Here is a 144,179-nt window from a genome sequence, read left to right as displayed (position 1 = left end):
TGGTACTCAACTAAAATTAAGACTCTAGGGTCCAACCTTAGAGATGTTTACACATTAGATCCAGAGGTGGACCCAGGAGCCTGCATTTAGTAGAAACCTTGGAGGCTTCCTGTGGCAAGCAAAATTCGAAAAACCACTCTTCCTATATAAGTGTCACCAATCAGTTGAAGACCATGGTACCTTCTTTAAATTCTCTTTATAGTTTCTCCTTTATCTTTCATCTTCTTGATTATAGCTGAGACTAAATCTTATAGCTGAGACTAAAGGCTGCATTAGAAGACTTGTTTATCACAATTAGGAAGTTTCTTATCACTTAATGACTCAATCTTCTCCATTTCTTCGGAGTGGAAAATCAGATGGGAATGGACTCACTTGCATATCAGTCCTCTACACCTGGTCTGTGATCCTTCAAAGTTAAACACTGACTGGGAGAACATCTCAGCTGCAAATTCACAGATCTGCCAACTAATACAAGTTTTTCCCAGATTAAAAAAATCAGATGTACAGCTTAAAGTTTGAACTGAAGCTCACCGTGTGGATGTGGAACCAATTTCCTTCATTCAAAATATTTATCAGATACCTAACAATGACTAACTCTTGTCCAATTTTTAAGAAGTCCTCTAAAAGTGACTCATCTTTTATTCTTGTCTGTCTAAAATTTCATAAGATATCAAAAGAAATCTAAGATGTTGTCTAAAGTACAAAGCAGGCAAGAAAAGACATCTCTGAGACAAATTCTGGCGGAAGAAAAGCCCTCTCCCTCTCTTTCTCTCTGTGCCTATCATCCAGAAATTGACAGCTGTAGAAGGAAATGGCATGCTCATGGTCACTACCCTCAACTTGGTTCCTGTATTCATGTGTGCATGCTCAGTTGTATTCAACTCTTTGTGACCCCATGGACTGTAGCCGCCAAGGTCCCCTGTCCATGGGATTTCTCAGGCGAGAATACTGGAGTGGGTTGCCATTTCCTTCTTGAGGGGATCTTCCCAACCCAAGGATCGAACCAGAATCTCCTGGCTTCTCCACCTGGGAAGCCCCCTTAGTACATTTTAATAAGCATCTGATTTCCACTCTCTGGAAAAATTCACTTATTCCACAAATATTAATTGAGCTTCTGTGAGCCAGGAACTATTAGCTACTAGCACAGGATACAGGATCAAATAAGCAGATTAAAAGCTCCGCCTTTTTTGCTTTTTTTTTTTTTTTACTTTTACATTCTAGTGGGAAAAGTAGACAATAAAGTCAAGACAAAAATTAAGTGTATAATATGACAGGCAATTGTAAGTGCTAAGGAGAAAATAATAAAGTGGAGATAAGAAATGTTGGCAGGATAGGTGATATCTTAGTGTGGCCGGGAAAGGCCTTTCTGAGAGGCAAGTTTGGAGCAAATCCTGAAAGATATGAAAAAACTACCCACTTGGATGTCCAGAGAAAGAGAATCCCAGTGAGTGCAAAGTAATGAGTGCAAAGGTCCTGCACTGAGACCATGGCTGTCCTTTTGTGGAAGTCAGGAGCTGAGTGAAGGGGGGGAGGAGTAGGAGGAGATCTCACGCTGGGAGACTGGGAGGGGCAGATGTAAATGATGTGGGGGACAACAGGTTTTCATTGTTGCCCAGTTCTTCATCTGAACCAGACAAGTCATGAGTGGGTTTGAGCAGAGTGATATGATCTGAATTGAGTTTAACAGGATCACTTGGCTGCCACATTGAGAATACATTGGGGAGAGATGAAGGTAGAAGCAGTATGAATGGATTAGCTGCTGCTGCTGCTGCTAAGTCACTTCATTGTGTCCGACCCTGTGCGACCCCATAGACGGCAGCCCACCAGTCTCCCCCGTCCCTGGGATTCTCCAGGCAAGAACACTAGAGTGGGTTGCCATTTCCTTCTCCAATGCATGAGAGTGAAAACTAAAAGTGAAGTCGCTCAGTCGTGCCCGACTCATAGTGACCCCATGGACTGCAGCCCACCAGGCTCCTCCGTCCATGGGATTTTCCAGGCAAGAGTACTGGAGTGGGGTGCCATTGAATGGATTAGAGGTTCTTGCAATAACCTAGGCTAGTGATGAAATTATTTCTCATTTTCTATACTGTTATCAAATTCCTAACACAGCCATTTCCTGCTCATTCTTAGTGATGATGCAGTCCACTGGTAGGTGTAGAGGAAACTGATGGGAACTCCCTTGACCTTCCATCATGAACACCTTCATGTCTGCAATTGCGGTGAACCTCTCTTCCTCTCTTCTAATCACAATGAAGGAAATTACCTTCTAATAAAAGAAAAGTAGTAAAACATACTGAGTGATTACTGGCTCTGGAAATAGATGCGTGTAATATAGTTTTGTCTCCTCCACTTAAATTCTCTGTGACTCAGAAAAATTCCCTGTAGTTCTGTCCCTCAGTTTCTTCATCTGCAATGGTGAAAATTGCTTCAACAGATTGTGTGAGAACTAGAAAAAATTATGATAGTAGATTCCTATCATTGAGAACGGAGCCTGGCACATACTTACAGCTCCATGAAACTCAGGTTCAGCTTCCGTGTGTACTCTGGAGCCCCCGTTGCCTCTGTTCTTGAAAACCACACCCCAATAATGAGTCTCTCTTTCTCCTCCTTTTTCAGCATTTTCTTCCTGACAAGATCCTTTTCTTCAGTGATTAAATATGCTCATATCTACCCATCTTAAAAAAAAAGGTTCACTGGACCCTTTTATTAGCTCAGGTTTAATATTAACCAGGAAGCCTGTTGGGCTCGCCCAGTGGCTCAGTGGTTAAGAATCCACCTGCAATGCCAGAGACCCAGGTTTGATCGCTGGATTGAGAAGACCCCCTGAAGGAGGGCATGGCAACCCATTCCAGGATTTTTGCCTAGAGAATCCCATGGACAGAGGAGTCTGGTGCGCTACAGTTCATGAGGTTGCAAAGAGTCGGAGGCAACTGAAATGACTGAGCACGCACATAGGCGGGAAACCTGTGACAAAAATTGAAGTCTGGATGCCATATTTGAAAGGAAAAGTCAGGCAGGGAAGGCATGAAGCAACGTAAAATGAGTATTCTCAAACAGCTTCACTATTAGCTGTTTCATCTGCGGAGGTTATTCATCAGACATGACTGTTTGACTCGTGCGCTTTCTCTGGAAAGGCTGCAAGAAGAAAATGTGTCCCTAGTAGTCCCGAGGAGGAAGAAAAGTGAGGCAATGGATTTGCCTGAAGGCTGTCTGGCTCTTGTTTCCCACTGGGCAGTGCCCGGTCTTGGAGGAATGAGTTTCCCTGCCCTCCTTGTGGTCCAGTGCTCTGGGATGCCAGAATCCATACTGGTATCTGCTAGTGCAGCCATGATTGTGATTTGTGCAAGTTCTGAAATGACAGGAGAAACCAGAAAATCCTCTGGTGTAACTGCTCAGCTTGGCTGTTTAAAGTAGCTGAGAGAGAGGGGGCCTGGTGCTCTTAGAGCAAGTGACTGGTCAGGCCCAGACAAGGAACATGTGTTGGTAAGAGTTGTTCAGCTTCCACTGAAATCGAACATCTGAGAGGCAAGCTGTTTCAAAGGAATATGTCATGAAGTATTTATGGCTGATACAGCTTCATAGAAGCAACTCCTGCCTCTTCAGTTCTTTACAAACAAACATCTTAGAAAAAATTGTCTAAATACTCTGGTTACATCCTATTAACTCTGAAAGCAATCTTCACACTAGTTCTAACCCTATATTCAACTGGCTCCCATAATAACCATTAATGACTTCTGTGATCCTAAATAACATTTTTCAGTCCTTATGTTATTTGACTTTTCAACATCTTTGTCTGCAAATTGATAATTTTCTTCTCTAATCATTCTCTGCCCTTGGCTTCCAAGGACCTCATTTAGAGTCCCTCCTATCTTTCTGCTTGCTGCTTTCCTTCTCATCCGCCGTGACTCTTTTAAGTGGTTGAGTCCCTGGGTGACATTCCAGCTTATCTTCTTGCCTCTCTCTACATGCTCTTCCTTGATATCGCGTCCACTCCATGGCTGTAATTACCACATATAAACCAGAGCTGCTTTCTACGAAACTGCATCTTTGACCCACTCCTCTCTTCTAGCCCCAGACTAACTACTGACTGTTTATTTTTATTCGGTGTTTTTATAGACACCTCAAACTAAACCTTAATCCATACTCAAAATTTAATACTTAACATGATCAAACTTTAATCCACGCTCAGCTCCAAAAAGCCTCTTTCGCCTTGGGTTTATCCTGTTTGGGACTCTCTGGGTTTCTTGGACTTGAGTGGCTATTTCCTTCCCCATTTTAGGGAAGTTTTCAGCTATTATCTCCTCGAGTATTTTCTCATGGCCTTTCTTTTTGTCTTCTTCTTCTGGAACTCCTATGATTCGAATGTTGGGGCGTTTCACAGTGTCCCAGAGGTCCCTGAGGTTGTCCTCATTTCTTTTGATCCTTTTTTCTTTTTTCCTCTCTGCTTCATTTATTTCCACCATTTTATCTTCTACCTCACTTATCCTATCCTCTGCCTCCGTTATTCTACTCTTGGTTCCCTCCAAAGTGTTTTTGATCTCATTCATTGCATTGTTCATTTTTAATTGACTCTTTTTTATTTCTTCTAGGTCTTTATTAAACAATTCTTGTATCTTTTCAATCTTTGTCTCCAGGCTATTTATCTGTAACTCCATTTTGTTTCCAAGATTTTGGATCATTTTTATTATCATTATTCTAAATTCTTTTTCAGGTAGATTCCCTATCTCCTCCTCTTTTGTTTGACTTGGTGGGCATTTTTCATGTTCCTTTACCTGTTGGGTATTTCTTTGCCTTTTCATCTTGTTTAGATTGCTGTGTCTGGAATGGACTTTCTGTATTCTGGAGGTCTGTGGTTCCTTTTTATTGTGGAGGATTTACCCAGTGGGTGGGGTTAGACGATTGGCTTGTCAAGGTTTCCCGGTTAGGGAAGCTTGCGTCAGTGTACTGGTGCGTGGAACTTGATTTCTTCTTTTTGGAGAGCAATGGAGTGCCCAGTAATGAGTTTTGAGATGGGTCTATGTGTTAGGTGTCTCCTTGGGCAGTCTGTATGTTGACATTCGGGGCTATGTTCCTGTGTTGCTGGAGAATTTGCGTGGTATGTCTTGCTCTAAAACTTACTGGCTCTTGGGTGGTGGTTGGTTTCAGTGTAGGTATGGAGGCTTTTGGACTGTCACTTATTGCTTAAAGTTCCATGTAGTCAGGAGTTTTCTGGTGTTCTCAGGTTTTGGGCTTAAGTTTCCTGCCTCTGGATTTCAGTTTTATTCTTCCTGTAGTCTCAGGACTTCTCCAGCTATACAGCACTGATAATAAAACTTCTAGGTTAATGGCGAAAAGATTCTCCCCTGTTAGGGACACCCAGAGAGGTTCACAGAGTTACATGAACAGAAGAAAAGGGAGGAGGGAGATAGAGATGAGCAGGAGGAGAAAAAGGGGGACTCAAGAGGAGAGAGACAGATCTACGCAGCTGTCTGTTCCCAGAGTGTTCTCCGTATCTCAGACACCTACAAGGATTCACAGAATTGGATTGGGAAGAGAAGGGGAAAGGAGGAAATAGAGGTGTTCTGAGGTAGAAAACAGAGAGTCAAGATTGGGAGGGAATAATCTTCGGTTTTAAGATAGGGCTTCTCTTTTTTTTTTTTTTGTAAGGTTATAGTGTAGTGAAGATGAAAATGAAGAGTAGTAGAGGAGTACTAGAGGACTTTAAAAGAAATAAGAGAAAAAGAAAAATAGAAAATAAAAGAGAAAACGGAAAGAAAAAAAAGAAGAAAAAAGAAAAAAAAGAAAAAGAAAAAAAAGAAAGAAAAAACAAAAAAAAAAAAATTTTTTTTTTCCCCTAATTAAAAAAATCGTAAAAATCTATGTAAATGAAAGTTAAGGAGTAATGGGGGAGTAATAGGGAATTTTAAAGGAAAATAAAAGAGAAAAAATAAAAAAGAAAAAATATAAAAAGAAAAAAAAAATTTTTTTTTTTCCTTACTTAGAAAAAAAAAGTAAAAATATATCTAGGAGTTTCTCTGGAGCTGCTGCGGTCAGTGTGGGTTCGGCTCAGTTTCAGATAGCTCCTCGTTCCAGCTTACACTTCTCGATATCTACAGGGCCCTTCCAGTGAAGTCGGTGTTTTCTAGAGGGATTTTAATCTGTTGCACCAGTCCCTTCTGAAGCGGTTCCCTTTGTTTATTTGGCTTCTGTTTGCCGGTCTCTTCAGACCCTCATTTCCGCCCTGACACAGGCGGGCGGAGGTGGACTCTTATTCAGTCAGCTAGTTCCGTTGCGCTGCTGGGAGGGGCTGACGCTGCGGGGAGGGGCTGGCGCTGCGGGGCGGGGCTGACGCTGCGGGGAAGGGCTGGCCCTGCGGGGGCGGGCTGGCGCTGCCGGGAGGGGCTGACGCTGCTTTCTCCGTCTGCCGCTGCTCAGGCTCCCGGCTGTTCTATATGGAGCGCGCCCCGCGCTGCGCTAGGTTCCAGCCCTCGGGTGTTACACAAAAGCGCAGAAGGAAAAGCTGCGCCTGCTCTCTGTGCCTTCCCCGTCAGAGCGGTCCAGGCAGCGAGGGGCTTGATGGGCGCACTATCCCCAGGTGTGGCGCACTCACTCCCTTCCGCGGACCCAGTCTCAGTTTCCGCTGGCGCCAGTCGGGTGCGCGCGCCTTCCGCCCTCCGCGTCCCCAGCCCCAGTCCCCGCCCGCGCCGGTCGGGTGCCTGCGCCCTGTGTCTCGCCGCGACCTTCCCCTCCCCCCTGCCTCCTGCCTCCGGCGGGGCTGGGCGGGTCCGCAGCCTGCGACCTCTTCTTGGGACTTTCTCCGTCCCTTTGTTCTGCGAACGGCCGGCAGTGTGTTCCGGCCGGTCAACTCTCTCCCCCTTGGTCTCCCACAGTTCAAGTTGGCACCTCACAGAAGCGCCCTCCGATTGTCCTCAGGGCACTCAGGCCCGGACCCTAGCCCAAGCAAGGCCGCCTAAGACTCCCTTCCCGGGACGGGTCTCCGTCCTTAGCTCTTTTGTCTCACTTTTTATCCTTTATATTTTGTCCTACCTCCTTTCGAAGACAATGGTCTGCTTTTCTGGGCGCCTGATGACCTCAGCTAGCGATCAGAAGTTGTTTTGTGAGGTTTGCTCTGCATTCAGTTATTCTTTTGATGAATTTGTAGGAGAGAAAGTGGTCTCCCCGTCCTACTCCTCCGCCATCTTGGCTCCTCCTCCCAAAAAGCCTCTCTTGGTTCATTGTTTTTAGTAAACAACTTGATCACCCATTTGATAATTCAGACCAGAAATCTGAAAATCATCCTGTCTCCCACTCTCCCTGTGTACAAATAATCACCAAATCTTGCAAATTTTACTTCCAAAATCTTTCTTAAATTCATCTAGTTCTGCCCATTTCTGCTCTAGGTCAAGTCATATTTGCTGTGTGAAAACAATGACCTTATTGTCCGTTTCCTCTCATGGGCCTCTCCAATCTATTTGCCACACTACTGCAGTATAAGTGAGTTTTTGAAAACTGTTTCCTAGGACCTACAGCCACCCCCGAATAATAGCTTCCATTTCCTTTCTTCTTCCCAGCTGAGCAGAAAAATCTCTCATATGTACTTGCAATCTTCATTTCCTGTTTCCCATCTCCTTATCATAATTGAGTAATTATAATCTCTTATCCAAAAGAGTTTCCACCTCCCAGTAATTCCCTTTATCTTCTCCAACTCTTCCCAGTTAAACTAAAAAATATGCTCTTATAATTGCAGTCTACATTTTCTCAGGATAGTCCCCAATCTTCTGCTCATGCATTAAACCATTCTAAGATGACTTCCATCCACATTACCTGTTGAAATGTTGCTAAATCTATGGGGCACTGTAAAGGCCTCATTTTACTTAGCCTTGTTGCAGCATTCCAGGGTGTAGGTCTTCTCCACTTTTCTTGAGACACTCTTCTTTTTTCTCTGTCAAGAAGTTTTAAACTTATTTTTCAGAAGTTCCTTTTCTCTTTGTAGACTCCTTATTCTTCATTCAACAATTAAATGTTAGAATTACTGTAGGCCCTTTTTTCCTTTTCAATTTTATCCATTTACTTAAAATAACAATGTGTACATAACACACACATAAATTTACATCAGCTCTAGCTAATGTTTGTTCTCTTATCTTCAGACATATATATGCATGCGCTACTTATATCTCTTCTTGAAAACTCAAGAGAACCTAAAACTCAGCATCTTCAAAATCAAACTACAAACTCCCTCCGAAAACCCTGTGTATTTTTATTATTCTTTGTCACTGTGAATAGCACCACTAGTCTTTGAATTACGCAAGTCAGAGCCTTAGAGAAACGCTTTACTACCCTCAATTGTTAATTCAATCCTTCATTGGGCCATCTCAACATGACCTTCTACATATCTCCTTGAATAATGTTTTCTTTCACACAGCATCAGCAACTCACTCCCATGCCTGGAATAATTCCCTGAAAACTTTTGACCCTTATGCTAAAGTTCAGTATCCTTATCATGGCACACTTCAGCATGCCCATCTTTCTAATCTCATATTGTATTACGTCCCTCTTGCTCATTTCTGTAGCCACAGTGACCTCTTTTCTTCTGCCTTGGATGCAATAGGATATTTTGGTTTCTGGGCCTCCACAGTTTCCCAACAAAGTCTACCTTTGCTTATCCAAGGTTGACTCATCTTCTAGGTCTTGAGTTAATGTCTAGTCCTCAGAGAATTCCAAATTACTAGAATAGAATTTCTTTATTATATATTTTCATTATATAATTTACATTTCTTTTGGTAACTCTAATTACAATTTTAATTAAATGATAATTGTAATAATTAAGTATTTATAATTATGTTTCTGTATTTTTTTAAATTAAATCAGTTCTATGGACTAAATCACACCCCTCTCAAATTCATTTGTTGAAGCCGTAAGCCCCAGTGAAATGATATTTGGAGATGAGACCCTTGGGAAATAATTAGGTTTAGATGAGGTCATGGTTAGATAGCATCACTGACTCAATGGACATGAATTTGAGCAAACTTAGGAAGATGGTAGAGAGCAGAGGAACCTGGCACGCTACAGTCCATGGGGTCACAAAGAGTTGAACATGACTTAGCAAATGAACAACAACAAGGCCATTAGATTGACACCTTGAGAACAGAGAGCAGAGAGCTGGCTCTTCCTCTCCTATCATGTGAGGATGTAGTGAGAGGGAGGACCTCTGCAAGCCAGGAAGAGGGTTCCCACCAGGAACTGAATCAACAGTATCTTCATTCCGGCTCAAAAGTTTCCAACCCCACAACTGTAAGCAATAAATTTCTATTGTTCAGACCACCAGTCTGTGGTAATTTTTATGGCTGTTTAATCAAACTAATATAATAAATAAATGAATATTATTAATCAAATAATTTGCAAATAAGATATGCTTTCCCATCATAGATACCATGAGAGTGGGAACTAATCTGTCCTGTTTATTGTTTTATACCTGGCCCCTACGCCAGTAATGGGCTCATAATAGGTATTCAATAGATATTTGCTGAACAAATGATGATTTAATCTTTTACAAACTGTTGCATTTTATTTGTTTGACTCTAGTTACTCTGAGACATCCAAAATTGTCCACAAGTCTTGACCTCCAACTTATTTTTAAGTTATGGGTTCATTTTGTGATGTTGAACCTTAATTTTTTCATATTTTAAACCTACCATCTCTTGCTGGAGTTCTGGGTACAGAATAGGAGTGTAACCAGAAAAGAACTGGACCAAGAGCTGGGAGGCTGGTTCAGGGCCTGACACTCACCTAGTCAGTTTCTGAGACTTTGTCATTCAGTTGCTCAGTCATGTATGACTCTCTGTAACCCCGTGGACTGCAGCATGCCAGGCTTCCTTGTCTTTCACCCTCTCCTGGAGTTTGCTCAAACTCATATCCATTGAGTTGGTGATGCCATCCAACCATCTCTTCCTCTGTCATGACCTGCTCCTCTTGCCCTCCCAGCATCAGGGTCTTTTCCAGTGAGTCAGCTCTTCGTATTAGGTAGCCAAAGTATCGGAGCTTCAGCTTCAGCTTCAGTCCTTCCAATGAATATTCAGGGTTGATTTCCTTTAGGATTGACTGGTTTGATCCCTTCACTGTCCAAGTGACTCTCAAGAGTCTTCTCCAACACCACAGTTCAAAAGCATCAATTTTTTGGCACTCAACTTTCTTTATAGTCCAACTCTCACATCCATACATGACTACTGGAAAAACTAGAGCTTCGACTATATGGACATTTGTTAGCAAAGTGATGTCTCTGCTTTTTAATATGCTGTCTAGGTTTGTCATTGACTTTAGTACAGTGTTATACTAAATGAAGATCTCAAATTTATTAGCATAAACTCATCCAACTGAATGCTTTTCTTTTACTTCAAAGACTGTGTACAAGAAAAAAAAAAGACGAAATTCCAGTTATTAGGTTTGTAGATTTAGTTATATGATCAATTCATCTGATCAAGGAGTATCTTACTTGTGGCTTTCCCAGAGAGAACAGAGCCCTTCTTCTGCATGATCTTGAGTTATGTTCCTAGTTAGCACCTCAGCATAAGTAACCAAGGACAACTGACTAGACATATAAGAGAAGTTTAAAGATTTCTCTCAGAAACCCAGAGCAGGTAAACATTGTTTAGAGACATAGAGGCTTGAGAAGAGTTATCTTTCCAAGTAGATTTGGAATCAATAGAGGAAGTATCGTTCGGCCTTTTGTGGAAACAAGAAAACAAAGTTACTGTTGAATTCTTTCACTAAGGCTTAGTGATTGTGTATGCAAATTACAGTGTTGAATGTAGAAAATGTCTGTTCTGCTCTCTGAAGTAGGAAAAGCCTAGGCAGCCTCTGTGTGTGTGTGTGTGTGTTAGAGAGCAAAATTGCAAACAGAGAACTGGTAGAGTTTCATACTACACTGTACAGATTTAGAGACATTTTCCCAGGACCGTATTATGTTTTAGTTGGATATTTTAGACATTTTAACATTCTCCATTTAGCTCCCCCAAGGAGGACAAGAAAAAGATTTTTGTGTGGACTGAAGCTTATAAGAAGTGATGACCATTATTAAGGAAAGGATATATAGTATGAAGGCAATTATTCATTTAGAATGAGAGAGAAAAAGCACAACAGATGATATATTTTAAAAGCTAAAAAGCACCAAAAATGTCACAAAAAACACTCTCTGTAGTATGTATTTTCTATATATTTTGGCTTTGTAATATTTGATCATTTCTTAATATGACAAAAAATTTTGTAAAACCATTTATACAGGGAGAAGAGAAAGATAATCAGTCTTTCTCCATCTGGGTTGAACAAAACTTGTTCTGGGTTAGTTCCCAGGTGGCACTAGTGGTAAAGAATCCACCTGCCAGTGCAGGAGACTCAAGAGACATTGGTTCAATCCCTGGATCAGGAAGATCCGTGGAGTAGGAAATTGGAAACCCAATCCAGTATTCTTGCCTGGAGAATTCCATAGAGAGAGGAACCTGGTGGGCTATAGTCCATGGGGTCGCAAAAAGTCAGACACAACTAAGCATGTACACACATACTATATACCTATGACTGCACACACATATATGCTTGATGCTTGTAATACTAATCCAAGAAATACTGGCTACCTGATAAATTCTATTTCTCATGATTCCTATCAGAAAAGAAAAAACTGCATGAATATATGGCATTTATTATCTTCCTGACAGAAGGGAACAAAAGGAACCACGTGTTCAGCATGTGATTTGATGCATTTCATGATTAGAATAACTCACAGATTACTATTTGACTTTATACATTTCAGATATTGTTTTGCTTCCACAGTCCACAAAATTCCAGCACCAAGAGCTGTCAAGTGCATTCATATCATAGTCAGACATAGGCCTATCCATGCACAACAGAAGGCCAATCAATGCAGTGACCAGTGAAGACATTCCTGAAAGACATTGAAGCAGCTAGCCATAACTTAATAATACATAAAAGTGACTGCACACCACACAAAATACATGCCACCAACTCCTAACTAAATTCTCAACTCAATTTTCTTCTAAGCCATGTCCTCATAATATCTATTCCAATGCTACCCAGCAGAAGAAAAAGGGAGACAAGAGAAAGTGAGGCCATAATCCTGATTGCAGTTAAAACATCTTCCTTTTATAAATTTCACAGCAAAAACTTAATCACTACATGTAAGCATTGCTGGGTCCCACTCAGATGACCTTAGATGAAATTAGTATATACAAGGGAAAATCTCTGAAGCATAAATTTCATTAGCTTTGCGGTAAATCTGCTTCTGCCCCCAGATCTGTCTCTGGTGGAAGTTTCATCCATCATTCTATGGTGTTTCATGCAGAATGAAGACTGTGGAAAGACAGTAGATGGAGAGGAAGTCTGACTTCTTGCAGAGTGGAGGTTCCACATGGCCTTTTAAGGTGCCTTTATTCCTGAGCCTCAGATTTTGTCTTCTAGAGCTTTGTCTCCTGGAATGGCATGGGGCCAGTATGTTTAGTACAGCAAATGCTTCTATTTTTCATTATTTTCACCATGAAGAAAGTCAACAGAAAGAAAAGGCACTGCTCTTCCAGTAATACCCCAACAGGACTCTCATAGAGGCGTGATGTGGTTGGGCCACAGTGGATCAGCATCCAGCCACAATGGATCAGCATTCAGTTTTGTAGACCCAGAAACTCAAACTTGCCAGATCTAAAGAATTAAAACAAGCTAGTTTCATCAAAGAAGCTGGTTGGAGAAAAAACACAAATGCTAATTTACTAATTTCATAGAAAATAGTTACTGCTAAGGAACTGAGGCTTGCCATATGGGTCAACTTGATTTTTTTTAGTTTTTTCTTTTTCCAAAAGAATTCTACTTGGGTGGCAAAGGTGTAGTTAGAAGACTATTTGGGCAACATAAAACAAAACAAGGAGTTATTAAGCTGATTAGACAGAATGCCATCCTAATGGAATCACACCTTGTCTCAAATTTGAGTGCTCACTAAAACACTTCTTTGGGCTTCTGGCAGCTGGTAAAGAATCCACCTGCAATGAAAGAGACCCCAGTTCAATTCCTGGGTCAGGAAGGTCCCCTGGAGAAGGGTTAGGCTACCCACTCCAGTATTCGTGGGCTTCCCTGCTGGTTCAGATGGTGAAAGAATCCACCTGCAATGTGGGAGACCTGGGTTCAATCCCTGGGTTGAGAAGATGCCCAGGAAGAGAGAATGGCAACACATTCTAATAGGGCTTCCCTGGTAGCTCAGAAAGTAAAGAATCTGCCTGCAATGCGGGAGATCTGGGTTGAATCCCTGGGTTGGGAAGATCTTCTGGCCTGGAGAATTCCATGGAGAGAGGAGCCTGGCTGGCTACAGTCCGTGGAGTTGCAAAGAGTCAGACACGATGAACCACTTTCACAAAACACCTCAGCCAAATATAAAGGAAAAAAATCTAAACACTTAGAATATAATCATTACTTCAAGAGTTGGTGGTATTTTATTCTTGTTCTATAAATCAGGATGCAAATATAATGAATTTAAAGGAATTCATAAACAACTATTCAAGGCAGTTTGGAATGTTTGATACTGAAGGGTTCAAAATCATGAAAACTAAATATGTCTTTTCAATAGCCTGAACTCATTGCCCCTTGAAAAAATCAAGATAGGCTTCATTAGCTGGACATTTGAAAATATAAACGGAATTAATGGAATTTGTATTTTAAAGTAGCAAAAATTCTGTAAAAGTGAGTTTCTGAAATACTGTTGCTGCTTTTTAAATCTTTGTTTTACTGATGTCAAGAAGGCCTACAAAGAGTCAATTAGAAACACAGATTCTTAGAACAAAGACTGTTGGAGTGGATACTGAGAGTGAGGACTAGGAAAGGCAGCTGCTTCGTTTAAAGATAGCAAGCACATATTTATTAAAAAAAAACAAACAAAACCTTCTTTTCATAATGATCTAAATTAGTAATTATTAACTGAGAGTAACCATTAGAATTACTGGTATGCATACATACATACATACATACATATATATATATTTTTTTTTCCCCCATATATATGCCTAGTCCCCACCCTGGACTTCTTAAATAGAAATTTTATGGTTGAGGCCTCAACATATAGGTCTTTGAAAAATTTCTCAGGATGACTCTAATATTAAGGTTTATGGATAAACATGGGCAAAACTGTCAGTGGTATAGTGTCAGGCCAGTTCAGGATATAAGAATCCAAAACCTCCTAAGGCAGGAAATTTGGATTCTATGGTTGGAAGTGTGCTCAGATGTAGCACTCATCTGCTTGTGAAATTCATTACTATGTCATTTCCTCTGACCAAAGTCTGTGTTTGGAAGAATGGGTCGAATTGTGTCCCAGCTTTGTTGTTCATCCAAGATATTTTTATCTTTAGTTATACAGGATGGGAAAATATTAAGCCAGTATTAGTTTAATGAAGTTGAAAACATTTATAAACAATTTTTATTTTGTGATGAAATGGAAATAATTTATTTTGAGAAGATTGGTTCAAAATATTTACATTTTGCTAAAATTGTTTGCATTCTGGCAAGGTAAGACATTTAATAATGGCTATGTTCTTAATTATTAACACCCTGGTCTTGTAACTATTTGTATTACTTTATGAAACATATTCTTAATTTTCAGGAAACAAAAAAAAAATCTGTATCTTACTTTCATATAGAAACTAATAGGTTTTTAAGTACTTTCATTCATATCATCTTTAACTTTTGAAATAACTCTATCAACTGGATAGTTTCAGAACTTAGAACTGTCATTATCATTTTATAGATGAATAAACTAAGACTCAAGAAAAAGCTGTTTCTATCCTAGTACCATGCAACAGGGCTGGATATGGGGAATGCCAACTGCCTTGGGTAATTTACATATGTAAATCTCATGTATTATTTTGATAAGTGTCCATGCTCAGTCACTCAGTCATGTCCGACTCTTTGTGACCCCGTGGACTGCAGCCCGCCAGGCTCCTCTGTCCATGAGATTTCCCAGGCAAGTACTGGAGTAGATAGCCATTCCCTTCTCCAGGGATTCTCCCCTACCCAGGAATTGAACCCTGGTATCCTGCATTGAAGGCAGATTCTTTACCATCTGAGCCACCAGGGAAACCCACTGGGAAGCTCATTTTTGACAATTACTTTTTCTGCATTTTAAGAATGAGCAAATGAGGATTAGAGGACTTGTCCTTAGTCATAGAGAAAATGACAGCCTTAAGACTGTCTGGCCCCCCAAAACCCATGTTCTCATGATATGCTAATTCTTTTCAGTAAAATGAGGATATCTATATAATTTCTAAGAACATATCTGGACGTCTTTCCTTCCCATCCACCTCCTGTGCCAATCAATAAGCCTTCAATTGGATAAAAAAATAGATTCCATTGCATTTTATTGCTGAAGGAAAAATGGAGCTGATAAATGTGGAGGAGAAAATAAGACTCAGTATAAGGCCTTCCTGAGAGCTTGGGGTCAGAACAGAGAACTCAATCTAGATGATATAAAAAATTAATCATTCTGCATTAGCCTCTGTGCTAAACTAGGGTGGGTAGAAGACCAAGACTAATGCTCTGCCACTGAGAAGTTTACTATCTAGTGTGAGAGGTTAATGATGTCTAAAAGTGTGACCATTTTGGTCTTATTAGGTTGGTTCAAAAGTGATTGCAGTTGCACACTGTTGAACTTCGCTGTTTGATATTGGAATACATTCTTAAATAAATGTGGTTATGTTGTACATCATTTTAATGACTATTTCACACTTTATGTGTTTTTTTGTTTTTTTTTTGCCCAATGACTTATTTTAGACTAGGGAAATGATGTTATACAAAAAGCAAATTTGAGTGATTTTCATATTAGAGTTCAAAATTTGATCATAAAACAACAGGGACAACTCACAACATCAGCAACAAATTTGGCTAATAAATGTACAGTGCAGTAGTGGCTCAAAGAGTTTTGCAAAGGAGGCAGGAGCCTTGAAGATGAGAAACTCAGTGGCTGGCCATTGGAAGTTAACAACAACCCTTTGAGAGACATCATCAAAGCTGATCCTCTTATAACTACAGAAGGTGTCAAAGAACTCAGTACTTAGCATTCTATGGTCATTTGGCAATTTAAGCAAATTGGAAAGGTGGAAAAGCTCAATAAGTGGGTGCCTCATGTTGTTGTTCAGTCACTAAGTCACGTTCAACTCTTTGTGACCCCATGGACTGCAGCATGCCAGGCTTCTCTGTCCATCACTATCTCCCTGAGTTTTCTCAAACTCATGCCCATTGAGTCAGTGATGCCATCCAACCATCTCATCCTCTGTCATGACCTTCTCCTCTTGCCCCTAACTTATTCCACCATCAGTCTCTTTTCCAGTGAGTCAGCTCTTCACAGCAGGTGGCCAAAGTATTGGAGCTTCAGCTTCAGCATCAGTCCTTCCAATGAATATTCAGGGTTGATTTCCTTTAGGATGGACTGGTTTGATCTCCTTGCTGTCCAAGGGACTCTCAAGAGTCTTCTCCAGCACCACAGTTTGAAAGCATAAATGCTTCAACGCTCAGCTTTCTTTATAGTCCAACTCTCACATCCATACATGATTACTGGGAAAACCATAGCTTTGACTATATGGACCTTTGTTGGTAAAGTGATGTCTGCTTTTTAAAACACTGTCTGAAAAAGTAAAAGTAAAAAATAAAACACTTTCTGGGTTTGACATAGCTATTCTTCCAAGGAGAATAGCTTTTTTCATTTCATGGTTGCAGTCACCATCTGCATTGATTTTAGAGTCCAAAAACTTATATCTGATACTATTTCCACATTTCCCCCATCTATTTGCCATGAAGTGATAGGACTGGGTGCCATGATCTTTGTTTTTTGAATGTTGAGTTTTAAGCCAGCTTTTTTCACTGTCTTCTTTCACCTTCATCAAGATCCTCTTTAGGTCCTCTTCACTTTCTGCCATTAAAGTGGTATCATCTGCATATCTGAGGTTGTTGATATCTCTCCCAACAATCTTGGTTCCAGCTTGTGATTCATCTAGTCACCTGGCATTTTTCATGCTGTACTCTGAATGTAAGTTACATAAGCAGGGTGACAATATACAGCCTTGATGAACTCCTTGAGCTGACTGAAAATCAAAAAAATTGTTGTTTTGAAGTGTCACCTCTTATTCTATGCAACAACAATGAACCATTTCTTAATCAGACTGTGACATGTGACAAAAAGTGGATTTTATACAACAACCAAGAATGACCAGTTCAGTGGTTGGACCCAGAAGAAGCTCTAAAGCGCTTCTCAAAGCCAAACTTGCACCCAAAAAATGTTCATGGTCAATGTTTAGTGGTCTGCTACCCGTCTGATCCACTACAGCTTTCTAAATCCTGGTGAAACCATTACATCTAAGAAGTATGCTCAGCAAATCAAGGCGATGCACCAAAAACTGCAATGCCTGTAGCCATCGTTGGTCAACAAAATGGGCCCAATTCTTCTCCACAACAACACCTGACTACACATCACACAACCAGCACTTCAAAAGTTGAACAATTTGGGCTATGAAGTTTTGCCTCCTCTGTCATTTTCACCTACCCTCTCACCAACTGATTTTCACATCTTCAAGCATCTCTACAAAGTTTTGCAGGGAAAACACTTCCACAATCATCAGGAAACAGGAAATGCTTTCCAAGAGTTCATCAAATTCTGAAGCACAGATCTTTATGCTACAGAAATAAACAAACATTTCTCGTTGGCAAAAATGTGTTGATTGTAATGGTTCCTGTTTCAATTAATAGTGGTGTATTTGAGCCTAGTTATAATGATTGCAGCCATGAAATTAAAAGATGCTTACTCCTTGGAAGGAAAGTTATGACCAACCTAGACATCATATTAAAAATCAGAGATGTTACTTTGCCAACAAAGGTCCGTCTAGTCAAGGCTATGGTTTTTCCAGTGGTCATGTAGGGATGTGAGAGTTGGCCTGTGAGAAAGCTAAGCGCCAAAAAATTGATGCTTTTGAACTGTAGTGTTGGCGAAGACTCTTGAGAGTCTGTTGGACTGCAAGGAGATCCAACCAGTCCATCCTAAAGGAAATCAGTCCTGGGTGTTCATTGGAAGGACTGATGCTGAAGCTGAAACTCCAGTACTTTGGCCACCTCATGTGAAGAGTTGACTCATTGGAAAAGACCCTAATGCTGGGAGGGATTGGGGGCAGGAGGAGAAGGGGCCGACAGAGAATGAGATGGCTGGATGGCATCACTGACTCGATGGACATGAGTTTGAGTAAACTCCGGGAGTTGGTGATGGACACGGAGGCCTGGCGTGCTGTGATTCATGGGATCGTAAAAGTCAGACATGACTGAGTGACTGAACTGACTGAACTGATAATGATTTAAAATTCATGGTCCAAAACTGCAATTACTTTTTTTGCCAGCCTGATAATTCTATCAAATCAAGATTTTCAAGTGAAGGTAATAAATATAATCCTCTATTGTTCAAAATAGCCTTCAGTAGCAAAATAAACTGAAGTGGCTTAATACAATAAATATTTATGTAAGACTCATACAAATTCAGAACAGGTCTGTGTTGTTGGAGATGGAGGGCTTTGCTTCACACAATTACCCAGGGACACAGACTGCTCCATCAGGGATGCAGACTGCTCCATCAGGGATACACGGTCTCAAAGGTTGCCATGGAAGGAAAATAAAAACATAGAGGACTCATATGGGCTCTTCTATGCATTGTCCTGGAAGCAACATGTTACTTCTGTGTAAAGCCTCTGTCTAAAACTAGTCACTTGAACCTGCGTAATACAGGGATCTAGATGTTCATCAAAATCTTGGCTGCAAATTTCAGCTGGTTTTGGCGAGTCTGGGTGGAGGGTATAGAACTTCATAATCTGAGAAATCTCTTCCAGGTTAGTAGAGTGTTGTTCTGAGATACAGCATCCTAGGGAAGACCAAACTGAACACCAGGTAGGTAGATCCACTGGATCCTGCAAGAGAAAGACCAAAATGAGAATGAAATAGACACAGAGTAAGCAGCAGTTTCTTAAATTCCTGGGGAATAGCCCCAAAGACATTAGTAAGGTAATTCTTTCACTGAGTTAGTTCTGTGTAAAGAGTGGTTTATTAAGAGGAATGAACCAGTACAGACACTATTTCTAATTTTAAGTTTATATGTTTCAATGAATACGAGAAAACTGTGCCTGTAGCTGGCTTTCTTTATTTGGAAAAAAAAAATAAAGGAGAGAAAGAAACAACCCAGAATGTAGAGAATTAATTTCAACTTCCATTTGTCTGGAAGTTTGGAAGGAAGAAGTAAATAAATCACCTCATCATGCTTTTAAATTGTTTCAAATCTGGTCCTGTGAAAGATTCCTTTGAGTATTACGAAATGGCCACAGAGATGAACAATGCAAAAAAGGATTTGCTAAACTGAAAATAAGAACTAAAATGGGTAGGGGGAAAAAAAGGAGTAAAATCTGAATAGGTAGCTTAGTTAAGCTGGATGGAACATATATAAACAGTGAGCACTGAGATGCCATTCACTTTCATCACACTTTTGTATAAATATGTCTGTGAAAAATCCCTGGCATATACTGCTCACTCATTTTTATTAGGTGTCATTTGACATAAAAAAAGAATATTTCCCTAAGATACTATTTCCAGCACACCCAAAATAAGACATCAGAGCAGAAATCTTGGACATGGAGTATGTAGTAACAGCTGAAGTAAATGGAAAGTTGAGTAAATAATGAAGTACTTTATATTTGCCTATTTATTTCTGAGTTCATTTAAATATTTCCAGAATTCCAAGGAAGTAGCCATACCTGTGCTTCATTAGATATAATTCAGTGATTTATCTTTCATTTATTGCCCAAAAGTTCTAGTAAAAATCTCATTTCTTTGTTAATATAATCTACATGATTAATGGGAAAAGACCCTTAAGTTCAGTTTTGTATACAAATGAATCAATTTATGGCAATGATTTTCAGAGCTTCTTAAGGGAGATGAGGATGAAAAATGGTGATTGAACTTTTTAACAAGAGTGGTCCAACAGAAGAACTTTTTTACAGAATAATGAACTGCAGTCATTTCAACTGTTGGATATGCAAATTCATTCAACATTTGTCAAGGTTACTCCTGAAAAATGATGACATTACTTAAGAATTTGTTCTAAAATAATTTTTTGTAAATTTTATCTATGAGCTACTGTGTTTTTATGATTCCTCCATATTTATGTCCTTGTATATCAAGACTTGAACCCTATCAAGTTGGTGTGAAGTGAAAGAACTCTCTATATGTTGAGGTATAAAATTGTAATGAACCATTGAATATTCATTGGAAGGGCTGATGATGAAGCTGAAGTTCCAATACTTTGGCCACCTGATATGAAGAACCCACTCATTGGAAAAGACCCTGATGCTGGGAAAGATTGAAGGCAGGAGGAGAAGGAGACGACAGAGAATGAGATGGTTGGATGGCATCATGAGCTCAATAGAGATGAGTTTGAGCAAACTCTGGGAGATAGTGAAAGACAAGGAGGCCTGGCATGCTGCAGTCCGTGAAGTTACAAAAAGTCCAACATGACTGACACCTGAAAACAACCATTGCAGAAGGTAAAAGCTATGCTCTTTGGAAGCTTCAAAAACCAGTTTGCCATGTCTGCTTTTTCATTTGAGGAGCAATAATATAATGTTAGCCATGAGACACTAGGAGTTGATTACTAGAAATACAGAAGTGAGGAAGATATTTTACTGGCATTGTTGTATAGTGTTGTGTTAGTCATTCAGTCATGTCTAACTCTTTGTGAACCCACGTGCTGTAGCCCTCCAGGTTCCTCTGTCCATGGAATTCTCCAGGCAAGCATACTGGAGTGAGTTGCCATTCCCTTCTCCAGGACCCACTATTGATCCTCATATTCACTTTGCCTTTGCACAAGAGGGACTTAATATCTCTAGTATGTGAGTCTGTTTATCTTCAGCTCTTCTCTCAATACCTTCAGGAGATCCTCCAATTCCGATTTTAGATAGTGTTGAAAGTGTTAGTCACTCAACTGTGTCCAACAATTTTTGGTCTCATGGACTGTAACTCACCAGGCTCCTCTGTCCATGGAATTCTCCAGGCAAGAATACTGGAGTAGGTTGCCATTCCCTTCTCCAGGGGATCTTCCCAACCCAGGGATTGAACCCAGGTCCTCTGCATTGCAAGCAGATTCTTTACCATCTGAGCCACAAGGGATTTCAGATAGGGAAGTAACAAAAATAATTTGTTAGGTTCTATCTATATCAGAGAAAGGACCTGATATTTTAAAAAAATCTGAAAAGTGGAACATGAAATAAAACCCTGAGAAAAAGAGTTGAGACTCTGTTTAATCTGCTCTTGACAATATTTTGGAACTCTTATCATCTGAATACTTTTTTGCAAAGTGGTTAATCACTTTGGAATAATATGACTTATTTAAAAATCCTAACAACATGAAATATATCATTGATCTAAGACAATTTATTTCAGCCTAAATTACAAGTTTAAGGTTTGTTTGCTTTAATATACAATTTTAGAAGACTCTGGAGTATGACTTGATGAGGCTGAGTAACTCAGTAGTGCCACCGAGGACTAAAGGAAGGAGCCGGAATTTGAACACAAGAGCTCATGCTGTTTGCCAGTTCATGATCACTTTTTGGTCTTCCTACCTCTTTAGGTGATTTTATTCAGTGACAAGCTGGCTGAGAGGAAGAATCAGGTATGGAAAGGAAGTTTAATTTGGGGGTTCAATCATGATGACAGCTGAATAAATCTTTTCAGTACCGCACAAGTTAACATACACGCATCAGTGTTGGAGTCTACATTATACAGCTTATTCAGTATCAAAGAAGTCAGTGGCAGACCTTAAGAAGTGCTTGTAAAGAATTCTGAGATTGCTCTTGCATGACCCCACAACAGCGTATCTTTCTGATTCAGCAAGGAATACAGAGGACAAGTTGTGGGAAAAAAAAAACAAAGCAAAAGCACCTTTTCATCTCTTAGGTTGAGGTGGTTTAGGTCTCTTCCCAGGTTTTCTTTTATTAAAGCACTCTTAAGCCATAGATTATTAAGTAATTATCTATCTTTCAAATAATTAAAACATTCAAGTAGGTTAGAATACAAAATGTTTTATAAATATTCTGTCAAAATATTAAATTAACTAAAAAGTATCAGATCATACAAAAACTTTGTTTTGTTTAAAGATAGAAATGTTTTGCTCTGAGAAACGTTTAAAGAAAAATAAACAATTATGAGATAAAAACCATCTGCAACTCACTACCAGGAGATAAGCACTGTTAATATTTTCTATTATATATATATGTATATATTCATGTGTAGGTATATATGCATATGTACATACAAATACACAGGAACATGCAACAAAATATCATGAATGTGTTTCCATATCCATAACAATTTCTTTGGTATTTTGTGGCAAAATATTCTATCTTATTCTCTAATAATTAATGTTGACAAATGTTTATAATAACATAAACTTTAATGAGCATCTTCATTTTTAGAATAAAGTCATAAGCATATAATTGCAAGTTCAAAGAGTATGGTTCTTTAATATAGGTGTGTGTTGTTTTGGTGTATCAATAACTTTGATGTATGTTCTCAGGTTACAACCACCTGAAAGATCATACACCAAGAATAAGACAGTAACTTTCTTTAAATTCTTTTAAACTGGGACTTGTCAGAAAATATACCTAATTTTATTGGGATGGCAAAAAAAAATGTTATGTCAATTCTTGAACATCCATTTCTTTGTGATTTCTACTAAGATAAATATGCTTTTCCATTTTGTTGGTCTTCTATTTCTTCCATGATGATGTTATTTTGTCTGTGTTTAAGGGGCAGAGTCATTGTTTTATTATTTATTAGCAAGAGGTCTTTACATGTGAAGGATTCAAATCATAATTATGTACTATTTTTTATAGGCATTTAAATTTGCCTTTTCATCTTATAATGTGTTGAACCAAAAATCTTTTACTTTCTATATAAGAAAACAAATCAAAACTTTCTTTTAAGAACTTTTCTTTTGGTTTTATCCATAAAATAGCCTCTCTACTCTAGTTACATACACTTATTTCTCTTTCAGAATGTTATAATTTTGATTTTTACATTTAAATTTTAACATATAAGAAATTACTTTGGTATTTGAAGTAGATAGCTAACTTCGATTTTTTAAGATGATTAGTAACTTATTCAATCACTCAGTCATGTCAGACTCTTTGCGACTCCATGGATTACAGCACACCAGACTTCCCTGTCCGTCACCGATTCCCGGAGCTTGCTCAAACTCATGTACATCAAATCAGTGATGCCATCCAACCATCTCATCGTCTGTCATCCTCTTTTCCTCCTGCCTTCAATCTTTACCAGAATCAGGGTCTTTTCCAAGGAGTCAGTTCTTCACATCAGGTGGCCGAAATATTGGAGTTTCAGCTTTAGCATCAGTCCTTCCAATGAATATTCAGGACTGATTTCCTTTAAGATTGACTGGTTGGAGCTCCCTGCAGTCCAAGGGACTCTCAAGAGTCTTCTCCAACACCACAGTTCAAAAGCATCAATTCCTCGACACTCAGCTTTCTTTATGGTCCAACTCTCACATCCATACATGACTACTGGAAAAACCATAGCTTTGACTAGATGGACTTTTGTTGGCAAAGTAATGTCTCTGCTTTTTAATATGCTGTCTAGATTTGTCATAGCTTTTCTTCCAAGAAGCAAGCATCTTTTAATTTCATGGCTGCAGTCACCATCTGCAGTGATTTGGAGGCCAAAATAATAAAGTCTGTTACTGTTTCTACTGTTTCCCCATCTGTTTGCCGTGAAGTGATGGGACCGGATGCCATGATCTTCATTTTTTGAATGTGGAGTTTTAAGCCAGCTTCTTCACTCTCCTCTTTCACTTTCATCAAGAGGCTCTTTAGTTCTTCTTCACTTTCTGCCATAAGGGTGGTGTCTTCTGCATATCTGAGGTTATTGAAACTTCTCCTGCCAAACTTGATTCCAGCTTGTGTTTCATCCAGTCCAGCATTTCACATGATGTACTCTGCCTAGAAGTTAAATAAACAGGGTGACAATATACGGTCTTGACGTACCCCTTTCCCAATTTGGAACCAGTCAGTTGTTCCATGTCTGGATCTAACAGTTGCTTTTTGACCTGCATACAGATTTCTCAGGAGGTAGGTAAGGTGGTCTGGTATTCCCATCTCTAAGAATTTTCCACAGTTTGTTGTGATCCACACAGTCAAAGGCTTTGGCATAGTCAATAAACCAGAAGTGAATGTTTTTCTGGAATTCTCTTGGTTTTTCTATGATCCAATGAATGTTGGCAATTTGATCACTGGTTCCTCTGCCCTTTCTAAATCCAGTTTGAACATCTGGAAGTTCATGTACTGTTGAAGCCTGGCTTGGAGAATTTTGAGCATTACTTTGCTTGCGTGTGAGATGAGTGTAATTGTGTGGTAGTTTGAACATTCTTTAGCATTGCCTTTCTTTGGGATTAGAGTGAAAACAGACCTTTTCCAGTCCTGTGGCCACTGCTGAGTTTTCCAAATTTGCTGGCATATTGAGTGCAGCACTTGAACAGCATCATCATTTAGTTTGAAATAGCTCAACTGGAATTCCATCACCTCCACTAGCTTTGTTTGTAGTGATGCTTCCTAAAGCCCACTTGACTTCACATTCCAAGATGTCTGGTTCTAGGTGAGTGATCACACCATCATGGTTATCTGTGTCATGAAGATCTTTTTTGTATAGTTTTTCCTGTATATTCTTGCCCCCTCTTCTTAATATCTTCTTCTTCTCTCAGGTCCATACCATTTCTGTCCTTTATTGTGCCCACCTTTACATGAAATGTTCCCTTGATATCTCTAATTTTCTTTAAGAAATCTCTAGTCTTTCCCATTCTGTTATTTTCCTCTATTTCTGATCACTTGTTACTTGTCAAAAATTGCTAATGAAATAATCCATTCTACTCATCACATTTACTGTATGTTAAATTAGCCTGTATCTGCCCTCTACACACACAAACACACACACACTCATACAGGCAATGTATCTGTGTCTATGTATATATGTAGATAGCTATATATATATTGTGTTTGTACTTTCTGTTTTATGCCATTGATCTCTGTAACTTGTTGCAATCACCACTGCTTCAACAAATTATTTTACTTTAAAAGTACTTTCTCATCAATTTAAATGAAACTGACCCACCACATTACTCCTAGTTTTCCAATTTCTTTTTTTGCCAGGCCATTTAAAAATGTATTTCTCAGATTTTGTCTTTATTTTTCTCAACTACAGGACTTATCTTTTAAATATACCTAATTTTCTATTATTAAGCTTTCTTGTCATAAGCATCTAATTTTTTTCACGGAAATGCCTTGCAGTCAGGCATCAAAATCAAAGAAATAAAAATATTGTTGCATCCCTGCAGCAATGATTTTAACCAACAGAATCAACCATCAGAATTGACCATGTGTGCTAAAAACGCCAGAGTTAAAACAGAGCAAGGAGCAGGAAGTGAGGTAATGTGAAGTCTCCACTGTGAGTTCTTGGCCACACCCAATTTATTTCTGGAAAGTGCATGTGACATCTATTCATATACATTGCTATCTTTATACTGTCCAGGATATGCTAAATTGAGTAACAACTCCAAAGGCAGTCTGTTTTAGAAAATTACTTAGAAGGGAGAGTAAAATTAGGTTTTATACACAAAATAGACACTTGGAGGCTCTTCTGGGACTTGGTGTAGCTTAGGATAAAATAAGCTAGTGTTTTATGGTGTTTTGATCAGACTTGTTCTAACCACTCTTGTCATGAGTCCTGCCCAGCACCGTGCAGCAGTGAAATGTGTGTTCTCCTTATGAACAGGTGGAGTTGTAATCTGGGAATAGTTTTATTGGTGGAGCAGATGAATTAGTATTAATCCATTGACACTCTTTTGTCCACAGGGCTTCTTGCCTGAAGATATATAAAAGGATGATTGGCTGAGATTAGATGTGCAGCCTGTGACTGGGAAGAAGTGTAGAATTACTTGGCACACACAGGGATTTTAGCCAGGACTGTGACTGCATTACATGTTTTAATCAATTGCTGCTAACATCAAAGAGATCCCTGATACACTGAAGATCTTGCCTGATTGGTATTCTGGTCCAAGGACTCCATCTCTCTCAACTTCACTGATTTGTTACAAGAGCATTCTACCCACCGCAATGCCTTTTCAATCACATTTCCTAGAGAAGAGTATCTGTGGAGTATTATAAGTAATTTTTCCTTTTCCTTCATCAGATTCCAACAATAAGACTAGGAATGACCAGTGGGCTTTCACATGATTTTACTTAATTCTATGAGAAACATCCTGAAAAACCTCCTTGGCCATTAAATAAGAAGTCTTTTCCCTTACTCAGAGCATGATCTACTTTCATAACGTTTTGCGTTTATCTCCAGAAGGTGGTCTTTACTAATTTGGCTTTCAAGTTGGAAAAAGAGAAGTCGATTCCTTGTGAATTCTGTTTTAAAATTTAACCCTCAGGCAGTTAAAGCCTCTTTATCCAAACCTAGTCACTGTTTAATGAGGCCCCTTTATAATCACTCCAAAACACACTTTCAAAACAAAAGTTAGAAAGCCTGTATGATCCATTCTCAAGAAAGATCTCTTTCTGTTCAAAACCCGTCCTGACCTTTTTGTTGAAGAAGAACAAAATAATGTAGTAACAAAAACACAAATGGCTGCCAAAGGAAGAGGAAAAAAAAAAAAAGAGTTCCTGTAAGGGACTGAAACAATAAATCTCCTCTCTGTTGAACTCCCAAAGGGAGTGTGTGCATTTCCTCCCGTTCTTTATCAGAGCCCCCGAAATAAGTAGGAATGGGCAGTGGCTGTTCACATCCAGCACACCTTTTCCATTTGCTAAGAAGGCCCTGCCAGGCTGGGAGGGTGTTGTCCCTGCCTGACTCTGGAGAGAGGAGCTGCTGTGACCGTCCTCGGGCACTATGAAGCTGCTTCAAGGCCCCATCTTTTGTCTTCTTCTGGCCAGTATTTCTAGAAGTGCGCAAAACACAGGTACGGATTTCTCTTGTTTTTCTGATGGTGTGGATTAGAAATCACCCGTCAGGCACTCTGAGCCTCAGTTTACCTCAGGGAGTTTGCCCTGAAATGCAGATGCAGCAGGGCATGTGCTGAGCTGAGCGTGTGCGTGTGGCTGGAGAGTGCATGGAAAAGGCACCACAGAGAGGATGCTTGTTTTCACTGGAGGAAAACGTTTGCTGCGGCAGCGGCCTTCCAGTGTGTTCCGTGGCATCCAAAAGGTGCTGGGAATGTACAGTAGCCTTTTTGGAAAGTCACAATCTGAGGATTATATGCTGGTTAAAAATGGGCTATTTCTCAAAAATGTACTCTTTTCAGATGTAAGTCTACATACAAGAAGGTTGTCATGTATGGGTGAAAGGCTATAATAATCAGAAATGTTGTGTTGCAGTTGCTGGTCAATTATTTGTCCCAACTGTTTTCTGCCTCTGATAGAGAGGTTGGATAAAGTTCCCTGGGGAGGTGAATCTTAAAATCTTGAGAGGGGAGGGTGAGAAAGGAGGAGAATCACTTTAAAGTGTAGAGATGCTTGCTTTAGAAATAAGCACATTTCTACACATATATGTACAAAATTTTGTGTAACATTTCAGGGAATTTATAGACATAAAAACCCTACTGATTGACTGCAGGTTCTGAAACTTAGACAAAGGATATATATACACCTATATAAGCCCTGACTATATTAATAACTATTTGCAAGTAATGATTACATTTGACTTTTAACCCTTCCAGAGAGATATACTGTAAGTAATTAAATTTAATCAATATTTATTAGGCTCCCACCATGTACTCAGCAGTACAAGGTATGCACAAATGAGTAAGACGTTGTCCTTGCCCATAGTGGTAAATACACCACTGGGAGAAATAAACATGCAATTCTAACACAAGACAGATTTAATAAGTGCAAAAACCAAAATACAAAATACTATCATAAAAGAACACAGTTGGGACACATTAATTCTGACTCTGAGGAGCCCTGGAAGAAAAACAATTCTAATTTAATTTTTCCATGCCCTTCTCTAGGGGATCTTCCCAACCCAGGGATTGAACCCAGGTCTCCCACATTGCATGTGGATTCTTTACCATCTAAGCTACCAGCACAGCCCCTAATTTTATTTTGCATGTTCTCTTTTCAAAAGTCCACTGATTACAAAATTCCAATTTGCAGTGATTATGTAAGAAAAAATAAACACACTCCTTCTTGAACAATATTTATCATTAATTTCTCAAAATATGTGTATACATTTAGGACAAATATCCAAACACTACAAAATCAAATTCATTACAACCCATCTGGGAGCTTCCAGATTTAAGTTGCAGTGGGTATTAAAATCAAAAGTTAAAGCTTAGATGGTTTACAAAGTTCTGATTTTTTCAGAACAAAAATTATTCATGATGTGACACAGAAATCAATGCACTAGCTTATAAATAACTCTGCAGTTCGCATGGGGGAGATTGATCAGAATTGGTGCTATTAGAAACACTGCTCATAAACACGTGTCAAGTCAATATAAATTCTGAACGTCTGAGTTCAATTGTTTGCCATCCCAGGTCTGCAAGCATCAATAAGTATACTACTTCCCTTGCATTGTTAAACTCTGAATGGATTACATGTATTTCTGAAAGCAAATTGGAATAGAATCCATAGAATCAGGCTGCAAAACCTGACTGTAAGGAAGATGGAAAGGTGAAGAATAACCCAGAGATGACCTGGCAGATTTTTTCTGTTATGGTCATGTTAAGAAAATACCGAGGTCTGTTAGCTCACTGGCAATGATCCCAAACTCTCTGTTAGTAGTATCTTCTTTCTAAGGAACTTTTAACCCAGCTGAAATAATTTCTCATTTGAGCAGAGACAACAGTTACATAATGACTATCTGCTTCAGCCTCTGTCAATGAGCCTTTGTTAATTTAAGGCAAGTGTCTGTAAAATCCACCCCATTTATCCTAGAAAAAGGAGCATTAGCTCCAGAGAGCATAAATTGACCAGCTGAGTGAGGTCCAGAAGGAATTGGAAGAGATTTTCCCATCCACGTATATGATTTTGCTGCACCTGGTTCTGCCTGTTTTGTGTTTTCCTTCCCAGATATGGTACAGGAAATGAAGCATTTCCTAAGCTGATTTATTAAGTTCTTTTCCTAATCCCCTGTACCGGAAACACATTGATTTCAAAGCTTTATCCAATGTTCCCCAAGCTTAGAATACTTAACATACTTCATCAGCAGAGTTGATTATAGGGGTACTGCAGGAGGCATTTCATCTGCCTTAAATTCACAAGTTGTCAAGAAGGTCCATGCTTTTTTTTTTTTTTTTTTTTTTGGCATGGTAATTTATTCCTAAATAATGATCTTTTAGAGAAATTACTACTTTTCTTTTTCTTTCTGATTTTTTTGTCAGTCTCAGATTTAAATAAATACAATATAGTCTTTTGTACTCTTCATGAAAATCAAGGAAATCTTTCTGCATGGCAGTGAGTGACTTTTTCTGTTACTTTGTTGGTGGTATAATATTTTATAATCTGTAATTTGGAGAGTTGTTCTATTGAAATATGTATGGGAGCTTCCTGAAAAAGAACTGTCATTCTTTCTCAAGGTTTTCTAAATTGTATTTAAAACTGAACAGACCCCTACAGTGACTTTTAAGCTCCTCAGGCTTTTATGTCTAGATCGATGAGTTTTTGACTGTCAGGAATGAGAAAAATTAAATGAAGAAGGATTCCAAGAAAAAGGAGGCCCTGGAAGTAATTTATTTCTCAAGTGTCATTTGCCTCTTTGAACTTTGCATTAACTTAAGAAAGATTAAAATGTTTAAGGCTTTTGCAAGCAGGAGCAAACATCACATTATTGGTATCTGAAGATGAATTTAACTGCTTGTTGAAATTTATTTGTTAGGGGTTGAACATTCTATTTCACAGGGAAAAAACAGATTGAATACACTATAAGACAGATACTATGCTAGACACTGTAGGTTTATAGAGATCAATAAGACTCAATTCTTGCCCTAGAAGAGGGGAAAAGGAGGATTAGTCAAATAATTGGCTCATCCTCCAACCTTAAGTCTAACCCCAATTTATAAGTTTGATTATATTGGAAGTCTTAAGTAGTAGTAATGTTTATGGAGAATTCACAACTAGCTTAGTTTGGAGTGTAGGAATATCAACAAAGCCTTCATATAAAAATGGAAATTATGATAAACTTTGAGACTTGAAAAACTGGAGATCCTGGATGGATGAAATGTCTTGAGTAGGAACTTTAAAGCCACTATGTTCTAGTCTAGAAATATAAGGAGGTGACAGGTTGGACAGAGGTTAAGTGTTGGAAGTATAGTCTCAGAATATGTTGAATGCCAAGGTTAGAAACACTGACTCAGATAGTTAACTATTTTGAAGACTCTAAATGTGTTTGAGCATGGGAATTATGTATTTGGGGCTATCAATTGAGAAGATTAATCTGTCAGGAGGATAAAGATTAGACTATTATAGTCAGGAGAAATAAAAACTAAAGAAAATGGTGCAAATGTTATTACAAATCAATAAAATGAAAAGAAGGGTCAGTGAAGAGCTTTAAGGAGGTAGACAGTTTGTGATTTGACATATTATTGACTGATTATGAGAGAGAAAATAACTGAGATATAGAGAAAATGTTATTTGAATAACAAATAGGGAAATAGATTGGCACCAGGGCTGGGGAAAGATAGGAGGAAACGGTTTAGGTGAATTTGATTTTGGACATGGTGAGTTTGAAATCCTAATAAAATACTCAAATAGAGATGTCCGGTGATAGATTACATTTGTCTGGTGCATAGTTGCTCACCTGTGCCTGGAGGTGATGGTGAGGAATGAGTGTTCTTTACACTTGTTTCCCAAGAGTTTTTAGTCTTGTCCTGCCCAATGGAAGATTAGTAAGGTAGAGAAGCAATTTATTTCTCTTCTGGATGTTGATATTTATAACTGACTTGTGGCAATTATTTTCATAGTCATTTGTGTGCATATCTCCTCTACCAGACTATAAGCACCTTGAAAGTAAAGGTCACATTTATTATAATTTGTGTAGTAACAGTTCTAAATATAATAAGGATATAATAAGCTGAATGAATACAAAAATGCATGACATATTATTCCTTTTTTTTTTCCATTTTTAATGTCTTCATCAGATAATCACATTGTTTACTACCTTATCTTTGAGAGAGGGCTTCCCGGTGGCTCAGATGGTAAAGAATCTGCCTCTAATGTGGGAGACCTGGGTTTGATCCCTGGGTTGGGAAGATTCCCTTGGAGGAGGGCATGGCAACCCATTCCAGTATTCTTGCCTGGAGAATTCCCAGGGACAGAGGAGCTTGGCGGGCTACAGTCCATGGGTTCACAGAGTCGGACATGACTGAGCAACTAACCACACATCTTATCCTTGTGAAAAGATTATGGACAGGTATGAATCATAGAACATAACATGCAAACAAGTGAATTATTTTGATTCCTGGCTATGGAAGTGAGCACCAAATATAAGGAAAGGGGCTTCTCATCAAAGTAAGTCTTTTCCAAACTGTAGCAGAGTAGATGATAGGGATAGGTAGATGACCTAGTATCAGGTGATAGTAATTTACAACAAATCTGGAAGGATAAGCTATTCTGACCATAATCACTGGGAGAAAGAATATCTAAATAGAATTGATTCTGTTGGGTAGGCCAGAAACTTCATTTGGATTTTTCTGTAAGATGTTATAGAAAAACCCAAATGAATTTTGGGCCAATTGAATACTTCGTCTCTTTTTTGGATGTCAAATATTTTATGTAATATTTTCTTAAAGTTATACATATTCAAGAAGAAACCTTGCTCCTCACTTCTCAAGCCATTACAAAATGGCTTTTTTTTTCTTAAAGCAAAGTTCACAAAAGAGAATTTGGAAGAAAATCAAATAAATATCATACATCATTAATTCATATGTTATTTTAGGTAATATATGAGTTACTTCAGAGCAGATTATCTTACTTATTACCTTCTCTTAGACACTTACCGATAGAACTTACCTGAGATGGGTGACCTACTGTAAAAAGAGTGAACCAGCGTGGAAACAAATTAAATGGGAAAAGTATTCAGTTTCCAAGCCATTTATTTTGCATTTTTTTTTTACTCCACTTTTTTTTTTCATCAGTGATCTCTGTCTAAAAATAGAAGTGGTCATTCTAGAATTTTTATTTTCAAGAGATTCATAACAGTTGTTAGCAAATTGTCTGGCAGTTTTATCTTGCTGATCGTAATTATTTATATATTGAGGGTAAAAAGATAAACATTTGAAGGTTTCAGAGAGCTTCTAATTTACTGGATAATTGCCCATCCTTTCCTTTTCATTGATGAAGTTGTATTTCAAGCTTCAGGGAAATACTTTAACTTGCGAATAATTGTCTAATCCAAGTTCTTTATATTCTTTTTGTCTTGGTCATTACTTTCCAACTTCCTCTTCACCTTTGAGAACAATTTGAGATATGCTTTTCTAAACACTGAATGTCAAAGCAGGAATTTACTCTAAGCGACATTCCATTCAATTCCAGTGTAATGAGTGTCTCCTTTCCTGTTACCGAATTCCTGTGGGTCACTATAGCTCTATCAGGTTAGGATGATAATGCCTGTTGAGTGTTTAAAGAAGTTCTTTTAGTTGACAAATAAGATCTTTTTGCACCCACATCAGCAGTAGCAAGGGGAACAGTAGTGATGTCAGTTACATTTAGAGAGGCCACTATATGATTCCCCAATTTCAGCAACCATAAAAAAGTAGTTTTCTAAACATCAATAGAGGTTTTGTGTCTTGTAGCATACATATCAGTAGGGATAATCACAACCAGTCTCTAAATAGAAGCAGCCACCTACATCCTCTCTGGATGTGTTTAGTCTAACCATTGCTATGGCAACCTGTCAGGTGTAGCTTGACAGTATCTTGTCTCACATGAATGAGTATCTCTTGCTTTCCTGTCTGATGTTGTTCTGATCCTAAGGCATGCTTCACTTACAGAACCGTGCGTGCATGGCACAGATATGTATCTGAGCTAGACGTATAAGAGCCTTAGCGCTGCTGCTGCTGCTAAGTCGCTTCAATCTAGCCTTTGCCAAAAAGAAGAATGGGACCAGTGAATAAATGCTTTCCTCTTTATGGCTCCAATTTCACTGTTTTAGTCCTCTACTCCTTTTCCTGTGAGTAGTTTCCTCTACAAATTGCACACAAACCCTTGTTTGGCCCTGCTTTTTGAGAAAGCCAGGATTTATAATTTTTTGATGGGAACATTTTGGTTTGGATGGTAATGTATATAAATTATACCAGAATTTCTCTGATACTCTAATTAATATTCACTATTTTCTTCCTCTTCACTTCAAGAAAAAAAAAATCTAAAAAGCTTTTGTTGAATAAGTTAAACAGTATTCCAAGCAGGTCCTTTTCTAAGGCAATCATCTGTCTGTATTTGAGTTAGTAATGAATTATATTGTAAGGTCGATAGTCAAAATGTCAATGACATTGATTTTACTCTGAATGTGCTGCTCATCTGAAATGTGGCTACCCACTCCAGTATTCTTGCCTGGAGAATTCCATGGACAGAGGAGCCTGGTGGGCTACAGTCCATGGGGTCACAAAGAGTTGGACACGACTGAGTGACTAACACTTTCACTTTCATCTGAAATGTAAAGTGATTTGTATTCTGTTTAATCAGTCATATTCTGACCCCAACCTAAATTAGTTGTGTCAAAACCCAGAGAATGGCAATCACAACTGGGTCTGGTCTAAGTTAACCCAGATAAATATTGTCACAACATCTACTGACATCTACTGTTTGTGATGGCTGGCACTTTACATGCCTTACTTCTTCTATCACAACATTTCAAGGCCTATTTTATCATTTCCATTTTACTGATTAGAACACTGAGGCTTGAAAGTTATCATAGAGTGATAGTGCTTAAAATCAGAGAACACTGTTCTTCAAAATTTCCCTTCTAGCTTGCTATCCTCCAGTGTAGTGGAACTGCAATAAGTTGAGTTTCTCTGACTGAAAAGATTAAGGGTAGAGACTCACTACTTGAGTAATTTAGAAGCACTGCTGCCTCTCATAGCACCTTCAGTACCTATAAACATTAAACTAAGACTGCAATGCAGTGAATGAATTTCTACTTGGTGATAATTAGCCTCTGAATATCTTGAATTCAATTAATTATTAATGATTGAGTTGAAAGAAATTTTAGGCATTTCCCTACCTACCCACTATTGTGTTGGTTGAAAAAAAAATGTTCTTTGTTCTAGTATAAATGTCAGTGAAGCTAATACAGGACTTAAAAGAGAAGGAAAGAAGTGAAGAGGAAATAACTATTGGTAATTAATTACCTAGTGTCACATTTATAATTCTCCTGGAGCCAGACAGTCTGGATTCAAATTCCAGCTCTGCCACTTACTATCTGTGTGAACTTGGGCAAGTTACTTAACCTTCAACTTTTTCAGCCATAAAACATGGATGAATACAGTCTTACCTCATGGGGACATTAGAAAGATCATGTGAGGTAATATATATAAACACCAAGAATAATATCCCAGCATATAGTGACTCTATGTTTTGCTGAACTTGAGAACTCAGAATCCTACAGTTTATAATATCCCATTCCTTAGATAAACTACTTCATTGCCAAGTTGATTTCAATCTAGGATCAGCAAATATTTAAATAATTACAATGTGGATTCTCACAAAGAGAAAAATCAGCACACAAAAAATGTTCACAATAGAACTCATGTTGGATTGGAATATGATTGCCAGTTCTATTCTTAACCACATTATATACAGGCATAATTTGACATATACAGACTAGTGTATTATCTAGTATCCCTTTAAGGTTTGTAAGTTATTTAACTCCATGTATAAACTAATCACTCAAATTAATAAGCAAAATTGTATATGTATTTAATGAAAAGTCTAACTTTTCAGACTGAGATTGTCAACTTCCTCAAATATGATTTCCTGTTTTAAAGCACTGAGCATTGCTTACTCTGAGAGGTGGGATATGTTAGTGGAAGGAACTTAGGTCTTAATGTGAGAACCAACTTTGAATCCAGCTTCTTAGTACGCTAAAGTTGGCCAAGATCCTATATGCTTGTTATCCTCAGTTTCTATATCTAAAAATGAGAAAAACAATCATTGCTGACAGAATACAGGTGTTAAATGCTAAGTGGAAAACAGAATTTAGATGCTCTGTAGGTCATATATCACTATTAAAATTTAGTTATTAATATGCAACCTAATATTTAACTCATGGAATCAACAGATGAAGAACATATTTAATAAATTTGAGAATTCTTTCTAACTGGCTGGGCCTTTAACTGCCAACCCATTATAACTGTTTGACTCATATATCTTTAAATATGTTTATGGCTGCTACACATTCAAATTACCATGTGTTGAAATCATACCCGAGTTATAAAAATCACACACACAAAACACAGGAAATCATTTGTATCACACATTGAACTTATTTTTAACTGAAGTGGGAAAAGAAATGATTTTGTGTGTGTATGTGTGTGTGTTTGTATATGTGTGGTTTGAACTGTGAAGTAGGCCCTCCAGGGAATTTAGAAAGTGCCAGGACATACATACTGAACTCTTGGACACTTTCCCTGGGGAACTGAGGCCACTCCTGCAGTTGTCAGCTCAAGGCTATTGTGACTATCCCTCTATCCCACAATGAGGCATCCCCTAATTATCCCTCCATCCAAAACTCCAGTGTTTTTTTTTTTTTCTTTTAATTTATTTTTTATTGAAAGATAATTGCTTTACAGAATTTTGCTGTTTTCTGTCAAACCTCAACATGAATCAGCCATAGGTATACATATATCACCTCCCTTTTGAACCTCCCTCCCATCTCCCTTTCCATTCCACGCCTCTGGTTTATACAGAGCCCCTATTTGAGTTTCTGAGATATACAGCAACTTCCTGTTGCTATCTATTTTACATATGGTAGTGTAAGTTTCCATGTTACACTTTCCAAACATCTCACCCTTTCCTTCCCTCTCCCCATGTCCATAAGTCTATTCTCTATGTCGGTTTCTCCATTGTTTCCCTGTAAACAAATTCTTCAGTACCATTGTTCTAGATTCCGTATATATGCGTTAGAATACAATATTTCTCTTTCTCTTTCTGACTTGCTTCACTCTGTATAATAGGTTCTAGGTTCATCCACCTCATCAGAACTGACTCAAATGTGTTCCTTTTTATGGCTGAGTAACATTCCATTGTATATATGTACCACATTTCTTTATCCATTCATCTGTTGATGGACATCTAGGTTGCTTCCATATTCTAGCTATTGTAAATAGTGCTGCAATGAACAATGGGATACATGTGTCCCTTTCAATTTTGGTTTACAGGGTATATGCCTAGGAGTGGGATTGCTGGGTCATATGGTGGTTTTATTCCTAGTTTTTTAAGGGATCTCCATACTGTCTTCCATAGTTGGCTGTATTAATTTACACTCCCACCAACAGTGCAAAAGTGTTCTCTTTTCTCCACACCCTCTCCAGTATTTATTGTTTGTAGACTTTTTGATGATGACCATTCTGACTGGTGTGAGGTGATACCTCATTGTAGTTTTTTTTTTTTTTCATTGTAGTTTTTATTTTCATTTCTCTAATAATGAGCACTGTTGAGCATCTTTTCATGTCTTTGTTAACCATCCGTATGTCTTCTTTGGAGAAATGTCTCTTTAGGTCTTTTTCCCACTTTTTGATTGGCTTGTTTGTTTTTCTGGCATTGAGTTGGATAAGCTGCTTGTATATATTGGAAATTAATTCTTTGTCAGTTGTTTCATTTGCTGTTATTTTCTCCCATTCTGAGGGTTGTCTTTTCATCTTGCTTACAGTTTTCTTTGCTGTGCAAAAACTTTTAAGTTTAATCAGGCCCCACTTGTTTACTTTTGCTTTAATTCCTATAATTCAAAACTAGGAGGTGGGTCATAGAGGATCATGCTTTGTTTTATGTCATCGAGTGTTCTGCCTATGTTTTCCTCTAAGAATTTTATAGTTTCTGGTCTTACATTTAGGTCTTTAACCCTAAATTTTGAGTTTATTTTTGTGTATGGTGTTAGGAAGTGTTCTAATTTCATTCTTTTACATATGGCTGTCCAATTTTCCCAGCACCATTTATTGAAGAGGCTGTCTTTGCCCCATTGAATACTCTTGCCACCTTTGTCAAAAATAAGGTACCCATAGGTGCATGGGTTTATTTCTGGGTTTTCTATCTTGTTCCATTTGTTCATATTTCTGTCTTTGTGCCTGTACCATGCTGTCTTGATGACTGTAGTTTTGTAGTATAATCTAAGGTCAGGAAGGTTGGTTCCTCCAGCTCCATTCTTCTTTCTCAAGACTGCTTTGGCTATTTGGGGTCTTTTATGTTTCCATATGAATTGTGAAATTTTTTGTTCTAGTTCTGTGAAAAACACCATTGGTAATTTGATAGGGATCACATTGAATCTGTAGATGGCATTTGGTAGTATAGTCATTTTTGCAGAATTGATTCTTCCTACCCAGGAACATGGAATATATATCTCCCTATCTATTTATGTCATCTTTTATTTCTTTCATTGGGGTCTGACAATTTTCTGTGTACAGTTCTTTTGTTTCCTTAGGTAAGCTTATTCCTAGATATTTAATCCTTTTTGTTGCAATGGTGAATGAGATTTATTCCTTAATTTCTCATTCTGATTTTTCATTGTTAGTATACAGAAATGCAAGTGACTTCTTTGTATTAATTTTGTATCCTGCAACTTTACTAAATTCACTGATTAGCTCTAGTAATTTTCTGATAGTATCTTTAGGGTTTTCTATGTACAGTATCATGTCATCTGCAAACAGTGAGAGCTTTACTTCTACTTTTCCAACCTGGATTCATTTTCTTTCTTTTTTCTTCTCTCATTGCTATAGCTAGGACTTCTAAAGCTATGTTGAATAATAGTGGTGAAAGTGCACACTATTGACTTATTCCTGATCTTAGGAGAATGCTTTCAGTTTTTCACCATTGCGAATAATGTTTTCTATAGGCTTATCATGTATGACCCTTAGTATGTTGAGGTAGGTTCCTTCTATGCCCATTTTTTGAAGAGTTTTAATCATAAATGGGTGCTGAATTTTGTCAAAGGCTTTTTCTGCAACTATTGAGATTATCATATGGTTTTTATCTTTCAATTTGTTAATGTGGTATATCACATTTATTTATTTGCATATATTGAAGAATCTTTGCATCCCTGGAATAAACTCAACTTGATCATGGTGTGTGCACTTTATGATGTGTTGCTGAATTGTGTTTGCTAAAAGTTTGTTGAGGATTTTTGCATCTATGTTCATCATTGATATTGGCCTGTAGTTTTCTCTTTTTGGGGGGTGTCTTTGTCTGGTTTTGGTATCAGGGTAATGGTGGCCTCTTAGAATGAGTTTGGAACTGTCCCTTCCTCTGCAATTTTTTGAAAGAGTTTTAGAAGGATAGGCATTAGCTCTTCTCTAAATGTTTGATAGAATTCTCCTGTGAATTCCATCTGATCAAGGTGGAATCTGATCCATCTGATCCAGGGCTTTTGATTTTTGGGAGATTTTTGATCATAGCTTCAATTTCAGTGCTTGTAAATGGGTTGTTCATAATTTCTATTTCTTCCTGGTTTAGTCTTGGAAATTTGAACTTTTCTAAGAATCTGTCCATTTCTTCCAGGTTATCTATTTTATTGCTGTATAGTTGCTCATAACAGTTTCTTATAATCCTTTGTATTTCTGTATTGTCTGTTGTAACATCCCCTTTTTCATTTCTAATTTTGTTTATTTGATTCTTCTCTCATTTTTCTTGATGAGCCTGGCTAAAGGCTTGTCAATTTTGTTTATCTTCTCAAAGAACCAGCTTTTAGTTTTATTAATCTCCTATTGCTTCTTTTCTTTTCTTTTTCATTTATTGCTGCTCAGATCTTTATGATTTGTTTCCTTCTACTAATTTTGGGGTTTTTTTGTTCTTATTTTTCCAGTAGTTTTAGATGTAAAGTTAGGTTGTCTATTCAATATTTTTCTTGTTTCTTGAGATAGGATTCTATTGCTATAAACTTCCCTCTTAGAACTGCTTTTGTGGCATCCCATAGGTTTTGAGTTGCCATGTTTCCATTGTTATTTGTTTCTAGACATTTTTTTAATTTCCTTTTTTTTTTAATTTATTTTTTAATTAGTTGGAGGCTAATTACTTCACAACATTTCAGTGGGTTTTGTCATACATTGATATGAATCAGCCATAGATTTACACGTATTCCCCATCCCGATCCCCCCTCCCACCTCCCTCTCCACCCGATTCCTCTGGGTCTTCCCAGTGCACCAGGCCCGAGCACTTGTCTCATGCATCCCACCTGGGCTGGTGATCTGTTTCACCATAGATAGTATACATGCTGTTCTTTTGAAATATCCCACCCTCACATTCCTTTTTGATTTCTTCACTAAACTGTTGGTTGTTTAGAAACATGTCATTTAATTTCCATGTGTCTGTATTTCTTACAGCTTTTTTTCTCATAGCATTGTGGTCAGAAGAAGGTGTTTGATATGATTTCAATTTTCTTAAATTTACTGAAGTTTGATTTGTGACCCAATATGTGGTCTATCCTGGAGAATGTTCCATGCGCACTTGAGAAGGTGTATTCTTCTGCATTTGGATGGAATGTCCTGAAGATATCAATGAGATCCATCTCATCTAAGTATCATTTAAGACTTGTGTTTAGTTATTAATTTTCTGTTTTGATGATCTGTCCATTGGTGTGAGTGGAGTATTAAAGTCTCCTACAATTATTATGTTACTGTCAACTTCTCCTTTTATGTCTGTTAGTGTTTTATGTATTGGGGGTTTCCTGTGTTGGATGCATAGAGATTTACAATTGTTATGTCTTTCTCTTGGATTGATCCTTGATCCTTATGTAGTGTCCCTCCTTATCTCTTGTAATATTCTTTATTTTAAGGTCTATTTTGTCTGATATGAGGATTGCTACTCCAGCCTTCTTTTGCTTTCCATTTGCATGGAATATATTTTCCATTCTCTCACTTTCAATCTGTAGGTGTCTTTAGGTCTGAAGTGGGCTTCTTGTAAACAGCATATATATGGGTCTTGTTTTTGTATCCATTTAACCAGTCTGTGTCTTTTGGTTGGAGCATTTAATCCATTTACATTTAAAGTAATTATTGATATATATGTTCCTATTGCCATTTTCTTAATTTGGGGGGTTTCATTTTGTAGACCTTTTTCTTTTCTTGTATTTCTTGACTATATGAGTCCCTTTAACATTTGTTGTAAAGCTGGTTTGGTGGTACTGAATTCTCTTAACTTTTGCTTGCCTGAAAAGATTTTTGTTTCTCCATCAATTTTGAAGGAGATACTTGCTGGGTATAGTGATCTTGATTGTAGATTTTTTCCTTTCAGTACTTTAAATATATCCTAGCATTCTCTTCTGGCCTGCAGAGTTCTGCTGAAAGATCAGCTGTTAAGCATATGGGGTTTCCTTGTATGTTACTTGTTGCTTCTCCCTTGCTGCTTTTAATAATCTTTCTTTGTGTTTAGTCTTTGTTAGTTTGATTAGTATGTGTCTTGGCATGTTTCTCCTTAGGTTTATCCTGTATGGGACTCTTTGTGCCTCTTGGACTTGATTGACTATTTCCTTTTCCATGCTGGGTATATTTTCAACTATAATCTCTTCAAAAACTTTCTCAGACCCTTTCTTCTCTTCTTTCTGGGACCCCTATAATTTGAATGTTGCCATGTTTGATATACTCCCAGGGGTCTCTGAGACTTCCTTCAGTTCTTTTCATTCTTTTTACTTTATTCTGCTTTTCAGAAGTTATTTCCACCATTTTATCTTCCAGCTCACTGATTTGTTCTTCTGCTTCAGATGTTCTTCTATTGAGTCCTTCTAGAGTATTTTTAATTTCAGTAATTGTGTTGTTTGTCTCTCCGTGTTTATTCTTTAATTCTTCTAGGTGTTTGTTAATTGATTCTTGCATTTTCTCCACTTTGCTCTCAAGGTTTTTGATCATCTTTACTATCACTATTCTGAATTCTTTTTCATGTAGTCTGCCTATTTCCTGTTCATTTATTTGGACTTCTGTGTTTCTAGTTTGCTCCTTCATTTCTGTAGTATTTCTCAGCTTTTTCATTATTTGTTTTTTAACTTATTATGTTTGAGGTCTCCTTTTCCCAGGCTTTAAGGAAAATTGAATTCTTTCCTTGAAGAAGGTTGAATTCTTTCTTCCTTTTGGTTTTTGCCCTCCTAAGGTTAGCACAGTGGTTTGTGTAAGCTTTGTATAGGGTGAAATTATGTTGAGTTTTTGTTTGTTTGTTTGTTTTTCCTCTGCTGGGCAAGGCTGAGTGAGGTGGTAATCCTGTCTGCTGATGATTGGGTTTGTATTTTTGTGTTTGTTGTTTAGGTGAGGCATCCTGCACAGGGTGCTGTTGGTGGTTGGGTGATGCTGGGTCTTGTATTCAAGTGGTTTCCTCTGTGAGAGTTCTCACTATTTGATACTCCCTGGCACCCCAGTCCAGTACTCTTGCCTGGAAAATCCCATGGACGGAAGAACCTGGTAGGCTACAGTCCATGGGGTCACAAAGAGTCGGACCACGACTGAGCGACTGCACTTTCACTTTTCACTTTCATGCATTGGAGAAGAAAATGGCAACCCACTCCAGTGTTCTTGCCTGGAGAATCCCAGGGACGGGGAAGCCTGGTGGGCTGCCGTCTATGGGGTCACACAGGGTCAGACACGACTTAGCAGCAGCAGCAGCAGGGTTAGTTCTCTGGTAGTGTTGGATCTTGGCATCAGTGCTCCTACTCCAAAGGCTCAGGCTTGATCTCTGGTCAGGAACGAAGATTCCACTAGTGGTTTGTTATGGTATTAAGTGACATTAGAACAAATATCCAAAAACGAGAAACCAAAGATGAACCCCAGACAAATGGCAGTTATAAAATCAGGCAAATGATAATTAAAATAATGAAATATACACATATACATATACACCCATGAGCAAAGTCAAAATAGTCCAACAAAAATAAAGTACAGTAGATAGACCAGGCAAACAAAGAAATAAAAAATTATATTTACAAGTTAAGAACAAAATTAACTAAAGCACAAACTGGAAAACAAAACTAAACAAGGTTCCAAGTGGGGAATAAAACAATGAAAACAATCTAACAAATATGTTGAGAGGAAAGAAAAGAAAGAATAGATATCCAAAGTTAAGTAGAGGTAGATAAAGAAGGTTTATCTACAGTAAAGATTAACTGCAAGGGGGAAAGAACAGTAGGAAAGGCAAATTAAGGAATAAATGTAGAAAAAAATAGGTTTAAAAAAATTAAAGTTATAAAGAAAAAAGAAAAAAAAGGAGAGGAAAGAAAAACGGGGAAAAAAAGGAAAACTCCACAGAACTGCAGAGTGCAACATAGAGGCAGAGGTTTATAACAACAATAAAAAGTGTTGACTGAATGTACACAGATACATATATACCCATAAGGAAAATCAAAACAGTCCAGCAAAATTAAAGTATAATAGATTGACCCAGTGAACAAAGGAAACTAAAAATTATATCTACAAGGGCTAAGTTAACTAACGCACAAACTGGAAAACATAACTAAAGCAAGGTACCAATTGGAGAATAAAGCAATGGAAATAAAAGTAATAAATATATTGAGAGGAAAGGAGAGAAAGAAAAGAAAGAATAGATATGCAAAGTTAAATAGATGTAGATAAAGAAGATTTATATACATTAAAGATTAGTTGCAAGGGGAAAACAACAGTAGGAAAAGAAAACAAAGGAATAAATGTAGAAAAAATAATAGTAGGCTTAAAAAATTAAAATTAGAAAAAGAAAAAAAGGGAAAACTCTGCAGAACTGCAGAAGTCCAACATAGAGGCAGAGGTTTATAAGAAGTATAGAAATTGTGACTAAGGAGAAAACAAAAAAAGCTCAAAAACTTAACTGGATTTCTCAGTGCCAATAAAATTGACAACTACAACGGGCGGGGGGTGGTGAAGGGGGAGAAAATCCAAAATAAGCTACACAATAAGTCAAAAAATAAGAATAATAAATGTTTTTCTTGAGTCACTGTTGTCAGAGTCCTTTCGCTTGCTGGGAGTCAGAGTCCACCTCACCTCCCTCGGATGCCCTCCAACACTGTGCTGATCTCTGGACCTGCTGTGGGGGCAGCTCAGATTCTAATCTGGTCCTACTCCTGTGTGTTCTTGCCTCCAACGTCTGCAGCTATCAGAACTAGGGTGTTTTCTTTTGTGGGAGCTCTCAATGGCCTTTTATATATTCCATAGGCACAGAGTCTGCCTAGTTAATCATGTGGATTTAGTCTGGAGCCTGTACAGCTGGTGGGAAGGTTTTGGGTCTTTTTCCTTAGCCACACTGCCCCTGGGTTTCAACTGTGGATTTACTTCCACCTCTACATGTGGTTCCACTGGGGTTTGCTCCTGAGGCTGCCCTGGAGGACTTGGGTTTGCCCCTGTGAGGGCCAGGCGTGGAGGTGGTGCCGCTGCTTGGGTCACAGGGGTTCTGGCAGCACCAGGTACTCAGGGGATTGGAGGCTAGGGCGGCAGGAAATATAGAGCTCTAGAAGGGTGTGATGACCAGAATTGGCCAATACACTCCAGTATTCTTGCCTGGAGAACCCCCTCTCTGACAGAGAAGCCTGGCAGGCCACAGTCTACAGGGTCGCAGAGTTGGACATGACCAAAGTAACCCTGTGCACATATACCCAAGACTTTTTTGCCTGTGGCAGCTCTGCCCCAGTGGGAGTTGAGCATGAAGGGGGCGCAGCTGCTTGGCTTGCGGGGACCCTGGTGGCGCCAAGTGTGCGGGGACACGGACTGCCTCAGCTGCAGGAGTTATGTCCCTATCAGAGTCTTTTTTTAGAGCCTCTTGTAGCTGGTGATCAGAAGGCCTCTTTGGCCAGTCTTTCTCAGTAGCTCTGCCCGTTCATGCACTTAGAGGGCTCCCTTGCCTGGGGTCTTTCTCTGTTGTTTGGCATGTCAGACACATAGAGGAGGCCCTCCAGACTGGGGTCCTACTCTGTAGATCAGCGTGTCAGCCATTTAAAGGGGCACCCTGGTGGGGTCTTGCTCTGTAGTTCAGTGCATCAGGCGTTTGATGGGCCAGCCTCTCTATTGTTCAGCTGCCAATGCTGGCGTGTGGGGAGAGAAAAGCTGTGGTGATGGCTCCACCCCTTACGTGTGATTCAGCAGTACTGCCTTGCTTCCATGGCTGCTTGGCTTTCCTCCACTGGTATTCCCCACCACAGTCTCCTCCCTCACATCCCCTCAATCTGTCTCTCTGCAGTCAACAGCAGCCCTCACCCTGGGATTGCTCCACAATCCCTAAACTCCAGCTCCCAGCCACTGCACCTTCCAGGGAACCAGGGTTCCTGATCCCGGTACATATGGCTGCAGCAAAGACTGTCTGATTCTCATTCCATTTAGGCTGCCACAGATCAGTTTTTTCACTCTCAGCCTTAAATGTTTCTCCTCTGACTCAGACAGTTGCCCCTTTGTGGGGATCATACCCCTACTTCAGTTTCCCCACCCACCGAGGGCAGGTCCAGTCCTACTAATGCTCCTGTTTTTTCCCCCTAGTTCCTTTGTCCTACTGAATATTGGGTGGTTCTATATATTCTTTTCTACTGGTCAGGTACTCATTTCTGCTCAGCTGGTGTTCTGCATGCACTTCTGTGTCTGAAGGTGTATACATCAGATGTATCCATAGAGAGATATGTACTCCACGTCCACCTACTCCTCCACCATCTTTGTGTATCTGCAAATCCAGTTTTAAAAGTGAGAATCATCTGTTTAAATGCATAGAATCAACTACTTTAAAGGTTTAGTAATAGTAATTGCATTATTGGGATGAAGATAATTAAATTATATAAGTCAATAAGCTTTTCCTTATTTTTAATTTTCTAACAGCCTCATTTGTTGGGTACAAGTTTATATCAAAGTTTAAAACTCTATAGATTTGCAAAATAGAAAAAAGAAAAATGACAGTGCTATCTATTTCTTAAAAACCTGTTAATAGACTTTATTATTACAACCCAACAGAATATAGATCTCTTGAAAGCAAAGACAGCATCTACTGATTATGTTCTTTTCTGAATATCTGTCTTTGGGCACATGGGTGATGTTTACTAAGTGGTTCTTGCTTTAATTTGAAAACCTATATTTCTTAAAAGATCAGCAGAGTTGAAAATACTAAGGCATTCCTGGATTTGTTTTCAGTGACTGAAGGACTGTGTTTTTTATAATCCTTGGCCTGTGTTGGGGAGAAGCTGTGAGTGTCATTTTGGGATACTCTCTTGGTTGGCTGAATGTGTTTGATTTGCTTTATGAAGCTGACCTTCTGTATTTTTGTTGTATAAATAGCAGAAAGCGCCTGCCTTTAGTTTATATTGACTGTCCAAATCACAAAAGAATGGAGTGATTATCTGAATGCAAGTATTGAATCATTCCTTTGTCTTGCTCGCAAGAAAAAATTGACATCCTATTACTCTGGGCACCGTTCATCAGGTAATCCTGATTCATTTAGGTCAGACTTATCCTCAACCCCACTATAAAATTATAGAAATTCAAGACACACTAGTTACAGATTTCACCTTTCCATCTCTGAAGGCTTCGTTCAGAATGCTGAATAAATAACTGTCCTAACTAATCCGGTTCAAAAATAAAGTCATCCAATAATTCAGTTATCCCTAGGTTTTAAAATTATCACCGATCAATAAATAATCAAAACGCTCTGAAGGCACTTGACATAGGACTAACAGCTTTTTATTTTGTCAAGTAAAGACACATAAGTCCTACAATGTATATACTATTTATGAGCGTATTTCATAAGGAAAGGCTGGTTGTTGTCCCATCCCTCAGTCATGCCTGACTCTTTGAGACCCCATGGACTGCAGCATGCAAGGTTTCCCTATGCTTCACTGTCTCCCAGAATTTGCTCAGATTCATGTTCATTGCGTTGGTGATGCTACCTAGCCATCTCATCCTCTGCTGCCCTCTTCTTCTTTTGACTTCAATCTTTAGAAAAGACACTTTCTTCATTAGAAAAGACCCTGATAGTGGGAAAGATTGAAAGCAAAAGAATGCCTACTTTATATATAAGTCTATATACTTGGAATATAATACTGTTCTTATCCTTTTTTCTCATTGAACCCTGGCTGGTGTCACAGGCTAACTCTGTGCAGTCATGAGGGGTGCACTGTCCTCTGAACCAAGACTCACTGGTTTTAGTCACCAGTGACTATGAGTTCGCTGCATGACTGAGCCAAGCAATCTTTCAACCTATCAATGCTTTCATTTCTCCATCTATAGAATGTTGCAGTTTGACTGAATGATACTGAAGTTCTCTTTCAGATCTCCAATTGCATGATCTTACTATAACATGCAATTTCTGTATATTTAGCCTCAAGTTATCTTGCTTCATTTGCATTCTGTTATTGCTAGATATGTTCATTCTGGAGCAAGCTGTCCAATTCTGTTCCTTAATGTTTACCTCCTTTGGGAATTTTCAGCTAGGGCTGTTATAACAGATCTGCTTTGCATGGAGAAGAGTCAATTCTCTGCCATGAGCAACATTTCTCAGCGTGCACAACATAAAAGACATTACCCCCACCATGTTTTTCTACATGGCATTATTTGTATTTGGTTTGGATGAGGGAGGGATAGGAAAAAAAAAAAAGGACTGAGAGAAACAGAGAGGGAAACTCAAATCAGAGAAAGATTCAGAGTAAAAATAAGGTTAAAAGAAATTGAGAAAGTGATTGAGACTGAGAAAGAGAGCCTTTTTGAAAGAGCCTCTTCTCCTTGGAATGGAAATAAAGGTCAAGAATGACATGATTGAGAAGGAGGTTCAAAAGGGAGGAGTTATATGTATATGTAAAAATATCTACTTCTGCTTTATTGACTACACCAAAGCCTTTAAGTGTGTTAATCACAACAAACTGTGGAAAATCATTAAAGACATGAGAGTATCAGATCACCTTACTTGCCTCCTGAGGAACCTGTATGCATGTCAAAAAGCAACAGTTAGAACTGGACATGGAAAAACGGACTGCTTCCAAATTCGGGAAGGAGTACGTCAAGGCTGTATATTGTCACCATGTTTATTTAACTTACATGCAGAGTACATCACGAAAAATGCTGAACTGAATGAAGCACAAACTGGAATCAAGATTTGTGGGAGAAATATCAGTAACCTCAGGTATGCAGATGACACCACCCTTATGGCAGAAAGTGAAGAGAAACTAAAGAGCCTATCAGTGAAAGTGAAAGAGGAGAGTGAATAAGCTGGCTTAAAACTCAAATTTCAAAAAACAAAGATCATGGCAACTGGTCCTATCACTTCATGCCAGATAGATGGGGAAAAAAATGGAAACAGTAACAGACTTTATTTTCTTGGGCTCCAAAATCACTGCAGATGGTGGCTGCAGCCACAAAATTAAAAGATGCTTGTTCCTTGAAAGAAAAACTATGACCAAACTAGACAGCATATTAAAAAGCAGGGACAATACTTTGCCAACAAAGGTCCATCTAGTTAAAGTTATGATTTTCCCAGTAGTCATGTGTGGATGTGAGAGCTGAACCATAAAGAAAGCCGAGTGTTGAAGAATTGATGCTTTTGAACTGTGGTGTTGGAGAAGACTCTTGAGAGTCCCTTGGACTGCAAGGAGATCCAACCAGTCATCCTAAAGAAAATCAGTCCTGAATATTCATTGGAAGGACTGATGCTGAAGCTGAAGCTCCAATACTTTGGCCACCTGATGTGAAGAGCTGACTCATTTTAAAAGACCCTGATGCTGGGAAAGATTGAAGGCAGGAGGAGAAGGGGATGACAGAGGATGAGATGGTCGGATGGCATCACCGACTCAATGGACATGATTTTGAGTAAGCTCTGGGAGATGGTGATGGACATGGAAGCCTGGCGTGCTGCAGTCCATGGGGCCACAAAGAGTCGGACATGATGAGTGACTGAACTGAACTAATATGCATATGTATGGCTGATTCACTTTGCTGTATAGTAGAAACTAACACAACATTGTTTTTTTTTTTCCATTTATTTTTAATAGTTGGAGGCTAATTACTTTACAATATTGTAGTGGTTTTTGTCATACATTGACATGAATCAGCCATGGATTTACATGTATTCCCCATCCCGATCCGCCCTCCCACCTCCCTCTCCACCCGATTCCGCCGGGTCTTCCCAGCGCACCAGGCCGGAGCACTTGTCTCATGCATCCAGCCTGGGCTGGCTAACACAACATTGTAAAACAACTATACTCCAATAAAAATTCGTTTAAAGAAAGAATGAAAATGGGGAGGGAGGTTGATGGAGAGATGGGGAGACATTCTCAATACTCTTAATGATTTGGGAAGAACTTCTCCCATAGGCCCTCTAGCCATTCTTAAGACCTGAGACTTTGTACAGAGTTCTTTCTTGTCATTAAATCTTGCCAGGTATTCATTCCTCCACCTGGCTTCTTTTAAGTGCTGAATTTTTCAAAACATTTTCATTGATGAAATATCTCATTTAATCCTTACCATTACCCAGGGGATTGGACAAAGCCAGTATTATTTGTGCTCATTATCAGAGGAGAAAAGCCTAAGGACATGCGCTTTGTGACTCAAACCTCAATGTTTATTACTCATAAGAATCACCTAAAGTATCTATTAAAATATTTTTTTCCTAATGCTCACTCCCAGTAATATCCAGGCTACCCCCTTTCAGTAACACCCAGAAAAGTATGTTTCCAGTGATTAACTGCAGATCATTTTGGCACACTCATACATTGACACACACACTGGGAAATCCTGGAGCTGACTCAAGTTTGTGACTAGTCATCTGAACTCTTTTCACTGTCGCTTACCAGCAGGATAACCAAAAGTGTTTATCTTTCAGAAAAGTGCTAGAGTGTAGTGCCCTCAGGGAAAATTTTGGTATTAATTCAGCGTAATCTACTTTTTTTTTTTTTTTTTTGCTTATGCTACTTTAGGATAACAGGAAATTTGACTTGGCCAAGACAAATATTAGTGGAAACATTGAGATCTCCCTAGTCACACAGACTCAAATTTCAGCTTTTTTGGATTATCTCTTTATAAGGAGATACTCTTCATTCTCAATTAATTGTAAGATCTTATTGCTTTCAATTCTACTATTCATCTCCCTTCTGTTTTCATTGACACCAAAAGACTATGAGCCTCTGCTGAATAGGCTGCTCAAGAAAATTAGCCTCTTTGAATAATGGTTTGATTACAGAAACAGATACAGTAATCCTATCGAAGTTTCAAGTGGGGTCAGGATGTATTTGATAATCCATAGAGCCAGAGGAGTTTGAGAAAGTAGGGAGGATGAAATGACTAGCATTGGAGCATGAAGAGAAATGGAGAAGCTGTGAGGTTATGAATCTGGCCTAATTATACAGGAAAAATTCTAGCATTAGAAAATGACAAACTGAAATCTGTAAACTGGTCATTATCCTGCTGTTACTTTATAAATTAGGATAGGAAAAAGTCAACAGCCTCTCCTCCAGAGTTTCACAAACTAGAAACATCTAATATCTAACCAGCAGACGTGTGTTGTTTGGCCACACCATGTTTTGTGGCTGCATGCATGTGTGCTAAGTTGCTTTGGTCATGTCTGAATCTTTGCGACATTATGGACTGTAGCCTGCCAGGCTCCTCTGTTCATGGAATTCTCCAGGCAAGAATCCTGGAGTGGGTTGCCATGCCCTCCTTCAGGGGATCTCCCAAACCCAGGGATCGAACCCGCTTCTCTTATGTTTGTGCATTGACAGGAGTGTTCTTTGCCACTAGCGCCACTTGGGAAGCCCGTTTTATGACTACAGGATACTGTTTAAAAATCAACAAGTTTTACAAAACAACAAAGAAAGAAAGAGAAAGTCTTTTGGCAACTCTGGGTCTCACATTTCCTCACAGCAGCATTTGGCTAAACCTGAGTCACAAGTGCCTCCTTTAAGTTGGAAGATAGTCTCATTCCTACATACCTACATGTGCTTACAGCCAACCTGAGCCTCTCATTTGCTGCCCTGCCAAACCGCTGTGGGCACCAGGTTAATCCCTTCACTTGTTTCCTGAACCTGTAGGATTTCATCTAAGTGCTAGGTGTGCAAAGTTATCACTGTGTGTATGGTTGTTCAACGGATTTTAAAAGGACAGGGTTCTGGGGCAATTTTCTACAACTAACTAGACTTGCCAATTCAGCCTCAGAATTTTAAAGACATTCTAGCCATCATTTTTAAAATTTTCAGTAAGGAATAATGCTTTTGTTACTATATGCTGTAAATAATTAACCTAATGCTGATTGCTATTTGTTTCATAGTGTTAAGAAAACATAAAATTTAGAAAATAATTTAAAGTATTTAGAAACCACAATTCATAGTATATGATTAAAATGCTACTTTATTTTTTTTCCTATCCCATCTTTACAATTTATTTGATGAACATAAAATTCCTGCCCTTGATAAAAATACTGAAGGTCCATGATTTTTTGCAAGTATATGGTTGACATCAAAACCTGCTAGGAATATTATAGGAAAGGAATACTGTACCAGTTTCATTATTTAAAAAAGATTTTAAAATCCAGTAAAATATTTTAAGAGTCCCTAACTGTCCCCAAGTTGGGATTATATCAGCAATATGAAATTGGTTTAACACTAGGACATCAATCAACATAATTTACCACACTGAGACAATGTGTAAAAAAAATATATGATCATCTGAACACACACAGGAAAAGCACTTTTAGGAATTCAATATTCTTTCTTTATTAAAAAAAAAAATTAGGAAACAAGACTACAGGGGATTTTCTTAATCCGATATGGTAGCTTCAAAAACTACAACAATTACCATGTGTAATGGAGAAATGTTAGCTTTCCCTTTGAGAATGAGAAGGAAACAATCTAGTCCAGCAATGCTACTTTTATGAAATGTTGTACTAAAGATGCTAGCTAGTGCAGTAAAATCAGAAAAATAAAAACCAATAATTAGAAAAATAAAGGCAGCTATTATGTATGTGTGTGTGTGTGTGTGTCTGTACATATATATATATATATATATAATATATATAATATATATATATATATATTTGAATCACTTTGCTATATGCTTGAAACTAATTGAATTGAACTGAAAGTCACTCAGTTGTGTCTGAGTCTTTGCGACTCCTTGGAATTCTCTAGGCCAGAATACTAGAGTGGGTAGCCTTTCCCTTCTCCAGGGGATCTTCCCAACCCAGGGAAAGAGCCCAAGTCTTCTGCATTGCAGGCAGATTCTTTACCAGCTGAGCCACAAGGGAAATCCACTGAAACTAATACAACATTATAAATCAGTTATATTTTAATTTAAATAAGTAAACAAAAGAATGACTATCCTTTGTAAATCATTCTTTCAAGTAAAAATGGTGATCTGTAGAAAAAGCATCAAGTTCAGTTTGTAATTCAAATTGCATTAAGTGCTTTTCCTTGAGACACGATTGTACTTGGTATTCTGATGAAGAGTTTTATGAATACTTCTCATTTTGTCACAAATAACAATAAAAAGATGGGTATTTAACTAATAATTAATAACTTTTACTGTTCATTAAAGAGATTCTTAAGTGGGAAAAATAAAGAGAAAACCTTAAGAAGTACCAAGAAAAAGACTATGGAGAGAAATGTCAGCAACCTTCTAAAGCATTTTGTGAGAAGCACAACCTTGTTTTAGCAAATAAATCTCTGTTGTCATTAATCATACACTATTTGTGGGTTCTCCATTTCCCCTGAAACTCTGGAACACATCCCTTTATGAATAGGGAAGACACTGGATACTGGAAGTTCTAATTTAGCTGTTATTGATTTCCTCTCGGTCTCATTCTGTTACACTCTTAATGCAGGCTGTCATTCACCTTTACTTATTTAGGGCCAGAGGCCTTCCAAGTAAGACTTGCCTTTGCTCAGGTTTGTCCTCTTGAGTTGAAGTAGCTTTTTGTAAAATGTTTCTACCTGGAATTATTGGGTTGGCCAAAAAAATCATTTGGGTTTTTCCCATGATATCTTACAGAAAACCCTGAAGGAGTTTTTGGCCAACCCACTATTTAGTAGTCAGAGGCATTCATCACATTTAATTGAATATGAGCGTTGATTTGTAAATCTGCCCCACTAGACTGAAGGCTGACTTGACCCGCATGTCAGTGCCCCTCAAGACCTCTGGTCTCCCCAGGCCTCTTTGTGAGGTTAGAACTGCGCTTCTGAAATCTAGATTGAAGCTTGCTCTTTATGCCTTTCGGTGATTCAGACAGGCTGTCATGAGATGAAACAATGTTTAATCCTCTTTAGGACTTAATTTCATTCAAATTCACCTTTCTCTTGTATTCATCTAATTCAGTGTAAAAGAAGTACTTTAAAAAATTTAACCATTTTGAAATACTGATAAAACATTTATTAAAAGTACTTATGAGTAAAGTCATGTGCTTTGTTTTCTATAAAATTATTTCAGCATAGTACCACATTTGACTACATAATTTAACAACAATAATGCCGTATTTGCTTATTAATTAAGATTTTACAAAGTACTTTGTATATACGTAATCTCTATAAAACCCTAAAAGGCAGGCAAAATGATAAATGTTATTTTCAATTTATGAATAGAGTTTTAAATACTTAAGAGTTTTGTTATTGTTATTGTTGTTGTTTAGTCACTAAGTCGTGTCTGATTCTTTGGGACCCCATGGACTGTAGCCCACCAGGCTCCTCTGTGCATTAGATTTCCCCTGCAAGAATATTGGAGTGGGTTGCCATTTCCTTCTCCAGGGGATCTTCCTGACCCAAGGATCAAACCTCTGTCTCCTGCATTGTAGGCAGATTCTTTACCACTGCATCACTGGGGAAGCCCCTAGTCATCTTTGTACTTGAAAGTAATCCAGCAAATTTTGAGTAGTTTGGTAGCCAACCTCCATGATGGCCTCCAATAATCCTTCCCTCTTGTATTCAAGTGCTTGGATGGCCCAGTCTCACACTTACTTAAGATTGAATTGTGTGACTCTTGGAAGTCAGTGGAAATGTTGTGTAATTTCCAGGACAAGGAAGTAAAAGACATATGACTTTTGCCAGGGTCTCTCAGATTGCTTTCTCAGGGAGAAGCCAGCCATCATGTTGTGTTGTGGGAACAGCCAGGCAGAAATTCCCAGTGGAGAAAACCTGACCTTCCACCAACAGCCAGCACCAAGTCGTCAGCAAGGGGAGTGAAGCCACCATGTAAATGGATCTTCCAGATCCATCAAGCCTCGAGCTGATGGCAGAAACTGTGAGAGACAGTAAATAATTGTTGTTTTAAGAGTTGTGCTTAGGAATAATTTGTTGCACAGCAATGAATAGCTAATTCAAGTGTTATCCAATAAAATTTGTAATACATTCAAGGTTTTGACATAAATTTGATATTTATATGAACAGAATGAACACCCTGTATCAAGTGAATTTTTCCCAATTAGCAAGGTAAATTCTTTTCTCTTAAGCAACATTCATAGTAAATGTTTGATTAATATTGGCTGAATTTATTTATATGATTCATTATTTACTTGCTTCATAAAGCCAGAAACATGTTTAGGATTATATGCCTTGACTGTTAAATTCATTAAGTCAGAGCTTTAATTTACCATTGAATAAATGGTACAGATAGAATGATGCTTTATTACCATTTTACAATACTATATTACTGCTAACAAAAATAATAGTAGTAAATTTTATAAGCATATAGTTTTTTCCATTCTTCCAGCATAGATAATTAAAAAATTATGCATTGTTAATTATGGAAGTTATCATGTTTTTTCATGGCAGATATATTTTACTAATTAATTTAGTTTATAGTTATCATTGTGTTTCCAGAGGTACTTACATGAAAATTAATTTGTTAATGAATTGCATTTTGCTAACTGAATATTAGTAAAAGAATTACTGATTTTTTTCATCTAGTGAAACAAAAAAGTGAAATTTTAAGGTGAAATTCTTTTAACTTTCATTTGCCTATTGGGAAATTAAGTTAAAGAGACAAACAATATTAAAGAAATAAATTTGAAAAAGATTAAGTTAGTTTCGGATATTATTTCCTCAGATTAAACAGTGTATCATTCCAACTCCTTTTTCTTCTCCTCCCAGAATTCAGTTTACTTCTCTACTCACATTAGTTTCTGTTCTTTGACAATTTTGCTCCTACTTATTTAGACTGCAGGGATGGAAATTGAATTTGTGTTGTAATGAGAATCTAACCACTCTTAAGCAAAATAACGATAGTTACTACTTAGTTGTATATAATGATCTCACCACACAGTTTTATTTGCAAGTATAATTTTAAGATAAAATATCATACTAATTATTCACTTCTTGCTTGGGATTTCCTTTGCCTTTACACGTTTTCTTGATGTATTTATTCTGTACTGTTTTACTAAATTTGTACATTTTTTGCTTTTGCTGTTTTGTTATTCATTTTATATTTATTCCTACTAAACTTTGTCCTATAAATGAATAATAATTTACCTAGTTATTTTTCACTGTAAATTTCCTTACTATTATCTAAGATATTAAAAATGTAGCTCAATACACTGTCCTTTAAAAACCTGATTTTGATTCTAACTGGATTGTGATGGGCTATATGGCTCCTTTTTTATATACAGTTGATTCTTAAGCAACAAAAGTTTGAATTATGCAGATTCACTTATACGTGGATTTTTTAAAATAGTCAATACTATAGTTCTACAAGGCTTCCCATGTGGCCCTAGTTGTAAAGAACCTGCCTGCCAATGCAGGAGACTTGAGAGATGCGGGTTTGATCCCTGGGTTGGGAAGTTTACTTGGAGAAGGGCATGGCAACCCACTCCAGTATTCTTGCCTGCAGAATCCCATGGAGCCTGGTGCGCTATAGTCTCACAAAGAGTTAGATACAAATGAAGCAGCTTAGCAGGAACGCTTGCATAGTCCTACACAATTGGAATGAACGCTTGCATAGTCCTACACAATTGGAGGTCAGTTGAATTGGCGGATGCAAAACCTCAAATACAGAGGTGAAGGAGGAACTGCAGATCAGGAGGGAAGACTATAAATTATGTGCAAACAGTACAAGGGATCAGGACCCCTAACCCCCTAATGGTTTAAGGATCAGCTGTACGGCATTTTTTCCGCATAGGCTTTGGGGACATTAGTGAATTGTTGATCACCGATTCAGTCCTTCATTTATACCTATATTATCAGTAATCAGCTTTGGGCTCTTTTGACCTTGATTCTTAAATAAAGATGGGAATAATATATGGTGGCATGAGGTTAAAAAAGGAAGGATAAAAATGGAGTCAAGGCTGACTTTCTGTCATATGGAAAAGCTAAAATTTTGTACATTCAAAATAATTAAAGACGTATTTAGTGGCCTTAAAAAACTTTCACCTAAAGCAGTATTTCCAGGTACTTCAGATAATTTTAGGCATCATTGGAATTAAACAACGTTAACTCAAATCTCTATGATACTTATAGTTATCTAGGTGTATGTTTGGTGTTATGTCTTTACTGTCCAGTAACACTCACAAATTTCACTTTTCAATATAAGGAGAGCAGGGCTCAAGCATTAGAGACATCATAATCAATGATATCTTTATGGAATATGACTTTTGTTATGCTACTTATTTTTATAGTTAAGTTTTAAATGATTTGATTTTAAGGAAAAAGAGTAAAGAAATAATAGTAGATAAAGAGTATGAATAAGCTCATAAAGGTGGTAGAGGAGTGAGTGAAATTTTGGACACAGTTTCCAAAAGATTAAAACTTAGGAGACTGCTACAGCCATTTCCTTTTGCCAGTTTCTTTTTCTCACTAGAAACCTGCTAAAATGGACAAGAGTTTTGAAGACACTTTGAAAGTTGGTAAGTGACTCTTTTGAATTTAGCAAACACATTTCCCTTCAACCTTTATCACCCATGAGAATAGGAAGTGTAATACTTTCAAATGTTACAGAAGTCTCACTGCAAATAATAAAAATGCCAAGAACATAGAAAATGCCCTACAAATTCTTCCCAGATTTTGAAGTGACCCTATATCAGAAAAAAAACTCATAAATCCCAGTTTATGAACCATAAATTCAACACTGTTGAATTCACACAAAAAGCAGAGACATGTTTACAAATAGTAATAAAGCATAAATGAATAATGATTTCCCAATAAATTTAAACTCAGAAATTTTATTTCAATGTGAAGTTTCAATAGTAGATCATATGTTCAATATAAATACAACCCAAGTTTTACTTTCTTTTTTAACTAATGGTAATCTATTTAAAGTGATAGATTATTTATAATATTCTGAAGATTCTGGCTATTCAGGTAAAACTTAAATTTAGCATAAAAAAAACAGCTAATAAGCACCTACTGTCAAGTATGAGTAGCAGGAGATACACAGATAAATGTTAATGTTATCTATTAGAATTGCTTGAAAATTGATTTTTCTGGTATATTTCACATAATGATTCTAAACTAATAAAAATGTTTAGTTATACCGAGCACCATATTTCTTAAGCATGTTGGATAAACTAAGCTAATTATATATTTATAATAATGCAACATTACATCTATTGGTTTTCTTTTATTAATATTGCTGTTAGGAAAGTAAAATTTAATTGTTCTGGCATGAAGTCATCTTTAAAACTGGAAAAAATCAGTTTACAATAAATTCAACTGTAATATAATGATAACTTTCATGCTTAGAAAACACTTTATACTTAAATACTGGTGGTATCTCAGATCTAGATAATTATCACTGCTGCACTGAAGTGCTTGCTCTATAGCTCCAAAGTCTATTCATTCTGATTATCCATCCTGCATATTTGGGAAGCAAATGATTTATAGCCAACCTTGGATTGATTTGCTATAGAATAAATTTACAATTATCTTCTGCCATAAACACATAATTGTGACTCAGCAAATTTGATTCTGAGTCTAGTAAACAGCATTTAACAAAATAAGAATAATTTTTTATAAGAAGGATGGCTCCTGGATATATCCACCTTTAATATAAAAACATGCTCAGACTAAAGACTTACTTGCTGCTCTGGGAAAAAGTCCATTGCCCCACATTTCCTCAAATACTTCTTGTTGGAGAAAGAATTAAGTTTTCATATTCATCTTTATTTCCACTTTCCTGCATCCTTTGAATCTTGTACTCTATTTGGTTCCTTGTGACATTTTCTTCATCTTCGCACTGGCAACAACCAAAATGTAATTCCCCATGCTTTCCTGCAGGCCCAGAAAGATCCACTTAACTAGAGTCTTGCTGGATATTTGCAGACTTCATGTGGAATGCATTCCTGCGTGCTGCATGCGTAGGTGACATTATGCGTAGGGAGGGGGGCTTTACAACAGAGAGGTGCAAAGTTAAGGATGATTTTTAGATACCATCATTCTTAAAACGTTTTAGATGCTTCAGCTTCTTTCTTGGCCTATTCTCTCTTCTCTTCCTCTACATGTTCTGCTCTCTCACCCTCGAGGATTAAAAATAACAGATCATTTCTGCTTTCTTGGGAAGAGCAATTAAGTTCTTGCTTACATCTCTTTCAGTTTTGGGCATCCTTCTGAATTTCCAAAATCACTTCTTGCAAGTGTACCCATGAATATTTGTTCCTGTGCTACTGCTAAGTCGCCTCAGTCGTGTCTGACTCTTTGCGACCCTATGAACCCGTAGCCTGCCAGGCTTCTCTGTCCAAGGCCTTCTCCAGGCAAGAATACTGGAGTGGGTTGCCATTGCCTCTTTCTCACCCCGGGGATCGAACCCACCTCTCTTATGTTTCTTGCAGTGGCAGGTGGGTTCCTTACTACTAGTGCCGCCTGGCAAGCCTAAATAAGATAAGAAAAACTTTTCCATCCCAGTCTTCATCTTGGCACTTGGGAAAGGAATTTGGAGAGGTTCATTCTTCTTGCTAAATTTTAATGATATTATACAAAGGGGTACTACTTTTAAATAATAAGGCGAATGTGAGTTGATTGAGAAATAAAAATATATACTTTACGTCTTGCTGTCCTACTCTTTCAATATGGATGTCCTGATTTCTTCCACTGTCAGCAAAGCAGATACTTCCCAACCAAGCTTTGAAAACATATTCTGTAAATGTGTCTGTTGCACACTATTAAATAACAAAAATCTGTTGCAGCGTTCAGTGTAAGCTCTCTCTTTTTCCAAAGGCTGCATCTGTCCCACAACATGCAGAGTTATTTTTAAATGTGTTAGATTTAATTAACCCACCACAAGGGACTCCTTTGATGGCATCCTGAAGGAGTGTTCAAATATTTTTAATTTGGAAAATATACCATATAAAAGCTAGAAAGCTAGTCTCCAAAACAAGAAAGTAAACACCATGACTTCTCCTCTGTTCTTATATAAATACATGATGGGCATCTACTGGGTATCTGGTTCCATATGAGCAAAACTGAGCAATTTTTCCATCTCCAGTGTGGAAAACTGTGGAGAAACAGATTCACAGAAGGAAAGATAAGCTTTTATTCTAGCACTTGGAACTGGTATGTATTGGAAACAAAGGGCTGTAAATCCCCTGCTCTATTAAGTCTTTGCTTATCTGTTTCTGATTAAAAGTATGTCATGAGTGTTTAAAGACTGTCCTTCACTATTTGCAGGGAATGAAAAGGCAAGGTATCAAATTCTGGCTCAGCTTGTAATGCTATATAAAGCCATTAGTCAAATGAACAAGATTATACTGTTATTGATACACCATGATCCACAAAGTAGTGGTCCTCCAATGTTTTGAAAATAAATCCTTCATTTACGTGAAAATTGTGAACTACCTTCCCAATAAGATAATAAATGGCACCCACTAGTTGAGAAAACAGAATGCTGCTAAATATCAGCATGCATGTGTCTGACTCTTTGCAACCCCATGTGTGTGTGCTAAGTTTGCAACCACAGACATGACATTGCAGTTCTAAGACTAGCCAATGTAGAGGAACAGAACACGAAAGATGGGATTAGAACATCTGAATATAAGCGAGACTCTCACACCTTCTACTCTGAGTCTTGACAAGTCACAATCAGACCTCAATTTCTTCATCTATAAAATGGAGATAATAGTAGTGTCTGTTCTACTGTTCTATGAAATTGTTAAAATCAAGTGATATGAAAGCAATTATTATTATACATCCTTAATTCCTGGAATGTCTATTATTTAAAGTTGTTTGTCTATTCAAATCATTCTTTTTAGGGCAAGAAAAGGTTGTCTTTGATTTTTCAGAAGATAGATTTTCAGAAGATAGAAATAACTTTTGTCCTCTTATTTTACCCTTAATAACTGAAATTACCATCTCTCAACAGATACAAATTAAAAAGCATTTAAAATCAGCTAGAGAGTTTTTCTTTACATTTAGAGAAGACAAAAGTAAGAGTTAATGAAATAATAAATATGACATCTCAAATTCAAGCAAATATCATTTTCTAGCTTCAAATGCAATACTGTAGACTTTTTACAAACTCAGCTGTCACTAATCAAAATTAGACATGAACACACATACACAGACCTACACATATACATTGTTGAGAAGGAGTTGTGTAGCTTATTGTATATGAGTGCTATTCATTCATGTTGGTATTAGTTTTACCTATGTAAAATAGTCCATCATTTGCTCTTCTATGTTAAAAAAAAGAACATTCCAATGCAAAGTAATCCAAATATCTATTTCAAATTCTGTCTTTCACATCTTCTCTATTTCCAGGTAGACTAACACCTAAAGGGAAATATATTTTGACCAGATAACATTTTCAGATTGCATATAGGGGTAGTCATTTTGTCCCTTGTAATATAGAATTCCTTTGGGGACTTAAATTTCTCCCAGGTGATGAGTTTATAACCCCATGAAGCCTTTGTATATAACTGCTGAAGTACAAACCTCCTTCTTGGTATGTAGAAATGCAACTTATATTTTATTATTTGCCATAATGGGTATTTGCATTGTAATTTAATCTTAGAAGTAATATAATTTTGTAGCTGAAGAAACTCTATTCAATAGACACTTTTCGTAGAGAGGAAACCAAGGCCCAAAGCAGTGAAGTGGCTCACGCAGTTACATCGTTAGCTGATGTCACAACTGCAGAATCTCTGTATCCTGCTACTTTCCATGGTGTCATTTCTTGTAAGTCACTCTTCTGAACTAATGTCACCTGCTGGAGGAGAGTGTCTAGGGAGACCTTCCCTGTTCCCAAGGAAATGCCAGGAGAGCCGGTATCACAGACCCAGGATTTCAAGTGGTGACAGTCTAAGCTCAGAGGAAAGCTGGGGGTGCCACTAGAGAGAGAGAAGGTGCTCTCCACGGTGATTGCTGCCTCTGAGTGGAGCCCAGAGCGGGGACAGAGCAGCGCTGTTCCTCCCAGGACTGAGGACGTCTGTGGTTTTTCCCCTTCCCAAGACAAGCCCAAGAGACTTGCTTGTAACATTTGCTGGAGGTGACCAGAGCCTGCGTGTGAAGCCTAAGCATCGGGTTTCCCTGGGAGATTTCAGAATCACAGAATCACATGTCTTCTCTGGGATCCGAGCAGAGCACGGCTGGAGGGGTCTCAGGATGGTTGTCTTAGAGCCCAGGAGGATGGCCAGGTCACTCCTGTCCCTGAATACTCCCATTCTTATTAATGTTATACAACCTTTGTCTTTTTATACCTCAAAGAGCTGACACACCTCAAACCTGGTACAGTATATAAAAAGTCCCCTTATAATAGAGTCCACGATTATGGAGCCTGATCTTTAAAGAATCACAGTTGTCTCATGAAGGAAAAATACCTGCACAGTCCCATAATTTCAAACCTGACACCTGGATGAATGGAGAAAATTTGCCTTGGGAGCCTCCGTCCGTTTGTCAGCCAAAGCACCTTGGATCTGCGGGTCCGTTTTGCAGATATTATTGTTTTCTGTTTAAGAAACTCACCAGTGCAGTGCTGCCTTCCTGTCCTCCCCAGAGGGCCAGGTGGCTGAGACACCTGTCCACGCCGGGACCTGCCGGGCCTGGCGCTCCCGCCCTACCTCACAGATGGCTGGCCACCTGAGGAGAGTCCCCTGTGGGGCAGAGCTCTCGCCCACTTATCCGCATGTTTTCTTCCTGTCAGAGATGAGATTCTCTTCTCAGCCCCCAAATTCATTCCACCTACGAAAGAGAAGCATTCTCAAACCCTTTGTGTTCGCTATAATATTTTGTTAGCCTTAATTGAAAAAATACTTTAAACTTCAAATCCCTTTTTTAAGAGTTCCCACTAGTTCTAATGCTTTCACTTAAAATGAAATTTCCCTGTTTTCCTCTCCTAAAAGATTCTACTTTTAAGTGTAATATCCTCAATGCCCCATTTCAGGCCTTATATTGTATAGTCTCTTTATTACTTGGCACTATTGACGTTCCCCTTCTTTTTGAATATCCTAACTGCTTTTTCTGCCATGAAACAATTTTTTTTTTCTTTCCTTTTCATGCAAAATTATCTGATTCCTCTTGAAATCTGTTCCACCAGTGGAAGGATTCTGTTTATCCCAGACACATAGAGACATAACCTTATTTTGATTTCACTGAACTGGCATACAACCAACTAAACACAGTATTAATTATAGCACCACTAAGAAATAAGTTTATTGATTTATTTTTGGCTGTGCTGGGCCTTCATTGCTGTGTGGGCTTTTCTCTAGCTGTGGAGAGCAGGGGCTACTCTTTTGTTGCAGAACACCGGAACCAGGGCACACAGGCTTCCGTAGTCGTGACCCCCCCAGGCTCTAGAGCGCAGGCTCAGTAGTTGTGGCGCATGGGCTTAGCTACTCCATGGCATGTGGGATCTTCCTGGGCCAGGGACTGAACCTGTGTCCCCTGCATTGGCAGGTGGATTCTTTACCACTGAGCCACCTGGGAAGCTCCAGCAACATTTGTATACAGCACCTTGACATAACCTTACAGTTGTTTCATATATGTGTAGCTTGGGTATCAAAATAAAGTCTAAATTCTTCTAGGAAGAACATATTTTTAATTTTGCTTAGCTTCTATTAAAATAGACAAATGTTTGTTGAGGTGAAAGTCTCATTGGCTAGTAGCTTACTTATGCACTTCGTATAGAAAATCTTGAAATTATCACACCAATGCAGATAGAAGAAATCATCATGAATACATCATCACGTAATAATTGTTTTCTTTAAATTGAGGAAAAAAATTGACTGTATTTCATTTGGTTGGAAGTAAGCCAAAGTGACCTTTGCTGGGTCAAAGGGCAATGTGTTGATATGACACTGATAATTAAATGGAATCAGTCCCTTATCTTTCATGAAGGTTCTGTTTTGATGGGAATGTAGAAAGTGGTATCATATTTCATTCATTTATTGTTGTTATATTAATATACAAATATATTTTACTTATCCATGTATAAATTTATAGTATACTATATTATATAATTAATATTTTAACATATTTTCATGTGTGGGGGAAAATTGAAACTTTCCACTTAAACTTTATTAATTCTTTGTTACTTCTTTTCAGACAAAGAAGATATAGGGTACAGTATTGAGCAAAAGTTATTCTAGCCATTACTGACAAAGTACTACAAAAAAGGACCTTCTCACTATTTATAACATCCAGGTTTATGCATTGCCATCACATATAAATATAAGAAGTGGATCTGTATTCATTATAAGCTGTAATACATAGTGGAGAAGCAGTTACAAGTGATAAATGAAAATTGACAACCACTTTATTTCAATATATAATCTGTAAAAGTTTCTAAAAGTCTAAGGGATGGTATTTATAGGAAGTGGCACTGCATGAAGACAATATAAAATAGTGGAAGCAATACATTCTAAGTTTTTGAAATATAAACTCTATTTTACCTTCAGTTCCATAAAGCAATTAATCTAGTTTATGAAGTTATTGCCTAATAATGGTACTTTGAAGGTTTATAAAGAAACCATTCTGTTTCCTTAAAGAACTTAAAACCTTCTGAAGTTGTCTTTATGGTTAAAACTGGCTAAAAAATATGTTTTCTCAGATAGTTCAAAGGAAAACTTCAGCAGTGTCTCTGCCACAAGTGCATTCCACATACACAAATAGTAGAATTAGAGAAGGAATTTAACTAACTGGTGCCGTGATCTTTGAAACTCCCTTAAACTCATACATTTTCTAAGCTGTAAAATGTATGGATTCTATTACATTAGGGTATTTTTGAGAAGTTCTTTCCAGGTTTCAAGTTCTAGAATTTTAAGTTATCGTCCTTCAGTGTTTGTGCTGATTTAGAAGAAGCAAGATCAATCATCTTTAGTAGTGGATTTTCAGTGGACTTTAGACACAAACTTGGTAGGGGAGAAGGTAGATGGGGAAATAGTTTTGAAACAGAGCAGAACCCTATGGTCCTTACTCCCCCACCCCCACCCACTGGCCTGCCTTTTGTCTGTGGAAAAACTTTAACCAAACAATAAGTTCAATCAGAGAAGTGAGAACATGAAGAAACAAAGGAAAGCAGTCCAATAAAACTAAATAATAACAGTTTAGTCATTAAGCATAGTTAAGGACCTCTAGTTCCTCCTCAAGGGCCATAGATAATATTCTGAGCCATATCCTGTGAGCTGTCTTATAGATACTGAAACCCCCACCAGGTAGGAGAAGTTAATTGCATTATGACCAGATTGTAGCCATGATGTAAGGTGCCGCACTCTTGAGAACTGGCCTCAAAGAAATCAGAACAAACCGACCCTGGAACTGAAGATTACCTGTACTTAAAACAGTCAAGATGACACTGCTCAGACCACCAATGACCAATTTCAAGATGACTGTCAGAGTCAGCCGTGCTGTTTCTGCGCGTAGCACATTTCTTCCGTCTATAAAACACTTCCCCATTGACAGTCAGTGTGCAGGGGGGTGGAGTGGGTAGTCGACCTTTGGACAGGAGTCCACCTTCCCCTCACTGTGGGTTGCCAGCCTCCGAGATAAAGCAAACTTTCCACCAACCTTGCATCTTTATTGGCTTTTGAGCGGCAAGCCACTGGACCCCCTTACTTTTGGTTACAGTTGCTCATTATGAGGATGGATGAAATTCTAACTCTCAGAGATGATTTGTGAGTTACCTATAAATGTAATTACAAAACATGTTAAGATTGGAGTCAATAACTTGATCATTTGAAAACAGGAGAAAATATGATACCTGGTTTCTAGCCATAAACTGAATTCTCAAAGTTCTTATTTCGTAATTAAAACAGTGATTGTCATTAAAATCCCAATAATGCTTCATTCTTTCATAATGTAGGAAGCTGGTGCTTTGCATCCCTTCTGCTCTCTCAGCATAAGCATAATGGTATAGGGTGGAGTGGGGACGAAGCACCATCTGTTTCTCTCAAGAGCAGCACTCTCTGGTTTGGCACAAGCAAAGCCATGAAGCACAGGTCTCCTTGTTAAATTTATCTTTAAACATTTTGGAGGTAAAGAGAGGAACAATGCTACCTCACCGTGTCCTGTGAAGAGAAAATACTTCAGAATAAACCATTTCCCTCAATAGTTTATTATGAGATCAAATCAGACCTAGAATAAATTTACAGATAATAGAGTAAAAGCATAATTGATAGTTACTCATACCCTGGTCAATACAACTTTAATGGTGGTGTGTGTCAGTCACTCAGTCATGTCCAACTCTTTGTGACCCCATGGACTGCAACTCACCAGGCTCCTCCATTAGTGGGATTCTCCAGGCAAGAATACTGAAGTGGGTTGCCATTTCCTTCTCCATTAATGGTGGTAGTTAGAATTGGGAAGATCCCTGGAGAAGGAAATGGCAATCCACTCCAGTATCCTTGCCTGGAGAATTCCATGGACAGAGGAGCCTGGTAGGCTACAGTCCATGGGGTCACAAAGAGTCAGACATGACTGAGTGACTTCACTTCACTTCAGAGAGAATAAATCTTTTCCATCATATCAGGAGAGAAAATTTCTATTTGCATTTTTTTCAACTCAGTAAATCTCTTGTTTTTTTCAATTCTAAATACCTTTAAAGGATTAGAAATATCCTTTGAAGCTTTAAGTCTAATATGGAAACATAAAATAAAAATATGTTTGTTTATTTACATGTATATGACAGTATGAATGCTTGTTATTAAAAAGAAAAAATGAGATATTTTGTCTCTTTTTTCATCCTAAGCACATGGGGGCAAAACATCAGTGTGTCTAGTCACTTCCACACTTTTAGTCTGACACCTTGTCAGAGGCAGAAAGCAGGTGCGGGGCAGTGTGGCTTGGCATGGATACACCATGGTTAAGGGTATCTTCTCTGGAGTCAAGGGTCTCTGTACTGAAATTCCAATTGTCTTACTTCCCTGTGTACAATATGGGCAAGCTTCTTACCATGTTTGAGCTTCAGCGTCCTCACCTATAAGATGGTGATCATAAGACTATGAGCATTGTAGGGTCTTTGTTAGGATTAAATAAGATAATCCACAGAAAGTACTCACATAGTACCTGGAACATAGTGATGTCCCATATTTATATGGGTTATTTGTCAATCCTTGCCAAAAGAAGAAATGCTCTCTGTTGAACAATCTGAAGAACTAGTAATGGAGATAGTAATGAGTGCTGGGAAATCAGTGGCCAAACGTGTAGAAGGAAGAAGAGGAGGACAAACCTTACATCATATCATTATATCTCAGTCTTCCTAAGTGAACAGTGAAAAAGAAGAAAACAATAGAATGGGAAAGGTTAGAGATCTCTTCAAGAAAATTGGAGATCCCAAGGCAACATTTCATGCATGAATGGGCATAATAAAGGACAGAAACCATAAGGACTTGACAGAAGCAGAAGAGATTAAGAGGTGGCAAGAATACAAAAGAACTATACAGAAGAAGTTTTAATGACCCAGATAACCATGATGGTGTAGTCACTCTTCTAGAACTGGACAACTGGAATGTGAGGTCAAGGAGGCCTCATGAAGCATTACTATGAACAAAGCTAGTGTAGGTGACAGAATTCCAGGTGAGCTATTAAAAATCCTAAAAGATGATGCTATTAGATTAGTGCACTCAGTATATCAACAAATGTGGAAAACTCATCAGTGACTACACTAAAGTCTTTGATTATGAGGATCACAATAGACTGTAGAAAATTCTTTAAGAGATGGGAATACCAGACCACCTTACCTGTCTCCTGAGAAACCTGTATGCGGGTCAAGAAGCAACAGTTAGAACTGGACATGGAAAAAAAGACTACTAGTTCCATACTGGGAAAGGAGTACGTCAAGGCTGTATATTGTCAATCTGATTTTTTAATTTTTATGCAGAGTATATATGCAGACTATCAGCTAGATGAATCACAAGTTGGAATCAAGATTGCCAGGAGAAATTTCAACAACCTCAGATATGCAGATGACACCATCCTAATGACAGAAACTAAAGAGGAACTAAAGAGTCTCTTGATGAAGAGGAAAGAGGAGAGTGAAAAAGCTGGCTTTAAACTCAACATTCAAAATGCCAAGATCATGGCATCCAGTCCCATCACTTCATGGCAAATAGAAGGAGAAAAAGTGGAAGCAGTGACAGATTTTATTTTCTTGGGGTCCAAAACCACTGCAAATAGTGATTGCAGCCATGTAATTAAAAGACGCTTGCTCCTTGGAAGGAAAGCTATGACAAACCTAGACAATGTATTAAAGAGCAGAGATAACATTTTGCCAACAAATGTCCATGTAGTCGAAGCTATGGTTTTTCCAGTAATCATATACAGGTGTGAGAGTTAGACCATAAAGAATTGATACTTTTGAATTGTAGTGCTGGAGAAGATTTTTGAGAGTCTCTTGGACTCTGAGGAGATCAAACCAGTCAATCTTAAAGGAAATCAACCCTAAATATTCATTGGAAGAACTGATGATGAAGCTCCAATACATTGGCTACCTGATGTGAAGAGCTGACTCATTGGAAAACACCCTGATTCTGGGAAAGACTGAGAGCAGGAAGAGAAGGGGGAAGCAGATGATGAGATGGTTAGATAACATCACCGGCTCAATGGACATGAATTTGAGCAAATTTCAGGGGATAGTGGAGGACAGAGGACCCTAGCATGCAGCAGTCCATGGGTTCACAAAGAGTCACTTAATGACTTAACAGCAACAAATATCTCAATCTTACTATGTTAATTATGTGGTAGAAATTTGTGGCTAGAAATTTGCCTACTAGTTTGCCTCAAACTATAATGTGAACTTACTGATTTCACATGACGACTTCAAGAGGGCCAACAACATTGGTAAGCATAAAGATGGGAGCTTTTAGTTCAAGCTCAACTAGTGGCTTCTCATTTTCTGCCCTCCTCATTCCCCAATCATGTTTTCTACAATTGAATTTCCTTTTGGTCTCTTCCCATTGCTCCAAACAGACTTATAGGTAAAGTCCCATGTCTCTGGGTTGGTATTCAAAGTTCTTTATAATCTGGTCTCCAGAATTTTACCAGATACATCCACCATGTCTTGTCATAGCAATAGCAGTTCAGCCAAACAGAACTCTTTGCCATGCCCTCAAATCCCTCTCATTCCCCCATTTCACACCTTCACTCATGTTCTTTCTTCTTTCGGTGTGAACATGTTACTAACTCTTCAAGCTCCAGCCCCTATCAACTCTCTCATGAAGTATTCCTTACTCATGCCAGAAGAGTGGTCATCTTTGATAAATTCTTGCCTCAATTTTTTCTTGCCCCACAGTTTTCAAATTTTTAGCTGGAATCACTGTTAAGAAATACATTTTGCATTGACACATATTTCATTCAGAGATACACACCACATACACACACACACACACACTCCTAAGCAAAAGCTTCATGAAACAATACTTACTCTCATTATTTACAAAACTACACTACAATATTGTAATTAGCCTCCAACTAATAAAAATAAATGAGAAAAAAAAAAGAACTTTTCAGACTTAAAAAAAAAAAATACTCTAATGTTGTCTCTTTTCTCTTTCGTTTGGGGAAAAAGCTCTGACTGCAATGCATTAAATAGATTTAAATTTCTCTTTAATTGTCAATAACCCAAAGTTTGAGAAACACTGTTATACACATCTCAGAGTATTCTTTGTTATTTATTGGGTACAGACATATTCCCTACCATATTAAAAGCTCCTTAAATGTGATACTGTTTGGTACAACATAAAGTCTTCCACTGTATTTAACTGTGCTTGTCATATTAGCTACCAGTAAGTGTGCGGAAGCAAAAAGGAAAGAAGGAAGGAAAGAATGAAGTAAGGAAGGGAGAAAAGAAATATGAAAAATATCTCTGGAGTTGTGGATTATACTCAGAAATTAAGGCTGTTTTCTATTTAGCAAGTCAAAGATAGAAATCATTCAAGCTATTTACAGATAAAGTTCCCATCCAAGTAGTATATGCTTCTTTGAATAACTTCTTCTTCAATCTCAATTTAAACTTAGTAATTAGTATTATATCATGGACTCTAGAACAAAAAGAAAGATAGCAAAAACAATGACTAATAAATAGAGCGAAGGTAACTTCATATGTGCTGTGTTCCTTTCATCTGCTAGATATTGCAAGGCAGGAGGGGAAGGAAGTAAGACCAAGGGTGTGAATGTATCTCCAGAGGTGAAAAAAACCTTTGATTTGGTTTAGGTAAAGCCTGTGAAAAGGCAGTGTTGTTGTTCCTGTGTGCGCTGAACATGTCAAGCAATTTCTGTGAGCTCTTTGTAAACAAAGACAGAGCTAAGTGCTGACTCTCCCAAGCCCCTCAGATCTACAAAATGAAGCATGAAGAACATTCTTATCTCATGACATCTCAAATATTGCTTTTCACTGACTTTCAAGATTAGTGTTTTTTCCTCAAATTCAAAGAGGAAAATTTTGGACGAAATTTAAATTTGACAAATTATACGAATGACATACATTTACTGTAATGACATACCCAATTTGACTGGAGTTTGAACATAAATTTTTGTTGTTCAGAGTGCACCCTCTTATCAACATGTGTTTCTCTGACTCTATATACAACTGACCTTTGAACAAAATGTGTTTGAACTACTTGGATCCACTTATATGATTGTATGTTTGTGTGTATGTGTGCTCACTCATGTCCTACTCTTTGTGACTCCATGGACTGTAGCTCCACCAGGCTCCTCTGTCCATGGGATTTTCCAGGCAAGAATACTGGAGTGGGTTGCCATTTCCCTCTCCAGGGGATCTTCCCGACCGAAGGATCAAACTCACATCTCTTGTGTCTCCTTCATTGGCAGGCAGATTATTTACCACTGTGCCACCTGGGAAACCCCATATGCTTGTATAAATGTTAAAAAATTACAATAATATTATGTGAAACAAATCTTTCCATAGATCACTGAGAATTCCTACATATTTCCCTTTAAAAAATAATATTGCAATGGAAGTTTTAAGAGTTACTGTAAGATAGTGACTTTCTATTGCCAAAAAATAATTATTAAAAATAAATATATAATATATATAACATTGTATTGTCTTCACTTCTGTACTTTTGATTATTACAACTGAGAAAAATAAATCACTTTAAAAGGCAGATTTATGGTGGCTCTATCGCCAAGAATTTAGGCTTGTAGCAATTGTTGAATTTTTTAATCTATTGTCTACTAATATATTCCAAAGGGACAATAAATTTACATATATAGTTAGACACACACACACATATTTATATCTATATATAGAGAGAGAGAAAAGGGGGGAGGAGAGAAAGAAAGGAGAATGTATGGCCCAGGTAGAAATGAATTAATACTGAGATTTTAGTATTTAGTAACAATAACTTGCTATAAAAACACTTGGTAAAATATTCACTGTCCAGAGAGTATTTGTTTAATTATTTCACCTGACAATGTTACTTTAGTTGCTTAATTAATTGTCAAACTTACACATGTATTCCTCACTAGTTTTGTAGGATATTATTTTCTTTCAGAACCACAGACTGCTCCTGCAACCATCTTAAAAATTCATGCCATCAGTGAGAAGCTGATGGAGTTAATGAATGAATACTGAACTCAAGGTTGAGTTCTTTTACAATTAGAAAATTAATTCCAAAATCATACATACAGTTTATTTTGTTTAAATATACTATAATGTTGATTAGCAAAATAAATGTAAATTTTAATGAAGCTACTTTAACGCAATTTATTTTTTTCTGAAGGCCCAACTACATCCACTCCACTATCAACAACTAATGAAAGAAACACAGCTGCACCAGCAATAGACTCAGCAGCATCACCAAATGTTGAGAAATCAACAGTTGAAATATCTACTAAAGGTAGGATTAATTTTTCATGACCTTTATTCTAACTTAAACAATAAAATTATCACCCATATAATTTAATCACAGGAAACTAATTTGGGAATCTTGTATCCATGGTATGAAAGTCTGGGTTATTTCCTTATTTTGAAATGTATGTGTTATTTTGGGTTGAATACAGAACTCTGAGATCATAGTGGACTTCTTTTTTTGGATCACTTTTTGTTTGAGAATGATCTTATTGTAAGGGTTATGCATACAAAGTTTATTTTTAGAGAATAAAAAATTACCATTTCTCAGTCACAAAAATATCTTTCTAACTATTCCAGTTCCCCAGTTAAGCAGCACAGCTAACATGGTGGAACTGTATTAATAATAGACTGATTTTATTAGTTACATTGGGCTGATAGTAGATTTAATCAGTAAATTTCAGTAGCAGGGTCATCATTATGGTCACTGGACTGAGTGACACCTGTATCATGTTTTATGGCTCTTGGTATTAAAGAGAATTACCTTATCATCCATGAAAAATAAAATGAGCCATTAGTATCATTCAGCTAAAAACTCAAGAGATTATTAACGCAGCACATAATGCATTTCCCATCCTGAAAAAAACATAAAATGAGGCATATCATTCAGGTCCAGTAATCAGTGGAGCAGGGGAAATAGAAGTGTTTGTTGATTATCCATGGGCAGTAATATGATTAGCATGCTAAGGTCACAGAAATACCTAAAAATCATGTACCCTAATGAACTGAAATCTCCACTACTGTCTTTCTTGCCCTCCTATTCCTCATTTAACTTCCATTCGAAGACATACAGAAGATTGATAAGGGCTAGTTCACTGGACTTGAATGTGATGTTGATACTCAAGAGAAAAGGAGTATTGTGAATATAGTTCATTGTTTCCAAACTGTCTAATTCTAATGTGAAACCAAACCAACCCTTAGAACTTCTTTACCAAACTGAGAGCATTACATTGCACCTTGAGGGCAGCACAGGGAATTTATTCTCAAAATGTGGTACAATCTACATTACCAACTAGGGGAAACTCCAAATGACTGTCAGCGAGCCAGGGACCATGAAACCTTCAACCAACACTCCACAGGTTGAATTATTTCATTGTTTATTTTAATTTTTACAAAGCATATCTCTTTCTCTCTCTCTCTCTCTCACATATATATAAAAACGTGTATATTTTTATATAAAGGTATATAATATAATATCTCTATCTCTATCTCCCTTCAATCTCTGTGAGTTGCCAAATGAGTCCTTAGCATAAAATTATTTGATTTTGATAAAACATATACTTTTGCAAGCGATAGTGTGAAAATGTTAGTCACTCAGTCATATCCAACTCTTTGCAGTGCCATGAACTACACCCCGCCAGGCTCCTCTGTCCAGGCTAGAATACTGGAGTGGGTAGCCATTCCCTTCTCCAGGGGATCTTCCTGACCCAGGGATCAAACCTGCACCTCCCACATTGCAGACAGATTCTTTCCCATCTGAGTCACCAGGAAAGCCCTTGTAATCAATTATATCCCCCTCAAAGAACCAGAAAACAGAGAAGGCAAGTGTGGATGTTGCATGAAGCCCCAAAGAGTTAAAGTTCCACAGTTTTTCTGTTAACTACTTGGAACGTATGCTTTCTAAGTGGGAAGATCCCTAGCCTGCCTACAATGGTCTATGATGAATAACACTGTCTAAATAATAACACGAGTCCTGACCACCATGGTAAATGATCATGAAAGGGTGGAGGTGGAGGTTTCACTGAAAAAAATCCAGAGTTGTAATTTGTGATACCAAGAATTCATCTTACCTTTTTCACTTGAAAGAGAAAGTTTATACCTACTCTTGTGAAACATAATGGGGGAGACCTTTACATCAACTTTACCTTTGGTGGCTCCTGTCGAGGGACACTTGATAGAACAGTTGAAATCATGTGTACACACACACACACACACACACACACACATTTCTCCTAATTCCTTTTGAGGGACATTTTTACTGTTTTATATTACCTATGTAAAAAAAACTAAGCTACTCTGTCTGTGTTTTTCAAAATTTGTCCAAGTAAGTTTTAAACTATTCACATCCAATTATAAAAATGGTAATAGACCAGAATAGTTTTTCTTTTTTTAATTTTCATTATAAAGATGTCCATATGTACCCACAAATAAAGAATACTGTAATTCATCTCAGAATCAATAATCATCAAGCTTTTACCCCATTTGCTTCATTTTTCTTTTTCTTTCTCCTTCTTTCCATCCTCCTGCCATCCCTTCTTTCCCTCTTTCCTACTTTGTACCTCCCTCTTTTCCTTCCTTCCTGCTTCTTTTCTTCCTTTATTCTCTCTCTCTCTCTCTGTATTTTGCTTTTGGAAATTTTTAAAATATAAATTTATTTATTTTAATTAGAGCCTAATTACTTTACAATATTGTAGTGGTTTTGCCATCAGACTTTATTCCATTTTACCTCTGCACACTAAGAGTGCATCACAAAAAATAAGAATAATTTATTACAAAGCTACAGTGTTATTATTAAATTTTCTGAATTAATAGTAATGAATTAGTATCATTTAAAATCCATTTCAAAGGGCTTTAAGGGTTAAAATCTAGTAACCATGAATAGAACAGTGGGAGAAAGAAGGAAATGAGCACATTCTGGGGTCATGATGAATGAACAATGATGGAGAAGAATGATGAAGATTGATGGTGGAGAAAAGATGAAAAAGGAAAAACAGCTTCTGATGTCCACAAACCCCCTGGATCCAGGATGAGAAACAGAGAGTCTGGCATGGTGGAAGAGATGGGTGAAGACATCAGGCAGCCGGGGGTCCATTGCACTTGAAGGAAAACGAGGGAACAACAGTGGAGAAGAGAAAGGAACTCCTTATCTGATTTACTTGATCACCACTTATATATTAAGGGCATAAGTTAGTTGGACTTAATATATGGATATTGCCTGTGTTCCTAAAAACAATATACTTAATACACAGATGAGGAATATACATCAGAAGGACTGATGCTGAAGCTGAAGCTCCGATACTTTGGCCACCTGATGTGAAAAGCCGACTCATTGGAAAAGACTGATGCTGGGAAAGATCGAGGGCAAAAGGAGCAGGGGGCAACTGAGGATGAGATGGTTAGATAGCATCCGTGACTCAGTGGATGTGAATTTGAGCAAACTTTGGTAACTAGGGAAGGACAGAGAAGCCTGGCGTACTACAGTCCATGAAGTCTCAAAGATTGGGACACAACTTAGTGACTAAACAACAACAAAGAAGACCATGGAAAATTTGCCTCAAATTCTCATACTCTAACCAGTGTATCAGGATATATGGCTTTCTCTTTTCAGGCTTGTGAGGAGTTTTTTATGTTGTCTCATTCTTCAAAGTAACCACTTTTAAATTATATAATAATACCATAAAAAATATATCTATAGTGAAATCATTTTTATTCCCCATTCCTCATGGCCACCAAGGTCATTTTAGACATAAAGGATTTACCAAAAAATATAACATGGAGAAATATTTTTATTTTCATTTTAAGTTGTCCCAGTCAGATTTTCTTCTTAAAGGTCAATAGTTGATTTAAGCGTTCATGTTTATCTAAAATATGTACATTTTCCTCCTTATGACAATGGCAGAAATTTTATCATCAGAAAAATGGAAAATATGCAGCCAAGATGGGAATCCTTGCAGTGATGTAGTCACGGTGGCACAGGTGCTGGTAGAACTTTGCCCAAAGCAGGCTTGTTTTCAGAAGTTTACTCAATTAGAGAGATGGGATTTGATCTATCTCTAGATGTGCATCACATGCTCTGCCCATTTTGTTCAAAGGCCAAATGGCCAGGGTTAAAATCAACATTTGGTCAACACTGAATGTCATCATTATAAAAGGAACTTTTAAAAATAAACCTGCAATTTCATTATTAAAATGTAACTATTATTCAACATTTTAAAAACACTTTATAGTCAGATATATAAGCTGAATCATTGTGCAGAAATAAAAATTCTCAGCACAGATACTTGCCTTGAGAACCCCATGAACAGTAAGAAAAGGCAAAAAAGATAGAACACTGAATGATGAACTCCCCAGATTGGTAGGTGCCCAATATGCTACTGAAGATTGGTGGAGAAATAACTCCAGAAAGAATGAAGAGATGGAACCAAAGCAAAAACAACACACATTTGTGGATGTGACTGGTTATGGAAGCAAAGTCCAATGCTGTAAAGAGCAATATTGCATGGGAACCTGGAATGTTAGATCCATTAATCAAGGCAAATTGAAAGTGGTCAAACAGGAGATGGCAAGAGTGAACATCGACATTTTAGGAATCAGCGAACCAAAATTGACTGGAATGGGTGAATTTAACTCAGATGACCATTTTATCTACTACTGTGGGCTAGAATCCCTTAGAAGAAATGGAGTAGCCCTCATAGTCAACAAAAGAGTTTGAAATGCAATACATGGATGCAATCTCAAAAACGACAGAATAATCTTTGTTCGTTTCCAAGGCACACCATTCAATATGACAGTAATCCAAGTCTATGCCCCAACCAGTAATGTTGAAGAAGCTGAAGTTGAATGGTTCTATGAAGACCTACAAGAACTTCTAGAACTAACACCCAAAAAGGTGTCTTTCATTATAGGTGACTGGAATGCAAAAGTAGGAAGTCAAGAAATACCTGGAGTAACAGACAAATTTGGCCTTGGAGTATAGAGTTTTGCCAAGAAAGTGCACTGGTCATAGCAAACACCCTCTTCCAACAACACAAGAGAAGACTTGTGTTCAACACAAGAAGACTTATTCGCACATGGACATCACCAGATGGTCAATACAGAAATCAGATTGATTATATTCTTTGCAGCCAAAGATGGAGAAGTTCTACACAGTCAGCAAAAACAAGACAGGGAGCTTACTATGGCTCAGATCATGAACTCCTTATTGCCAAATTCAGACTTAAACTGAAGAAAGTAGGGAAAACCACTAGACCATTCAGGTATGACATAAATCAAATCCCTTATGATTATACAGTGTGTGTGAGAAATAGATTTAAGGGATTAGATCTGATAGACAGAGTGCCGTATTAACTATGGACAGAGGTTCGTGACATTGTACAGGAGGCAGGGATCAAGACCATCCCCATGAAAAACAAGTGTAAAAAGGCAAAATGGCTGTCTGAGGAGGCCTTACAAATAGCTGTGAAAAGAAGAGAAGCAATAGGCAAAGGAGAAAAGGAAAGATATATCCATTTGAATTCAGAGTTCCAAAGAACAGCAAGGAGAGATAAGAAAGCCTTCCTTAGTGATCAATGCAAAGAAATAGAGGAAAACAATAGAATGGGAAAGACTAGAGATCTCTTCAGAAAATTAGAGATACCAAGGGAACATTTCATGCAAAGATGGGTAGAATAAAGGACAGAAATGGTATGGACCTAACAGAAGTAGCAGATATCAAGAAGAGGTGGCAAGAATACACAGAAGAACTATACAAAAGTTTGCCCAGTATCTATAGAAAGATTTTCACTTTCAAATTAGACTTACTTTTATTTACTCCTTGACCAGCAAGATGAAATTGTAACTAATAATAACATTATCTATCTTATCAAATTAGGAACCTCCAGAGAGGAAGCCACACAAATGCCTTACCTATCAACACCGTCTCCAGTAACCCCAAAAGCTAAAGGTGATGGTGAGTAATGGCCATTTGTTTTGCCACCAATTTTCTTTTATCATTCACATACCATAATATTCAGTATTCCATTCAGTGCATTTTAGTATATTTACAAGCTTGTGTAATCACCTGGAACATTTTCATCACCCCTAAAAAAACTCTAAATCTATCACAGTCACTCCCCATTCCACCCTTCCTTTAGTCCCTGGCAACCATTACTCTACTTACTACTTTTACAGATTTACCTATTCTAGAAGTTTCATATAAATGGAATCATATAACATATGATCTTTTGTGTCTGGCTTCTTTCACTTACTATAATGTTCTTAGATTCATCCATGCTATGACATGTATCTGTAGTTCATACTTTTTTATGACTAACTAGATTTCATTGTGTAAACAGATCACATTTTCTTTATTTATTAGTTGATGGACATTTGGATTATTTCTACTTTTAACCTATTGTAAATAATGATGCTAAGAACATTTATGTATATGTTTTTGTGTGGTCATGTGTTTTCATTTCTCAGGTATTGTCCAAATTTAATAAACAAAACTTGAATATTTTAAATAGAGTTGATGGGCCAGAAGAGGGCCCATCAGAGGGGGTCAATAGCAGAGCCCAACAGGAAGAAAGACCCTCTTCTTTCCTGGCAATTACTCAATGAAAAGCCATACACTTTTGTTTACTATAGCCATTCTCACTTCTTCCTCCCCTCTATAAAACTGTTGTTTCCTCGCTGTGTGGTAGCTTGCATGTGGCTCACCATGGTCACAGACTCTGAATTGCAGTTCTTTTCTGATCCCAAATAAATGCATCTTCGCTGGAGAAATATCTGGCAGTCCATTTGTTTCAGGTCAACAATGAACAGCTTGATATGTAATTGTGGAGTCACGTGGTAACACTATGTATAACTCTGAGGAACTGATTTCCAGAGCAGCTGCATTATATTAATTCCCACCAGGAATGAATAAGGGTATCAGTTCTTCATTTTCTAGCCAATATTGTTGTCTCTTTTTTGTCATACCTGTTCTAGTGAGAGTGAAATGCTACCTCACTGTGGTCTTGATTCACATTTTCCTAAGGACTGATAATGTTGAATATCTTAGATGCTCATGGACCATTTATATACCTTGTTTAGAGAAGTATCAGCTCTGTTTGATTCTTCACTATATTTTCCAGCTCTTTATTAAACTTCTCACTGTGATTCACTCCCAAGTTCATTGAGCTTGTCATTCTTCTCCCAAGTTCATTGACCATCTTCATTATCATTACCTTGAGTTCCTTATAATGTAAATTGCTTATCTCCACTTAATATCTTTAATTGTGGAAAATCTTTTCTGCTAGTCATTCAGAGATGGTTTCTCTGTAAATAGTTGTAATTTCACTGTACCTGTAGACAGAGGTGAGCTCAGGATCTTCCTAATCCATCATCTTGTTCACACGTTAGGTTGTATTATCATTTTTAAAGATTATTTTAAAATTATTATTTAAACAGAATGAGTTTCAGAGAGGTTAAATGACTTAAAACAAAAGTGCAAATTCATAATAACAATTTGGAATTTGAAAGTTAGTCTTTTAATTTCAAATTTTTTTCTCCATTGAACTAATTCATAGTCAAATATTATCTGATGAATGAGTATTATTATTTGACCTCAACTATTACACTTGGATATTAAATAATAAGCCTTTCAGGTATTAACTGCTTATATAGCTTACTTTTCTTACAACACTAAATAGTCACATAATTTTATAACTTTTTCTTTTCTGTTTTTAGTACATGTTCTGATTCTTTCCCTGCTTATAGGATTCTTTTCCCTTTGGGTGAGATTGCTAGCCTGCTATGAATGGTTATTTTAGGTTGCTTCTTTAAGTGGATAACATGTATACACATACATAAATACACACAACAAACTTATTAGAATTGTGTTTCTAAAAGGGTAAATACGTCCAAGTAAAAGGTGATATTCCTGGGCATTGTGTAGAAATAGTAGTAGCATATCAATTTCATAATAATGAAAGGTCTTATTACTTCTGCCTACTTTGATCTTGTTCATCTGACTTTCAGTGTGGACAGACAAGGTCTGATTTTAGGACCCTCATTATTAAGGCAATAGTTGTCTAAAATTGTTTGTAATTAGCAGAAACATTTCCTCATAAAATCTTTTGAGAAAGTCCAAAATGTGAATATATCAAACAAATAGAAGTTGAAATGCTGAGTTTGAAGCAGTGTAGTGGTGGTAAGTGCAGAGTGGACTGCTGGCTATTTCTCTCTCTTACCATCAAAGACAGCCTGCAAGGCTTCCCTACAGAGCCCTTCAGGCTTTAGTGGTACAGTTAAAATTTACTGAGGTAGTCATCATTTTGTTTACTTAAGTTCTATTTATAGTAAAATAAAAAATGAATGTGTTCTGCAACTGGAAAGCAAAGCAACTCTTTTTCACCCATCACCTGACCTGGGAATGACCTCATTGGTAATCATGAATTAGAGTCTTCCAAAGGGGCAGCTCAAGTGTTGAGAAACTTTTAATGTCCTCATAAACATGATTGCTGATTTTTCATATGTAATACTTTATGAGTAAATAATACCAATAGATAAGAAAAAATAAAGAAGAAACTCCTACTAGTATTTGTTATGGCTCTAAGAAACACTGTGAAAATAGAGTTTAAGGAAATAGAAAGTCAACATCTATTTGTCAGTGAAGTCTCTAAGAAAGAACGAAGAGATGAGAAAATTACGACATTGCTCCAAGGTCACCAAATATCTCAGCCCTCTTGAGTTGGGTGGTATACTATATGTGCTTAGTCTCTCAGTTGTGTCCAACTCTTTGCGACCCCATGGACTGTAGCCCTCCAGGCTCCTCTGTCCATGGAATTCTCCAGGCAAGAATACTGGAGAGGGTTGCCATGCCCTCCTCCAGGGGATCTTCCCAACCCAGGGATCGAACCCAGGTCTCCCACATTACAGGCAGATTCTTTGCCATCTGAGCCACCAGGGAAGCATACAATGCAAAAAGCCACTCTAAGTACAGATATAAGTTTATTCCTAACCTAGGATCAGTCTCAAGTTCCTATAAGCACTTACCTTGGTAAACTGGGTTAGAGAATAGATAGATCTGGAGACACCTAAACACCCCATTAGGCCAGTCCTAAGCAACAGGGAGCTCTCAGCCATCTGCTCAGCCTACTTTTCTAGGGTTACTGTAGGTGTTACTTGATGGTTTGGCAAGAGACGTGCTAAACACACCATTCAAATAGACCCTTAATGCCTACCTTAGTCCAGCCTCTAAATAATATGGACAAGAAAAAGGAAATATAATATTTACATAAAAAGAGATGTTCTCATCTTCCTGTATTCCCCTGGAAGCTGTATACATTGCTTCCTCACCACCATCCTGTGCTTCTCCGGAATCTTTGGGGACCCATCAGAGTCTCGTTTCGTTATCTGAGTTCATCTTCCTTTGGCGTAGGTATTGGAGGACATGCCATCTTACTTTTTCTCTGAATTGTTCAGATATCTGGACAACACTCCACATCTTTTTTCCCCTTGGACTTGGCATTTTCACTTATTTTCATTCTGAGATATTCCTTTCCACTCCAAGGGAGGTGTTCTGAAGAGACTGAGCAAAACCTCAAGAAGCTTCTTTTCCAGCCTTCGCCACTGCTTTGGCATATCTCCCTAAGACCACTGGTACAAACATTTAGGCTCCTCAGCACCCGTTTATGGGCTCCTCAATGTTACCTCAGAAATCACTTAAATGAATCACGATCAATTAGTTTGTCCCAGACTACCCTCATTGTTACGGGTACAGAGTTTCTGTGGGGCAATAGTCCATAAAATGATCTGTGAAAATGGAGTGGCTTGGGTAATTATTTTAGAAAATGCTACCATCTTAGGGTTTTACAGTGTATAATAACATTTATAAAAATTCTTGGTAATCCATTTGATGTTTTTAAAAAAATCTATGCAGCTCCTAATAGTTAGACTATAGAAGTATTTTTTAACATAAACAAAACATACCAGAGTACTAGTATTCTATAGCATATGTTTCAGTAAATGTTAACTGTCAAAAATTCATTGATCCCATATTCTATTTCTGAAGACAATGTGACCACACAAAAGATTTTGTGCATTGGATACTGTAAGACAAATTATGTAATTTCAAAGGAATAAAGCTGCTTAATCCCCTTCCCTGCACAAGTTAACTCCATAAATCCTCTCTCTCAAGTCAGTCTACTATAAATACACCTTAAATTCCTAATAAGATTAATGTCCACATTTATTTTTACTTCCCCAGATTTAATCTCCCAAAATATACAGAATGACTCTCACATTGATAATACCAACACAGATTATAAAACAGCCCATATTCCTCACACTCATTCTACTTAGTTCTAGTCAATGGTCTAACATAAGACTCTGGTTGGAGTCAAAGTCTCTTCTCTACGCCTACCCTCTAGTACTGATAAGACTTTCTCAAGTATCTGTTACATTAGATTCTCTTTATCTCTAGTTAATTATTGTATAAAAATTTCTTATATTTTGTCTTCCATGCATTCCACATATTGTTGTTGTTGTTGTTCAGTTGCTAAGTCATCTCTGACTCTTTGTAACGCCATGGAATGCAGCATGCCAAGCTCCTCTGTCCTCCACTCTCTCCCTGAGTTTGCTCAAACTCATGTCCATTGAGTCAATAATGCCATCTAACCATCTCATCTTCTGTCGTCCCCTTCACTTTCTCCCCTCAACCTTTCCCAACATCAAGATCTTTTCCAATGAGACGGCTCTTTGCATCAGGTGGCCAAAGTTTGTATCTTAAGCTTCAGCAACAGTTCTCCAATGAATATTCAAGGATGATTTCCTTTAGGATTAACTGGTTTGATTGTGCTGTCCAAGGGACTCTCAAGAATCTTCTCCAGAACCGCAATTCAAAACATCAATTTTTTGGCTCTTGGTCTTCTTTGTGGTCCAACTTTCACATTCATACATGACTACTGGGAAAACCATAGCTTTCACTATATGGATCTTTGTCATCACAGTGATGTCTCTGCTTTTTAATACTCTGTCTAGGTTTGTTATAGTTTTCCTTCCAAGAAGCAAGCGTTTTTAAATTTTCATGGCTGCAGTCACCATCTGCAGTGATTTCAGAACCCAAGATAATGAAATCTGCTACTGCTTCCACTTTTCCCCCTCTATTTGCCATGAAGTGGTGGGACCAGAGGCCATGTTCTTCCTTTTTGAATGCTGAGTTTTAAGCCAGTTTTTTTTCATTCTCCTCCTTCACCCTCATCAAGGGGTCCTTTAGTTTCTCCTTGCTTTCTGTCATTAGAGTTATATCATATGCCTATCTAAGATTATTGATATTTCTCCCAGCAATCTTGACTCCAGCTTGTGATTCATCCAGCCTGGCATTTCTAATGATGTACTCTGCATATAAGTTAAATAAGCAGGGTGACAATATGCAACCTGATGTATTCCTTCCCAATTTGGAACCAGTTTGTTGTTCTATGTCTAGTTCTAACTATTGCTTCTTGACTTCATACAGCTTTCTCAGGAGACGTGTATGGTGGTCTGGTATTCCCATCTCTTTAAGAATTTTCCAGTTTGTTGTGACAGACAAAGTCAAAAGACTTTCTCGTAGTCAATGAGGTAGAAGTAGCTGTTTTTCTGGAATCCCTTGCTTCCTCCATCTCCATGATCCAGCAGATGTTGGCAATTTGATCTCTGGTTCCTCTCCCTTTTCTAAACCCAACTTGTACATTTGGAAGTTCTTGGTTCTCGTACTGCTGAAGCCTAGCTTGAGCATGAATTTGCTAACATGAGAAATGAGTTCAATTGTATAGTAGTTTGGACATTCTTTGGAATTTCCCTTCTTTGGGATTGGAATGAAAACTGACCTTTCCTAGTCCTATGGCCCCTGCTGAGTTTTCCAAATTTGCTGACATATTGAGTGCAGCACTTTAATAGAATCATCTTTTAAGATTTGAAATAGCTCAGCTGGAATTCCATCACCTCCACTAGCTTCTTAGTGATGCTTCCTAAGGCCCACCTGACTTTGGCCTCCAGGATATCTGGCTCTAGGTGAGTGATCACACCATTGTGCTTATTTGGGTCATTAAGACCTTTTTTGTATAGTTCTTCTGTATTCTTGCCACCAATTCTTAATATCTTCTGCTTCTGTTAGATCCCTACCGTTTCTGTCCTTTATTATGCCCATCTTTGCATGAAATATTCCTTTGGTATCTCTAATTTTCTTGAAGAGATCTCTAGTCTTTCCCATTCTATCATTTTCCTCTATTTCTTTGCATTATTCACTTATGAAGGCCTTATCTCTCCTTGCTTTTCCCCGGAAATCCGCATTCAGTTGGATATATCTTTCCCTTTCTCCTTTGCCTTTCATATCTTCTTTCCTCAGCTTTTTGTAAGGCCTCTTCAGACAACCACTTTGCCTTCTTACATTTCTTTTTCTTGGAGATGGTTATAGTCACTACCTCCTGTACAATGTTATGAACCTCTGTCCATAGTTCTTCAGGCACTCTATCTACCACATCTAATCCCTTGAATCGATTTGTCACCTTCATTGTATAATTGTAAGGGATTTGATTAGGCCAAACCTGAATGGCCTAGTGGTTTACCCTACTTTCTTCAATTTAAGTCTGAATTTTGCAATAAGAAGTTCATGATCTGAGCCACAGTTAGCTCCCGGTCTTGTTTTTGCTGACTGTATAGAGCTTCTTCATCTTTGGCTGCAAAGAATATAATCAGTCTGATTTTGGTGTTGACCTTCTGGTGATGTCCATGTGTAGAGTCTTCTCTTGTGTTGTTGGAAGAGGGTGTTTGCTGTGACCAGTGTGTTCTCTTGGCAAAACTCTGTTAGCATTTGCTCTGCTTCATTTTGTACTCCAAGGCCTAACTTGCCTGTTACTCCAGGTTATCTCTTGACTTCCTACTTTTGCATTCCAATCCCTTACGATGAAAAGGACATCTTTTGCTGGTGATAGTTCTAGACAGTCTTGTAGGTCTTCATAGAACCATTCAACTTCAGCTTCTTTGGTATTAGTCGTTGGTGAATAGACTTTGATTATTGTAATGTTGAATGATTTGCCTTGGAAATGAACTGACTTCATGCTGTTGTTTTTGAGATTGCACCCAAGTACTGAATTTCAGACTCTTTTGTTGACTATGAGGGTTACTCCATTTCTTCGAAGGGATTCTTGCCCACAGTAGTAGATACAGTGGCAATTCTCTTAAGTAAAATTTTTGGCATTGTAGCCCAGTTAGTCCATTTTCTGCTCTTCTCTTTGTATTTATATAAACTGGTAGCTCCTCTCATCTTTCTTAGCTACATATTCTTTTTCGCCCCATCACCAAGACTATTGAATCTGCTTCATACTAGAAAATTCTTTAGGCCATCAGGATAGCTTTTTCAGGGTTTCCAGTTTTAGCTCAGGAGAAGAATTCTCTGAAGATTTATGAAGAACTCCTTTTCTGATGTTTTCCAAGCATCTTTTCTTGTAGTTCAGTGAAAAGCAAAATCTTTATCCCCATGTTCCTCCATCCTCAAGCATTGAGTTTCTATACCTCTCCACTTCCATGCTATGGCAAAGATCAATTTCTGCTTTCCTGCTATAAGAATAAGACATTCTTTACTTCCTCAAATATTTCTCTCTCAATTTAATACTTCAAGAGTCCTCTGAAGTTTGTGCCCATTTTCACTCATTCTTTCTCATATGCAGCATTAATCCTTAGCCTATGTTCAAATTTTTTCACTTTCTTTGACATATCAATTCCTAAAGGCTTAATTTGCCAGAAGACACAGTTACCCATCATCTGTGAGGTCTTTCTACAAACTATCAACTTCTCCAGCATGAATCTCTTAAGTGGAGAAAGAATTTGCAGTACACTATTCATGCCTGGAAAATCCCATGGACTGAGGAGCCTGTGGGGCTACAGTCCATGGGCTCGCAGAGTCGGACACAACTGAGCAACTTCACATTCACTTTCACTTTCATAGATGCTTAATGCCACAGAATGAAACCTGATTGGTGCTTCTGGAAGTTACCCACAATTCAGGCTTCCAGACCTCTTTGTGATAGAAATCTATTAAACTGCTTTCCCCTCATCTCCAGCCAACACCATATCTAGCTAACACTAACACTAGTCCTATGCAGGACTTTGAAAAACCTGGAGGTCACTGATCATTTTGTTTATAATATTCATGCAAATATAGATCATTTAAAATAGCCCAATGCTATTTTTGAAAACTCAGTTTATTTTTCTTTGTTTCTTTGTTGTTAAATTTCCTTCCCCCACTCCCCAAAATGAATTAAATATAAATAAAAGTTTATTCTATTCACTTCCTGTCATCTCTTTCCTCCTAGCTACCCCACCTACCTGAAAATTCTCTCCTAGACAGCATGAGAGCCATGGTACCATTTTCAACTACTACTACTGCCTTACCTTCCCTTTTCTAGGGTAGCTGAGAACTAGTTCACATCGGGAAAAATTTGGCTTGCTCCTGTTATGTGACTGTGGGAAAATTCTATAACTTTTCTGAGTCATACATAAAATTATGATCATAGTTACTACTTAATTCATAGAATTACTATTGTGATCAAATGAAATAACCTGTATCAGATAAATAAGAGTCTAATCTCCCTCCACTTTAAAAAATGTAAGTAACTGACTCACCAAAAGGTAGACATCAAAACACTGAATTTCTATACCTTGATCAGAAGACTTTAAGTAGCTAATCAAGTTGTAACTAGATGCTTATATTAATATTAATGATACAATCTAGTGATTGATTACACCCCTGATGACTACTCATTCTTTTTTCATAATTAGGAGCTAGAACTGAAAACATCACGGAGACCAAGTTGAATACTACAAAAGCAACAGTGATAAGTCAATCACTTTCAAATGCTGTTTCCACATCACAAAGTTCCAACTCCAAGAGTAAGTACAAGAATCTGTGCTGAAATGTTAAACTAGTCTATTGGATAGAACTAAACTCAGAAAGTTTTCCAGCCCACACTTACCAAAGAGCCATGTCTCACTTATATTCTTCCCTTGTTGTTGTTGCTTGGTTGCTAAGTTGTGACCAGCTCTTTTGTGACCCCATGGACTGTGGCCAATCAGGCTCCTCTGTCCATGGGATTTCCCAGGCAAGAGTACTGGAGTGGTTTGCCATTTCCTTCTTCAGGGAATCTTCCTGATCCAGGGGTCAAACCCACATCTGTTGCACTGGCGGGCAGGTTCCTTACCACTGGGCCACCAGGAAAGCCTGTGTTCTCTCCTAATCGCTACAAATAAGACAACAGTTTGGCAACTTTGCTTTGTATAGTGACGCTCTACCCCTCCATAGCTACAAATAAGTGGATGCCAAGGAGGATCAGTTCAAGCCTGGGTGATAATCTATGATATCACCTAACACTAAAAGGTAAGGTTGGCCAAAGCATCAGACAACTTTGATGAAATAGGAAAAAAAATTAGGAACAAATTGCTAAAACTGACTCAAGAAGTTAGGAAGACTGAAAAGACCTAAAACAATTTAAGATTCTGTATTAAAAATTTAAATGAAGAAAGCTCCAAGCAGAATGGCAAAAATTGTGAATTCTATAAAAATATTCTCAGAATAATACTAATTTTTCTCAAACTCTTTTGTGACATAGAGGAAACTTTGCACAAATAATTTTCTGAGGCCAGTATTGCCATAACACCAAAGACAGAAAAGAATGAAAAGAAAATGCAAATAAAACTATAGACCAATATCCTTCATGAACACAGACACAAATATCCTTAATACAATATTAGAAAAAATCAGTAGCATATGAAAAGAGATAAAAACATAAACAAATAGGATTTACTTAGGAATGCAAAGTTGGTTTAAGATACGAAAATCAAGTGATGTAATATACCATCTTAGTAGAATCAACAAATGCAGAAAAAGCATTTGACAAAATAAGATACCGACTCAATTAAAACTCTCAGTTAACTAGAAATAAGTAAAACTTCCTCAAACTGATCAAGGATCTCTATAAAAAATATGTAGTAAATGTCTTACTTAATAATGAAAGACTAAATACGTTCCTCTTAAAATCTGAAACACAACAAAGACGTCTACTCTCACCAATACTATTCAAAATTATAACCAGAGGCTCTTTATACTACAATAAGATTATAAATAGATAGGTAGAGATAGAAACATTCATCCAGATTGGAAAGGACAAAATAAAAGCGTTTTTCTCAGCAGACTACATCACTATCTATATAGAAAACCTGAAGATTTCACAATAAATCTACGAGGACTAATAAAGAATATTCTATACCATTCATACTATATTCTATATACCACAGGAAATAATTCCATTCATAGTAGCATCAGAAAGAATAAAATATTTAAAAGTAAAGGTAACAATAGAAATCCAAGATTTGTACACTAGACTAGAAAACACTTGTCTGAGAAATTAAATATCTAAATGGAAAACTTTCCGAGCTGGTGAACGTGTGACCATTTTTTCACAGGAGAGGACATGGGAGCATCATGTCCTTTCCCATACCTTGCCCTGTGCATCTTTCATTTGACTGTTCCTGAAGTATATCCTTTTATAATTAGTGATCTAATGAGACAACTGAAAGTGAATCATCAAGAAAGATTGTTTCCATCAGTAGGGCTAGTGGGTACCAGAATCAACAACTTGGCGTATCTGATTGCTTGCCCTGTGTTCTTGTCTTTATTCCATGCTGCTACCTCCTTAGGTAATTTTGCTGTAGATCAGATAGTCACACGAGCACAGCTGAACTAAGTAAGGCTAGTCAGTGATACCTAGCACATCATCTGGAGGGGCTCTAGTGGGTTCTAGGACTCTAAAATGGACACATGATGGGATCAGTTTCCGGGCAAGAGGAGCAAAAGGACTAAGGGACCCCCAAAACCCACAGCAGAGCTGAACCCCTTCTGATCACGATCTCTGAATATTCACACTGTGGAGCCTGGCATCAGAGCACATCTGGGAGACATGGCACACATGAGCCAGCAGGCCAGACACAGCAGGGCAGAGAGGGGAAGGCAACTTGTGTGCTTTTGGTGTGACGCACACATGATTTAAAGAATTCATTTATTCTAGCATTATGTGAAAAGACCACTTGTTAGTTTTAGTGATTTAGACAAGCCCACTAAGCATCAAAATAGAAAGATTTTCATTAGTACTTGAGCAAAGACATCAGATTTTAAAACATTACCGCCAGTGTGAAAGTGCTAATGAGATGCAAAAGTGGCGTCATTTTGATTCTGACTTTAGCCACACAAAGCCATTTCCAGGGTTCAAAAGAAAGAAGAAATTGTGGTGGGGGTATGTAAAATGTGATTTTAGTTGCTGCTGTATGTTTAAAAAATTTTTAAAGCCTATGATATGTGTTTTGAACATTTTCTTGTTTTATACCATAATAATCTACCATCAATTTTCAAACAAATGCATTTGTTTCTAAGTATATAACCACAAACAAAGACAGAAATAGAAAATAATTAAATGCAAACAGAAGACACTTTACCTAACCATATGTGAATTGTTAATAAAGCACACAAAAAGATGCAAAAAAAATCCAAGTTCTTTAAACAACTATTTAAACAAATAGTCTTAACTGCACACCCTCCCCAGAAGAATGGATAAAGAGAGGGAGGGAAATGAAAATCACTGAAAAGAAACTTTGAACTTCACTTGATGAATTTGTTTTATTGAAATGAATATATTAGCTCTAAATACTTGATACAAGTGAAAAAACAGATGTGTTCTCAAGGTGAAAAGGGGAGATACAAATACAGAATGGGGGAAAGAAAGTTAAACATTGCACTATCAGATTGAAACTGAAGACATCAGCATAAATTCATGATTAAAATATAAATATGTAAAATTGCAAAGAACATAAAATAAATAGACACTACATGTTCATAGATTGGAAGACTTGATGTTTTAAGATGGCAATTCTTCTCAAGTTGATCAGTAACTGATAAAATAGTCAGTGCAATTCCTATTAGAATACCAGAAAGTTTTTTTTCTAGAAATAGATAAGCCAATCCTAAAATATATATGGGCTTCCCTAATAGCTTAGTTGATAAAAAAATCCGCCTGCAATACAGGAGACCCCAGTTTGATTCCTGGGTTGGGAAGATCCGCTGGAGAAAGGATAGGCTACCCACTTCAGTATGCTTGGGCTTCCCTTGTGGCTCAGCTGGTAAAGAATCAGCCGCAATGTGGGAGACCTGGGTTCGATCCCTGGGTTGGGAAGATCCCCTGGAGAAGGGAAAGGCTATCCATTCCAGTATTCTGGCCTAGAGAATTCTGTGAACTGTATAGTCCATGGGGTCGCAAAGAGTCAGACACAACTGAGCAACTTTCACCTTCACTTTCAAAATATATATGGAAATGAAAGTGACCTAGGATAGCCAAAACTTTTGAAAAAGAACAGTGTTGGAAGACTCAACCACCCCCAATTTCAAAACTTACTCTAAAGCTATAGTAATCAAAACAGGGTATGGTGAGTTAATGAGTGTTAAGAGTAGCATTATTCATAATTGTCAAATGCTGAAAACAACTCAAGTGTCCATTAATTGGTGAAATAGAATATCTCATTGGATTTTCCATTTGAAATGAATTTGGAATGTTCCAAAACATGGGATATCCATATAAGACAATACCATTCAACAATTTGAAGATACAAAACACTGATGCATGCTGTAACAGCATGAATCTCAAATACATTATGCAGTGAAAGAAGTCTTTCACAAAATACAACATATACAATTCCATTTCTGTGAAATATCCAGGATATTTTTACAGGGACAGAAAGCAGATAAGTGGTTGCCTACACCTGGGGACCAGCCCAGGTTCAACGACTCTATAAATTTACAAAATATTATTGGGTTGTATACTTACAATGAGTGGATTAAGTGGTGAGTTTTCACCACTTAAATATAAATATTCATTTAAGAACAAAAAGAAAATGTTGATCTAGGCCAATCAAATTTCCTTCCTGGGTAATCTGAACTGAACTAGAAAACCCAAACAAACCAAAAAGCAGGGGGGACTGGAGCAACACAGTGTTAGTAGAGAATCTGAAATGGCCATGGTGATTCTTGCGCTTGCCTCTGGCTTCAGGAGGCTGAGTTGGCAGAGTCAGTAGAGAAGACTACTGACTATAGAGAGACTATGCGGGGAAATGGAGAGATGAGTAAGGTTAAGTTGTTCAAGAGACATGGAAAAAGTAGCAGGACCTGGAGATCTTCTGATTCCTGACAGATCTTTAGTTCCAGTCCACACATTTCTCCACAAGTACTTCCCTTATTCTGGCTTCCGTGATTTGAAGTAATCTGTGTTTAGTCGAAATATACTGACTAGAAAAGCTACTAATCATCTATAAGAGCCTTATCAAATCCCACTCATTATACATACTGGATACAATTTTGGTGTACCCATAGTCCTTAAATGGAGAAGGGCATGGCTGCCCACTCCAGTATCCTTGCCTGGAGAATCCCCATGGACAGAGGAGCCTGGGGGTGCTACAGACCATGGAGTAGCAAAGAGTCGGCCACTACTGAGCAACTGAGCACATAGTCCTTAAAAAGACATCTCTATAGCTGACTCTCATTCTCCAAGTCTCTTCTTAGGAGGCCTCTAAGATAGAAGGAGACAGCAAGTGGGAACTGTGGACATTCAAGGCTCACTCTTGTCTAGAAGCATGTTGGGAACATCCATTTTCCCCCCTTTCTATTGTAATCATCTTAGACATGACATGAAGAAGGTTATTTAGAAGTCTGATTCCACACCATAATTGTAAGCTAATAATTGTATATAATTAGTTGCCATGTTCAGAAATTTGAAGAGGAGGGTCATTTTCCCTTCATAACAAGAACATTTCTCTGTGTGTTTTGGGTTCTGATAAGTAGAATTTATATTGCAGACAAATATGTGTCTGAAAAGTACCTTTGGCAAACCAAAACCTCATGCATTTTATAATATAAGTGCCCCAATACAAACCAGAATAAAAGTGACTATGCGTCTGCCAAATGTGTAACAGTTGATGATTCATCTCCCTCTTAAGCATATGAGCAGTGGGTGCTTGAATACTGACCCTCAGATAAAGGCACTGTGGGGACATTATCTCAAATGCAGGCTTGATTTTAGAGTAGAGAGGAGTTAGTGAGGTCTATTGACAGGGAAAGAGAGATTATTGATTTCTCCTTCTGGTGGATTCTGACTTAGCTAAGGAGAGTATGTATAATAAGATTATAGGTAGGAGACATTGAGATGGGCATGTACCAGTACATAATTCTACTAAGGCAACTGTGTGGGTGGGATGAAAGTGAAAGTGTTAGTCACTCAGTCATGTCCAACTCTTTGTGACCCCGTGGACTGTAACCCAACAAGTTTCTCTGTGGAATTCTCCAGGCAAGAATACTAGAGTGGGTTGCCATTCTCTTCTCCAGGGGATCTTCCCAATCCCAGGATTGAACCCAGGTCTCCCACATTGCTGGCAGATTCTCTACTGTCTGAGTCATCAGGGAAGCCTCAAGTGTGGGTAAAAATACTTCTAAATAGTTTGCCATGTCAGAATCTCTGCTACTGCAGAATATATAATATTACAGACTTGAACTCTGAAGGGAAAAATCTGACTTTTGTTAATTAGAAGTAAGTAACATTTATAAGAAATTAGTAGGTTATTTAGTCAGGGTTAATAACGTTTATCTGTAACAAATAATTTATCTTGTATGTTTCCCTTCTGCATAATCTATCCTGGTTTAGTATAGAGTTTGTTTTTAATACAGAAAGCATATATAATTGTATAAAGATCAAGTAACCACTTCAGATATACTACTGGTTGAACGTGAGAATGGCTTCGGCACAAGCCTCTGCTTTTCAAGGCACCACACCCTTCTTAAAAGAAATGGTCACTCCACTTATGCCAAGAGGAAGTTGGCTTATTGTTTACTAACAATGATTCTGAAATCACGTAAGAAAGTGAAAGTGTTAGAACACTTACTTAGTTGTGTTTGACTCTTTGTGAACCCATGGACTGTAGCCCACCAGGCTCCTTTGTCCATGGAATTCCCCAGGCAAAAATACTGGAGTGAATAGCCATTTCCTCCTCCAGGGGATCTTCCCGGCCCAGGGATTGAACCCTGATCTCCCACATTGCAGGTAGACAATTTACCAACTGAGCCACCAGAGAAGCCCTTGAAATCAATTAGCTTAGATTCAAATAATAGCACAACCATTTATCTGAACTTTGGCGAAATCAAGGCACATTGGAAGTGGTCAAACAGGAGATGGCAAGAGTAAATGTTGATGTTCTAGGAATCAGCAACTAAAATGGACTGAAACAGGTGAATTTAACTCAGATGACCATTATAGCTACTACTGTGGGCAGGAATCCCTTAGAAGAAATGGAGTAGCCATGATGGGCAACAAAAGAGTCTGAAATGCAGTACTCGGATGCAATCTCAAAAATGACAGAATGATCTCTGTTCCTTTCCAAGGCAAACCATTCAATATCATGGTAATCCAAGCCTATGCCCCAACCAGTAATGCTGAGGAAGCTGAAGTTGAACGGTTCTATGAAGACCTACAAGACCTTTGAGAACTAACACCCAAAAAAGATGTCCTTTCATTATAGGGGATTGGAATGCAAAAGTAGGAAGTCAAGAAACACCTGGAGTAACAGGCAAATTTGGCCTTGGAGTACGGAATGAAGCAGGGCAAAGGATAATAGAGTTTTGCCAAGAGAACACACTGGTCACAGCAAACACCCTCTTCCAACAACACAAGAGAAGACTCTACACATGGACATCACCAGATGGTCAACACCAAAATCAGATTGATTATATTCTTTACAGCCAAAGATGGAAAAGCTCTATACAGTCAGCAAAAACCAGACCGGGAGCTGACTGTGGCTCAGATCATGAACTCCTTATTGCCAAATTCAGACCTAAACTGAAGAAAGTAGGGAAGACCACTAGACCATTCATATATGACCTAAATCAAATCCCTTATGACTATACAGTATATTGTATATATGACTATACTGTATATTTAAGGGACTAGATCTGATAGACAGAGAGCTTGATGAACTATGGACAGAGGTTCGTGACATTGTACAGGAGACAAGGATCAAGACCATCCCCATGGAAAAGAAATGCAAAAAGGCAAAATGGTTGTCTAAGGAGGCCTTACAAATAGCTGTGAAAAGAAGAGAAGTGAAAAGCAAAGGAGAAAAGGAAAGATATTCCCATCTGAATGCAGAGTTCCAAAGAATAGCCAGGAGAGATAGGAAAGCTTTGCTCAGTGATCAATGCAAAGAAATAGAGGAAAACAACAGAAGGGGAAAGACTAGAGATCTCTTAAAATTAGAGACACCAAGGGAACATTTCATGCAAAGATGGGTTCAATAAAGGACAGAAATGGTATGGACCTAACAGAAGAAGAAGATATTAAGTAGAGGTGGCAAGAATACACAGAAGAACTGTACAAAAAAGATCTTCACGACCCAGGTAATCACAATGGTGTGATCACTCACCTCGAGCCAGACATCCTGGAATGTGAAGTCAAGTGGGCCTTAGAAAGCATCACTATGAACAAAGCTAGTGGAGGTGATGGAATTCCAATTGAACTATTTCAAATCCTGAAAGATGATGCTGTGAAAGTGCTGCACTCAATATGCCAGCAAATTTGGAAAACTCAGCAGTGGCCACAGGACTGGAAAAGGTCCATTTTCATTCCAATCATTCAAGGCAATCCCAAAGAATGCTCAAACTACCACACAACTGAACTCATCTCACATGCTAGTAAAGTAATGCTCAAAATTCTCCAAGCCAGGTTTCAGCAATACATGAACCGTGACCTTCCAGATGTTCAAGCTGGCTTTAGAAAAGGCAGAGGAACCAGAGATCAAATTGCCAACATCTGCTGAATCATTGAAAATGCAAGAGAGTTCCAGAAAAACATCTATTTCTGCTTTGTTGACTATGCCAAAGCCTTTGACTGTATGGATAACAATAAACTTTGGAAAATTCTGAAAGAGAAGGGAATACCAGACCACTTGACCTGCCTCTTGAGAAACTTGTATGCAGGTCAGGAAGCAACAGTTAGAACTGGTCATGGAACAACAAACTGGTTCCAAATAGGAAAAGAAGTACGTCAAGGCTGTATATTGTCACCCTGCTTGTTTAACTTATATGCAGAGTACATCATGAGAAATGCTGGGCTGGAAGAAGCACAAGCTGGAATCAAGATTGCCGGGAGAAGTATCAATAACCTCAGATATGCAGATGACACCACACTTATGGCAGAAAGTGAAGAGAAGCTAAAGAGCCTCTTGATGAAAGTGAAAGAGGAGAGTGAAAAAGTTGGCTTAAAGCTCAATATTCAGAAAACTAAGATCATGGCATCTGGTCCCATCACCTCATGGGAAATAGATGGGGAGACAGTGGAAACAGTGTCAGACTTTATTTTTTTGGGGCTCCAAAATCACTGCAGATGGTGATTGCAGCCATGAAATTAAAAGACGCTTACTCCTTGGAAGGAAAGTTATGACCAACCTAGATAGCATATTAAAAAGCAGAGACATTACTTTGCCAACAAAGGTCTGTCTAGTCAAGGCTATGGTTTTTCCAGGGGTCATGTATGGATGTGAGAGTCGGACTGTGAAGAAAGCTGAGAGCCTAAAAATTGATGCTTTTGAACTGTGGTGTTGGAGAAGACTCTTGAGAGTCCCTTGGACTGCAAGGAGATCCAACCAGTCCATCCTAAAGGAGATCAGTCCTGGGTGTTCACTGGAAGGACTGAGGCTGAAGCTGAAACTCCAGTACTTTGGCCACCTCATGTGAAGAGCTGACTCATTGGAAAAGACCCTGATGCTGGGAGGGATTGGGGGCAGGAGGAGAAGGGGATGACAGTAGATGAGATGGCTGAATGGCATCACCGACTCGATGGGCATGAGTTTGAGTAAACTCCGGGAGTTGGTGATGGACAGGGAGGCCTGGCGTGCTGTGATTCATGGGGTCGCAGAGTCGGAGATGACTGAGTGACTGAACTGAACTGAACTGAACTGAAGCTGTTTAACTTCTCTGTGCCTTAGTTTCCTCATCTGTCAAATAGTTGTAATGACTACAGTTTTACAGGATTCTTGTGAGGATTAAAAAAGATAAAATAATATGAAGCTTAAAACAGTGTCTGAAAAGAAAACAATACATTTTAGCTATTAATATTATTTTGTTAATGATAATCGTTACAAAAGCCAAGCAAAGATGGTATTTATGATATCAGTTTCACAAATAAGGAAACAGGTTTGAAAGATTAAATGACTCACCCAATGTTAAATTAAAAGATGTAATTCAAACCCTGTTTTTCTTGCCTCAAACTCCTTAAATATCAATATACCACACTTTCTCTCATTACAACTATTTCACATAAAGTGTCTAAAGGAATTAAAAAGCAAGTAGCTTTTAATTGGATGCATCATATGCTTGACAATTAGGAGTTCAATCAGTGTAACACTGACCAATTGACTGAATATAAACCTGGGATTCTCACCAGGGTGGTTCTCACGTTGTTGCCAACTATGCCAGATTTATTCCTGACTGTGTGATTTGTTCAACCTGTCTTCCTCATCTGTATGGTCATTCCTTCTTTCCCTTGTCCTTCCTCCAAGTGATTATTAAAATTCTACACAACCATAAAGAGCCTCTACAAAATATCACCTCAGTATTTCCCACAGCTTAATGAGGTTACCAGATATATGTATCATCTGCACTATTATTCATTTAGTACTTTATTTAAATGGATGCACTTTTTAATTCTTAAGTTTGTTTGAAAAGGAAACCATCATAAATGGAAAACCAGTTTGAATTGCTATAAGCAGAAGCTAGAAAGTCGCTGTGATGTAAGCAAAATAAAATTCTAGCTAGAGTTTGTTGCTTACCAAAGGCTCTGAGTTTTAGCCTTGCTTAATAAATACATCAAATACTTACCTGGCAGGGGAGATACTGGGATGATGAAGGTGATTTTCACACCCCACTCGCCGCCCACAGCGTGGCTTATCTATCACACTCCGGATGTGCTGACCCCTGCAATTTCCTCAAAACTTGACTGCATAATTTGTGGTTGTGGGGGACTGCATTTGCACTTCTCCCTGTGGGGTGTAAAATAAGATAAATACATTCTAGGTATTAATAATGTATTTGCATCAAATTGAAATTTTGAAACCTCTTCATTGAAATAATTAAACTTACAAAAAAAATGGAAAATAATTACTTTCTCACTGAGTGTTTCAATCTTATTTAATGCCACTTTCTGGTATAGAGTCTCTCATATAATGCTATGCATCTCATGCTTTGGAAAAGTCTAATTTTTCTGATCACTCAGGCTCATTATTTCTTTTGTGAATGGCACCATTTATCTATAACATTTATCAGGGAACTTAATTGCAATGTTTCTTACATGCTATTTAATTAGTTTGTATCATTTCATGTGGGCAGATAAAAGAGGAATTTTCAGGATAACAAAGTCTTAGTCACACATCACAGTTTATCCAAACCAGAACTAATCTTTTGTACGATTACTCAGTCAATGCTTTGTTGGGGGTATGGGGGATGGTATGTATGAGGAGGAATAAGAAGGAAAATTTTAATTGGCCATAGTGAATTATTTTTAAGCAAATCAGTAAAATATTATATATGGGAATAACTATATTTTTTCCTGGGCCTTTTAATGATAAATCATATTCTATAGGTAATTATATACAGCTATATATAGCTGGAAATACAGAGGCTTTTGTAAGATAATATTTAGCAAAGTTATGTGTATTATTGCTTAAGCTTTCTATCTTAAAAGCTGATAGTTTAAGCAAAGTTTAGTTTGGGATTAAATTGTGGATTAAAGTTTAGCATTTCAAAGTTCATTTGCATTTCATAAGACTTCAGTTGCAGTTAGAGGCTCAAACTCAACCAAGAGATTTAAGTTGCCAAACACCCTGATTAAGGATTTGGTCTTCATCCAACAACTAAGTTTGAGACTAGGTTAATAGAATGCACTACACTCGTTTCTGTTTAACTTCCACTTACTCAGCAGATAAAGAACCTGCCTATAATGCAGGAGACATGGGAGATGCAGGTTTGATCCCTGGGTTGGGGAGATCCACTGGAAGAGGAAATGGCAACCCACTCCAGTATTCTTGCCCGGGAAATCCCATGGACAGAGGAGCCATGCAGGCTACAGTCCAAAAAGGTCGCAAAGAGTCGGACACAACTGAATGACTAAGTGCACTTGCTTCCTCTCCAGATCAGAATTTGGTCTTTTCTTAAAGCACATTTGCATTATGAAACTTAAACACACACACACACACACACACAGGAATAATTACAAATGTTTTCACTTTTCATTAGTTTCCACAACTTTAGCCATATTCCATAGCATTCATCTCTATTAAGATTTTATATTCAGAAAACTGAGTCAAAGTCTGAAAATAGAATGCTGTACGAAAATGTTTTATTATCTTCAAAATAATACATCCTTGATTTCAGGATAAAAAGGTATATATTTCCCAGTACTGATTATTTAAGATTTACAAAATTTCCTTCTCAGAATAACAATATATTCATTCATATAGAAATATCTGGACCTCTGAAGACTGAAGAAAAGGATTTTTAATTGCTGTTTTTTTTTTTTTTTACTATTCCACTACATCTTAAGGCATAGTCATTTTTATTTTATGTAATATGTTCCTGAGAAGTCATTATGCATTTTTAAAGGATGAAAAAAAATGCAAAAAAGGATAGTCAGGAGGCTTTGTCTGATATGAGTTTAAAATTTTTCATTCTCAATAAAGTCTATCAGCAGGAAAGATTATGACCTTATATTAAAAGCAGAAGGAAAAAAAAGTTTTTATTTTGTTTATATTCTAATCCTCTGGAAGCTAATAAATATTTTAACTGCATCCTCCAAATACAGCATTATGCCATGTACAAAATTATTTTAACTAGTTATGAAAAGTAGAAATTAATTACATAAGCTTTCCACTCAGAACAATTTAGTGGGAAAAAAAGCTGTCTCTTAGTAAAAGAAGATGGACCTTAGAACCAACGGACCTGAATTATAATCACGGTCCTCCCTTTGAGAACATAGTTTCACTTCTTTCAACTAATATTTGCAGATCTGCAAAATGAAAATAATAACATCTTTCTCATAGACATCAATGATTAATATATGGAACTGATCAGAAGAGTTGCTTCAAAAATAGTAGCTATCATTATCCAACTAGCAATTTTTAATAACACATTCATTTTGCCTTAAAAATTGAATTCAGTAGGTAGAATTAGTTTTTATTTTTATTATTATTATCAATTATTACTTTATATTATTATTTGTTCATTCCCTATGTTTTTACCAGAGACCTAGTCTGGATAGTAGATGCTAAAATTATGACTCTGAGTAAAATAAGAAATCTCTGTCCTCTTGGACTTACATTCTAACAGAAAACAAAGCCATTTTAAAAAATTAGTGTCCCTGGAGTGATAAACTGTTGAGCAAAAGAAGCATTGTGTGGGCTGGGGTGGAGGGAAATGAGGAGAGAGCTTTCAATAAGGTGGTTGGAGAAGACTTCTCTGAGTGGTGACACCTTAACAGAGTCATGAAGGGTAAGAAGGAGCCAGTGTAGGCCTGAGAGCATAGCCCAGAGGCTTAGGGAAGGCCAGCAGGCCGCCTGAGGCAAGAGGGTCCCTGGAACATTTATCTACCATGGAGAGGCCAAACAGGCTGAGAGAGCTGGAGTGAATTGAGGAGCAAGGCAGGAGCCATGTCCTATGGAGAATCGCTAGCTCTAGTGAGGAGAGGAAAAAGGAACCATTGGAGTAATGAAATTTAAATTAAAAATTTTTTTTTCTAGGTGGCTATTGCACGTACTAAGGAGAGAGATATAGGTGCTAGATGAATAGTAGTCAGTTGAATGGTGAGGCGTATGTGGAATATATTTTGAAGCTAGGGCTGATGAGGTGAGGAAAAAAAATGAATCAAGAAAGGCCACTACTTTTTGGCTCATGCACCTGGGAGGCAATGGTACGATACTTTGGTTCAAGAAAGTGAAGGGGGAGGTGTGTTTGAGGACACAAGTCAAGAGTTAGGAATGGATAAAGAAGTGTGGTGTATAGATACAATGGAATATTACATGCATGCTAAGTCACTTCAGTCATGTCCAGCTCTTTGTGACCCTGTGGACTGTAGCCTGCCAAGCTCCTCTGTCCATCAGATTCTTTAGGCAAGAATATTGGGGTGGGCTGTCATGCCCTCTTCCAGGGGATCTTTCTGACCCAGGGATCAAACACATGTCTTTTATGTTTTCTGCATTGGCAGATAGATTCTTCCCACTAGTGCCAACACATTACTCAGACATAAAAATGAATGAAATTATGCCACTTGCAGCAACATTGATGGACCTAGAATATATCATGCTAAGTCAGATAGAGATAGACACATATCATGATACTACTTATATGTGGAATCTAAAACAAAAAGATACAAATGAACTTATTTACAAAATAGGAATAAAGCCCCAGACTTAGAAAACAAAGTTGTGGTTACCAAAAGAGAGAAGGGGGAGATAAATTAGGAGTCTGGGATTAAGATATATATACAGTATTGCATATAGAATAGATCACCAATGAGGATTTGCTGAATAGCACAGGGACTTATGGGCTTCCCTGGTGGCTCAACAGTAAAGACTCCACCTGCAATGCAGGAGCTGCAGGAGACACGGGTTTGATCCCTGGCTCAGAAAGATCCCCTCGAAGAAGGCATGGCAACCCACTGCAGTATCTTGCCTGGGAAATCCCATGAACAGAGGAGCTTGACAGGCTACAGTCCATGGGGTTGCAAAGAGCTGGACATGACTGAAGCAACTTAGCACTCAATATTTTGTAATAATCTATAAGGCAAAAATCTGAAAAAGTATATTTAGATATACTCAGATATGCACAGAATCACTGTGCTGTATGCCTGCAACTAACACAGCATTTTATATCAACTCTACTTCAGTTTAAAAAAAAAAAAAAGAGTTCCGTTTTGGGCATGCAAAATTTAAGATGCTGTTAAGACAGTCAAGAGAAGGAACCAAGTGGATATTTGTATTCACCATCATTATTGGGCTTCTATGTATCTCAAATATTTCTATATTTTTTCATGTGGAAAATCTTGATTCATGGTGCAAACACTCAAGTTTGTTGAAATGATCTTTGATTATAATTCTCTCAAGCAATTTTACTTGTAGAAAGCTCTTCTGAGCTCTATTCCCTTTAAGGAATTTCTTAAGTTTCAAAGGTATCTGTCTGAACCATTCTGAATCGTCCTCAGGTCAGGAGATGCACAATATCTTAGGATTATGACATATGGCAGCACCACTCATGAAGCACCCGCCGAAGTTTCTGGATTCTCCTGGCATATTCAAGAAGTGGCTTTGTACCAGATGCCCCAAAGGAGGATGCAGCAAACTTTGGCTCACAGGCCAAATCCAAGCCCCCATCTATTTTTGCAATTAAAGTTTAATGGAAATATTGCCATACCTATTCTTTAGATATTATATATGGCTGTATTCACACTACAATAGCAAAAGCTGAATAGTTGCTAGAGACTTATGGCCCACAAAGCTTAAATACTATCTGTCCCTTTAAGAAAGAGTTGACTGACCCCTGCTCTGAAGTTTCTTCTATTCAGGAAGCCTCATGATTTGGTGACTTGAGTTATGAACTAAGATCTCTATGCATTTACCACCTGAAACAATTGTGAGAGTTGATATTTGATAGTCAGTGCTTAATTTTAGCAATTTTCTTTCTTTTCTCTAAAGCTGAGACTTGGAGTTCCATCAAAGCAACAGAAATATCAGGTAAGTTCATTTTCTTTTCTCTGAGAATATTCCTGAGCAAAATCCCAAGAAGGAGACAAAGTAGATCAATCAATTTGAGGACAGGGTGAAATAGTATAAAATATTACAACGGCAACTAAAATATTTAGGAAACTTTGTATTAAAAAAAAATGCAGACAAGGAGAATATGCAACAGTGTGTCTGAGTGCTCTTGGGCTTGGGTTAGCAGAACCAGCCCTGGGAAACGCATAAAGCTTGTGGAATTTTCCTCTCCCCAGAACCTACTGTTCCTGGTCTGTTTGTGTGGTCAGCTTGCCGTCTCCCAGAAGTATAGCGTGTGCTTTTGCTGTCGTCTCTACTTTCTAACATAGCCTGGTCCTGGCATCCAAAGAGATGATGTTATAAACCACAGTTAACAGTCCAAAATGCTATCACTTCGAGAAGCGCTCATGCTTTGCCATCCTTAGTTTTAAGCTGAAAATATTTTGGATGATGGAGCAATGGAAATTGGAGAAGATTATTGGCAGAGGAAAATGGTCATGTTGAATCTTCATGATGTTTTGAAATTATAATTATTTGAAGATTTGTATTTTCCTAACTCCTATCTGGTACATGTACAAGTGACAAATCTCTTAGGTTATCAATATTAACCACCTTTGCTATATACAAAATGAGAAATACGTGAAATAAACCTAGGAGATCATGAAACTTCTTTTTTTTTTGGACCAGAGAAAGATTTACTGCAGGGCTGAGCAAGGAGAACAGGTGGCATGGAAATACAGAGATAATGTAGCTTTTTTTAAAAAATGGAAAAATAAAGCCATGAAAATTATGAGTGACTCTAATAACATTTTCACAGCAAATGTCCTCAATAGTCATCGTGGTCTACCCTCAAGAATTAGAAATGGGAATTATATGCTTTTAACTTTTAATTCTTTATCTTCTACATAATACATCAAATAATAAAGGAAGTTATTTTTATATTGTTAACTCTCTCTATTTCACCTCATCACCATATTTTTTATCCTTTATTTCCATCTACACAGTCTAGAAATGCACTGGAAAAAGCCCTGGGAAAAATAAAACATAAAAATAGTGCATCCAGGCAAAGAGGGCAGCTTTGCGTTGGCTGATGCTTTGCACTGTTCTGGAGAAATCCTGTCCCCTGTTTCATGGATTGGTTATCAAGGAGGAGTTACAGATGGAGGAGAATCCGGAGGCTGCCAAATTGTCAGCTCTTTTTAAGGAGAGACCAAAACATCTTTTATTTTGTTTAAAAAATAGTATTTACAAAATGCCAGCTTAAACTACAATTGATTTTTACATGTAATAAAAAGCGCATTTAGATTTTAATTTTGAGTTATAGAAACTAATTCTCCTAAAACAGATAAACCATTGATTTGAACAGTGAATTAGAAAGAAATAAGGCTGATTCTATCAACTGCAAGAAAGGTCAGTCTTAAACTTCTGATATATGGTAGGGCTAAAGCCTAAATCCAGGTTCACTCAAAAAAAATTAACAAATATCCCTCATCTTCCTTAAAATAATTAGTATTTTTCTTTTAGGTAATGTTGAGCCAAATGTCTAGCCCAAAGAATTTTTAGCCATGCTTACTTCTGAAAAAATGAGCTAATACACATTTAGTCTCTGACTAGAACATTCATAGCTCTCACATTTGACATTTTCTTTCATATAATGCATCTGGCTTTAATTTCCATGAAAAATTGTGTTTTTACCACTCTCTTCAAAAATTATTATTAAGGGTCTAGAAACTGGTAATTGTTTTATGTAGAATCTTTTTTTGGAATTCAGAATAAGGCAACTGCATGTAAAATGTGAATTATAAGCAATTATATGTAGATATGGACTTCCCTGTTGGCTCACAGGGTAAAGAATTTGCCTGCAGTGCAGGAGACCCAGGTTCGATGCCTGAGTTGGGACAATTCCCTGGAGAAAGGAATGGATATCCATTCCAGTATTCTTGCATGGAGAATTCCATGGACAGAGGAGCTTGGCAGGCTATAGTCAATGGGGTTGTAAAGAGTCAGACACAACTGAGCAACTAATACTTTCTTTTTCTTTTCTATATGAGGATACGACATTCAATTTTATATAATAAACATCCAAGAAAGATAGTCACAGTTAGAGGGACCTGATTGATCAAGGTCAGAAGACATGTCCATTCATTCCATTCAATAGAGCAAAGGTTGTATGAATGGACAGCTCTGTTTAGTAATGCTAAGCATGAGAAAGAATTCACACCCAATATCTAAAACATGTGGGAAAGCCAAACTTCAACTGCCCACTGTAACGTACCTCGTAAGATTCCAAGTTTAGTATAATCCCTTGCTAAATATACAGAAGGATATATTCAACCAATCACTACTAACCAAGGCATTCAATCTTTGTTCTGTTCCATCACATGTAGCACTAGCTAAGATTTTGAGTGATACATGGAGCCTGCCATGAAGGATTACTAAAGACTAGTCAATATAATAAATAACTGTAATAACTCCAGCAGTCATGTAGGTATAAAGTGATGTGTCATCAATAAGCCTCAGATAACCTTATGTTAGGATCAGAGGAGGGAAAGAATTTTTTTCCCTTTATCTGTGGTTGTAGCATACATTGGGTGGGATAAAAGCAGTTTAAGAAAGATGAGAAAAGGGTTCATGAAAAAAGTGGTCTTCTAGCTGCCAGATTTTTGTGCCTACTTGATTTTTAGCTCTGAGTTCAGAGCTAATGAGGATAAGGAAAGACCCACTAAAAAGTGTTGAAAGACTGTTTATTCCCTGGAGATATATGCAGACATTATGTGGCCATTACAACAATTTAAAGCAATGATAGAATTCACTTTTGTTTAGCCTTATCATTTTCCCACAGACAGGCAGAGCTAATAACTTATCCTTGAAAATTAACCTCTTGATTTCTTTGTTAAGAGACCTCATCTTAAAGAAAAATGGGCCAATATGCCTCAATATATTGGAAAAGGAATAAACCATTTGCCCATAATTCCCTGAAGATATAACTATATTTGTCCAGGTTTTCCAGAGAAGCAGAACAAAGAGAATATGCATATATAAATATGTATTTATATAAACATATGGAAATCTCTAAAGAGATGTATTATAAAGAATTGGCTCACGCATTACAGAGTCTGAGAAGTCATGAGACCTCAGTTGGCAAACTGGAGGCCCAGAAAGCGGGGAGAGTGCATGGTGCAGTTCTAGTCCCAGTCCAAAGTGCTGAGATCAGAAGAGCAGATGGTGTAAGTTCTAGGCTGAAAGCTAGAAAGCTCAAGATCCAAGAAGAGCCAATTGCTCAGTTCAAAGGCATGGAAACACTGATACCCCAGCTCAAGGCATTCAGGCCGAAAGAATTCCTTCTTACTCCAGGGAGCCTTACTGTTTGTGTGTGAGTGCATGTTTAGTCATGTCCATCTCTTTGCGACTCCGTACAGGCCTTCAACTGATTGGATGACAGCCACCCTAATGGAGGTAATATATTTCACTCATCTACTCATTTGAACATTAATCTCATCCAAAAACACATTCACAGGCACACCCAGAATAATGCTTGACCAATACCTGAGAGGCAAGTTCAATACCTGGGTTGGAAAAAATCCCCTGGAGAAGGAAATGACAACCCACTCCAGCACTCTTGCCTGGGAAATTCCATGGACAGAGGAGCCTGTCAGGCTACAGTCCATGGGGTCACAAAGAGTCAGGCACAACTTTGTGACTGAAAAACCATATCAACTATCAGAACCCCATGGCCAAGTCAACACAAAAAATTAATCATCACAACATGCTCACTGTGACCAGCACAGCTTGTGAAAACTCTTGTACACATCTTCTTTAGTTTCTCAACTGTGTTTCAGGGCCTCAGTTGTTTTTTAGACATTAATTTTTTTATGGAAAACCAGAAGCTAGTACAGACAACTGCCGTCAAAGCTGACTACTAGCCTTTGGAAAGGAGGATTCTCTGTCCTGGTGCATTCATTGTACATGACATCTTATGCAATGCCTCGAGTTGGTTACTGGCCTCTCGAAATTCATATAATATGAAACACGAACTATTTTATACAGAGGATTACTTACCTGAATATTCTAACTTTGAATGACAGAATCTTGATACTATTGTTCAGTTAGAATGTACTCAAACTAGAAATATAGCCATAGCAAATGATATCCTGAGTTGTTTTAGTAACTTGGAAATTTTATGATGTTTAAAAATTAGTTGAGAATAAAATAACTCAGTTATGGAATGAGAAATAGAAATTAGCCTTGGGCCTGGCATAAGCTTCCACTTGGGAAATTATATGAACCTGTAAATCTAGGTATGGCTAAATGGTTTCTCCTCTGGTTCAGGGATCTGATAAGTCTCTGAGAAGTGCTCGACACTGTTCTTGAGACTCTCTAGTCTATATTGAAAGGTCATAAAAATTCACAATCTTGGACTTCCCTGGTGGCGCAGTGGATAAGAACCCACCTGCCAAAGCAGGGGCACAGGTTTGTCACTTTCCACTGTCTCCCCATCTATTTGCCATGAAGTGATGGGACCGGATGCCATGATCTTAGTTTTCTGAATGTTGAGCTTTAAGCCAACTTTTTCACTCTCCTCTTTCACCTTCATCAAGACGCTCTTTAGTTCTTCTTCACTTTCTGCCATAAGGGTGGTGTCTTATGCATATCTGAGGTTATTGATATTTCTCTCGGCAATCTTAATTCCAGCCTGTGCTTCATCCAGCCTAGCATTTCTCATGATGTACTCTGCATATCAGTTAAATAAGCAGGGTGACAATATACAGCCTTGAAGTACTCCTTTTCCTGTTTGGAACCAGTCTGTTGTTCCATGTCCAGTTCTAACTGTTGCTTCCTGATCTGCATATAGATTTCTCAGGAGGCAGGTCAGGTGGTCTGGTATTCCCATCTCTTTCAGAATTTTCCACAGTTTATTGTGATCCACACAGTCAAAGGCTTTGTTTGGCATAGTCAATAAAGCAGAAGTAGATGTTTTTCTGGAACTCTCTTGCTTTTTCGATGATCCAGTAGATGTTGGCAATTTGATCTCTGGTTCCTTTGCCTTTTCTAGAACCAGTTTGAACATCTGGAATTTCATGGTTCATGTATTGTTGAAGTCTGGCTTGGAGAATTTTGAGCATTACTTTGCTAGCATGTGAGATGAGTGCAATTGTTCAGTAGTTTGAGCACTCTTCGGGATTGCCTTTTGTCGGGATTGGAATGAAAACAGACCTTTTCCAGTCCTGTGGCCACAACTGCATTTTCCAAATTTGCTGACATATTGAATGTAGCACTTTCACAGCATCATCTTTTAGGATTTGAGATAGCTCAATTGGAATTCCATTAAGTCCACTAGCTTTGTTTGTAGTGATGCTTCCTAAGGCCCACTTGACTTTGCATTCCAGGATGTCTGGCTCTGATTTGTCAATAAGGAGTTCATGATCTAAGCCACAGTCAGCTCCCAATCTTGTTTTTGCTACTGTATAGAGTTTCTCCATCTTTGGCTGCAAAAAATGTAATCAGTCTGGTTTTGGTGTCAACCATCTGGTGATGTCCATGTGTAGAGTCTTCTCTTGTGTTGTTGGAAGAGAGTGTTTGCTATGACCAGTGCGTTCTCTTGGCAAAACTCTATTATCCTTTGCCCTGCTTCATTCTGTATTACAAGGCCTAATTTGCCTGTTACTCTAGGTGTTTCTTGACTTTCTAGTTACATATTAAAAAGCTTCTCTATGTTTTCGGGTCATATTATCCACATTGTGAATTTAAGGTAAGATGATGTATATATTTGGGGAGAGAGATGAGAACATTCTAAAGCTTTCAGAATGCTGCAAAAAAAAATTCATTTGTCTCATTGATAATGATGACATTAGCAAGTAAAACATGAACTCAACTCACTTAAAATCTGTTGGTTGCATGGCTTCATGGAAAGGAAACAGAAATGGTTTTGAGTCACGTTTGCCTTATGTTTTAGCTCTTCCGCTTCTTGTCAGATGTGTTACCTCATCTCTGTAAGCCACAGTACCTCTCATTTTTACACCACAGGATAAAAATGTTTAAGAATAAGGTAAGTTAGCATGTATGGAAGTAATTTGCACAGTGCCCCATTTATTCGTTATATATGGTGTATAATTTTCTGGAATTTAATAACTATATTAAATCACAAAAGAAAAATATGTCCTTCTACATATATTTCTTCAGTTACTTAAAGTAAACAAATCTCTAGTCACGGTTACTACTGGGTTTTAGAAGGTGCTATTACCTCTGCTTAGTTCTGCTGAGGACCCAAAGCAAAGTGAACAAAATTTGAGATAAATTTTTTTTGCATAGCTTGAAGAATACAAGTAGGTCAGAATGTTAAGGTCCGATGATAGCAAAAATTAATTTTTATCATGTGAAGGCAGGAAAGTTTCCTTTAAATATTTTGCCCATTGAGTACATGGGGTGTTCCTTTAAGGGTGAAAATGCAGACTAGCAAGGACAAAATCTGGCTTAAAAGGAACCCTGATAAAAACGACTCTAAAATCTTAAAGCTAAAAGTCACCTCAGTGGGAGGAAAGAAAAAGAGCTACTTCTGAAAATCACATACAGGCTATGCAGGTGAAGGAACAGCAGACTACAAAAGTAACATAATTTCAGGGAATCAAGAAAAGATTAAAGGAAATCTGTATTTTGTGAAGACAGTCTAACTCTGCTATCAGAACTTGAGATAAGTGACATAAAACAAAACCACACACCAATTTTACCTGCTACTCTTGGCATCAAAATCCTAACTTATTAAAATGCTAATTAATGATATATGAATAGTTGCAGAGACATTTCCCATCTCTAAAAAAGCTTAGGCTTGCTCACATTTTTGTTCTTTTAAAATAAGTGAAGTTCTTCAGTATAAGAAGTGCTTGCTCCAGAAGATGTGCTGTATATACACTGGAATACTACTTAACCATAAAAACAAATGAAATAATGTCATTTGCCGTAACATGGATGGACCTAGGGATTATCATATTATGTGAAGTAAGTCAGATAGAAAGAGACAAATATCATATGGTATGATGTATATGTAGAATCTAAAAAAAAAAATGATACAAATGAACTTATCTACAGAAGAGAAGTAGAGTCACAGATATAGGAAACAATCTTATGGTTACCAAAGGGACTAATGAAGGGTGTGGGGAGAGGTAAATTAGACATTTGGGATTAACATGTTCACACTACTATATATAAAATAGGTAAACAACAAGGACCTACTGTGTAGCACGGGGAATTATACACAATATCTTGTAATGACCTGTAATAGAAAAGAATCTGAAAAAGAATATATATTTGTATCTGTGCATGTGTATAACTGAATCACTGTGCTGTGTACTTGAGACTAACCCAACATTGTAAATTAAACACATGTCAACATAAATAAATAAATGAAGTTAGAGGAAAAGCATTAAAAAAGTAAAAGTGACCTCAGGGATATATCAGCATATTGCCTCTCAAAACACAGGGTGGGACCAACTATACTTATAGCATTTATTGACTGACTGAACTGCTGATGTGCCGCTTACTTATATAATAGATCATATTCCATTCTGATAACAAAAGCCTCGAGTAAACCACGCTCTCCTTCCGTGAATGTCAGGAGGCTCAGAATCAATTCTTACGGCCAACATCAGCAACCGTATTGATGCTTGGTATTAACTCTTAGAAGGAGCTTTTTTGTTTCTTCCATTTGTCATTGCTTTGATTTCTTATTTCTATTTTATTCATCTTATGCTATGTATCATTACTTAACTAAAGTTAAAAGTTCGAGAAAACTATAAGGGACTCCTCCAGCTCATGTCCCTCCTCAGAGAAGTCCACAGTTCCCAGGGGGAGGACTGCTTTCGTAACCTTGCCAGGCTCAGTCATTGGCTGGGAGCTGCCTGCAGGAAGTATGAAACCAGTAAAAACACAAGATGGAATTCAGAGAGCAAGTGGAGAACCTCAGTCAAAATTTACACTATCAGTACTTTGCCTTTCATGACGCGCATTCTCATAGTCACCAGGGTGCCCTGGGGCAGCAATAAGGTCTTCTGTCTTAAAAACTTTCCATAATTTATCTAATAAGTCGCTTCAGTCATGTCCAACTCTTTGCAACCATATGGACTGTAGCGGGCCAGGCTCCTCTGGCCATGGGATTCTCCAGACAAGAAGACTGGAGTGAATTGCCATGCTCTCCTCCAGAGGATCTTCCCAACCTGCATCTCTTTTGTCTCCTGCGTTGTCAGATGGGTTCTTTGCCACTAGTGCGACCTGGCAAGAGCCAAATGTGTACCACTCTCAGATGCCAGTCGGGTAAATTTGGATATGAATTATTACAATAGACTTGACTCTGCAGGTCTCTTTATTACAACAGAGTTTGTTCCAAGGGTCTCTGCCTCAAACAGCCTGCTCCAAGTTCTAGCTTGAAGTTTGCAAACTAAATTTAAGTCATAACTTATCGATAATTTGATACTGAATACAGTCAACAAAAGTAAAAGTCTAAGAGAAAATTTATATCATCTAAGAGCACCATACACTCAGGTTTCTCCAGTTTCTGACCAGAGCAAAGAAGCTTCTGGAAACTTTTAAGTGTCTGCAGGGTCAAATACCTTTATACTTAGAAAGTCTGAGAAAATTAGATAAATTGACTTTGGTTGAAAGACTAGGTGCCTAATCACAATATAACAATTGTACTTATACTATAAATATTATGTTATTATACTATTATAAAATAATATGGGCTTCGCTGATAGCTCAGATGGTAAAGAATCTGCCTGCCAATGGAAAACCCTGTGTTTGATCCCTGGGTCGGGAAGCTACCCTGGAGAAGAGAATGGTAACCCACTCCAGGGTTCTTGCCTAGAGAATTCCATGGACAGAGGAGACTGATTGGCTATAATCTATGGGGTTGCAAAGAGTCGGATACCACTGAGCGACTAACACTTTCACTTTCATAAAGTAGTATATTAATATAATATAAATTAACATGTATGCTACACTTTTATATTAATTATATATATAATAAATATTAGTATCAACACTTCTAAAGAATTTTAATTTATTTTTACTAATTTAATTTTCACAACACTATGATGAAGTAAAATTATAATCACCATGTTTTTATTTTGAAATCCAGTTTTATTATTAATTTTTCTGATCACAGAAATAGCACATGCTCATAGTAAATTTTTTTTTCATTTATGTTTATTAGTTGGAGGCTAATTACTTCACAACATTTCAGTGGGTTTTGTCATACACTGACATGAATCAGTCATGGATTTACATGTATTCCCCATCCCGATCCCCCCTCCCACCTCCCTCTCCACCCGATTCCTCTGGGTCTTCCCAGTGTACCAGGCCCGAGCACTTGTCTCATGCATCCAACCTGGGCTGGTGATCTGTTTCCCTATAGATAATATACATGCTGTTCTTTTGAAACATCCCACCCTTGCCTTCTCCCACAGAGTCTAAAAGTCTGTTCTGTACATCTGTGTCTCTTTTTCTGTTTTGCATATAGGGTTATCATTACCATCTTTCTAAATTCCATATATATGTGTTAGTATGCTATAATGTTCTTTATCTTTCTTGCTTACTTCACTCTGTATAATGGGCTCCAGTTTCATCCATCTCATTAGAACTGATTCAAATGAATTCTTTTTAATGGCTGAGTAATATTCCATGGTGTATATGTACCACAGCTTCCTTATCCATTCGTCTGCTGATGGGCATCTAGGTTGCTTCCATATCCTGGCTATTATAAACAGTGCTGCAATGAACATTGGGGTGCACGTGTCTCTTTCAGATCTGGTTTCCTCAGTGTGTATGCCCAGAAGTGGGATTGCTGGGTCATATGGCAGTTCTATTTCATAGTAAATATTTTTAAAGTGATCTAGGTTTAGAGAAGTATATAATATTGTAGACAGTTAAAATCCTCCATAAATGTTATCACTTATTCTCAGAATACTTTTTAACAATTTGATATATCTTCTTGCATATTTTTTGGAGAAGGCAATGGCACCCCACTCCAGTACTCTTGCCTGGAAAATCCCATGGACCGAGGAGCCTGGTAGGCTGCAGTCCATGGGGTCGCTAAGAGTCGGACACAACTGAAGCGACTTGGCAGCAGTAGCAGCAGCTTGCATATTTCTAAATTCTTTGGTAACATTTATTACTAATATTGATATTTTATCAAATGCAAGATTAGAGTACACGTGTTTTTAAACATATTTTTTCACTTACTACTGCCGTAAGTGAAACCGTAGATGTGGAAACTCAGACACAGAGTTGAAGTGCCTTGCCTAAGATTCCACAGCAAGGAAGTGCTCAAGTCACATTTGAGCCCAGGGGCTCAGTCTTCAGAATCGTGCTCTCAGCCATCCACTGCACCTCTCTGTACCTCCTCTGCTGATAATGCTTTAGGAGTAATGTGGGATAATAAGAGTCTCAGTGAGATCCACAGAAGTCATCAACTCTGCACATATCATGGCTCCCTCTATCTTAATTGCAGAAAGAATCACATTAAACTGACAATTGATGAATTTAGCCAAGACCTGTCATTTTATCAGTGTGGTCATGCTAATGGACAGGGTTTCTCAAGCTATAAGTTAATTCCCTTTAGTGGGTCATGACTAGTATTTTTAAAAATGAAGTAAAAGAGACTAGAAAACATAAGAAGGCATTCAATGTAATAGAGGTGAAGTGTGTGTGTGTGTGTGCTGGATTCAGAAATTATTTTTTAACTAAAGGTTGTGGTTATAAGAAAAAAAATAACTATTTATTCAAGGAGCCACCATATCCTCTTTTAAAAATAATTAATTCTAGGGACTTCTGTGATGGTCTAGTGGTTAAGAATCCGCCTTCCAATGCAGGGCATTCGGGTTTAATCCCCGGTTTACCAACTAAAATCCCACATGCCACAGAGTGGGGCAACTACTGGGCCCCTGTGCTATGTGCCAAATAAATAAATATTTTTTAAAAAGGGTTAATCCTATTGCCCACCCGTGGATCTTTAGCAATAACAGCACTGGATAGTCAACACATTTTAAGTAGAAAAGCTTGGAGTTTCATCTGATCCAGATAGATTATACTCAGAACTGTAGCCACCACTTAGCCTGCCTGTGAGAAGGTACTAAGGTAGAATGTAGAGTGTTAAAAATTACTGCTACTGCTACTGCTAAGGCACTTCAGTCGTGTCCGACTCTGTGCAACCCCATCCCTGGGATTCTCCAGGCAAGAACACTGGAGTGGGTTGCCATTTCCTTCTCCAATGCATAAAAGTGAAAAGTGAAAGTGAAGTCGCTCAGTCATGTCCGACTCTTCGCGACCCCATGGACTGCAGTCTACCAGGCTCCTCCATCCATGGGATTTTCCAGGCAAGAGTACTGGAGTGGGGTGCCATTGCCTTCTCCGTTGGAAAATCCCAGGAGGATTAATGCCTTTGGTTACTTAATCAGGCATCTCATTCTCTACCAACACAACCAAAAGAGCATTCATCTTTACTAGAACACTTGACACTGGTAAAAGCAGCTAAGTACCAAGCTTTCAGCTAGTTCCTACTCTTATCTTTAAAATTCCTTTTTCTGCCTGCTTAGTGCACTAGCCTGACATTTTTCTTTGTTCTTATGGGCATATATCTAGCTTCCTCCCACAGATCTCTTGCATAGAAAGAACTGTACAGACTCTTAACATTTTTCTTCCTCCACGGATGTCAGAAATGCATAAGCATGCAGTGCGTGCTGGGCTGTGGGTGGCAAAGAGAGAAAGATCCCAGGCAGTCACAGGCAACATCTATTTCTTTTATGTGCTTATCCATGACCTTCCTCTTACATCATCTAAGCAGTCACTTATACTTTATAGCACACCCACTGTAGTCAGAGCTTCATGTGAAGTGTGGGAAAGATGGCCCTCACACTCCAGGAACTTGCAATGCATTGTAGAGACAAGGCAAGCAGGTGTGATTAAAAGATACTACTTCATGCTTCAAGAAAAATAGAATGATTTTTCAAAATCCTTTCCAGATGCAAATTACATTTTATTACAGATTCACGAGAATAAATGCTGTACACTTAGAAAACATTTAATTATCTATATTTCCTTGAAATTTATTAAGATTTATGAATTTTGAATAATACATTTTTATTTATTATTTTTTTGTTTGAGTCCTTCTGATGAAAGATGGCAGATATTGACCTAAGTCAACAAATAATAACAGTCAATTTAAAAATAACATTTTCCATGGAAAAAAAGAGCAGTGGACATGCATCCAAGAAGCAGTTGCTCTGGAGAAACCAAACAAGTATAAATCACTGCTGAGCTTTCAAGATAAAAATGAAGGGATCTTCCATCATTTTTTTCCCCAGTTCTTCCAGTCAAAGCCTCCATTGCAGTCTTTCTCTCTGACCACTAAAGAACAATATAAACTGCATTTCTGTCCAGTTTAAGTATTTATAATAATAAAAAAAAATCAGTATCACTCAAGATTGTAATATCTAAAATGTGATGAATGCTTTTGCATTGATTTGCATCCCATTCCTTGGTGGCTCAGACAGTAAACAGTCTGCCTGCAATGCAGGAGACTGGGATTTGATTCCCTGGTCAGGAAGAAGCCCTGGAGGAGGAAATGGGCAACCCACTCCAGTATCTTCTATCTTGCCTAGAGAATTCCTTGGACAAGGGAACCTGGTGGGCTATAGTCTGTAGGGTCATAAAGAACTGGACACGACTAAGAGACTTATACCTCTTACAGTAGGTATACGGGCTATAGCCTAAAATGAAAAAACTTGCTCAAGTTTTATTTTTGACCAGTTCTTGAAGATATAATACTAACACCCAGGCTTTGTCATTCCAAATTTAATCGTCTATACAGTAGGAACACATGATTTAATGTGCAGTTGTATGTATCCCATATTCAGTGTTAAACAGTTTTTACAGATCATCTGAAATGCAAATGTTTTGAATCTGCAAAGAAATCCAGAAAGAAAAGTAAATACTATAATCTGACTCTCACTCTAGATTTATTGTTTTCCTACAGTTAACACTTCACCACCAGAAGACTCATCTTTCAGAACCACTACATTATCCTCAATATCAGTTACAAGTCCAGAAAACATCTCCCTGTCTCAAGGTATGAATTCTGTGTGCATGAGTGGAAGCTTGCTTTGCTTAACTACTCCTCACCTAGAAAACATCACCAATTAAAATAAACAGATTACTGAGATATAACTGATATAGAAAAACAGACTGCACATTCTCAGAAAGGGAGGGGACATGAGGAGACTTTTGAAGGTGATGGCTATGTCTGTTACCTTGATTATGGGGATGGTTTCACGGGTATGTGCTTGTGTCCAAACTCTGCAGACTGTATACATTAACTCTCAACCAATCTCGAGTCATAAACAGAACTCTTTCAGGATGAGATAAAATGTTTTCACTTGAAGCTTCATCCATCACAGAGGCTATCTAAATAGAGAATGGGGAGGTGAAGGAAGCCTTATGAGGGCTGGTACACATTAACCTAAGGTGACTTTTTTTTTTTCTTAAAATAATAGGCCTTGAGAATGCAAAAAATGCAAGCGCTTCTACAACCAGCCCCTCTTATTCCAGTGAGTAACACATATATCTTCTTTCAATGCAGTAAATAGATGTGCAGAATGTGTGAATGTCACCAGTAAGGGAAGGGATTCAACTATAAACAGCCTTTTCGAAAATTTACTTAACCTGCAATCCCATTATAATCCCATATAACTGCTTTGAAAGTTTTCTTCTATTGAATCTTGCTTTAATAAATACACTATGAGCATTTTTTTCCTTACCGTCAGTTCAGTTCAGTCTCTCAGTCGTGTCTGGCTCTTTGCAACCCCATGAATCGCAGCACTCCAGGCCTCCATGTCCATCACCAACGCCCGGAGTTTACTCAAACTCATGCCCATCAAGTTGGTGATGCCATGCAGCCATCTCATCTGCTGTCATCCCCTTCTCCTCCTGCCCCCAATCCCTCCCAGCATCAGGGTCTTTTCCAATGAGTCAACACTTCACATGAGGTGGCCAAAGTACTGGAGTTTCAGCTTCAGCATCAATCCTTCCAATGAACACCCAGAACTGGTCTCATTTAGGGTGGACTGGTTGGATCTCCTTGCAGTCCAAGGGACTTTCAAGAGTCTTCTCCAACACCGCAGTTCAAAACCATCAATTTTTAGGCACTCAGCCTTCCTCACAGTCCGACTCTCACATCCATACGTGACCAGTGGAAAAACCATAGCCTTGACCAGACAGACCTTTGTTAGCAAAGTAATGTCTCTGCTTTTTAATATGCTATCTAGGTTGGTCATAACTTTCCTTCCAAGGAGTAAGCGTCTTTTAATTTCATGGCTGCAGTCACCATCTGCAGTGATTTTGAACCCCCCCAAAATAAAGTCTGACACTGTTTCCACTGTCTCCCCATCTATTTCCCATGAGGTGATGGGACCAGATGCCATGATCTTAGTTTTCTGAACGTTGAGCTTTAAGCCAACTTTTTCACTCTCCTCTTTCACCTTCAAGAGACTTTTTAGTTCTTCTTCACTTTCTGCCATAAGGGTGGTGTCATCTGCATATCTAAGGTTATTGATATTACTCCCAGCAATCTTGATTCCAGCCTGTGCTTCTTCCAGCCCAGCATTTCTCATGATGTACTCTGCATATAAGTTAAACAAGCAGGGTGACAATATACAGCCTTGACTTTCTCCTTTTCCTGTTTGGAACCAGTCTGTTGTTCCATGACCAGTTCTAACTGTTGCTTCCTGACCTGCATACAGATTTCTCAAGAAGCAGGTCAAGTGGTCTGGTATTCCCTTCTCTTTCAGAATTTTCCACAGTTTATTGTGATCCATACAGTCAAAGGCTTTGGCATAGTCAACAAAGCAGAAATAGATGTTTTTCTGGAACTCTCTTGTGTTTTCAATGATCCAGCGGAACTTGGCAATTTGATCTCTGGTTCCTCTGCCTTTTCTAAAACCAGCTTGAACATCTGGAATGTCACGGTTCGTGTATTGCTGAAGCCTGGCTTGGAGAATTTTAAGCATTACTTTACTAGCATGTGAGATGAGTTCAGTTGTGTGGTAGTTTGAGCATTCTTTGGGATTGCCTTTCTTTGGGATTGGAATGAGAACTGACCTTTTCCAGGCCTGTGGCCACTGTTGAGTTTTCCAAATTTGCTGGCATATTGAGTGCAGCACTTTCACAGCATTATCTTTCAGGATTTGAAATAGCTCAACTGGAATTCCATCACCTCCACTAGCTTTGTTCATAGTGATGCTTCCTAAGGCCCACTTGACTTCACATTCCAGGATGTCTGGCTCTAGGTGAGTGATCACACCATTGTGATTATCTGGGTCATGAAGATCTTTTTTGTACAGTTCCTCTGTGTATTCTTGCCACCTCTTCTTAATATCTTCTGCTTCTGCTAGGTCCATACCTTTCCTGTCCTTTATCGAACCCATTTTTGCATGAAATGTTCCCTTGGTGTCTCTAATTTTCTTGAAGAAATCTCTGGTCTTTCCCATTCTGTGTTTTCCTCTATTTCTTTGCATTGATCACTGAGCAAGGCTTTCCTATCTCTCCTGGCTATTCTTTGGAACTCTGCATTCAAATGGGAATATCTTTCCTTTTCTCCTTTGCTTTTCACTTCCCTTCTTTTCACAGCTATTTGTAAGGCCTCCTCAGACAACCATTTTGCCTTTTTGCATTTCTTTTCCATGGGGATGGTCTTGATCCTTGTCTCCTGTACAATGTCACGAACCTCCGTCCATAATTCATCAGGCACTCTGCCTATCAGAATTAGTCCCTTAAATCTATTGCTTACTTCCACTGTATAGTCGTAAGGGATTTGATTTAGGTCATATCTGAATGGTCTAGTGGTCTTCCCTACTTTCTTCAGTTTAAGTCTGAATTTGGCAATAAGGAGTTCATGATCTGAGCCACAGTCAGCTCCTGGTCTGGTTTTTGCTGACTGTATAGAGCTTCTCATCTTTGACTGTAAAGAATATAATCAGTGTGATTTTGGTGTTGACCATCTGGTGATGTCCATGTGAAAGTCTTCTCTTGTTTTGTTGGATGAGGGTGTTTGCTATGACCAGTGTGTTCTCTTAGCAAAACTCTATTAGCCTTTGCCCTGCTTCATTCCGTACTCCAAGGCCAAATTTGCCTGTTACTCCAGGTGTTTCTTGACTTCCTACTTTTGCATTCCAATCCCCTATAATGAAAGGACATCTTTTTTGGGTGTTAGTTCTGAAAGGTCTTGTAGGACTTCATAGAACTGTTCAAACTTCAGCTTCTTCAGGGTTACTGGTTGGGGCATAGGCTTGGATTACTGTGATATTGAATGGTTTGCCTTGGAAACGAACAGAGATCATTCTGTCATTTTTGAGACTGCATCCAAGTACTGCATTTCGGACTCTTTTGTTGACCATGATGGCTACTCCATTTCTTCTAAGGGATTCTTGCCCACAGTAGTAGATAGAATGGTCATCTGAGTTAAATTCACCCATTCCAGTCCATTTTAGTTTGCTGATTCCTAGAATGTCGACATTCACTCTTGCCATCTCCTGTTTGACCACTTCCAATTTGCCTTGATTCAAGGACCTAACATTCCAGGTTCCTATGCAATATTGCTCTTTACAGCATCGGACCTTGCTTCTATCACCAGTCCCATCCACAACTGGGTATTGTTTTTGCTTTGGCTCCATCCCTTTGTTCTTTCTGGAGTAATTTCTCCACTTATCTCCAGTAGCATATTGGGCACCTACCCACCTGGGGCTTTCCTCTTTCAGTATCCTGTCAATTTGCCTTTTCATACTGTTCATGGGGTTCTCAAGGCAAGAATACTGAAGTGGTTTGCCATTCCCTTCTCCAGTGGACCACATTCTGTCAGACCTCTCCACCATGACCCGACCATCTTGGGTGGCCCCACACGGCATGGCTTAGTTTCATTGAGTTAGACAAGACTGTGGTCCTGTGATCAGATTGGCTAGTTTTCTGTGATGATGGTTTCAGTGTGTCTGCCCTCTGATGCCCTCTCATAACACCTACCGTCTTACTTGGGTTTCTCTTACCTTGGATGTGGGGTATCTCTTTACAGCTGCTCCAGCAAAGTGCAGCTGCGGCTCCTTACCTTGACCTTAGTACCAAGCAATTACCACCAGAGGTCAAGGTGAATTGATGGGGCTAGCCTCAAATAAGCCAAAGTGCACAGGCAGAGATCTCCATAAAAATGAAAATTCACTTTTACAGAACTTTATCTTAATGTTAAAAGCAGCCTTTTAAGAAATGTTCCATTTTAGCAAAAACATGTATATGTCATATAACATACTGTATATACTAACACTGAATAGACAGGATATTCATGAATTTCCCTGGAAATTAAGAATAAGATGAATATATATATATGCAGCTGTGATGATAAAAGATTATCTTAGGTTTAGGTAAAGTCATCCCATTCAAGAAGTCAGCACTGCATTTATGGAGCTGCTGTGTCGTGGCGCCTTCATTTCAGCAGGCACTACTGATCTCATGGAAGATCTAATATGAACCCAGAAAGACCTACTTAAAACAATTATTTAACTGTAAGAGTGAAGTGTAACCCACCCTACAAATGAATTGGAGAGCTAATCTCAACCCCTGATAAATATAAGTATTATGTACACAAGTAGATGAGAACACCTAACTGATTAGTAACTGTAGCTTCTGTATCTCTACTTAAATTCCTATGACAGCTTTTTCCTTTCATCACTCTTGTTTTAACCTGGGAAATCACTGCCAGAAAAGAAGGCAAATTCTAAAACACACAGCAAGACCCCTCTGTTAATAAGAACAGGAAAAACTCACCCTACTTACTACTGCAGCAGCACCATACCCACAAGTAGACATTCATAAATACACACATATTTCTTAGACTCTGTTGTTGCACTGTAATATCCATTTATATTCAGTTATGTTCTAATTTAACGATATTATTACAGAAAGGTACTTGTGGTTTTCTTAGGAAGTCAGCTTTATGACCAGAATATTTTCACTAGAACCAGTAAGAGATATATCTTTTTTCCTTTCAGCTTTATTGAGATACAATTGACATACAACACTGTATAAGCTTAAACTGTACTTACATCATAAAACTTATCACAATAGTGAATATCTATCATCTCATATAGATATAAAATTAAAGAAATATTAAAAAATTGTGATGAGAACTCAAGATTTTGTTGCTCTCTTAACTTTCGTATATAACATTTGTTGTTGTTGTTCAGTCGCTCACTCATGTCTGACTCTTTGTTATCGCATGGACTGCAGCACGCCGGGCTTCCCTGTCCTTCACCATCTCCCAGAGCTTGCTCAAACTGATGTTCCTTGAGTCAGTGATGCCATTCAACCATCTTGTCCTCTGTCATCCCTTCTCCTCCTGCCTTCAGTCTTTCCCAGCATCAGGGTCTTTTCTAATACGTCAGTTCTTCGCATCAGATGGCCAAAATATTGGAGCTTCAGTTCCAGCATCAGTCCTTCTAATGAATATTCATACATACAACAGTGAATATATAACATACAACAGTGTTAATTATTAATATGTTTAGCAAGTTGTACATTATATCCCTAATACTTTTTATCTTCTAATTAGAAGTTTGTGCTTTTGACTCCCTTCATCCAAGCTATACATTAGTAGCTTCATTATAAAGTAGTGAAGAATATAAACCATGTATATGGATCTGGCTCTACGGGACATCGTCTGTGTGGTCAGTCTCCCACTTCCTCATTCCTTTAGTCACCAGGAGAGTCTTCCTTAGATTTGGAGTTTTATTTCAGAAAGGCTACAAGACTGACATCAAGTGGGTACATCAGAAATAACAACTAAAGCATAACCCATGAATCAGATATATCTTCTTTGCTTAAAATGTAATGTTTCTAACAGAATGGTGTTTAAAGAAGAAAGGAAGCATGCATGCTTTTTCTCAGTTCATAAACTATGTGTTGTGAGATTCAATACCCACTCTAACTGACACTGTCTCCAATACTTTTTAGGTATTATTTTGCCTGTGGTTATTGCTTTGATTGTAATAACACTTTCAGTCTTTGCTCTGGTGGGATTGTATCGAATGTGCTGGAAGACAGACCCAGGTAGGTAACCATGTTTTGTTTCATTTTGTTTTCCTAAAAGGAGAATATGCTTGCTCACCCTAAACTTGAATTTAAACTCTTAGTGAGAGAGAGGAAATTTACTCAGGAACAAAATGCTATATTGGTTGATCACAGATATAGAGGGAAAGGGCAAGAATCAATTGAGTGCTGGTGAATGTAAGAAATTAACTACTAATGGCAGGTGGGGGGTTTCCTGGTGGCTCAGATGGTAAAAATTCTGCCTGCAATGCCGGAGACCTGGGTTCTATCCCTGGGTCGGGAAGATCCACTGGAGCAGGGAATGGCTACCCACTCCATTATTCTTGCCTGGAGAATTACACGGACAGAAGAGTCTGGCAGCCTACAGTCCATGGGGTCGCAAAGAGTTGGACACGACTGAGTGACTAACACTTCCACTAATGGCAGATATTATCGAATATGGGCACAGTCTTTTTAATGCAAAAGCCCTAGTTTTGTGAATGGTTGGGGAGTATGGTACTAAAGATGGCATAAAATGACATGCCTTAGCTATAGTGAAGACTTGTTCCATTACCATGTAACAGAATAAAGAGAAATACTGGGACCCACAATTTCCCTTTGGGGCCCATAATTTCAAGAAGAGTGCTTTGTGTCTTACTTCCCTCTTGGGAGGCACAGCTTCCTTCCTATGAAGGTGTTTTCCAGGACTGTTGTGTTCTGTTAATTTAATCAGTTCTTCCAGATTGAACACTATTGCCATTTTTAGAGGGATTCTAGTTCCACAATTCTTTGTGATCCTCCTTAATGAAAGTCTTAATGAAAAGTCTTGCTTCTTCCGTTTGAAATGACACTGCCTTCTTTTATATCCTCACTGTTTGTTTTCTTCTTTTTGTTGTTTCATCTTCTCCTCCCTGCCTCTTGAATATTTATGGTTCCCCTAATTGCATTTTACTTTAAAGTGTTTTTTAAAATACACTTTTAAACTTACGGATAGATTTAGGTTTACAGAAAAGTTGTGAAGATAGTTACAGAGAGTTCCCATATACGCTTTATGATTAATATCTTAGTATGATATAATTGCCACATTTAACCAAAATTGATGTATTATTAACTAAAGTCCTCATTTTATTCAAATTACTTTCAATCTTTATTCAGTCTTTTTTTCTGTTCTAGGAACTTGAGCACTCTTTTCATTTGATGCTTGTCTAAATCCCCTTTCAGTTCCCAGGAACTTGCCTATGTTTCCTTAAACTTTAATCTGTCTTTTCATTTCAGAAAAGACACTAGTTTTTTAATTAATACAACACTTTCCTGGATGTATTAATATAATGGAGCACCATGTATTCTGCTTCATCCATGTTATTCCTTCTCCTAGAATGTCCAGCCCTCTTCTTAACTTTTATAATACACCTAATCTCCGTCTTATTCACTAGGATTTACCTTAAAAGCAGATTTAATCTATACTTTTTTTTAACAGCACATCTCTTTAAGCAGAGTGGAGTGTTTTGACACTATAGAATTTAATGATATTATTTATCACACTATAGTGTAGTTACTTCTGTATAGGCCTACTTCCTCTGCAAGTCAAACACCTTATTCTATTTAGGCTGTTGTAACAAAAATACTGTCGACTAGATGATTTAAAGAACAAAAATTTATTTCTCACAGTCTGGATGCTAAGTTCAATCAAGGCACCATCAGATTTGACGTCTGATGAACACACTCTTCCTGGGTTTATACCTGCCTGTGTCTTCACATGGAAGAAGGGACAAGAGAACTCTCTGGGTCTTTTTGACAAGGGCACTAAGCCTTTCCTGAGGACCCTTCCCTCATGACCTAGTCGCTTTCCAAAAGCCCAGCATCCTAATACCATCACATTGAGCATGAAGATTTAACATATGAATGTTACGGGGACACAAACTTTCAGTCCGTAGCATCAGGCAACCCCTCCAAGTCACAAACTACATATGACTCAAGTTGTATTGTGGGTAACATAGAGCAGAGAGAGCCTTATTGAATCTTGTAATTTTTAGTGAAATAAAACCTTTCCTTTCCTCACTTTAATTCTAAATAGTTCACTAATAGAACTCCCCCTAAGACTCATATACTGTTAAAAAAGTAAAAATCAATCATTTTTATAACACAGATGAGCCATGCTCTCTTTTTTTACCCTGTGGACCGTGTGCCCCAGGACACTGATGAATGCTGTTCCTGAGGCCGATCCCTGACCCTGCAGGGCGTGGACAGTTTGGCGTCTGTGCATGACAGTGCGAAGGGAAGTAATGAGATGAAAACAGCAGTGTTCACTTTAGCTCTTGCTGGAAAATAAGAAGAAAACAAATCAATGTCTTTCCCTTTGGGAGTTAAGTGAATAAACTTCTTAATAATGTCTGAAATATGTTTCCTCACTCAGTTTCCAGAGGGGAAGTAGCATTTTTATAAATCAGTTTGATTTCTCTAAGTTCCTGAACCACCAATCAGGAAATCAACCAACCAACTGGAAAACAGAGAGTGCTGAGTATATAGAATAGGGAAAAAATTTGTGGGCTAAATCCATTTGTAAAAATACCGTGTACTGAAAAACTGCTTTGCATAGGGAGATTTGTAAATAAATTATTTGAAAAGTTGGTGACGATGAAACATACCATTTAGGAAAAAAAAAAATGTGTAAGATTCCTACCGCTATGAAATTGTTCTGAAGACAGGCAGTAGTTTATAACCAAGTTGGGCAGTTGGACAATTAGCCAAATCTATTTGATTGTTGTCAGCTTTGTTTTCTACACAGAATTTACAGCATTGTTATCATTAAATTAGCACCATAAAACACCTGCAGTTAATCGCTCTTCAAGTATGTGGGTGAGACTTCATTAAGTTCAGAAAATTCGTAAACCCACTCTGCTCTCTGGAAGCCAACATGAATCAGAGGTTTTTGTATGAAACTAAGCTTAACTGGATAATTCTGACAGTAGTGTGAACCTTAACCCTATTAAGAGTGGCATATATGCATAAAGTAATCTGCTGGTGTGCGTCTGTCTGCTAGTGAACCCATATTACAGTCTTCTAAGGAAAAATATGAAAGCAAGCATACAAGAAAACATCTGTTCATCCTGCAACAAGGCTATGAGCATTACAGGTGATATCATATGTAACAGTTATAGTGGGGATTTTTTATTATTGTTAAAGTACTTAACTGACGGTAGGCAAGATGAGGTTAGATCTAGTTGGTAAATAGCTTATGTTGGACTATCTTAGCCAAAGTGACAGAAATAGAAGTAGCCAAAATTTGAGTGGAATCAAGGTCTTGATAAGACAATAATGGTCAAAGTCAGGAGTATGATAATCAAAGGCATATCCTGAGGACCAGAGCTATCTTAGATGTGAAAGGAAATCCAAGAGATAAGAATCAGTATCCATGGAATAAATCACAGCAAAATCCAGAACAAAGCGAGGACTTTAAGCAATTCTATTAACTATTTTGACTAATAGGCCATAGATTAATGCAAGTTTTGACCCCACGAGGCTATGGTCTTGTGCAAAATGAATCACCCTGTGTTCTCACTCTAACCAAATGCTTGTGGAACAGCCTGGCAAAGCGGGTGGAAGATTAGTTGCAGCTAGTAGCCTCAGTGACATTTTTCAGGGTACTTTTGAGAGGCTGAATCAGTGGGCTTCGGATGTAATTAGAAGCAATATCTGCCTCGTGGCTCACAATAGATATGGAGATTTGGGTCCCCAGAAAGAGCAACGTACAAAGAAAAGCCAAAAAATCAATTCTCAGTTCTAAAAGGTAATTCAAGACTCTGAGGCTGATTTGTTTTCAGTGATATTAAAATAAATGGATACAGTTCTTGGTGTCTGTGGAATGTGTGATAATGGATAATATTCCACACTGTGGTATGAAACTATAAGGTTAAAAGCAGTCCAGAACTGAGTTCAGTGTATTTGGCCTGGTTGAGACTATACCGTGAGTGTATTAGCCATGACTGAGGAATGAGTGGTAACCATCTCCGAGGAAATGGTCAGTGGGACAGGGAATAGGGGGAGAGATTAAAAAGTTAAGAATTGGCTTTAGAAGCGTCTTTGCATAGAAAGTGGCGGGAGTCTCAGAGATTTTGTAGCCAAGCTCTTAGCAATTCTAATAAAAATTTCCTTGTCTCCTAGGCACACAGGAAAATGGAAATGAACAGTAAGTAACTCTGCGTCATTTTTTTAATCTAGAAGCTCTATTGTTTACATAAGGAAAAGCATTGATCCTCTACTCATACTTTTGTTTTTTAAAGCGTTTGTGTAGAAGGTACAATATCTGGGATTTGGCCACCTATGTATCAGGGAACTTTCTCTATTCAAAAGAGAAATTCCAACAGCTAAAGGAGAAGATTCCTCTTAAGCTTGGATAAAGCAGTAAAATCAGAAATCAAATGTTGAAAAGGAAGATAGAGGAGTGAATACAACCATGAGGAAAAAATCATAGACAAACATATCTAAATTTTTAAAATAGCTTTCCCATAGAAATTTTCAATATGCTTTTCACAGTTAGGTAAAATCATGCCTACACCTTGAGAGGGCTCTGAGTGGCTTTACTGTAACAGCAAATGGTTACCCTGCTTGGTCTTTATTAAAACAAACAAATCAGTCCTTAGCAATCCAGCCAAGTGCTACCATCAAGATGCGGCAAAGAGACACACTATTTTAATGTCAAAACCAAATTCTATGGTTAAGTTTTCTGTGTTGACCTGTCTTTGTAGCCTGCTTTATTGTGGGTGTTTTTGTATATTCATTGGGTCATGAGCTTTAAGAATAATGTCCTTATACGACCTGGCCTTCTGAATTTAAAGTAGAGATTCTGGAGATGTCCAAGGAGAGGAACTGGGGTTTGAAACTATTTTGAACTGAGAAGGGGTAGGTGGGAACTCTTGTTGAAATAGACAGTTCAGACACTGCACTGCAGTATCCACGACCCCATGAAAATGAATGTCCCCAGAACTCAGACCAGTCTAAAAGGTTCGGAAACTCTTCTATGTCTTCCCCCTCACAATTCAGAAATGAAGGCGTGTGTAATATGGACTCTGAGACAAGTGTTTCATATGACCTATCTTGACGTTTAATTTATCTGATGATCATCACTGTAACAGAATGACAGAGATTTATTGACTTGATTCCAGAAGTGAAAGTGCTATAAAAGTTTGTGTCTATATCTGAAGAGACACAAGTTTTGCAATAGAAACACCTAAAAATATATATGCACGTGTATCTTTGTCTTTCTGTTTATTTAGTGTTTTCTTTCTTTCACAGATATATAATACTAATTACTGTGGTGTTAACTTAATGTTTTCTGTTTCAAATAGACCTCAGTCCGATAAAGAGAGTGTGAAACTTCTCACTGTTAAGACAATTTCTCATGAGTCTGGTAAGCTCCCAATATGTTGATTAGACGAAAAATGATTATTTCAAAATCTGACTTGAATTTTGTTCACGTTACCACAATAAAAAAGCATAACTTCTTTAGAAATAATTATTAACCCCAAGAAATAAATTCTCCTATGAAGGAAAAGTGAGCCCTAGAGATACCATTTGGGGTAAGATATTAGACTATCTGATTTTAATAGGTTGCATGTAGATGTATTCTAAAGAATGAGTGATGACTAGAGGCATTTTCTATCCTGCAGTAGTGGCAAAAAAAAAAAAAAAAAAAACATTAAGCATGCCACAGGGTTTTCTAAAAAGTATTGTTGTTGTTTTGTTATATTTTTGGTAATGGCTGTGTATAACCACTTGGAACTTGGATTCATGAATTAAAATGTAAATCATATCTTGTATCATTTCACATCATTTTAATTGAGCTTCTCAGTGAGGACAAAACACAATTTTCTATTGATATAGTTTATATTTCTTTTTCCAGTTTCTTAGGTTTTGATTTTGTTTGGTTTGAAATGTAAAGTTTTTCAACATATAGATATGATCTGTATGAGTTATATTTGTATCAAGAATAATGAAAAATGGAATGCTAGATAGCTTTTAAAAATTAAAAAAAGGCAAATTCCTTTTTTGTACTGAGCAGACCAAATATTTAAAAATCCAGTATTCCAAAACAAATAAAAAGTAATTTTAGTTTTACAAAACAATCTAGGTGGCTCTAACAAATATCAAGTTATATCCAAGACACTTAAAATATTCAATCACCCCAATTTTACCTATACAAAGTAGTCCCAGAATACATATGTTATGTTAAAGTGAAAGAGATCAGATGATAAACATGTAAATATATTGCAGAAAACAATTTAGTAAAACCAAAGACTAAATATAGTCCCAATTCACGAGCAATATATCAAAGACTGATTGGGGTTCGAATTTCAGGTAGAGGATTCAAACTAGAACAAATTACAGACAAGAACTGAGAAGCAAGGGCACCCGAGACCTGCAGAGACATGGCCAAATCCCTCATGTGAGCCATTTTCTTGAGAACTTCAGTCTTGTATCTTTCTGTTCTTTATTCCCACACTGTTTTCTTAAAGGTAACCATCTGAATGAGTGAAAGAGTAAAATTCATTCACAGGATAATTGGAAACCACTCACCAGTTTCTCCTAGCTGTTCACCAGCTTTGACTAAGTAGCCAAGCCTATTCTACTTGGTCAGGAAGGGACAGGCCAGAAGCCTGAATGTGAACTAATCTTGAGTAAGCTCATGGAGGATCTGGAGCATGACCACACCGTTTATCAAGAAAAGTTCTCAGAATCTGCCTATATCTTGTAAGCTGCATCACAGTAATTTCATGCACTCTCCTTTATATCCTGGGGAATTTAACCAAATGCTCAGTGGCCTCTGGGGCTCTCCAAGCTCTGAGCTAGAAGCCTCTGGAAGGAAGCCCATGGCTGTTCTGGGGATGAGGGGTCTGGGATCAGGACCACCTGCTCTACCAGGGAAATGATAATTGACACCAGAATCAAGACTTTTGGGAGGGGAAATTGCCAGAGAACCTTGTGTTTCTTGCTTGCAAATTTTCTGATTCTTCTTTAAAGCCCAAGGATAATTCTGTATAAGCTGATATTGCTTATATAGTAACTGCAATAATAAGTGGGTAAACCAAGATGGGATGGTTCAGAAGGCCCTTCACTCTCCAAACTTCCTTTTCTTCAGAAGTAGCTTTTCTGGTCATAGGTCTAAGGGGAAAATATTACTATGGAAATAAAAAGGTCTAGTCTCTGGTACTTTCATTCCTGCCAAACTTCTCAAAGGTCAACCTAGCTGATTATAGAAAATATTTGGTGATAGAGCTAAAGTGAAATTGGTGACTCAGAGTTGATTTTCAATAACCTAGAACTGATAATCTAAAACATACTGCTCTCCAAATGCTCTTTGGACTACCACAGTTTTATTAAACTTGATTAAAGTCTCTCCACCATTAACAGGACTTGATGTCTTCTGAAACATCTGAAAACAAATCTCTTTCCATCTCTTCCCATCTCTTGAGACTTATTTGAATATGCTTTCTTTATAAAATTATTCTCACCACACTCAAAGGAAGTTATAGTATCATAATTATTTTTACTTAAATATCCCTTCCCTAACAGTTACATCTTTCTTAAAATATAACTAGAATAAAGTCTGAAATAATTTTAAAAGTAAAGTCTAAATTTCTGCTATCTCGTATATAAAAATTTTTAAATAGTTAAAAAATAGAGAAAAGAATTTGATAGACCAAATATGTAACTACCCACCACTCAGAATTTATGGTTGTTACATTTCATGGTATTTGCTACATGGCCTAAGAAATGTACCAACAAGCATACGTTAATTAACGCACCAAGGTTAGTAACATGAAATTTGAGCTTCAGTGGTCTTAAGAATTAATTAGATTAGTCAATAGGTCAGTTTATAAGCTCCAGTCTTGTATCTCAAAATAAATTTTGCCATTTTAGAGGTCAATAAATCATGTTTCCAAGGAAACAGAGCTCTATAGCAACCCACCTTCAGGGAAAATGCCAGTGGATGCTAAACTTCCTGGGTTTCTATAAGCCTCTATGCTTAACGGTTATTGTTCAGAATGTTTTCTCTGAATAAAGCAGTTCCTTGCCCCCAGTTTTCCTCCTCTGATTGTCTTGATGTTTATCTGTCCATATTTTCTGATTCCTCTAAGTCTGATCTTTCTCAAGCAGATGTTTTTGTTGAAAATACAGTCTATAAATGTTTAAAGTTTGATTATTTCAATTGGGAGCTTTCTTTATTGTAAAAGAAAAAGCCTGAGTATACATGAAAATGTGCTTTCAGAAAAAAAAAAAAAAACAAGCACCAAACACAGCAGATCATAAGTCCTTTATAAGAACATATAAGATGCCTCTCAGATTTAATTAAAAATCTTGCCAAATTAAACATCACCATGATTGATTGCAAAATATACATGTGACATGAGGCATTTTAAACATGATTCCTACTTACACCATGTGTCATAAAGTTAATATAGGGTATCTCATTTTTAACATGTGAGGTTATAAAAATATGAACAAAATTGCCTAAATTAAGGAATACATGATTCCACAAAAGAAAGAAAACACAGTAATGCTGAATTTAATTTCAAAGTATTACTTGATTTTGAACCTTTTGAAGGGAGAAAAAGCAGATCTGAATTTATTATAATTTTCCTTTTCTTAGAAAACTGTAATAAATTTGTATTACCTTATATTAAGTTCCAACATTTTATCATGTCTACAAGGCCTTCCATGATGTGCCAGACTTCTCTTGCTCGATTTTTGAACCACTTAATATTAATAACACAAACTCTTCAGGTGTCACTCACCTCCTATCCACTGTCCTCCTCACTGAACTAAGGAGGAGACAGCACCTTGGTCTTTTTTGTGATTCCTACCTTCCCCTCCTACCCATTGTGGTAATTACACATTATTCATATATTGTTAGTATATTAGCACTAGTTGATATGTTATCGTAATTACTCATTAAATATACACTTTTCTGTTTATTTTTACAAATAAAAGTTCATTTATAAGTAGAAATGAACAAAATTATAAAGATGAGCAAAAGATTCATAGATATATAAAGCTATACAGAGATGCAAAATCTATCTTTTTAGCCCTTCAATTTTGACTCAGTCTCTGATGAAGGTGAAAGAGGAGAGTGAAAAAGCTGGCTTAAAACTCAACGCTCAAAAAAAGAAGATAATGACATCCAGTCCTATCACTTCATGGTGAATAGATGAGGAAAGAGTGGAAATAGTGTCAGATTTAATCTTCTTGGACTCCAAAATCAATGTGGACGGTGACTGCAGCCATGAAATTAAAAAGACACTTGCTCCTTGGAAGAAAAGCTATGACAAACCTAGACAGTGTATTAAAAAGCAGAGACAGCACTTTGCCAACAAAGGTCTGTATAAGTCAAAGCCATGGTTTTTCCAATAGTCATGTTTGGATGTGGGAATTGGACTATAAAGAAGGCTGAGCGCCGAAGAATTGATTCTTTCAAACTGTGGTGCCGGAGAAGACTAGCACCCTCTTGGACCCTCTTGAGGGTCTCTTGGAGAGCAAGGAGATCAAACCAGTCAATCCTAAAGGAAATCAACCCTGAATATTCATTGGAAGGACTGATGCTGAAGCTGAGGCTCCAGTATTTTGACCACCTGGTGTGAAGAGCCAACTCATTGGAAAAGGCCCTGACACTAGGAAAGACTGAGGGCAGGAGGAGAAGAGGGCAACAGAGGATGAGATGGTTGGTTGGTATCACTGACTCTATGGACCTGAGTTTTAACAAACTCTGGGAGATAGTGAAGGACAGGGAATCCTGGCATGCTGTAGTTCATGGGAGTGCAAACAGTCAGACACAATTTAGGGACTGAACAACTGCCTTTGCACTGAGGCTTCCTTGCCTGTCCCAGATGTACATGATCTTTCCACTAACTGTTGATTTGGCAAGTCAGCATGCACTACTGCCTTGGAATATTTCTTAATGGCTTAAATTGCCATTTTAATTTGACGTCAATATGTATAATGTAGAATGGAGAAAATAGAGAACAGAAAAAATTAAAAATTACTTATAAGAGACAACCTGGCATCAATACTGGCATTTCCTTCCAGTTGTGTTTTTCCAGGTATAACTGTATTTTGTTTGCTTTTACCATATATGTCATTATTATAAGTATTACTAGAATCATATAATTATTAATCTCTCCACACTTTCTCTTCCCAGCTAGACAGACTGTGTCTAGTTATTAAGGGAGATATTAACAATTGTAGTAATTTTCATATGAATTGTTTATGTGACTTCTGGTGGATGGTAGGGGTTCAATAAATGTTTCTTTTGTTTACTTCTTATTCCTGTACTTTATAGCCGTGGATTCCAGGAGGTGCTGTGCGTTTTGTAAAATACGCAATAGTGAGCAAAGGGTTGTGCTGGGCCGGGAGCTATGAGGGCTATTGCTCAGAGCCACACATTTCTTGAAACACAAAGTTTAAGGAGCTCTTGAAGGATAGTCCCAGGTTTGTTCTTCTTAGCTCTCTGGTACTATTATCCCCGTGACAGTGCAGGTAAGAGATGACGTCAATTGAGTCCCCAGAAGATGGTCCTAATCGGCAGATAAAAGCTGGGGCAAAGCAATGACATTTATTCTCAAAGCTGGAGACCTTGACCCATATTGCTTTTATAAAGCATGACTAATGTTGATACTTGAATCTACATGAAAGACACAGGTAATGTGAAAGGCTTTGACCACAGATCCAAGAGCGCATGAAAATGCTCATGGTCTTTCAGCTTCGCATCATCCTAAGTTAATATTTATCTTTATATTGGATGATGGAAAAACGCTGTTATTTTGAGCAATGTTCCTTGTGCTGCTTTGTATGTCATCAAAGGATTCGTGTTGGCCTATAAATTCATTTTCACAAAACTCTCACTGAATTATTTAAACAGAGGAACCTTGAATGTTTTTCCGATAAAATGGCACTTTAAATATATGACATAGTTTTGCTTAGGCAGAGCCAGCTCATGGACCAAGCAAAATGCAATAACTCACTCTCTTGGGTGCCTCTCTTGCTATCATCTCCCAGCTCACACCGTCTACCCGCAGGGAGCGAGTTAGCCTCACTCCTCTAGGGTAAAAATAAACAATGGCCAAAAAAGCTCATAAATCTTGGCCAAGGATTTCCAGGCAATAAATACCAAGAGGTAAATTGTGGCTCTGATGACATTCTTGAGGGGAAATTGGACTTTCCTTGGGAAAGAAAAAAAAAAAGCTGAGAAACTTTTATTTTCATCCTTATTCACTCTCTGAGCAAAACATATCTTCTGTTTTTAGGGGAGCACTCTGCACAAGGAAAAACCAAGAACTGACAGCTTGATGAATTCTCTCCACACCTGGGCAATAAATATGTAAGTTTCCTAATTTCATTCACTGAGATACTCATTAATATCTGTTTTGTTAGCCTGATGCAGCTCAGATTATTTTTATACTTTTATAACCTGAAAAGTTAATGGCTTGTGTCAGTGAAACCATCATTTTCTATTTGTCTAAAAACAAACAAGAAGAACACTTGCCAGAGAAATAAATGTCTTGGGGGCTGTAGAAGATTTCTTCCAGTTGTCCTGCCTGCCTCAGGGACAATGCAGTTCATTCTTTCTGCCTTTTTGTAGTGTTCCCTCATAGATGTTATTTGCCTCTGCCTGGGTCAGCATATGCATACTTCCAGTGGCAGGTAGACAGGGTTCTGTTGCTGAGGAAGGATTGCAGGACCCCAGATAACTGTGCTTACAAATTTGTAATTTATTGTGAACAAAAAAAAATTTGACACATCAGCTGCCTAAAGGTAAAGATACACATCACAGTCAAAGGTTGGCTCAGGGCAAGGGGTCCAGAGATGCCAGATGGGAGATTCAACTGTGCTTCCTCTGTAAGGACCACACCTAGGTGTACTTTCTCTTTGGGACCAGAAATGATGGATGTGCCCACAAAGCACCTCAAACAAGGTGATCCAAAACATGCTCTCAGCTGGCCTTCCTTATACCTGGGTATTCAGGAAGGCACATTCTTGCTAAATAGCTGGATGAGTGACAGAGCCTTCCAGGTGTCTCAACAAGACCAGTGCAAAGTCTTCACCCTCATTACACTAATTGCTAATCAATGAATAATTGAAAGCTCTCAAACCTCTGGTTATGAGCAACGGTCATTCTGTGTGACCCATGCTTTGGCCAGGAGTCCATGCAATGCAAGTATATGTCTCATTGCAGTAAAACAACTCAGTCCCATTTCAGGCCTGCTGGAGTTGACCTTTCCGGCTTAGCGTGGGATTGCCTTTTGCTTTTCTAGAATTGCATAAGAAAATTTTCTTCTGACTTTAGTTTTCACAAGAAACATTAAGTACATGCCCTCACAGTGTCTTATAATTTTTAGAATCTGCAGAAAAATTTACTTTTTGGTAACTAATAGTGAAAAAAGCAAAAGGACAAATAGGTATATGCCCTGAATTGGCCTGACCACAATGGTAGTCACTCTGGGTAGTGTCCAGGGGAGGGGGGGATATCACTGTTACGCCCATGTCTACCTATGGTAGACATGTTACCTATGTCTACTTCCTAGCACAAGTACAATGCTGTTATGGATACTTAGCCAGTGTTTATTGAGTAAATGATGCTTCTTTGGCTAGGAGCAGGAGACATACACAAAGGAGTATCATCCAGACATATGCATCAGGGTCAGAATTTCATCCTTCTCTAGTCAGCCAAAGGTAGGTTAGGATGAGAGAGGACGCTCTTTCAGATGCAAGATTCGAGAAGCTGAGAAGTTAGAAATTCACGGAGACATGTGTTCAAGCCCTCACTAGTGCATGGAAAGCTTCCTCCCATACCATCTATGGTTCCTTTGCAATCCTGTGCCTATTGAAACACAATGCCTTCCAGATTATTAACATGCTCAAATCTTGGTAACTAATCGTCCACTTTGGAGGAAGATGAAGTGTTCAGCTGGAAAGAAAAAGAAATAAAAGTCTCTGTATAGGAGGCAGCCTCAACAGTCTCTGTACAGAAAATAAGGACAAGTGCTTATCCAAACAAGCTCAACAAAATGAATTATCACCCAATTCCTATTCCCTTCCACTTTTGTACTTTAACAATTATTGCTAAATAATCCATAGCCTCTAATCTCTTGTCTTTGGATTCGCAGAGGTAAATAATTTCTCTTGCCTTTCTGAGTAATTGTGGAATTACATAACAATGTTCTGACGAGTAAAGATGAAAGTAATCAGAAGAAACATGCTTGACATTGGTCAATTCTATTGTCTATTTGTCTTACCCTTTTTCATTTTATTTCTCTTGAATGGTTGAACTTTAAATGTGGTAACCAATAATTGCTTTCTAAGGTATCAACTACAAATCAAATATCGGCTCAGAAATTCAAGATAAATAGAATACATTTGTGGCTCAGAGGTTAAGAATCTGTCTGCAGTGCAGGAGACACAGGAGGCATGGGTTTGATCCCTGGGTTGGGAAGATCCCTTGGAGAAGGGAATAACAATCCACTCCAGTATTCTTGCCTGCAGAATCCTATGGACAGAGGAGCTTGTGTGTCATGGACATGCTTCAGTCATGTCCGAGTCTTTGAGACCCCCATGGACTGTAGCCCACTAGGCTCCCCTGTCCATGGGGTTCACCAGACAAGAACACTGGAGTTGGTTGCCCCACCCTCCTTTAGAGGATCTTCTCAACCCAGGGATTGAACACACGTCTCCTGCGGCTCTTGCATTGCTGGTGGATTCTTTACCACTGAGCCACCAGGGAAGCCTGGGCTACAGTCCATAGGGTCACAAATAGTCAGACACAACTGAACTGACTTAGCACACACATTTGAACTAGAAGTGGAAAAAAGAAGCTGAGAAGTCTTTGGATCTTCAGGTTAACAGCAAACACTTATCTGGAAACATTAACTCCTGTTAAAAATGTTCATCTCAGTATAAATTTCTAGATGTATTTAATGCCTGCTGCTTCATATAATGATCATCTATTTAGTGCAGAGTATTATATTTAATGGAATTCCAGAATACCTTTCATCTATGATCATTGCCCTCTCTGTGAAGTTTGTCTAGTGAGAACATGAAATCACACACAAGAAATAAGAAAATAATTAAGAGAAAAAGATTTAAAACTACATAGCATGATTGATACACTTCATCACTTCAGTCTAGTTCTAAAATCTGAGACCTTCACGTCAACAAGAGGAAGGTCAGTAAGAGTTTCAAAACATATTATCCTTTCATTGCATATTTATTGCTACATTTAGGAACCATAATTTTTCAGAATAAGAAAATGATTATTTTAGTTTAAACTTTCCCTGTATAATTTACTTTGCTCACAGATATTAGCTGATACCACCCTTAAAATGGCTATTAGTGCAAAAACAACTTTTGTTAAATTTCAAATTTTAGAAATATATTAGCTGTATGTATTTCTATATATATTTGTGCTCTTTTACAGTGCAAATATGCTTTGTTATCTTCTTCTTATATTAATTTTCTCATGATTAATTAGTAATGACAAGGGTGACATAGCTAAAGGAATTGATTTGCTGTTATATAGAACTTCTACTTAGGTAGAATTTCTATGCAAAAATGCAGAGCAGAAAAGCACATCTTTTTTCTTATTGATGCCAACAAATAGTCTGAAAAAAAACTGGTTAATAATGAGTGTGAAGGATCATAAGCTAATATTACTTATGAAAGTGAAAGTTGCTCAGTCGTGTCCGACACTTTGTGACCCCATGGACTATGCAGTCCGTGGAATTCTCCAAGCCAGAATACTGGAGAGGGTAGCCTTTCCCTTCTCCAGAGAATCTTCCCAACCCAGGGATTGAACCCAGATCTCCCACATTGCAGACGGATTCTTTACCAGCTGAGCCACAATTGAAGCCCAAGAATACTGGAGTGGGTAGCCTATACCTTCTCCAGTGGATCTTCCTGACCCAGGAATTGCACCGGGGTCTCCTGCATTGCAGGCAGATTCTTTACCAATTGAGCTATAATGTTATCTATACGTTGCTGTTAGTTGCTCAGTCGTCTGATTCTGCAACTCCATGAACTCTAGCCCACTAGGCTCTTCTGTCCATGGAATTCTCCAGGGAAGAACACTGGAGTGGGTAAGCCATTCCCTTCTCCAGGGGATCTTCCTGACCAGGGATCGAACCTGGGTCTCTGACACTGCAGGCAGATTTTTTACCATCTGAGCCATCAGGAAAGGCCATATCTATATGGGGGAAATGTATAAAGAACTTAATGTAAAAGAAAGACAGTAGAAGAAAATTTAGTTAGGTTTTATTATGTGTCTGATTAAGAATTTTCAAGCCATGAAACGATATAAGAAAATTCAATTTCCAAGACAGAAATTTCTACTACATCATGACTTAATTTTCAAACATAAAAGATTATCATAAAGAAGACTATACTTTGGAAAACATTTGCCATAAATATGAGACCAATTAATTAATATTCTAAATACCCAAAGATATTTACACAAATTGGAAAATTTTTAAATGAGCCAAGGCCATGAACAGGCAATTCATAGAGGAGGAAATAGAAATGGTAATATAAAACTATAACCTTCAATTTACTTGAGCTTTCTTTTTCCAGTATTTAAAAATCATACTGGTGAAACAGATAATTTCATATGCTGCATTTGACAGCTTAAATTGGATAAATTGGATTAATCTTTCTGAAGAACAGTTTGGTAATTTTAGCTAAGAGACTTAAAATATTCACATTTATCACCTAGTAACTTCACTTTAGGAAATTTTCATAAGGAAATTATTGAAACATTGTTAAAAATTAGCATACAGAGAACTGTAGCAAACATTTAGAAACAGCGTGTCTAATGGTATGGAAATTTCAAAATTATTTTTCATCCTATTGATGACATTACACAGCTAACAAAAGCAAACAACTCTCAAGACAATTTTTTAATTGCACATAAACATGTCTTTTGAACTGTGGTGTTGGAGAAGACTCTTGAGTCCCTTGGACTGCCAGGAGATCCAACCAGTCCATCCTAAAGGAGATCAGTCCTGGGTGTTCATTGGAAGGACTGATGCTGAAGCTGAAACTCCAGTACTTTGGCCTCCTGATTCAAAGAACTGACTCTTTTGAAAGATTGAAGGCAGGAGGAGAAGGGGATGACAGAGGATGAGATGGTTAGATGGCATCACCGACTCAGTGGACATGAGTATGAGTAAACTCTGGGAGTTGGTGATGGACAGGGAGGCCTGGCGTGTTACAGTCCATGGGGTTGCAAAAAGTTGGACACAACTGAGTGACTGAAATAAACTGAACTGAAACAAACTGAAACATGTCCAAGATATAGGGCTCCCCAGATGGCTCAGTTGTAAAGAATCTGCCTGCCAGTGCTAGAGACACAGGTTCAATCTCTGGATTGGAAAGATCTCCTGGAGAAGGAAATGGCAAATCACTCCGATTTTCTTGTCTGGGAAATCCCATAGACAGAGAAGCCTGGCAGGGCTACAGTCCATGAGGTCATAAAAGAGTCGGACACTACCGAGTGACTAAACAACAGTGTCCAAGATAAATCTTAAATGAGGGGGAAAAGATTTTAGAATTGAACTGCTGCTGCTGCTAATTCGCTTCAGTCATGTCTGACTCTGTTGGACCCCATAGATGGCAGCCCACCAGGTTCTGCCATCCCTGGGATTCTCCAGGCAAGAACACTGGAGTGGGTTGCCATTTCCTTCTCCAATGCATGAAAGTGAAAAATGAAAATGAAGTTGCTCAGTCATGTCCGACTTTTTGTGAACCCATGGACTGCAGCCTACCAGGCTCCTCCATCCATGAGATTTTCCAGGCAAGAGTACTGGAGTGGGCTGCCATTGCCTTCTCCTAGAATTGAACAGAAGTCCTTTTAATTGTTCTGAGACCAGTCCTATGCTGTAGAAGGCAGGGGACTGGCTGCCACCTGGTCACTCCCTTGCTGGTAGTTCTCCTGTCCATTCTCTTGTGAGTCACCTGCCCATTTAAGATATGAGGGGAATTTCAGATCAATAAAGAACCAAGAATAAGCAAGACCAGTAACTTCTATGAAAATCTCATCCCACAGATCCTCAACAAAGTGGAATATTACCCGTTTCTACTTTTCTCCCAGATATAATTCACTGTACTTCTGTAATTTCCTAAATGATACCCTTGATAATCTAAAAGCATCTTCATGAACTTCCAGAAGAGCTTAATATGCTTTTCAATTATTTTTCTTACATTTAAAATGAATGATGAGGGCTAAAAAGAAAACATCACAAGTAAAAAGAGATTTATATTCCAATCCTAGCCTATAGCCCTGAACGAATTTCTTCATAATGCTTTACACTGTGTTCAACATCTATAAAACCAGGACAGAATGGTCTTTTCTCCTAAAACCATTGTGCTCCTATGTTTATGGTTAAAGAATCTAACATGATACTTTATTAGTAAAGCAATCATTAATTTTTTAAAGAATCACAAATGTACAATATTTAGGGTTATGAAAGAGTCCATGATCATAAAGTTCTGTATTATCGTTGAAGCTGACACATTGAATTTTAGAGGGATTATAATGTTGGAAAGATAGTTTATGCTGATATTGTATAGACATTCAAACTGGAACATCAACTAATGAATAAAATCATTAGTGAAGCAAGCAAAATCTGTTTCTTGAGAAAGAAAGACTGTCAATGTGGAATACACTCTGATGAAAACCCCAATTTGTTCCTATTGTTGATTTCTTATCTTTAAGGAGAAAAAATTATCAGTACCGTATTAATCCTGACCGTTATCCTACTCACACAAATCAAAATGTTTACCTAGCTGATCTATGTTGCAAACACTTAGCTTCACTTGGAAGCTCATCTACAGAGGATTATGGTTCAGTTGAAGAAAAAGTGACAGAAATATTACTCTGCTAAGTACTAGACCAGATATTAAGAGGAACGTGACATGGTTGCTGTCCTGAAGGAGCTTAGACTAGTGGCGAGATATACAAATAAGATCATTTTAGCAGAATATGGTAAATAAGATAGATGGTAATGAATCTGTCCTCAGTGTGAGAGAACAGGGTTCAATCCCTGGATCAGGAAGATACCCCAGAGAAGGGAATGGCAACCCACTCCAGTGTTCTTGCCTGGAGAATCCCATGAATGGAGGAGTCTGGTAGGCTATAGTCCATAGGGTCACAAAGAGTCAGACATGGCTGAGTGACTTTCACTTTATGTAAAGATAGCCATAGTACTTTGAAGTTTAATGATAAATTTCTTAGAGAATTTAGTATTTAAGTTGAGACTTACAGGATAAAAAAAAAAGTAACCTAGATTTTTCTAGACACAGGGAACAGCATGTGTAAGTGCAAAGAATTGTGAAGCTACACGGGGTATGGAAAATTTTATAGAAAACTGTTTACCCTAGAGCTGTTCTTTATGTATGTGCTGCAGAGTCAGTGAACCATTGATTCTGTTCCACAATGAGATTAAGTACAGACTCTGAGTGTAAGCATTTAAAATTGTTATAACGATCTGATATTGCTTCAACATTTTACTCATGTGATTTTATTTTGGAAAATACCAGTTTGCAACTGATTAGAAATGTTTAAAAAAGCCAACCTGTTCCACAGATAATGTGGGAAGCACAGTTCTAGAAGACAGAGCTCAGTGCCAGCAGGGCTGATAAGTGAGGCTGAAGCAGTTGAGGGTACCAGATCATAAGAGGGGTTGGCTAAGCTACAGTGTACAGGACTCCACATGGTGAGAATGAAATGTTTTCTTTTCCTAAGTAGAATAAAAACAGATTTTTTCCTTTTTATTAATGCCATCAAGAAGCCATTTATTCATTTCGGGAGACTCTCTGACCCTGAATGTAGAACACACCCAGGAAATTAGTCCAAACTCTGAGAGTGGGGACTGTTCCTCAGTCATCCCAGTAATCACTATGCTGCTTCTAGAACTACACCATGCTCTTGCCTGGGCTGGCCCATCGTCAGCCACAGGTGCTCTGGGAGGACATTAGAAATGCCCTGCTTTACAGTCATTTCCCAGAGAAGGCAATGGCAACCCACTCCAGTACTCTTGCCTGGAAAATCCCATGGACGGAGGAGCCTGGTAGGCTGCAGTCCATGGGGTCGTGAAGAGTTGGACAGGACTGAGCAACTTCACTTTCACTTTTCACTTTCATACACTGGAGAAGGAAATGGCAACTCACTCGTGTTCCTGCCTGGAGAATCCCAGGGACGGGGAGCCTGGTGGGCTGCCGTCTATGGGGTCGCACAGAGTCGGACACGACTGAAGCAACTTAGCAGCAGCAGCAGCACAGTCATTTCCACAGACTAAGGCTTGACATGGACCCTCTGTCCACTCTCTGCTCTCAAAGCGTCCCCCAAACCATGGCCACTAGTGGCCATCTTCCTCCCAGGCAAGGCAGCAGTGCACTGGTTCCCACCAGAGGCCCTGCCTGCATCAACCACACCACGAGAGAGTAAAATGCAGGTTTCCACTCTGGTCCGCCTGCCCACCCACACCCCCACCTTGTCATTCTCCTCCCAGATTCCAGCAAACCACCAGCACTGCCGCCAGCAGCATGATGGCACCAAAGCCCTTCCATGTGGGGGCCAGGTGCCCTTTTCCCAATTAAAGCACAGAAACTTCAGGCTCCTGCTCCTTTTCAGACCAACACAGAAAGTTGTTTCTGTACTGCAAATGAGAAAACCCAAAGTAATAAATTAAAGCCCTGGCTCTCCTTCCTGTGAAGGAGAGGTGGAGAGTGCCCCTTTGTTCTTCTCCCTGATAAGTACGCAGCAGCAAAGCATAAAAGTTGCCAATAAATTTCATGATGACTTACATTGTTACCCTAAAGCAACAGACCTTGAATGATGTCCCATTAGTGATAGGGTACAGCAAAGTGCTTTAATCAGAAGACGAATATGGTGAGATTTGTGCTTGAAACACATCACCGAGTATTTAATGTGGAAGACTAATTCAAGAGTGATAAGGCTAGAAGCAGAGAAGTCAGAGGGCTCTTGCAGTTCTGACTATCCCAAGTCTGTAGCTGGAATGGAGATGAAGCAGCAGTATGGAATAGAGAAGTGTCTGGAAAATAAAATTCTCCAGAGGTGGTGATTGTGTGAATGTAAGCATTGTGGGTGAGGACTATTAAGGGTATAGATTATGGCCATGCTTGTAGCATGATTGTCTGCATGGATCGTGGAGGTAAGAGAAAAGATTGGAATTACTGAGCAAGAGGGAATGGGTTTGGGAGGCACTCTAGTGGGTTTCCTTTCAGAATTGTTGAGGTTGAAGTGCATATGGGACATTCCAGTGACTCTATATGTGTGTATGTTAGTTGCTCAGTCGTGTCTGACTCTGCAACCCCATGGACTATAGCCCACCAGGCTCCTCTGTCCATGGAATTCTCCAGGAAAGAATACTGGAGTAGGTTGTCATTCCCTTCTCCAGGGGGCCTTCCCAACCCCAGGGTCGAACCCAGCCCTCCCACATTGCAGGCAGATTCTTTATTGTCTGAGCCACCAGCGAAGTCCCTTCAGTGACTCTACTGGGTGGAAAAATTCAGCTGGTCACTAACATTTCTTACCAAGCGATGGTCTCCCTCCAGCATCTCTACTTCTTCCCTTTCTTGTAATCTGAACTTTTTTGTTTCCCCCCAACAGGCTTACTCTTCAGCTTCAATGCCCCATGGGGAGAAAGCCCTGTGGCTTACTGCCAATCCTGCTCGCCGGTCACCTGTCCCAATGAAGTGATGTCCAGATGACGTGCAGTAATCTAATAGAATCAGAAAGAATCATGCGGCTCCCCTATCCTCTAGGATGTGAAGAAGTGCATTACCACATTTTATAGGAATACCATATTCCTAGGAGAGTGGATTTTAGGAGGGGCATCTGTAAGCAGTTAGCCTGACAGACCAGCAGGTGGTTTCACTGATGGAATCTGTCCCTTGAGTTTAAAGTTTTCAGAACCAACAGTTTTCATCCATGGAGACTTTTCTACTTTTTCATTGTTCTTATATTACCTAACGTTTGTATTTATTGTTTTCCACTATGTTAACACAGGGAAGATTCACAAGTGTATTATTAAATGTTGGGTCAAAATCCTGCCTTGCTACTTTGTACATAAAGACATTTTATTCATACTTTCATGTGCTGCTGTTAACAAATAATTACTGTACTCAACACACTAAAAATATCATAATGTGACTGAAAATGGCAATAGTATTGTCTTCCCATAGTCATGAATATTTGGGGATTGATTATTAGACTATGAGAACTCACTAATGAAAGGCATCTAAGAAGTGAGAAAGCGACAAAGGATTCACACACTAGACCCTGTTCACGGGAAGTCAATTTCCCATCTCTTTGGTATTTCTCTTTGTAATTCACACTGTTGCAAGGATGTAAGTGCATTTATGACACTCTGTACTGCATTCATTAAGAAGATAACAAGACTGAGACTTCTCATACTTCATTTAATTGATACTATCTCTGTGCATATTTTATTTCTTTTAGAAATGTAACGATTTGTTCCAGCAATCATTGTTAAATCTCCAGTTTATACCAACATTTCATAAATACATAATTATGATATTATTTTTCAGAGTATCACTTTCCTAAAAATACCATATGATTATAGCTACCACTCCATTGGGGTATATTCTTCAGTTGAAAGTTGAAAGCTGACTGATTAACCTTGACCACTCCTTGGACACAAGGGATCGAAACATCATGTTGGTTGAAGTCCTTTGGAAAGCTGTGGAATGCACAAGTTGTCAGTGGCAGTTAACTTTTATGATTACATAAGCTGATTTCCCAATGGCTCAGCAGGTGAAGAATCCACCTGCTAATGCAGGAGACGCAGGTTTGATCCCTGGGTCGGGAGGATCCCCTGCAGGAGAACATGGCAACCCACTCAGTATTCTTGCCTGGAGAATCCCATGGACAGAGGAGCCTGGCAGGCTACAGTCCACGGGGTCACAAAGAGTCCAACACGACTGAAGCAGCTGAGCGCACACAACACAAGCTTACTTCAGTGTTAAATTATCTTAGTGATATGAGGACAGTGTAGCAGAGAAAGAAGAGTATATTTAAACCTACCTTTTACAATTGATTTCATTGCAGTGTACTTTAAAATGGTCAGCATTAAGGATTATGTAAATAATCATTTTGGTTTTCGCCTCTCAATGTCTGGGCAGCTTCTAATCAAGGACATCAGAAAGCATACTTGTATTTCTGACTGGTGTCTCTTTATGTTTCTTTGAGAAGAAAAACGAAGTAAAAAAAGTAAAAGAAAAGCAGTAGGGTATGCATGTCTGCTAAATCGCTTTAGTTGTGTCTGACTCCATGCAACTCTATGGACTGCAGCCCGCCAGGCTCCTCTGTCCATGGAATTCTCCAGGCAAGAATACTGGAGTGGGTTGCCATGCCCTCCTCCAAGGGATCTTCTTGACCCAGGGATCAAACCCGTGTTTCTTATGTCTCCTGCATTGGCAGGTGGGTTCTTTATCAGTAGCACCACCTGGGAAGCCCAAGAGAGTATAGAAAAAGGCAAAGATCTCCAATGCATACACTTTCCTTTGAGAGGTGCTTTGCTCATGCTCAACTCTAATCTAGAAGTCTTCAAATGGGTGCAACAGTGGCTAGAGCATGCCAAGTGTGGAGCATTTGTCTTTAAAAGGAAAATATTCCAACACCCCTAGAATGCTTTACAGAGCTCCTCAGCAAAAAGGTACAAACTCTTCTGCAATTTAAATTACTACAAGTGATATGTTATTCTGGCTTTTATAAAAACCATTTTCTTGACCTTTAATAAAGATTGTTGGAAGAGAGTTTATAAGGATCAGGAAAAGGGAAAGCTTTTTAATCATAATGAAAGGATGAAATTTATTCTAGTTCAAGAATTATACATAAAGAACATGCTTTATACTTACAACTATAGCGTTAAATCTTTAAAAAGTCAAAGTGATAAGAGGATTGAGGAATTTGCAGAGATATTCAGGGCATTTTATAATGTCAATCTCAGAGGTAATGTCTGCATTTTTATAAGTCAACTTGAACTTCCATTGAAGTAGGATATTTGGTTTTCAAGCCAAAATTATCTTTAGTCATATGTTTTTCAATTATATGATTTAGATCAAAGGCAAACCTTTCTGTGCATTTGTTCTGCACAACAATATGAATATAATGTAAGTCTGTCAGTAGTCAAAACATAAACAAGAGCTAATTAACTAGCACGGCTGCCATTTGAGAAGAAGCGGTGTTGTTGGCGGACACACTGGTTGTGATCGGCCAGCAGAGAAAGACTTCTAACTTCCCCCGACTGAGCTGAAATATCCCCTTACATCCGACAGATCTTGAGGATCATCTTTGGACAATGATAAACTGCATGCTAGCTTTTCCTGGTTTTTCTCTACAAAGCCCTTTCTTCGAGATTTTATGGGGTTCTAAAAAGAAAAGTGGATAAGTCCTTTAAAACTTGTGCTTTGAGGGACAGTCTAAGAACTATGAATTTGTTCATTCTTGCTTGGAATTGAAGATATCCATCACTGGGAGTAGTTAACTAGTATGGACACTGAACTGAGAATATATCACGCATTACCTACAAATTTTCCAGTCAGAATTTCCCCGCAAAAACAAACAAGACTTCTCATGTACCTTTGAATGAGTTTGTCTTTTCTTCAAGGGGATTTATCCTATGGGCTTGAATACACATTTTTTCCTGTTCTGGATACTTTTTAAAGGAAAAACAGTTTTGATAAATAATGGGAAAACATCTATCTTGTTCATCAATATTATATTCCTAAACTTGAGTTCAGAAGTCTACCCAAGTATCATTGGTTGGTGTCTGAGGCACTGTGCTAAAACCTTCACATTCATCATCTCGGTTAATATAACAACAGTAGTAAGACACAATTTCTAACATTAAATTATTACTTGCATTATTATTTTTATCAGCATTAGCATATTTGTGTTAGATATGTAGAAACCAAGACAGAAGAATAATTTACCCAAGGTTGTACAACTAGTAAACAGTAAAAATTTGGATTCCAGCCTAAACCCCAAATCCCTTCTCTTCATCACTTTACCACTCAATCTTTCTAATCTCAATTTACTTATGTATATAAGGAGTGAAAGCATTATGCTCCTAGATATAGTTAAAACAGGGGCCACTTTATCATTCTTTTATAAACAAAGATGACAAAGTCATGCATTAATCCTAGCAGATATCCAAAAATGCTACCAAAATTAGGGAGCTAATTTGTAACAGTTGCAGAATGTAAGATCAATATACAGAAGCAACTGAATTACTTAGTAGCCAAAAAAAATGAAAATTAACATATACCATTTACAACATCGCCAAAAATATAAGGCTCTGAAGGATAAAGTTTACAAAATAAGTTCACTCCCTGTACACTTAAAACTGTCAAATTTCTAGGGGAAATTAAAGAATAGTAACTCATGGATTATGAAACAACATCATTAAGATGTTCTATTCAAATTGATCTACAGATTTATTACAGTTTCAGAACAAATCTAGTTTTCTTCTTTGTAGAAATTGATGACCCCAATGTTTATATGGTTAAATAAAATGGACTTAGAATAGTTAAAATATTTTTTAAAAGCATAAAGTTGAAAGACTCACACTACTGGATTTAAAGACTTCTTTCAAATCAAGACAGTTTAGAACTGACCTATGAGTTGAATTTAATCAATGAAACAAAATAGAGATTACAGAAAGAATTAAATGTATGCCTTCCCCCTATATACACATGAATATATGATCAACTGTTTTTGACAAGGATGCCACAATAATTCAATGGGAAAGGATAGTCTTTTCAACAAAATGTTCTAGAATTCAATGTGCAGAAAAAGCAAAGCTCAACATTTACCTCATACTGCAACTCTAAATGTGTCATAACCTTAAACATTTAATCCAGACCTATAACACTGACCAACCTAGATAGCATATTAAAAAGCAGAGACATTACTTTGCCAACAAAGGTCCGTCTGGTCAAGGCTATGGTTTTT

The 144,179-nt window shown here is 38.0% G+C and overlaps 1 protein-coding gene and 1 non-coding gene across 6 annotated transcripts; both read left to right on the top strand.

Annotated features, from left to right (window-relative positions):
• Window positions 1-26,842: 26,842 nt before the first annotated feature.
• Window positions 26,843-140,354, top strand: EMCN (endomucin). Of its 5 annotated transcripts, none has more exons than XM_043438297.1 (12): window positions 26,847-27,061; window positions 70,305-70,421; window positions 76,023-76,100; window positions 84,932-85,042; window positions 99,971-100,009; window positions 113,052-113,144; window positions 113,569-113,622; window positions 119,066-119,161; window positions 123,302-123,326; window positions 124,486-124,547; window positions 130,438-130,511; window positions 139,812-140,354. In XM_043438297.1, exons 1-11 carry the CDS (start codon window positions 26,992-26,994, stop codon window positions 130,470-130,472), a joined length of 780 nt encoding a protein of 259 aa, XP_043294232.1. In that variant the 5' UTR covers window positions 26,847-26,991; the 3' UTR covers window positions 130,473-130,511; window positions 139,812-140,354. The 5 variants fall into 5 exon arrangements, with proteins under 5 accessions (XP_043294235.1, XP_043294234.1, XP_043294236.1 ...); XM_043438298.1 differs by lacking the exon at window positions 26,847-27,061 and adding an exon at window positions 56,000-56,045; XM_043438300.1 differs by lacking the exon at window positions 76,023-76,100 and having other exon boundaries at window positions 26,843-27,061.
• Window positions 95,101-95,272, top strand: LOC122422418. The gene has a single exon (XR_006263824.1). It is a non-coding gene; the product is annotated as a U1 spliceosomal RNA (small nuclear RNA).
• Window positions 140,355-144,179: the final 3,825 nt, after the last annotated feature.

The sequence above is a fragment of the Cervus canadensis genome, chromosome 19 (genome assembly GCF_019320065.1).
Source record: "Cervus canadensis isolate Bull #8, Minnesota chromosome 19, ASM1932006v1, whole genome shotgun sequence".
Taxonomy (NCBI): Eukaryota; Metazoa; Chordata; class Mammalia; order Artiodactyla; family Cervidae; genus Cervus; species Cervus canadensis.
This window is presented reverse-complemented; position numbering and strand designations above follow the sequence as displayed.

Bases quoted from the DNA above. Each gene is read 5' to 3' on its own strand.
- EMCN (XM_043438297.1), top strand. From the start codon at position 26,992: ATGAAGCTGCTTCAAGGCCCCATCTTTTGTCTTCTTCTGGCCAGTATT. The intron at 27,062-70,304 runs GTACGGATTTCT...TTTTTTCTGAAG, and splicing joins TAGAAGTGCGCAAAACACAG to GCCCAACTACATCCACTCCA. The intron at 85,043-99,970 runs GTAAGTACAAGA...TTTTCTCTAAAG, and splicing joins ACAAAGTTCCAACTCCAAGA to CTGAGACTTGGAGTTCCATC.